The following is a 120,524-nucleotide window of genomic DNA, read 5'->3' as shown; positions in this document are numbered from 1 at the left end:
TTTGTGACAAGTTAGTTATGGCCATGAAAGACTTTATCTTTGAAAATTGGTTAAACCTTGATATCTTCCCGCAAACTTGTCCATGGATGATCTAAGCCAAACTGCAGATTCATCGGTAATGGCTTCATTAGGCATCATCCACTCTGTAGATGAGCAAACGGTATTTAGGTTACTGGAATTGTCAGGTGCTATAATGTGACTATGTGAGTCCTTTGGATCTGGGCGTGGAGTACTGCAATGTTACAGTACCGGAAGTGAAATTTAATTGCTCAAACCATTTGAGACATTCTTATCTATTTTGAAATATTTATTGTATTATTTCTCAAAGAAAGGTTCCAACTAGAGGACTGCAATGTAAATGATGAATTACAATGTAGTTTTTTAGATTTTCTGAATCCATTGCATGAATGTGTATCCATTTTTCTAGTTCATATGCCTGTGAACTGCTTTCAGGCGACACTGCTATGGCCTATTTGGATTGATTTATTTTCGAGCTTATGCAAATAAATAAACTTTTATGTATTCATAAGTTTGTTAAGGTGGTTTATGTAAAAACAGCTTATGAAGATACAATTTTTGTTAGTGAGAACTTGTGAACGAACATTGAAAGCTTATTTATTTGTACAAACTATAAGCTCAAAAATAAGTCAATACAAACAGACCCTATGAAGAGTGTAAACAAACTTCTAAAACCCTAAAATCCCAAATTTTAGATGTTATCCTAAAAATGATTCTAAATACAAAAAATAAATGTTAATTATAGGGTTAATTGTTGAAATTGCATCTGTAATATACGTGAAGCCTGAAAAATGTTTATGTAGCAAAAAAAAATTATGTCTACTAGCGGAAAGACGGGCACTATCGTGCCCGTCTGTCCGCTCTTTCTACTACGCTACGCATGTGATTATTTTATTATGTTTGTTTGTAAAATTTGGATTAAATTTTTTAAATTTTTAAATATTAATGAAAATTATTGATATATTGATTTATAAACAAAATATTGTCAAGTTATATAACAATTATTTGTGAACTAACATATTTTAGTTTGTCTGCATATAAAATAAAGAAAAAATAATGATCTTTTATTGTTTATTCTAATAGTAATTTATAACATCGTAACATAAATGTATAAATGACATTTTATGTAAAAGAAACATTGTTATGACTGCATAAAAGAATATCTTTAAAAACTACATTTTTCGTAAAGTCTCCATCTTCTCCTTCTATTTTCCCTTTATTAATGAGAACTTTTGTTGAATTTTGAGAAACTCCTCTCGATAAAGCTACATATAATTGACCATGACTGAAAACATGTCGTGAAAGATAGATTCCGACATTGGGAATGGTCTGCCCTTTAACATTAATTTTTGCGCACATTTGTTACTAATATATTTTTAGAGGATTTAAAGTCCAATCTTTAACATAATATTTTGCTCACGTTTGTTACTAATATTTTTTTCCAAAGGATTTAAAGTTCAATCTTTAACATTATTTTTTGCTCACGTTTGTTACTAATATTTTTTTAGAGTATTTAAAGTTCAATCTTTAACATTATTTTTTTCTCACGTTTGCTACTAATCTTTTTTTAGACGATTTAAAGTCCAATCTTTAACATTATTTTTTGTTCACGTTTGTTACTAATCTTTTTTTAGAGAATTTATAATCCAATAGAGAATTTATAATCCAATCTTCAACAATATTTTTTGCTCACGTCTATTACTAATGTTTTTTTAAGGGATTTAAAGTCCAATCTTTAACAATATTTTTACTCACATTTGTTACGAATTTTTTTTAGAGGATTTAAATTCCAATATTTAACATTATTTTTTGCTCACGTTTGTTACTAATCTTCTTTTTTTTAGAGGATTTAAAGTTCAATCTTTTCCATTATTTTTTACTCACGTTTGTTACAATTGATCAAAGACTAAGGATGAGTAATTTATATCAATAAAATAATATGGAATACTATTTTTTGTGGAAGGGATATGAAAATACTTGACAATCTTTGTCGGTTGTATTGAGGGGAACAACACAGATGTACAACATAAAAGCGGCTGATAAAAAAGTAACATGAGTTGTTGTTTTGTGCTAGTTTTTTTGTAAGTTGATCTTTGGTTAACAGAGGTAATAGAGGGTTAACGGTGACGATTAGTGACATGAATTACTAATCCACGTATTATTTTATAATTGGCTATTTGTATTTAAAATTAAGGGTATTTTGGGAAAGAAAAGTCCAACCCAAAGGTATGCTTATAGATAAAAAAAAAAGCACACTATCATAGTTTGTATAAGCAATTATAAACCAGTAAAGTCAAACAATTCTTAAAATTAATCGTAAATAATTTGAATCATAATAACTTATACAACATAAAAGCGGCTGATAAAAAAGTAACATGAGTTGTTGTTTTGTGCTAGTTTTTTTTGTGAGTTTGATCTTTGGTTAACAGAGGTAATAGAGGGTTAACGGTGACGATTAGTGACATGAATTACTAATCCACGTATTATTTTATAATTGGCTATTTGTATTTAAAATTAAGGGTTTTTTTGGAAAGAAAAGTCCAACCCAAAGGTGTGCTTATAGATAAAAAAAAAAAAAAAAGCACACTATCATAGTTTGTATAAGCAATTATAAACCAGTAAAGTCAAATAATTCTTAAAATTAATCGTAAATAATTTGAATCATAATAACTTATATACCAGCAAAGTCAAATAATCCATAAAATTAATCAACTTTGATTAGTTGTAACATGAAAGAAAAAAAAACTTACAGGTTAATTCTGAATTCTGATGCAGAGGGCTGAGAGAGGTTGAGAAAAACTAAACAATGCGGGAACGAACTATGAACTGTGAGAACCCTACTTATTAATATTTTTAATATAGTGCTAACAAATCTTTTTCTAAAAGATTTTGAATCATAATATTTTGCTCACGTTTATTACTAATATTTTTATCAGAGGATTTATAGTCCAATTTTTATCATTATATTTTTCTCATGTTTGTTACTAATCTTTTTTTTTGCTCACGTTTGTTACTAATATTTTATTAGAGGATTTATAGTCTAATATTTAACATTATTTTTTGCTCATGTTTGTTACTAATATTTTTTTAGAGGATTTAAAGTCCAATCTTTAACAATATTTTTTGCTCACGTTTGTTACTAATCTTTTTTTAGAGGATTTATAATCCATTTAATATAGTGCTAACAAATCTTTTTCTAAAAGATTTTGAATCATAATATTTTGCTCACGTTTGTTACTAATATTTTTATCAGAGGATTTAAAGTCCAATTTTTAACATTATTTTTTACTTAATTTGTTACTAATCTTATTTTTTTTGCTCACGTTTGTTACTAATCTTTTATTAGAGAATTTAAAGTCTAATCTTTAACATTATTTTTTGCTAATGTTTGTTACTAATCTTTTTTTAGAGGATTTAAAGTCCAATCTTTAACAATATTTTTTGCTCACGTTTGTTACTAATTTTTTTTAGAGGATTTATTGTCCAATCCTCATCGGCTATTATTTTTGTTTAAAAAAAATTAAAAAACTCATAGACTTGTGAGAAATAAAGCAGGAAAAAACATAAACTTCGGATTTTTTTTTCATAAGTGATTATTGTTCAACTTTGATTTTCTCAAATTCTGATTCATTCATTCTTCTAACAAAAAAAAGTAAAAACAAAGCTTGAATTGTAATGTTGGCGGAAAGTAAATTGCTCGAAGGATAAAACAGAAAGATATTCAATTCATGAAGTGGACCTTAAAGATATTCCGTTCAATGGTGCTTCAGAAGTATTAATCAAGTTCGCGAGCCTTGGAACTTTCTAATTTTTTAGAGGTGATGAGATGTGATCAGATGGTACTATGATGAATTCTGGATCGATTTGAATTCATGAGAAGAGACATAAAGAATGCAAATATAATTTTTAAACTTTATGTGAGTTTGATCTGTTGTTAACGGTGGTAAAAGAAAGTTAACAGCGACGATTAGTGACATTGATTATTAATCCACATGTTATTTTATAATTGGCTATTTGTATTTAAAATTAAGGGTATTTTTGGAAAGAAAATTCCAACCCAAAAGTGTGCTGAAAGGGGTAGTTTTCTTTATATATAGTATAGATAATTTGATTTTTTTTTTCCTTCTATTTTTATTCTTTATCATTCCAGTCATACACGAGAATCTAATGTGGCAGAAAATCTTGCCACGTAGATTTTTTATGACGTGACAAAAAAAATTGGCCATTATATTTTTGACTCAAATTAATTTTGTTTTTGCTAACATTAATTGAGGTGTTGAAATAAAGAAAACATAGACCTTTTTTTTCTTTCTTTCTTTTGTAGGCATATAGTTCAGAAGAATGATTTAGATGTTGAATGTTTTATGATTTTTTGTATGCATGCTTATGACGTTAATTTGGCCTCCCACATAATTTTTTATTTTGACAAGGGACAAATTATTTATGAATTTTTAAAGCATTCAAACTTAAAAATCAAAACAATGGAAACTTCAACCTAGAAATCGAATTTTAAGCTGATTGTTTTTAGGAGGCCTCTAAAAAATATATAATGGATATGTAAATTTTCATAGCAAAATTTTGTTCTGATTAAGCATATACTCACGAATCAAATTTTGTTCCTCAGTTTTGTAGAATTGTTTATAACATCATAAGAATCTTTGCTATGAAATTTTGAAGTTTCTAAAAACGAATTAATTAATTATGATTTTTTCAAGAAATTCATAAATATGGAGAACAAAAATTCATAATTAATATCCCCGTGAACGTCAGTTGGAAGGGATAGTGCATATTATATGCAGGACTGGGGTTCGAACACCGGACACCCCACTTCACATTTAAAATGTGTGAGCTCTAGCCACAAGGCTACTTGGCAAAAAAAAATTCATAATTAATTCGTCTCTTATTCAAAACTTCAAAGTTTTTGTGGTCGAGGTTGCAAAATTGGAGAACGAAATTTGATCCATGAGTATATGCTTACTCGATTTTTTTTTTAGATTTTGCACTGTCTTTGTCAGAAAATTAAAATGAATCGGGGTGTCTTCGGAATGTCATGAAACTTTACATAACCTCTATTTTGTATTTTTATAGAGGTCTCTACAAAAGACCGGTTCAAAATTTGATTTTTAGGTTGAGATTTTTGTTTGAGTTTTTTTAATCACTCGTCTCAATTTTTTTCCCTTTCTTTCGATTTAAATAAGTGATTTTCACATATATCAAGTGTTTTCTTTTGCGTTTTTTTCTTCGTGATTTCGTCTTCTGAGTGCGGCGTTGTTGTTCGTTGTTTTGCGCGACGTTGTTTGATTTTGCATTTTGTTGAGGTGTTCGTTTTATTCATATTGAAAGATCAGCTTAAATCAATCACACATTCAATCAATGATTTGAACGTCAACGTTGCAGATCCAAAAGCATGAGTATTCTGGTGATTTAGATTTTATCATATTATTTGTATGCATTTTGTCATGTATGCTATTAACTTGGGTGGTATGAGTTTGTTCACAGATTTACATTCACGGGGATTTATTACGCTAATGTTTGGAAATTATAAATAGCATTTTTGTAATGAAAATTTGATTTTGATTAAAACTTTACATATATATATATATATATATATATATATATGTGTGTGTGTGTGTGTGTGTGTGTGTGTGTGTGTGTGTGTGTGTGTGTGTTTTTAATAAAAAAATATAATCAAAATTCTTATTATTTAATGACACCAACAATAATCTGTATTATAGACAAAGTTGTTTAAGGGTATAATTGGAATAATGAAAAATATTTAATGACGCCAACAATAATCTGTATTATAGACAAAGTTGTTTAAGGGTATAATTGGAATAATGAAAAAGTAAGTATAGATATATTCATTTAGTTTGTTACACTCTTTAAAAGGATAAAGGAAAAATAATGGATATATATTTAAATTAACATATATACTAACCGTTGTCATTTTTTTTAAAAAAAAAAAGAACTTTCTTAGAGGAAAAGTTGGTAAAATGATTATTTTAAACCTTTTGTAAAAAAAAAATTAACATATATACTAACCGTTGTCATTTTAAAAACAAAAAAAGAACTTAGAGGAAAAGTTGGTAAAATGAATATTTTAAACCTTTTGCCAAAAAAATAAAATTAACATATATACTAACCGTTGTCATTTAAAAAAAGAAAGAGATTTCTTAGAGGAAAAGTTGGTAAAATGAATATTTTAGCTAATACTTTAAAATTCATAATTTCACATAAATATTTTTGTTAATTCTAAAAAATGAGATACTATACCATTTTAAGCCATGGTTACCAATATTAAACTACAAATTTTCCTAATCACTCAAAAAAGTAAATGTGAATGACGTAAAACAGTAGAAAAAGACAAAAGGAAAGTGAAAAACATGTGCTATAAATACATAGCCAAGCACATATCATCATCATGTTCTTCTCATTCTCTCTTTCTGAAATTTGTGTCTGTTTATTCCTTTTCCCAAAGTTTGTTCTTTTTTTATTCAATTGTGTGGTCTTCTCTTTCTTTTCAATTACCTCTTTTGGGTCTTTCTCTTCTGCTTCTTGAAATGGCTGATTGGAGAAGTAACAAAAGGATCAGCAATCATCATCAAGTGGGTCAGTGGAGATCCTCCTCGTCCTATAATGGAAAACAACCATTGGGTTAGTTTAGTTTCACTTTATCTTTCTTTCCTTTGGTTTTATAATCCTATTCTTACATTGCATGGATCAACTTTTTATGTCTAAGGCATACTAGAATTGATAAGCATATCACGATCAATGTTTTCAAATAAAAGTCATGCTAACTTGTTCTCCAATGACAATAACAATTTTTTTTTTTAAAAGATAAGTGTTGTATTGAAAAAATAAATATTTTTTTAAAATATTGAATACATAATTTTCAAGAAAATATTTTTATATTTAATTTTTTAACATGTGTTTTAAGGGTACATGTTAACATTTTTCTCAAAATAATTGATGTCGCATACATTTTGAGTCTTGCGATGTATTACTCATTTTGTGCTCTCATAGGTTTAAAACATGTATTTGGATTTTAATTTTAATTTTTCTTAGGAATGAGTTTTGGTTTGATGGTCTCAATTTGAAACCCTACGTACCTCTTTTGTGAAAAAAGGCTTAGAACTTGTATTTTGTAAAATATATATGATGGAGGCCGGTTTAGGTTTCATTTCCTTGTCAACACAAGCAACCAATAGCCTCAATAATTGAAGAGAGTGTCATTAAGGACACGAACTTTAACTACATTCTTCTTTATATCTACTAATTAAATCTTTTGGGTGCGCATTTAAAATATCCATAAGTCATTAATTCATTGAATACAAAAACCAAGCGGTTAATTTTCTTTTATCATAGTTACACAATTCGTAATTCGCTTCGGTACGTTGTACAAATTCAATGTAAAAAGCAAGTTTGTTTCAGATTTTTGATTAAATCCGTTTAGATCTGGCCATTAAATACGTATTAATTATTCTTCTCCATGAGTTTTGCCTGTTTTTCAATCTTTTGACACATTATGTTAGACTTACATAATAATTTCATGCAATCTCAACGTGATAATAGGTTATCACCTTAATTATTAATAGATTCTATTTATTCCTTTTGGTTTGCAGCTAAAAGGTTTTCATCAGTGCCTTTGTGGGAAAAGAAGTTTTGTGCTATGGTTGGCTTAGTTCCGTGGCAGAGACTAATAGAAGGCAAGAGGTTTATGTTTCTGCATCAAAAAGTGATCAACTGGGACGACTCTGCTGTCAAAGAGGCATTCGACAATGCGAAACACAGGTTTTGGGCTGAGATCAATAGCTTTCCCTGCGACATACCATTGCCTGATCCTAACATTCACATCGACGATGTGGATTCAACCGCAAGTGTCGACCCTGAACTTTATCTGGATGTGGAAAGCGAAGCAGTGGCCAGCGACAACATAGAAGAAAAACGTGACGTGACTCTAATTATCGATAATTCTCTCCTAGTGAAGAAGTCCTTTGCCGATCTTGGAATCGTACCTACTGGATGGGGGGACGAAGAGGAAAAAGATGAAGTAACAAAGCCTTCTGAACCAAATTATGCTAATCAAGGATGGGAAATGAACCAACATGAAAATAATGAAACAGACTCCTGGGAACGGTATTGGGCTTCTGTTGATGAACGTGCAAAAGAATATGGATGGCAAAATGGCCAGAATAATTCTCAAAGGTGGATTCAGAGGGAGCACTATGGTGGTGATTTTCATAACAATTATCAAGGAAGAAATGTTCGAAGTGGGAATTGGGGAACATGGGATGGATATAACAGAAGGAAAGAAAACAACATGCCATGGTCTAGGAACCGTGGATATCATCATGGCACTCATGAGTATCAGATGAATAGAGGAAGAGGAAGAAATGGAGGAAGAGGAAGAGGTGGAGGAAGAGGAAAAGGTGGAGGAAGGAGGGGAAATTTTGCTTATGCAGACAAGGTAGCTACTCATGGTGCATGCTATGGTAAATGAGGATCAGATGCCTTGGACTGCAAGAAAGGACTCCTATGAATCTGCTAAAGGGCCAGTTTTGTAAAAGTAGTTGAGGATATAAGTTTTGTTATCTAGGTATTATATATGTGAGATTATATCAAATAAGAACAATGGCTTTTTCATTATTGTTGCATCCATCCGATAGCTATATGGTCTTTTGGTGCTTGTAGGTTAACAAATATTTTTGTGGTGACTAATGATACAATGCATTAGTAATGATATTATTGAAATAAGAAATATGCAATTGAAGTTAAATAAGGCTAAATTTTTTCATTCTTGACTCTTTGACTATCTTTGTTCCTTTGTGCATATAGTGGTACCCGGAAAAAACTAATAATATCTATATAGAAACTCTTAATATGACGACTCAAGGACTACGATTTACATTGTGTATCTTATCATTTGAATTTGTGCTCCATGGAAGATGTTGTTGAATGATAAGAAGAATTATTAAAGAATCAATTTATCCCGCTCCCAAACTCTTAGTTTTTGATTTTTCTTTGCAAACCATTTGAAACCTGCTTATCTATTAGGAATATTTATCTTATTCATTAGTCAATGAAAGGTTCCAATTACAAGACTGTAATGTAAATTCTACAAATATTTTAAAAAAATCAAAATTGTTTGATACTTTATTTTTAACTTAAAAAAAGTTTTAAAAATACAAGTAATTTCATAACTAAATCTATACAAATTTTATAAAATTTTATAGAGTTGATTTACTTTATAAGAACTTTGTTTCAATATTTTATAGCAAAATCCATATTTAATACATTCAAGGAGTAGATAATTAACAAAAGTATATTTTAAAATATTTTCAAATTTTATGATTTTAATACATTAAAAGCTATCTTTCAAAAAAAAAAAAAAATACATTACAAACTATAGTATAACCTGAAAAATTTAAAAAAGAGTAAAATGTTTGATTAGTTTAAAAGAATAGTACATAGACAAATATGTGTCATAATTGTAAGCATCATAAAATAGGGATATGTACCGTCTCCGTGAGCTTTAACTCTGTTGGTAGGGACACTGAATAGTATATGTTGGGGTCGGAGTTCGAACCTCAGGTACCCTATTTATTCACTTTTAAAAAAATGAATTTCTAATCAATAAACTAGTTGAAAAAAGAGAGTAAGTGATAGTTATTTCAAAAAGAAATTACATACAAAATAGATAGATATGATAAAATGATGGATTTTTATTGGATCAGATGTATAACCATTTTTACCGTCAAATGCATAACTATTAAACTCATCATTTTAAATTGTCAAATTGTCAATATGAATAAATGGAGTGTTTGGGGTTGAAATTCTGATGCATGCATATATTATACAATGTCTCTGCCAATTAATTTATACTCATAGAAACAACGTCAACACCAAATTATTAAAGACTAAGTTGCTTATGAAATCAATGTCATCTTGTGAATAAATTTAAATTTATATGTAATTGTAATCGCGAGTAAGCAAATTATTGACGGATTAGTCCTTTTAGATATCTAAATTTCATAAGAGGAAATGAAGATTTTGAATAGCTCATCTGGCTTAAGCTATGAAATTAAAGGAGTTGAGAGTTAAAGTTCCATGATTCTTGTCCTGATAATGAGAAAAATACTAAAATAACAATTTTTTTTTTGTAGTGATACTAAAATAACAATTAACATATATACTAACCTTTTGTAGAAAAGAAAAAAAATACTAACATATATACTAACCGTTGTCATTTAAAAAAAAAAAAAGAATTCTCTTAGAGGAAAAGTTAGTATAATGAATATTTTAGCTAATACTTTAATATTCATAATTTCACATAAATATTTTTGTTAATTCTAAAAAATGAGATACTATACCATTTGAAGCCATGGTTACCAATATTGTACAAATTTTCCTAATCACTCAAAAAAGTAAATGTGAATGAAGTAAAACAGTAGAAAAAGACAAAAGGAAAGTGAAAAACATGTGCTATAAATACATAGCCAAGCACATATCATCATCATGTTCTTCTCATTCTTTCTTTCTGAAATTTGTGTCTGTTTATTCCTTTTCCCAAAGTTTGTTCTTTTTTATTCAATTGTGTGGTTTTCTCTCTTTTGCTTCTTGAAATGGCTGATTGGAGAAGAAGCCAAGGGATCAGCAATCATCATCAAGTGGGTCGGTGGAGATCCTCCTCATCCTATGGAAAACCAGCATTGGGTAAGTTTAGTTTCATTTTATCTTTCTTTCCTTTGGTTTTATTATTCTTCAGTTGTTACATTGCATGGATCGCTTTCTTATATGTCTAAGGCATACTAGAATTGATACGCATATCACGATCAATGCTTTCAAATAAAAGTCATGCTAACTTGTTCTCCAATGGCAATGACACAATTTTTTTTATAAAAGATAAGTGTTGTATATTGAAAAGATAAATATTTTTAAAAAATATTGAATAAATAGTTTTTAAGAAAGTATTTTTATATTTATAATTTGTTAACATGTGTTTTAAGTGCACAAGTTAATATTTTTTTTGCTATAGTCACACAATTCGTAATTCGCTTCGGTACATGGTACAAATTCAATGTAAAAAGCTAGTTTGTTTCAGATTTTTGATTAAATTAGTTTAGATCTGGCCATTAAATAAGTATTTATTCTTCTCCATGAGTTTTGCTTGTTTTTCATTCTTTTGACACGTTATGTTAGAATTACATTATAGTTTCATGCAATCTCGACGTGATAATAGTTTATCACCTTAATTATTAATTGATTCTATTCATTCCTTTTGGTATGCAGCTAACAGGGTTCCATCGGTGCTTTTGTGGGAAATGAAGTTTTGTGCTACGGTTGGCTTAGTTCCGTGGCAAAAGGTAATAGAACGCAAGAGGTTTATGTCTCTGCATCCAAAAGTGGTCAACTGGGACGATTCTGCTGTCAAAGAGGCATTCGACAATGCTAAGAACAGGTTTTGGGCTGAGATCAACGACATTCCCTGCGACATACCATTGCCTGATCCTAACATTTACATCGACGATGTGGATTCAACCGCAAGTGTCGACCCTCAACTTTATCTGGATGTGGAAAGTGAAGCAGAGGCCAGTGACAACATGGAAGAAAAACGTGACGTGACTCTAATTATCGATAATTCTCTCCTAGTGAAGAAGTCCTTTGCCGATCTTGGAATCGTACCTACTGGATGGGGGGATGAAGAGGAAAAAGATGAAGGAACAAAGCCTTCTGAACCAAATTATGCTGCTCAAGGATGGGAATTGAACCAACATGAAAATAATGAAACAAACTCCTGGGAACGGTATTGGGCTCAACGTGCAAAAGAATATGGATGGCAAAATGGTCAGAATGATTCTCAGGGATGGAATCAGAGGGAGCACTATGGAGGCGATTTGCATAACAAGTATCAAGGAAGAAATGGTAGGAGTGGGAATTGGGGAGCATGGAATGGATATAACGGAAGGAGAGAAAACATGTCATGGTCTAAGAACCCTGGATATCATCATGGCACTAGTGAGTATCAGATGAATAGAGGAAGAGGAAGAAATGGAGGAAGAGGAAGAGGTGGAGGAAGAGGAAGAGGTGGAGGAAGGAGGGGAAATTTTGCTTATGTTGAAAAGGTAGCTACTCCTAGTGCATGGTAAGTGAAGATCAGATGCCTTAGACTGCAAGAAAGGACTCCTATGAATCTGCTCAAGGGCCAGTTTTGTAAAAGTAGCTGAGGATTTAAGTTTTGTTATCTAGGTATTATATATGTGAGATTATATCATATAAGAACAATGGCTTTTTCAATTTTGTTGCATTCATCAGATAACTATATGGTATTTTGGTGATTGTAGGATAAGAAATATTGTTGTGGTGACCGATGATCTAATGCACTATTAATGACATTATTGAAATAAGAAATATGCAATTAAAGTTAAATAAGGCTAAAAATTTTCATTCTTGACTCTTTGATTATCTTTGCTCCTTTGTGCATACAGTGGATTCTTTATGTAGTCTACCACTTCTTCCACGTTATGCTCTTTTCGCACCTCCTACCGTGGTGGTGATTCACCGTATCACTGGTGAATGATGGTTCACTTGGTTGTGATAACCTTTTTTTATGCTATTTTGGATTCTATTTAATAAGCATCGGAGAAAGTAGGTGTAGGGTCATTGAACATATAGTTGTATATTAACATAGTGATTGTTGTTTTTGGATTTCCAAACTGTTGTATTTGGATTTCCAAATTCTATTATCTACCAAAGTTGTTACTAGGTTGAGTCACGACCAGGTCACTCTCTTTAAGACGTTTCGTGGCACTGCCCAAAATTGTGCAAGGCAGACTATCAACCACGCCGCCTCCAGGATAAAACAAGCCCAGCTACAACTGTTCGATTAACTACTGTACTGTAGAAAACCGTTCGAGAATTACACCTCCAATATGGTACCAAGACCATTCTTTTAATACTGAAACCACTTTAATATGGTATTGTTACCACTCTGTTATGGTGTTGAGACCACTCAAATATGGTGTTATCACCATTCTAACTTTAATTTCTCCAAAACATCAATATGGCACTACGACCACTCAAATATGGTGATACCACAATTTCTCCTCAAATAGAAAATTATTGAAATAATTTATATACCGTTAAGATCATTCTTAATTCTGACGGGACATTATTATTGCGAAAAGGGACTATGATCTTAATAGTACTCTTTATTCCGAAGGGACTTATATTATCGAAGGGACTATGAACTTAAGACCATTCTTAATTTCGAAGGGACATTAAACCGAAAAGGGACTATGGTCTTAAGAACACTCTTAATTCCGAAGGGACAGAAAAAGGAGATGAAGAGAAGAAAGACTCGTCAACACAAGTCAATAAAGGGAGAAGAGAGAAAGAGTTTCCCGACAACTCAATGAAACTCTTTGGTGTGATTTTTGAACTAGGTGAGCTCTCCTTTTATAGGGAGAGTTTGTAACTAATTTGGAGAAACTTAAGAATTAAGTAAACTTTAAAATTAAGCAACTCACAGATCAGCTCAAGTAACAAACTAATCGGATAAGTTCAAAAAGAAACAAATCCACTAACGAAGATAGGAAATTCAGTTGGATTCTCAATCTTATCACAACCAACATAAACTCAAATTATGGGGAGTGATATCCATGAATTAAAAATAATAATTACTATTATTTTCATCATTATCGGGTATTTAAAATTAAATACCGCAATTTAAACACTACTAATGTGTGTGTTCTATTTTATGTGGGACCCCACATTCTATTTTTTTAATTCACACAACACTAGATCAAAGTTTAATTACTTAGTGTTTTAATCTTCCAACCCTCTTATTTCTTTCCAACTTCACACCAATGTTCCAACAGCCTTCGTCTGGTGGGACAGTAACTTCACTTGATAATGCAATATCTTACAACACAAACTTGGTTTGTCATGTGAAGAGAGGGACACCAAAAAGGTTTGGAAAGTCCATTTAGACATGTGTTTTCCATGTTTTGGCATGACAACGAAATCCGTATCTGCGGTACTCGTCCGAACCCAATCTAATTGACGTGTTTTCTTCTATTTGATTGAGATTGGTTATGAGTTTGAGTTTTTTCCGATTTTAAAATATGGTACGAGCACGGATAATGATAAAATGTAATCTAAAAATAAATGCATATTTAAATTATTATTATTTTTGAAAAATTAAATTATTTTTCTTAAAAATGAGAATTTTGTTTCCATATGAAAAATAATAATAACATTAAAAGTAAAAAGAGAGAAATGAAAATAATTCCAAAAATAAAAATCAAAATAAAGAAAAAGCATAAAGCAAAAAATGAAAAGAAATAACAATTTAAAGAAAAAATAATAGATTATCACTAGTACAATATTATAATTTTTTATAAAGAAAGAACATTATTATATATATTTTTGACAGACATTGTTATTAAACTTTATATGATGAAAAATATTTTGTTTCTATAGAAAAATAATATTAAAAAAGAGCGTGAGGGAGAAACATTTGCTTTTACATTGAAATACAAGTTTTTATTGAGTAGATAAACTCTACAAATTTGTTTATAAATATTTAAAACTTTACACAAAGTTATTAAAAAAAGGTTTTTTTTATTAAAAAAATGCAAGTAAAAGCCGAGTTTTCGATTTTATGATTACAAGCGTCAAATTTTATAAAGTTGATCTAAGTTTTTTTTCTTTTGACAATACTCACGAAGTAAGTTGATCCCTCTTCACTTATCATTAGATCATGTAATATGAATTTAATTAGTATACATTGTAGGTATATAATTATTTTACAGATATATACAATGATGCGTTGCATATCAATTAATAAATATGAAAATACATGAGTTATCATATTTATTAATTATCTTTCAAAAAAAATCATATTTATTAATTAATGTAGCAACACATTATTGAGTGCATGTGTAAAATAATTTTACACGATCAGTGTCTAGTAAGTAAACAATCATCTTTATCTTTTCTTATCTTTTTTCTCTAAAAAAAAATCTTCTTTTATCTATATTTTTAGGAAATCTTTATCTTTTAATATGTGTGACGATGTTATTATAATATACGAATATATCTATGATAATAATTTTAATATGTATCTATACCATTGTATAGAGAGGTTACTCCAAAATTAAGGCCAAATATCATTTTTAGTCCTTTCAGTTTGAAAGAATTTTCAAGTTAATCCTTTAAGTTTCAAAAGTTTCAATTAGATCCTTTTAGTTTGACAGAATTCCCAAATTAGTCCTTTAAATTTTAAAAGTTTCAAATAAGTCCTTTTAGTTTGACAGAATTTCTAAATTAGTGCTTTAAGTTTCACAAGTTTCAAATTAAAAGGACCTATTTGAAACTTTTGAAACGGTGACGATGAAATAGTTTATCAACTAAAAAGACATATTTGAAACTTTTGAAACTTAAAGGACTAACTTGGGAATTCTGTAAAACTAAAATGACCTAATTGAAACTTTCAAAACTTAAATGACTAATTTGAGAATTCTGTGAAACTCAAAGAACCAAAAGTGGTATTTAACCCCAAAATTAACTACCTAACTACTTTTTGTAGATAGCTACACCATAATGATAGGAAACATTTGGAAACTAATTACTCTCTCAGTCTCACAATATTAGTCGTTTAAGGTTTGTGCATGATTATTAAGAAAATGATTAATTGTGTTGATTTCAATGATAAAAATAGTATCATTTACTAAAATATCCTTATTAATTGTAGTTAGTGGGGTAGTTAAGTTGGATAAAATTCAATAAATAAGAGCATAATAGTGGAAAAAAATAATAAATGTTGCATTGTATTGTAAAGTGATAATTATTTTGAGAAAAAGAAAAAATGTTAAAAGAAATAATAATTATGAGATGGACGGAGTACATATTATGTGTAATTCTATAACAAATTTTTCATTAACAACACATTTTTCAAATAAAATTAAAATAAAAAAACATGCCAATTGAATATTCAAAATAAATAAGGTTTATGCCAATTGAATATTCAAAATAAATAAGGTTTATTTCTCTTCGGTCGGTAGATTAGTTTAGTTTCTTTAAAAAAATATTCAACGTAAAATTTAATAAGTTTAGATCACATAGATATTATAAAACAACATAAATAAATAAATTTTATTAAAGTAGATACTCCCTCCGTCCCGGAATAACTGACCCATTTTTTAAAAAAAATTGTCCCAAAATAACTGACTCATTTCAATTTTCAATACAACTTTCATCATTCCCAATACAATATAACACTAAATAATATTACTTTTATCATTCTCAATACAATATATTCCACTTTCCCCTTTATTTATACATTTTTCTTAATATGTGTGAAAAACAAAATTGTGTCAATTAAATTGGGACGGAGGTAGTAGTATATAATAAAAATTGTGAATAGACAGGCTTTTTCTTTATAGACGGCCATGTTGGTGTCTCTCTCGTTTACCGGTAAGATATACGAGTGATTTGATATTGAGATAAAAAAAATAAAAAAATTAAAGAGTAGAGTGATAAAAAATAGAGTTAGATCCTTCAAAAATAAAATAAAAATAGAGTTAGATCAACATAAAGATTAAGAACTATAATAAATTCTTAAAAAAAAAAAACTATAATAAATATCATTCAATTTTATTTTTTTGAGAGGTGTCGTTTCAATTTTTTTATAGCAAAAGACATACACCTCCGGTCACTATTATAAACAAAATTTCATTTTCAGTTTCATTCAATAAATGATGTATGTGATCTATTTAATGGACCATATACATAATTTATTGAATGAATCTAAAAAGTAGATTTTTGCTTATAATAGTGACCGGATGGTGTATGTAATATATTCAATGGCTATTTTAGCTAATAAATTATATTTTCATAATTTCACATAGATATAGTATTTGTTAATTCTCAAAAAAAGAGATATTATACTATTTTAAACCACGTTTAGCTTAGCAATTGAAGTACAATTTTTTTTTTTTTTAACTGAAAAGAGTAAATGTGAATGAAGTGGAACAAAAAGCAAAAGACAAAAGGAAAGTGAAAAAACAAAACATGTTACATGTGGCATGTGCTATAAATACAATGACAAGTACAATGCGTATGGATATATCTTGTGGAAGCAAGAACAACCTCGGAACGCTTCCTCTGTCCTTGTTTTTGTTCCAACATCATCATCATCATGTTCTTCTTTCTCATCACCTTCATATAATTATCTCTGAAATCTGTGTCTTTCTCTCTCTCTCTCTCTCTCTCTCTCTCTCTCTCTCTCTTTCTGAAATCCCTTTTCCCAAAGTTTCTTAATTATTTTTTATTTAATTGTGTGTTCTTCTCTGTTTTCGATAAAGCTTTTTGAATTTCCTCATCTGGGTCTTTTTCTTTTAATTACTGAAATGGATAATTGGAGAAAAAACCAAGGGATCAGTAATCATCATCAAGTGGGTCACTGGAAATCCTCATCGTCCTATAAAGGAAAGCCACCTTTGGGTTAGTACCATTCTCTCTCTCTCTCTCTCTCTCTCTCTCTCCTTTCTTTAGTTTTATTTGTTAAGTTGTTGCATGAATTATTCTTCATGATATGCATATCATGATCAGTGATTTAAAATAATTGGTGTCACATACATGTTGATGCAGCCACAATTGAGTTGCAGTTGAATTTTTTTTAAAAAAATTGATTATGATCACCCTACTTTTGAATATGTTCAATTGGGGTGTTGGTTTAAAAATTGGCTGGTTTTGAATGAACAATTTTGGTTTTGTGCTAGTGGTAGGTTTGAAGAATATATTTTAAATTTTAATTTAATTTTTCTTAGGATGAGTTTTGGTTTGATGGTCTCAAAATGAAAAGCATGCCTCTTTTGTGAGAAGAGGCTTAGAACATGTATTTTGTTTGTGTTGTTTGTGTGTGTGACTCATGTGACAGGGACATGAAATGTTGTAAAATATGATGGAGGGTTTAGGTTTCATTTCCTTGTCAACAAAAATGACCAAGATATTCAATAATTGAAGGGAGTTTCACTAAGGACATGAATTGTTGTCATTTCTTTGGCTGGTGGGTTGTTAGGTTGTAATTTCTTCTTGTTGGTGTTTTGCATGATCATCAGGTTGGTTGGTCCCTACGTCATTTAATTATAGAAATGTACAGGGTTGATAGATAACTATGTTTCTGTTTGTGTTGGATCTTCTGCAGATTATGTTCTGTGATCACTTTTATCTGTGCTATGCTTTGATTTCATGTCGTCTGTGGTTATGCTATTTCTAATTGAATATCTAGTAACCGAATCTTGATGTGACACATTGTAAAAAAACCCTACCTCATCATTAAATTGACGAGCTTACAGGAAGCTAACTTTCCTTTCTTTAGTCTATCTTTTGTAAATGAAACCATTTCAAGTTTGGTTAAATTTGTTCTGAAAATGGTCTTGATTTTGGCAATGTTCAAGTTGGTATCTATTGGTAAAAATCAGATCCCCCGATAATGTGTGTCATCATTGAATTGAAATAGCATAATCCAAAGATACTTAAATTTCCTGTTTATTTAACTACACTCTTCTTCGTGTATTGAAAATGTCTAGGTATCTACTAATTAAATCTTTTGGAGGCGTATTTACTTTTCAAAGTATCGTTAGGTCATTCAATTATTGAATAGGAAAGCTTAGTTGTTGATCCTTTTGAACTAAATCTGTCTGGATTTTTCCATTCAATAAATAAGTGTTTATTCTTCTTCACAAGTTTTGCATGTTTTGCACTCTTTTGCATGTTTTCCTTCTAGGTGTGATTATAGGTTATCCCTTAAATTACCAATTGATTCTATTTATTCCTTTTGGTTCGCAGATAATAGGTTTCCAACAGTGCCTTTGTGGGAAAAGAAGTTTTGTGAATCGATTGGCTCAGTTCCATGGCGAAAGGTAATAGAAGGCAATAAGTATATGTATCTGCATCCCAATGTGGTAAATTGGGATGACTCTGCTGTCAAAGAGGCATTTGACAATGCAAAAAACAGGTTTTGGGCTGAGATCAACGGCATTCCCTGCGACATACCATTGCCTGATCCCGACACTCACATTGATGATGTAGATTGGAATGCAAGTGTCGACCCCGAACTTTATCTGGATGTGGAAAGAGAAGCAGAGGCCCGCCGCAACATGGAAGAAAAAGGCGAGGCAGCCGTGATTCTTGGTAGTTCTCTTCTCTTGAATCAGTCCTTTTCCGGTCCTGGATGGGGACCTACTGGATGGGGGGACGAAGAAGAAAAAGAAGTAACAAAGACTTCTGAACAGAATTATGCTGCTCAGGGATGGGAATTGAACCAACATGAAAATAATGAAACAAACTCTTGGGAACCATATCGTGCTCCTGCTGTTGAACCTTCAAAGGAATATGGTTGGCGAAATGGCCAGAATGATTATCATGGATGGAATCAGACGGAGCAATATGGTGCTGACTTGCATAACAAGTATCAAGGAAGAAATGGCGGTAATGGAAATTGGGGAGCATGGGATGGATATAACAGAAAGAGAGAAAACAATATGTCGTGGTCTAATAACCCCGGACATCATCATGGCACTAATGAATATCAGATGAATAGAGGAAGAAGAAGAAACGGAGGAAGAGGAGGAGGAGGAGGAAGAGGTGGAGGAGGAGGAAGGAGGGGAAATTTTTCTTATGTGGAAAAGGTAGCTACTCCTGGTGCTTGGTAAATGAAGATCAAGTGCTTTGGACTGCATGCAAGGACTCCTATGAAGCTGCTAAAGGGTCAGTTTTGTGAAAGTAGCTGAGGATATAAATTTTGTTATCCAGGTATATTATATATGTGATATTATATCATATAAGAAGTATGGCTTTTTTGTTTATTTTGTAAAATTTATCAGATGGCTTTATTGTCTATTGGTGTAATTTATAGTGTATGATATGTTTTGATGGTGAGCCATGATTCAGTACATTAGTACTGGTATTATTGAAATATAAAATATGTAATTACAATTAAATGAAGCTAACCTGTTTCATTCTTGTCTGTGGTATATTTGGTCCTTGATGCAGACATTGGTACTAGGGAAAAAACTAATAATCTTATCTTAGTACTAACATTTCACAACTACAGAAACAGTACACCACTTAAATCTTCCTGGAGGCTGATTGATGGTATAGTTTCTATATTGAAGAAAATTAACTCCTAAATGTCTCCGTACTTGTTAGAAGAGATGGTGTTTGCACCAAATATTTAAGGCTTTGCACACATAATAATAAAGTTTTTTTGAGTTTAATGTGTTACATTTTTTTTTTTTTAACTGTGACATTATAAGATATCCAAGTTCTTTTTTTTGGTAGTGGTCGGGTTTTGAACCCTGTACCTTGCATATTTTTATGCATTGTCCAACCAACTGAGCTAAGCTCACGAGGACAAGATATCCAAGTTCAGATGGGCGTTATGTCCGCTTTTTATATTGTGTTAATGTGGATAAATTATCAATAATTATTTCCACGAAGAAAAATAAAATAACAATAATTATTTATTAATTCGAATAGTTTAAGTATTTATTTGTTTTGGATATGATTATAAATGTTTGTAATCTATATTTACAAACATCTATACATTTTTTTTTAAGAAGCTAAATTAGCCCATTCAAAACAAACATATATACTTATAAGAACGGTTACTTACTATTTGAAAGTCTCACCTCACAACATCTATACTTATTTGACCCTTTGTAGTATTTGGTTTTTTGGTTAAGTAGCTTAGTCACAAGAAATTCATCTTTTTACGATGAATAAGTGGGGAGTCTGGGGTTCAAACCTCAACCCCAACATATACATAATAATAGTTTAATTTTCTAAAATTAAGGGTAAGTTTGTTAAAGGGCATTTTTTACCAAAGAAAAAAAAGCAAGCCCAAATTGATGTATCCCCTTTATATTGTTAAAGAAAATCATAATTAAATAAATATTTTTTAAACTACTTTTAATATTTTTAAATTATATAAATTGAAAAATAAAAAAAAAGTAATTAAAATATTAGGTATAATTTTCCAAATAAAATTAATTTACACTTCTAAACAAATAATTTCAATTTCTTTTAAAAAAATGATGAGCAAATAATAGTTCTATTATATATATATATATATATATATATATATATATATATATATATATATATATATATATATAAGATCCTTCTTTTCACAAATGTGCCCATAGTTAAATAAAGAGAACTAAATTTATCAAAAAATAAAATAAAGATAACTAAAGTCACAGACTCATCTTAATTCATGAGTAATTAGAGGTGTCAAATGAGTTGGTTTGGTCGAAAAGGTTCGACAATATAAAGGGGTCAGCCCGGCCCAACCCAACGCATTTATAATTGGGCCACACATTTTAGAGTCAAGTTTGAGAGAACCGCTCTTCTCCCATTTAGAATTGTTCATTCCCATAAAATAGCCGAACGTGAGTTAACTCACGCAGGTGCATTTTCAACATGAGTTAACTTACGTTGGACGGGAATAAGAAAAAACATTTATTTTTCTTTTTTGATTTATTCACTCATTTTTATGTCTTTTTTATGTATTAGTTCTCACAATTATCTATTTACTAAATCAAATAAGAGAAATGATATTTGAACATCCATTTGGTGACAACTTTTGTGACAACTTTCTCTCTCATACTCACATTATTTTTTACTTTATCTCTCTATTGCTATGATTTCTGTGCTAATACTACTTTTTCTTTGTAAATTATAGTTGTCAAATAAGTTGTCACCAAATTGGTTGTTCAAATAACACTCCTCATCAAATAATGTAGAAAAATGAGGTTGCAAACCTCTATTTATAGATTTTGGAAAAACATTCTCGTTGGGTGAGTACATGTTTGTTGGGTGAATAAATGTTGGCTCACTAATTAGTTTCTGTTAGCTCGTATGGGACTTAAACCGCCATTACTCGTTGGGTGAGCCAGCCATTTCTTCAATGGGTGATTTTTTCTGTTTTAAAAAAGAAGTTTCTAATGGAAACTTTACCCTAAACCCTTACATTTGTACCTTCACCCCTACAAATTACTAATAATTTTAATTTTATCCTTTTTACTATTTAACTGTAGCACAAATATTATTTCACCCTCGTTTTCAATGTTTCCAAATTTGGTGTTCAACCCTACATATCATTATGTAATTTTCAGAAACCTTCATTTTACATATACGGTTCAAGTATTATTTCCAAAACTGTGGATTTTTCAATGAAAAAGAAGGAAACACATGTTCTTGGTTTTTTTTAACAATGTTGGCTCTTTGTTCTAATTGAATCGGATGGAATCTCATACAAATCAATTATGGCCCTTATTTTATTGAATTCAATCTCATATAATTATGGACTTTCTTTAATGAATTGACTATTATTCATGTTAACCACGAATGTTAACAACAATTCTGGCTTGTTTATTTCCAAAAAATCATAAGTTTCCAGTGCATACTACATACCTAAAATCATCCCCAATTGTTTCTAGTGTGTATCCAAACCAAAACCAAAATCGTGAGTTTCCAGAACGTCTCTAGAAAACGCATAAGTTTCAAGAAATCATTTCCAAAAAACGCATCATGTCAACAAATCTGAATAGACAACAGATCCGTCCCTACTTGATGATTTCCAGCAAAAAAACCATACAGGAAAACACATAAATTGAATTACGATTTTGTTTCTGAAAGGCTTATTCTTGTTTTTCTCCTGCACCGCCGATTGACTATTTTTTTATTAGACAAATGAAGAAAAAAAAATTAGGTTTTGAAGATTATATATGAGAGGTAAAATAGGTAGTTCATATAAAATGTAGGGGTAAGGGTATAAATGTATGGGTATATGGTAAAATTTCCGTTTCTAATTTGAGTCACTAGGCCATTTATATGCTCGCCAAGAGAGTAGCTTGATATGCTTGCTTTAAGCTCTTTGCTTACACTTTTCATTATCTTGCTCAATTTAAAGTACAAGGAATCCAATGTGGACCTAGTTATAACATATTTACATGAATTGGGATTTTTTTTTATTAAGATTCTTGAAAAATAAGTTAATAAGTGCCATGAAATATATAAATAAATTAATGTCTATCTGACACTTATTAACGCTCTCCAACTTAAAATTTTGTTTGTTCTCAACAAAAATATACAAAAAATAGGTTCAAAGCATAAACCTAAAAAAAATCCCAAAGTGCACCATTTATCCTAGAGTCTGTGATGAATCAAAAACATTAAATCTATTCATCAAAGGTTTCCATGATTTATCAAAATGCTATATAGAAATCAGTGGTTGGTGTTTCTCTTAATTTAGGCTTTGTTTGCAAGTTTGGATGGGAGGGGAAGGGAAGGTTTTGAGGGGTGGAAAATATGAGGGAAAATGGAGAAATCTTTCAAATTTCTTAAAAAAGTAGTTTTTTAAAGAATGATAAATTAATGCATATGATTACTATATTTTTAATTTTAAAAATAATATAACAACATAGATTAAATTTGAAGAATTCATATAAACCCCCACTAATACAATTTTTTAGTTCCCCAAAATGAGGAGGGTTTAATATTATGAAGAAAAGTTAACCCTCAAAACCTTTCCCCTCCAAACTCGCAAACAAAACCTTAGGAAATGCAATACACCAATTATGTTTTGAAATACATCTAAACACAATAATCAAGTATGCATTTAGTCATGATCACTAAGGTCTTTATTAAGGGTGATAACTTGGTGAGGCTACAAACAATCATGACTATTGCTTTTCTGAAGTCCAATATGTCTTAGAAACACAAGTAAATGACCAAAAAAATAAGTGGTAGTTAACTATCGCCAATTTTCTAGTTATAAGTTAACGGTAGTTAACTACCGCTGGGGGCATTTTTTGAAAAAAAAAGTAGCTCTAATCGTGCAAATGTGTTTATTTTGATACAAATATAATGTCAGGGACCAAATTATTTCTTTTTAATTAATGAATATCGTGAGAGAATAAATTTTCTCTATTTTTGAAGGGAAATTATCTCTTTTTAACTATGGTTAGAATTTTCCTTTAAAAAAAAACTATGGTTAGAATTTAATTATCTATTTTTCTGAAGATGATTACATAAGGGTTAAGTTGACTTTTACTTTTCACGAAATAAAAATTACTTTTATTTTTCTCTCTTGTCAAATTTTGTTCTCAAGGACTAAAACGTTTGCTCGTGTGAACTTTTTCAACAAACAAACAAACATGGCGCCGTACATTTGCAGCGACTCACTCTCAACAGTAAGGTTACATGAAAAATCACGCTAATCACTATCCTTTCATTTACTTATTAATATTATGGATTGTGTGATTACTATGATTTATTGTATAGGCATATCATATCATGTAAATACGGATAATATCTCATGTTTATTTTGTGCAATTATTGCTTTGAACCTATATAAAATCGACTCCGATGTGCGGTTTAAACATACGGTTTCATCATATGCCTCTTTTTCTCTCTATTTCAACAATGTTGGTCTAGGTATTTATTGGTTAGACAGTGATTGCACGATGATATGTGACGCTATTGAAATTGAGTAATGTAAGAAAACTAAATTTCCTTTTATTAGTCTATCTTTTGTTCTAGAAACTATTTTGATTTTCGTTATATTTGATCCGAAAATAATTTGATTTTGGCGATGTTCAAGTAGGTATCTATTGGTTAGACAACAATGCACGATGATATGTGACGCAGTTTAAATTGAGTAATGTAAAGAAAATTAAATTTCCTTTTATTAGTCTATCTTATGTACCTGAAATTATTTTGATTTTGGTTACATTTGATCAGAAAATATATTGATTTTGGCGATGTTCAAGTAGGTATCTACTGGTTAGACTCAAATTGCGGTATGAAGTGTAAGGTCATTGAACTGAATATTATGTATTCATGTTAGTTTCTCAATACGTTCTCTCATGAATTGTATTCATGTTTTTTATTAACCATGTTTTTGTTGGATTTCTTATTGTGAAAATCATGTATTTAAATTTGTTTAGACTTTGAGTGACTCTTTAGTGCCAGGCGATCCGTCGTGATCGTAGGTTAATCTTTAATCATCAACTGATTCATTGTCTGATTCCTTTTGGTTCACAGGTATCAAGCAGTGCCTTTGTGGGAAAGGAAGTTTTGTGCTTCGATTGGCGCAGTTCCATGGCGAAAGCTAATAGAAGTCAAGAGGTATATGTCTCTACATCCCAATGTGGTAAACTGGGACGACTCTGCTGTCAAAGAGGCATTTGACAATGCAAAAAGCAGGTTTTGGGCTGAGATCAACGGCCTTCCCTGCGACATACCATTGCCTGATCCTAACATCTACATCGATGATGTAGATTGGAATGCAACTATCGACCCTGAACTATATCTGGATGTCGAAAGAGAAGCAGTAGCCCGCGGCAACATAGAAGAAAAAGGCGAGGAGGCCGTGATTCTCAGTAGCTCTTTTCTCTTGAGTCAATCCTTTTCAGGTCCAGGATGGGGATCTACTGGATGGGGGGACGAAGAAGAAAAAGAAGAAGCAATAAAGCCTTTAGAGCCAAATTATGCTGCTCAGGGATGGGAATCAAATCAACATGAAAATAATGAAACAAACTCTTGGGAACAGTATCTTGCTCCTATTGATGAACATCCAAAAGAATATGGTTGGCAAAATAGTCGGAATGATTCTCAAAGGTGGATTCAGAGGGAACACTATGGTGGTGACTTGCATAACAAGTACCAACAAGAAAGAACTAGTGGGAGTGGAAATTGGGGAACATGGGATGGATATAATAGAAGGAGAGAAGAAAACAACATGTCATGGTCTAAGAACCCTGGATATCATTATGGCAATAATGAGTATCAGATGAATAGAGGAAGAGGAAGAAATAGAGGACGAGGAGGAGGAAGAAGGGTAAATTTTGCTTATACGGACAAGGTAGCTACTCCCAGTGCATGGTAAATGAATATCAAATGCTTTGTCCTGCAAGCAAAGACTCTATAAAGCTGCTAAAAGGCCTGTTTTGTTAACTTGGTGTTTATATATGTGATATTACATCATACAAGAAGAATTATGTATTTTTCAGTTTTGTTACATTTATCAAGATGGCTTTATGGTATTTATAGTTTAAGAATTATACCTACAGTACTGAGAGGTATATATAATGGTAATGGCATTACTGAAATATGAAACATGCAATTACAATTAACATGCAATTACAATTAAGTGAAGGAAAATTGTTTCATTCTGGTCTCTTTGATGATCTTATCTCTTTGATGCATACATAAATTGTTTCATGCAATTACTAATAAATCTTACGTTATTACAAACATTTGACAACTAGACAAACAGTACACCACTTAAATCTTCTTGGAGGTTAATTGACTGCACTTAAGATCTTAAAGCCCTTAAATTAGTTGAGTTTGAGGAGGCAGAGTAGCGATACATTCTTCAAACCCCTTCAAACCTGAGTGCAAGGCCTTAAACCAATATCAATATGCAAAAACTGATTGACGTAAAACTTACTTGGGAAAGGAGAATGTACATGTAATGTACTCAGAAGTCAGAACACTTGATGAAGAGCACTCCGAGGGCCCTGAAAGCTAGATAATATCACGGTATAAGCTTTTAAACGGGTACATGTTGATGCAAAAACTCCTAATGGACAAAAGCATAAACAAAAGTGCAATCTTCTCATCTGACTTTAGTGAACATAAGATAAGATGACACTTCCTATTTAGACTTTGACATTTTCATGTACACGATGTTTCTCATATAATTAAGCATTTCATAGTGAAAAATTTATATTTTTATGTCCCTATATAGCTCCCCTAGAAAAAATGACCCTATATTAATTAGTAAAAATATAAACATATAAAAATCTAGCCAACAACCCCACCCCCGAACTCGGATGTAAGTGTAACGCAATATCAAAATCATGTGACACATTGACATACCTTTGCAAAATACTTGAGTGACTTTGATTGGTCTCAAAAATTTAGTGATGATATTTGCAAATAATAAATTAAGAGCGTGTTTGAATGAAGTAATTAGAAATTTTTAAAGAAGCTACAATTTTAGACAATTAAATTGAATTTTTTTCATTTCAAAATGTTTTTGTTTGGATAGAGTAATAAAAAAAATCTATTTGTTAACATTTTGGGTTACTTTTATAAATTTTGAAATTTTTGAGGGCCAAATTGTAATGTTTTAAAATTTTTAAAATTTATAGGAGTCAGTTTGAAAATTATGAGGACTAAGTTGCAAATTTTGAAAAAATTGTATGCAACAAGAAATTTGAAAATCCTAATTTTAGATGTCATTTGAAATTCTTTAAATTTAGTTTGTATTCATAAATTTTTATCATTTTAAAAATTCTCTACATTAATCATCCAAAAAATAAAATTTATTCAAAAAAGATTTAAATTCCCTTAAAACATTACATTTGCAAGAATCTCTCTTCCAACACACACTCCACAGTTTAATAGAAGTTTTTGTTCCCTTAATTTTTTAAAGGTTTATTTTGGTCTCCAAGTTTTTTAATTTTGCAATTTTAGGGCCTGTTTGATTGTGTTTTAGTTTTTAGTTTTTAAATACTCTTTTGTAAATCTGTTTTTAAAAAGTCTTTTTAAGAAGAAAAAGAAAAAAAAAAACCCATATTTGCTGAATTGAATTTAATTGAATTGAATTTTTGTTCATTATTAATTGAATTGAATTTTTAAATATCTCTATTCTTATATTAATTTAATTTAATTTGTCCTCGTGAGCTTAGCTCAGTTGGTTGGACAATGCATAAAAATATGCAAGGTCCAGGGTTCAAACCCCGGCCACTACCAAAAAAATTTAATTGAATTGAATTTTTGTTCATTATTTTTTTCCATTATTTCTTGAATAACAGTTTATTAATTAAATTATATTCAATAAATAAATAACCATTAAGTCTCTGTGAGCTTAGCTCAATTGATCGGAACATTGCATAATATATGCAGAGGCTAGAGTTCGAACCCCGACATCTCACTTCTTCACATTTAAAATGTGTGAGTTTCAGCCATTAGACTACTTGAAGAAAAAAAACCATTAATTTAATCAATCATGTGTAATCCTTTTTTTTTTCTTGATCGGAACATTGCATAATATATGCAGAGGCTAGAGTTCGAACCCCGACATCTCACTTCTTCACATTTAAAATGTGTGAGTTTCAGCCATTAGACTACTTGAAGAAAAAAAACCATTAATTTAATCAATCATGTGTAATCCTTTTTTTTTCTTGTCTGATAAAGTGACAAGTACTACCGATGTTCACAGACAACTACGAGGTCTCGGGTTTAAACTCGGGTGGAGGTGTCTAACCTAATATTATCGGCATTATCAAGAGAATTACATTGTAGAACAATTCAGTTAATTTTGGATGACTAATCAAAAATTCGGTTGTTCCTATCCAATTAAACAAGATCTAATTTTGATCGATTTTTAGACATCTAAATTATAAATCATAATTTCTTTTACTAATATTGTAATATATGGCGGTTTCCTTTTATAATTGGCCTACAAAATACTTACATCTACAACAACAAGATATCCTATTTAATGTAAAAATACATATATTATCTTTATATAAAAAAATTGATGGAGTTTTAATCAAATAATTAATTGAATTGATTACCATTTTTTTCTTAAGCATTATTTCATGATAGTGTTCTTAAGCATTCGCTTGAATTTCAATTCCCATTGCAGCTCCGCCACCACCCATCGCCGGAGCTGTCTCACTCTCAGCTGTAAGAAAATCACAAAATCTTTACTCTTTACTTCTTTTTGTATCACGATTGATAACTATGATCTGTTATTAGGTTAGGGCACTCAAATTACTTCACTTCTCGTTTCAAATAATACTATAATAAGCTACTAATTTCCTAACACTAGCATGCAACCCACATGGGTTGACCCACTTGTTTAGGTTTGAGCTATGAAGCACGGACACGGACACTGACACGACACACCGACACCGCTAATAAATTGAAAAAATCACATAATTTAGTAGGGATATGGATCCGAGAAGTGTCCGTGCTTCATACGGTTTGAGACATTGGAATGTGCTCCTCTTATAGTCTCAATTTTGAATCCCGGTGTTAATTTTAATGAGCTAGTTTATTGCTCTGGGTCTTTAGTCGTTTCTTAGATCGGATACAAGTTTTTTTTTAAAAAAAAAAAAATTCCTAGTTTGGTCGTTAAAGTAAGATTTTGTATTGATTATTCTGAAATTTCTATGGTTGTGAAATCTTGAAACTTTTGAAACTCCACTGCATCTTCAAACTTCTAAAACATGACTCATGCATGCATCAAAGTCTGAATCTTTCCAATCATTGTAGTATGGATTGTAATATTTACACTTGTGCTTGCTTGAATTTGTAGTTACCTTATGACTCTGTCTAACAAGAAGGCCAGTCATGATCATATTGATCGAATCAGTGACTTACCATGTAATGTTATTGATGACATCCTAGCACGCTTGTACATCAAAGACCTAGTTAGGACTAGTATTTTGTCAAAAAAGTGGAGGTATATGTGGACCTCCGTCCCACAACTTCGGTTTGACGATGACTTTTTTGATGAGTACGAGAATCTCGATGACCCTGGCCCTGTAACTTCTAAAGTTATCACAGATGTTCTTATGCAACACAGCGGGGTGATGCATAAGTTTCATCTTTACGTACCTTATGACTACAATTTCAAGATCTCAATGGAATACATTGATACGTGGATCCCTATTTTGTCGAGGAGTATTAAACATCTCGAGCTTGTGAGCCAGAACAAACATCTCGATCAAATGCCATACATTGTATTCTCTTGTAAGGAATTGACATTCTTTACATTTGCCGGATTTAACCTGTCAATTCCACCTGATTTCTGCGGCTTTAAAAGATTGCTTAATCTTCACTTATTGTCTGTTACATTCGAGGCCGGTGTACTTGAGAGTCTTATTTCTGGTTGTCCGTTACTTCAAACGCTCAATATTGATGATTGTTGTGGTCCTGAATATTTTGAATTTGATGCTCCCACTCTCAAAGTCTTATGGCTAGATTTTGTTAAAGATATAAAGTCAATTTGTCTCAAGAAAGCAAAGAATCTGATTGATCTTAGACTCACATTATCTGGTTTGATCAAAAGTTTGCCAAAAAACATTGAGAGGATTTCTATCTGTCAGCCTTACAATACCAAGGTTAGAAAACAACATCACTATAAATTGTATATTTATTATTTTTCAGTTGGGTAATATTCTAGCTGATATGTTAGTTTGGTAGATTTGATATGAAACAAAGAGCATAATACTATGTTGACGTATATTTGATATTTTTTTATCACCACTTCTATCTAGCTTGGCATCGTGGTTTGATCTTTTACAGACTATATCTTACTCTTTTATTGTACATTTAAAAGAGAAGCAATGTTGAATTTTGATTGATGGTCCAATCCAACATGTACATTGAAAGTTGTTATTTTTCACTTGTAAGTCCCATAGTGTTGTTTGTGCATATCTCATTGTTTTGTTGTTTGTATGCATAGGTCCGGTATGCAGATATCATTCCTCCCACGCTGCTAAAAACTTCATTCAGCTCCATAAAGTATCTGTCATTGGATGCTGTGAATTTGAGTGAAAGAGGAGAACTTTTGCATATTGTTAGTGTACTTAAAAGTGCTCCTCGCTTGGTTGATCTTAAGGTGAACATGAACATCTATTCTTCTTAGTTTTTTTTCTTATTGTTGTATTTTGACTCTTAATTATTTTTTTTTTTTATATAATTCAGTGTTACAGCTACGTAGATATTACGCAAGCGCCCGAGCATTCAGAGGAGTTGGAATGCAGTAGCCATTGCCTTGATCGACTTAAGATAGTGAATATCAACTTTATATTTAGCTCTCAGCATGCAATGAGTCTGATACGGTTCATACTTGCAAATTCCACATCGTTAGAGACTCTTACTTATACTGTTGGTCTTGGTTTTGAGAAATTAGATGCAGCTATGTTGTTAAGCATTTCTGAAGAGTTGTTATGGATGAAACGAGCATCACAAAGCGCGCATGTCAAGTTCCTTCATTGAGAATGTATTGGATTTTGTCTTTCAACACCACAGTTCTTCTTGGTGTCTTTGGTTTGTTTTCTTTTCCAGAATCAACTTATCTATTGTTGTTGTCCTAGCCCAATTGAGCAGCAAGTTTATCAGCTGTTATTGAAATTCTATCTGCTACTGAATCATTAGACAATTATGATTTATTACTTCAACTATGGCCGATTCTAATATCATGACATATGTTTTCATGCATTTATGTTTATATATAATTAAATATCAGTTTATCTGAATTTCATTGTTTTATGCAACTTGATGTTAAACTTTTCTTGGATTAAATAAATTGTTCATTGTTAAATTTTATAATAAATAACCAGGGTCGAACACATCTGACATTAGATGTGTTTGATATTTTGTATATTTGGTTGGCTTTTATATGTTTGATCATTAGACATTATAGATTTTGTTTAGGAGATCGATACACTATTGGTTACATGTGGGACTTCATCAGGTCAATGAAAATCTCTATACATGTTTAATGATCAAATACACGCAAAAAGTAGCTTCTTCTTAAAAAGCCACTGAGAGGTTTCGGCAGCTTATTCCTATATTTTTTGTGTGTAACTAGGTCGTGCTCCCGTGCTACGCACGGGACAACGATGATCACAACATGTATATATGAAAAATGCATGGTTAATTGACATAAAAAACAACAAAATATGATAGTCAAAAAGAGATCGCACTTGAAGCGTCGTTACAATAGATAATAAATAGCAACGACAAAGTGTGCACTTTGGAAGGATCAAGTGCAAGCTCATAAGTTTGCATATTCAAACGGCTCATAGACTTCTTGTACTCATTAGTACCATACTCGGGTCTTACCGACTAAAACAGACACGAATAAGTTATACCGTAAATCAAAATTGTAGTTTAATAAGTCATATGATAAAATGTATTAGGCCAAATACATCTTTTGGTCCTTTAAGTTTTACAAAAATACCAACTTAGTCCTTTAGGGTTTTTAAATTTTCCATAGATCCTTATTATTGTTATTAACCTTTTAAGGACCTAGTTGAAACTTAAAAACTTACAAAATTTTAAATAGGTGCATTGAATTAACAACTTAAATGACCTATTTAAAACTTATATAAAAAAAAAAAAAAAAAACTTAAAGGACCTATTGCAAACTTTAAAATAAACTTAAAAGACTTATTTGAAAATTAATAAACTTAAAGGACTACCTCAATATTTTGGTCAAACTTAAAGGATAAATAAATACATTTTACCAATGTATTACTATTACATTAGTCATATCACGGTGACATTAATATACTTCAAAGACAGTGCATTTTCATTAGTTACCATAAATTACAAAATACTCTATAGTTGTTAGCCTCTCAAATTACTCCACCATTGAGCAGTGGAAGACTCAAAGTTGTTAGCCTTATTTATCTATTTTTTGATACAAACATAATAGTTTTATAAACAAAATTAAAGTGATGTTTAAATCGATACATGTACCGTCGATTATACTAAATTTTTCTATTACAAACATATAATCATTTCTTTAATGTAATTCATAATGTCAATCATAAAAGAAATGATTTATACTCAGATTGTTTAGTTTGTTTATTTTACTTAAAAATAAATCTATAGTTTTTTTTTAGAGATCCATAGTTAATATACTCTCAAATTACTCCACCATTTAGTATTGAAGACCCAAAGTTGTTAGCCTCAGTTTTTATTTTTATTTTTGGAAAAAGCCAAAAGAATATATCAACATTAAAAGGCATCAGAGGTAGTAAATTAAAGATCATAAAAATGTTCAACACTAATAGTTGGTCACATAAGCAAATTACACCATTACAATGTGGCAAACAGAAGAGAATTATAACACCAAAACAACTCACACTTAAGAAAAAGACATGTTAAAGAAGCATGGGCTGCACATTAACTGATAAGAAAAGACCAGGACTATGCTTAAATCGAAAGAAACTTGCACACCTAAACTCAACAAACTAAACCAACAGAGGTATGTGCTGCCACAAAGAAGCATGGACTGCAGATTAACTGATAAGAAAAGACCAGGACTATGTGACCTCCATCTTAGCTTGTAGCCTCTCAAATTACTGCATCATTAATTTCAAGAAAGTCATTTACCGAGCACAATAATTGACAAACTAAAAAATAACAATCCAATCAAAACAATTGTAACAAAATGCCTCAATATATCTTTTAAATGTGTTAGACCATCCAAAATGCAAATCTTTTTTGTTTTCAGCAAATGGTCTCTATGTGCTTATGGAGTTTGTGGAAATCAAGGAATGAATGTTTCCAGAATAATATTCAAGAGGAGGGTTTACATATCATCTATAGGGTCACATCAGTTTTGCAAGATTGGAGTTGAGCAAACTTTAGGAATGCACAACAAAATTATGCAGACCAGAATTATAATCGCAAGAACAATGCAGAAGAGTCTCAATGGCACATACCTGATCTAGGCTATTTAAAATGTTACATAGACTTCTTTTTTCCAGCAATAGAAGAAGATTGGCTGTGCATAAACGCTACACGACCATCACGGCAGTATTAGTATGGCCGGAACAACATGGATTTTAGTATCAGAACATACTAATTCTTTTAATGCTAACTAAAGAACTAATTGTTCTATCCCCATTCAAATTAACGTCATTGATCTCTTCTTACGCTTCCTCCACATTAGCTACAACAACAAATTTAGAATATACAGTAAATCACTAAGAAGCTACAAACTAATTAACTCAGCTTTAAATCACTATCATTTCAATTCCATAATAGCTAGCAATTCTTCAAAGAAATTAATATCATAACATATACTTGATTAATCAGACCCCAAAAATCTCAAAATACCAACAAACATCCTATTATATGCCGATTCTACTACACTGTGACTGCAGAGAAATATTTCACAAACTGTGGTACCTGACAGCAGCCAAGCAGCTTGATCCGGTGCCAGGAAATATCAACCTTCCTTACCACTGCAAGAACACTGGTGCAGCAGAACGGAACAGCTGAAGATGACACACCACAAAAAGTCGAGCAGACTATATACCGCATATATCCTAGAATTTCACTCTTCACAGATCCATTCACAATTAGAGGACATGATAATTGATGAAGCTCTAACTCCTTTCACATATGCAAAGACTGGAAACCCCGAACAAATTAACATACAATTTCCTCAATAGTTGTTGAACAAAGCTCAATCTATACTAACAAAACCAGACCATAACTTCTTCGTACACCAAACATATGCATCGGAAATTTATAATTACCTACCAGGACCTAGGCACGTTAAGGATTCAGTCGCAAAATATAATAGAAATCAACTAAAACATATATAATAGAAATCAACTAAGACCCAAGTGGAGAGATAGTCACAAATAGAATAAACTAAACATAAATCTAAAATTAAAAAAAGAGATAATAACAGTTCTTCACCATGTTAATTAAATCCTATTTTCCATTCTCAAAAGCAACTTACTGGTGCCTATTTGCCAAGATGGAAATTAAATCCTTCGCCATGTTACCTAATAACATTAATATCAATTAAGATAATAAGGTTTCAATTTTTTAAGTACGTGGAAACCACCAAACTCATTGAATTAAGAGACCTAATTTGAAAGGTCCCTACAAAATCAAGGATGAGTTTAGTGGTTTACTCAATTTGAACTGTGCATCTTTCATTGAATTACTTGCCACTTGGAACTGCCAAGTGTAGTATGAAGGTCTCTGCGGAGTTCATCAGAGTTCCAAGGGTAAGGTGCAATTTTCATTGAATGAATCCACGTCCAATACAGAGATTATATCCTTCAAATACACCAACCATGGCAAATCAAATAATGAAAAAAACTTGAAACTCTTCCAAGTTTATGAATCTCACAATTACTTTGAAAATAAAAACTCAACAAAACATTTCAAGTTAATGAATCTCTCAATTAAATTGAAAATAAAAACTCATCAAGAAATTGAAAATAAATAAAGAGGTTTGAATTTGACAGAGGCGTCAGTTTTAATTACTAAGGAGCTGAGAAATTATACACAATGCAAAAGGGGTTGAGAAATAAAAAGAACATAAAGAAATAGAGGATTGATTCCCAAAAGTTATAACCTTAATCAAATATCTTCTCCAGCTTCATCTTACACTTGTTCAGTTCGGGTTCCTCATGCATGACATTGGAATAAACAAAAACACGGTTGTCTTCATCGTCCTCTGATTTACGAAAGTCTCCATATTCAAATTACAGATGGAGATGTAAGTGATCTGAGATTGAGAGTTGGGAAACACAATTGTTCAAAAAAGGAGGGAAACCTTACAGATTCTTCAATCTCAGACTTGACGACCTAAAACGGATACTGAGTGATGGAAAATGAGACACTTCGTTCTAGCCTACTCGACAAAAACATCCCTACTACAAAAATAATATATACAAAATATTGAAGACGTCAGTTACTGCTGGGAAACAAAAATTGAGATCATACAAAACTGGCAAAACAGTTGAACCATTCATGACAGACTCAAAGAATAAATTGCTATTGATGATTAGTCTACCTGAAAGACCTGAACCTATATGGCAAAGGATGGCTGCTCTGAATGGAAACAATTTCTGCTCAAAATAGTACAAACCTTCCACCTCATAATGCTGATGCAACTCCTACATGTATCATCAAAGTATCTGCTAAACCATCAACATTATGAAGGAAAATAACTTGCTAAAGAAACTATAGCAGAACATAATTTAATAGTATCCTATTCACAATGAAATGTGCATTTGTTTAACAGCAAATTGGAATCAAAATTATAGAGTTTGAAAGACCACTATTAGTTCTCAAGTAATGATTGACTAATATGATTCAATGAGATGGTTGCAAATTCTCTTTGAAAGTATATGTGATCTAAATGGGCTAACTTACAACTAATTAGAAATGACCACATGCATGATCGGTCTACTGATCAATAAAACTTGTTGTATTCAAGAATAAGACATTAAAAAGGATTTCAAAAATAACATTGGATTAGCAAAACCATCACTCAGTAGGATTCAAGGATAGCACAACATGTAGTATAATAAACTTCACTGTAATCATAAATTCAAAGTATGCATACTCTGTTATATACTAACTTATGTATAACAAACAAAAGATTCAAAGCATGCATACTCTGTTATATACTAACTTATGTATAACAAACAAAAGAATGAGGGCCACTTAAAGTTCATGGATGTACTGTCAGAATATACCTTTTATTGAATTCTTATTTAAAATTCAAGTACTGCAACATATAGGTGTGCACAACATGACTCTGTTCAGATTACCTCAACGAAAAGAAAAAAAAGTGCTTAGCCAATCATGACTTTGAACCAAACAGACATTCAGATGTAAATTTAAAATTCCAGCAAACAAAATCAATGGACTCAATTTTCAGTCCCAGTAAGAGAAGCAATATCAAAGCAGATAGCAAGGCAATTCAAAAACAAATCTGATCACACATAAAAAAATTAAACAAATAAATGACTCACTCTGATTTCAATAAAAAAAAATGTATCAATCTATTGTTGAATGAGACTTGAACAGCAGTGCTGATGTATAGAAAGAACCTCCATCTTTCATGATTATGAACACAAATTGGATAAATAGAGAACAATTGTTGATCCATTATTAGAGAAGAAGCAAGTAGCCAAAATATCAATCAAATAAACTAAACCAAAATATAATAGAAATGTTAACCAAATCTGTAAAGCACCAAAAGCAACTTTGCGATTAAAGAAATGGAAATAATCATGGATAGAATCAAACTAAACCAGAGAAAAAAAGATAAAGGAAAAAATATTTTAGCCAAAACTCAACACTTCAAAACTAAAATTGATATATAGAGTATTTTGAATGTGAAATGGGTTTTAAAAATTTAAATAATATACCAAATTATAGGTGAAAATTCATAGAAGCAATATATCAAATAGGTGGGGGCAAAAGTAAGAAGAAAATCTGATTCGCAAAGGGGATATATATTTACCTTTTGTAGTTTATGTCTTTAAGATCTAGTTGTTGCTTGTTCTCATGAGTATTTGCCAAGGCTGAAACAAAAAAATGGAACATATAATATATAGATTTGTTGAGAAAGAAAAATATGGAAACAAAATCCTTCACTTGTTAACTAATAAACAAATGAAATAGCGGTAGAAGACAAACAATCTCCACAACCCTCTCTTCTACTTTTTCCTTTTTAAGTTCTGACATTCAATTTTCCATGTCTAACAGAAAGGAGTTTATAATCAATGTTACTACAAAACAATCAAAGAGTTAAATTCTTAAACGACAACGAAGAAACTAACAAACCAGACGTGTTGATTTGGACCTCATCCCGTCATAATTTGCACCAGCACGTGAAATCAGCTTAATGAGATTGAATCGTTCATGACAACCGCTCATTTTTGCCACCACCCGATCCATTCTTTGAATCTTACAACCTGCACAATTTGATTCAGCAAGAAAAGCATAGGATTCAGACCGTAGTGGAGCCAATTGACCTAGAGGAAGGATTGGCCATGATAGGCCAAAACAGACCACAGACAACAGGGCAAACCGCAATCAAGAAAGCACAGTCCAGAAACAAACCACATAGGATTCGATAAACATAGTCCAGAGTGAACAAAACACAATCCACAACAATAACAAATTTTGTAGGCTGTAATCAAAACCAGATAAACCGACACCGAATCAATAACTTACGATTCAAAATCGAACATATCAACCCAAAACAGATGGATCACAAATCAAGCAACACAATCGTGGATGGCAGAAATGATTTCAAAAACAGGAACACAGCAAGCCAATTAAAGAGAAATGGAACCCAAAATACTTGAAACAGGCTTACCAGTTACCACCGAGAGAGAGAGACAGAGCGAACTACTCAGAAAACCGAACTGGAAGCCGACCCTAAACGGCGGTGACCGACGCCGGAGCGTGGACGTCAAACGGAAGCTCAAACCCAAAAGGGTTTCAGTCACTGTTCATCTTATTCCACAGACAATTGTTCATCGTGTTTCCTTTAAAGATCAAATCATCATAGGATTCAATAATTTTGCAAAGAATCAAAACTCTAAAACTGGAAAAGGAAACTGTATGAGAGAGTTTGTTTGGTTTTATGAAGGGAAGAGAAGAGGAGGAAGGTGTATGAGAGAGGGGGAGAGATAGTTTAGGCTTGTGAAGAGAAAAATGAAAATGGATTGAGAGAAGAGGAAGAAGAAGATGTTGTTCTGTACTTTTTGAAACCGACCTTTTTTGTTTTCAGGGAGTCTGAAACCGACCTTATGTTTCAATTGCTCAAATTTCTGTTATGTCACGTGATGGCATCAAGTGCATCATATACCCTCCCCTACACATTACACAAATGGCATGGCTGTATAGGCTGATATGTCATGCGCACCATATTCAAAAAGAACCATCCTTCCCGCCCAGCAAGGGCAAAGCAGTAAAAAATGAAAATGCCAATCCTAGGGTTTTGCTAGGGTTTTTATGCAACTTTTCTTTTCATTTGTATTGTTAAGATGTTCTTTGTATTTGTATAGTAGAATCTGATAACCTGTTTTTGTGTTAAAAATCTGATAATCCATTTTTGTGTTAAACTACTGTTACCATATTGTCCACTGCTCACCTAGCAAATTTAGTTTTTGATTTCATATAAAAACAATCAAACTATATCCTTACGAAAAATATCTGAATTGTTACACAAACGTCACAAATATACTAAAAAAAAAAAATTGCTAATTAATCAAATTAAATACTAATGTAGTAGATTACAATTCTCATCCAATGAATTTTTATTGATAGAATTTATTAAAATTGTTTGTAGTTTTTGAAATATTTATTCATTTGGGGCAACTTTTAATTAGAGTTTTTGAGTTAATTTAAAAAGAGCACTATTTCACGATCTGATCCGTCATGGTGTGTTTGCAATGTATCCCACACCTTCTTAGCAGTGAGATTGTCTTCTACTATTTCATTTTCTTTCATGCTTAGTGGAATTGATAATAATAGATGAGTTTTAGCATTCATGATGTGTTTACACTTTCTATTGGAATGTATCACCACTAGTGATCTAACCCGTGCGTCGCACGGTTAAAAAATTTTGTTCATTTTTCTTGAATCGGATCTCGTTCGGTTTTCTTCAACCATTCACCTACATACCGTGATAAATATTGATTTGCATAAATAAATATTAAAAGAAATACGGACTTGCACAAACAAATGTAAAAAGAGAAAATATTTCATATATAAAACGAAAGATAAATTATACGTTAAACGCAAAAGGCAAAAAAAAAATAACGGAAATTTTGAAATAGACATACAAATTACAAACATTATACTAAAAAAAAATAATGACATCCAAAACCTACGTTCAACATAGAATAAACATTCAACTAAAAGCATTACATGTTTTAACACAACTAAAAATAAAAAGAAAAATATATATTTTAGTGTAATAAATAATGTCATTTAGGTTCAAAGATGAGCTACAACAACTAAATTAATTGGGTTCAAGTAATTAATGAGCTCGACCAAATGACAGATTGTTCGGGAGAACCCAAGTTTGATTCTTTGATGAAACAATTCTTGGATAGACTATATTTACTTCACGATCGAACTCCATGCTACCAGTAGGCATGGAAATGGGGTGAGGTGGGAACGGGGTTTACCTTCCTAATCTCAGTCCCAGATTGACATATACTTACCTATTGCCCTACTCATATCCAACAGGGATGAGAAATTGAATCTCATTCCCATCTCCGACGAGTTCGAATTTCCCCTCCCCATCCCCGTACACAAAAAGAATCATCTTTTTTAATACAAAAGAAGTTTTCTCTAGCCCCTAGGGTAATGTTGTATTGTAGAAGAGAGACTGATGATGGGAGATTGGTTTTGCAGATTGACATATACTTACTCGTTGTCTTACCCATATCCAATAGGGATGATAAATTGAATCTCGTCCCCGTCTTCGACGAGTTCGGGTTTCCCCTCCCCATCCCCGTACCAAAAGAGAATCATTTTCTTAATACAAAAGAAGTTTTCTCCAGCCCCTAGGGTAATGTTGTATTGTAGAAGAGAGACTGAGGATGGGAGATGTGTAATAAGGAGAGAGAACTCGAGTGATTGCAGACATATACTGACATTCTTCCTAACTGAGTGAAATGGTTTATGATTTGAGTTTTTATTTTATATAAAAAAGTAATAAAGTAATTTTTTACATTCAGGGACGGGTTTCGCTTTGGGTACCTCTATCCCTGTAACCCGTCCCATACCCCATATTTTGAAATTAAGGAAAACTGAAACCCATATCCAAACCCAATCAAAGCAGAAAAAACCCGTTCAACTGGGATGGATTTAGGCGGCTACCTGTGGGTATGAATTTTGGTGTCATGCCTAATTACCATATCCCTTCTCATAGAAATCAAATGGTTAACACACACACAAAAAAAGGCCACATCAAATAATAGTTGGGAGGTCAAGTATCAACATAACTTCTGGCGTGTTAGAGCGTTTAATAAAAATTTGATAATACAAATAGTTATAATTAAAGAGTAAGGATCCACACCATGTGTAAGGAAAAATACTTACACTAAAGCTCAACAATTAAATCAAATGATCCAACAATTCATAAATGAATGATCCCTCAATTCATAAATGTTATGTAAGAAAGGCACGTGAGTCACATTTATGTTTATTTTCGTCTTTCTTGTTTTTCATAGGGAATAAAATGATCCTCGAATCTATAAAAAGTTAAAGAAATCGAACACCACTTATGCAGGGACCAAAATTCAATTTGGCAAATAAAACTACAATGTCAATGAAAATATAAAACGCAAATAAACAATTTGACTAAATCCAATTCTAAATTTCAGTTCAATTGTTTAATTCATATGGATTCTTTGATTTATGCTAACCTACAATATGACCAATTAGTCCCCTTTATTGCTCATTTGTTTCAAACGCATGTGGACAATGAAAATATTCCAACATAAGATTCAAGATGAAATTTAAGTACAATGTTGTTCTCTCTTGACGTATTAATCAATAAAGGGGATTTTTTTCATTGTTCACATGCGTTCGAAACAAATGAACAGTAAAGGGAATTGATTGTTTTTGTGAAGAAATTTTTATTTGAATGCCTCAATCGTAAATTAGGTTCCACGCATTAAACAACGTTTGTATTACAATTAGTTCGTGATTGATTAGTGGAACTTAATGCCTTGACTTTTGTTCAAATTTATTTGATTTTGTCTTCCTTGATGACACACCCTGGGTTTACTCGATGAAAAAGGGATGTCAAGGGAAGAAAGCAAATTGCGGAAAATTTCTCACGTCACAATTTTCTTAATTTTTTGGTTGAATATTTTGAACCGCATGATCTCTTGAATTTAACGGTCCATATTTGGTGTAAGTCAAACAGATTATACCTGATGTGTGACTCATAATCAAATGAGACGTGAGTTACGACACGTAATTTATAAAAGAATAAAAAAAAAGTTAAATTAAATAAGTTTCTTTTTTTGTCAAGAAACTAAATAACTTTCTATTTAATAAAAAAATCCCAACACTTGGTTATTAACTGAATCATTCCTCTAAAAAATTTATACACGTCCTTGTGATTTTATATTTTTTTATTGTCAAGTTACTTGGTGATTAGAAATTCACATTTATAAGGTAAATAAATAGAATATCTAGGGTTCGAACCCCGACCCCTGCATATACTATACAATATCTCTATCAATTGAGCTAGACTCACGAGAACTTTGATTTTATATCTATTGATCATTATTTTTGAATAATTTTTACCTATTTATCACACAAAAGAAAATAAACTATTATTAGTGCCCAGGTCAATCAACTATGACTTTGCACAGAACAATAACCAATCCTTGACATGTAAAAAAAACTGATAAAATAACTTTTCTTGTTCATATTTCCTGCGTGTCAAGAGTTTATGCAATATCCTCCAATATTTCATGTGGTTTTCTTGGATTTTTAATTTATTTTCTTTTTTCAAAAAATAAATCATAAAATTATAGTTTATCACTTTGTAGTACATTTTTAAATAAGTCTATAAAAATATGAATATTTCAAAAAATTATAGAAAGTCTATATTTTAATAATTGACTCAATTTAATTTATATAGTTAACTATTTACTATCTTGTTTCTTTTGGTCTAGTGTACAATACCTTTTAAGACAATCAAACCACTTTCCATATTGCAATATTTCTACCATTTACTTAGGTGTATGAAGATCTGTTTACTATTAATTTAAGAAATTTGTTGTTCACAGAATCACACATAGTGTTTGGCTGAAACACAATACCAAAATACCCCTTCGGCAGTTAACTGCTGCGGAAGTTAACCGGCGGTAGTTAACTACCGCGGAACTTCGGCAGTTAACTGCCGCGGAATTTCAAACATGAAATTAAATAAGGAAATACACCTAAATGTTCCATTAATTAAATTTAATTCTTTAGTAATTTTAAGAAATCAAACATAATTCTTTTTATGATGTTGTTGATTTCATTCATATGATTTTTATTGCCATAAATGAAGAAATATAATAATATTAGGAACGGAGATCCCAGAGTTACAAATTCAATCACGTTTCTTACTAATAGAAAAGATGTTTTATTTGTACCAAAAGAAAATGAAAAAAAAGGAGGTTTCGTTGATAGAGTAATTACAAATATAATTATTTGAAAGAGAGATGAATAATATCTGCAATTAATAGACCTAAAATGATGATTCAATAAAAAAATGCATCAACAAAAAACGTTATAAATGATAGAATAATTATATTTGTAATTAATTGAAATTAATTTCATTGATGTCTGTCATTATTCATATGTTTGACTAACCAATTATTATTTTAATTAACATGAAAAAAGCAACAAAAAAACGCAACAACAAAGAAAAATGTCTGCCATCGGTAGTTAATGGACCTAAAATGATGATTCAATAAAAAAAATTCAACAACAAAAAACTTTATAAATGATAGAATAATTATATTTGTAATTATTTATAATTAATTTATTGATGTATGTCATTATTCATAGGTTTAACTAACCTATTATTACTTTATAATATTTCAGATATTATTCATCTCTTTTTCAAATAATTATATTTGTAATTATTCTATCAATAAAACCTCTTTTTTTTTTGTACAAATAAAACATCTTTTCTGTTAGTAAGAAACGTGATTGAATTTGTAATTCTGGGATCTCCGTTCCTAATAACATTATATTTCTTCATTTATGAATGAAATCAACAACATCATAAAAAGAAGAGCAATGCTATATCTCTAGAAAAATAACATCAAGAATTCTTCAAGAATATAGAATAGCCAATCACAATGCACTATTTGCCACAATTCAAGGAGGAGTGGCTGAAAAATAGGAAGTTGACAAATAAATCATCCAATTAAAATTTGTCAACTGTGTCTTGAAAAATTCTTGAAGCTATTTTTCTTGAGAAGTAGCATTTTCCTAAAAAGAATTATGTTTAAGTCCTTAAAAGGATCAAAGAATCAAATTTAATTAATGGAAAATTTAGGTGTATTTCCTTATTTAATTTCAGGTTTGAAATTCCTGGCAGTTAACTGCGGAAGTTCCGCGGTAGTTAACTACCGTCGGTTAACTTCCGTGGTAGTTAACTGTCGAAGGAGTATTTCGGTATTTTACTGGTGTGTTTCAGTCAAACACTATGTGTGAACAACAAATTTCTTAATTTAATCCCATTGATAATTTAGTAAGTAACCAATAATGGATTGGTTCATGTCGTAAGGAACTTGAACCCTTAAGTATGTGATAAGGAGTTTAATTTATGTCTTATTCATATGAAAAAGAATTGAATGAAAGATGAGAACCCAATTCATGTGCTCCACAATTTCTTCGACGAAGATTAATAATTGTTAATCGACGGTGAAAACTTTGTATCAATATTATAATACCAAATGATTTATTAAGTATAATATAACTCAAAATCTATTAAAAATTATATCTCAAAACCATAAAAACAAATACTCCAACAGTCACATAATAAGTGAGTCATTTGTAAAAAAAATATTGTCTCAAAAAAATTGACACATTTCGCTTTTCAATATAATATTAATTACTTTTTTTCAATGTAAAAGATAACATTTTTTTATCCATTTGTCCGAATTCTTTTTCTAATCTCTCTACCTTTCTTCTATTGGCAATAGATGCTACCAATATAGGCTACCTAATTTAAACATTAGAAGCACATCATTTAATGTACTATGATAGACTCTATTAGGAACGATTTTTTTATAAATTACAAATTTTCACGTCAATCAAGGTTAGTTTAGTCAAAGACAAATTATCTTGGGCATTTGATTTAATTATGAGATATTAGTCAATCCAGCTTCTCCATGACTTTTAGTAATTTCTTAAATTTTATTCAATGTCCACTTATCCCGTGCATTTTAGTTGCCGAGGGTTCAATATTATGTAGAATTGAAGTGACGCGATATTCTAAATAGTAGAATCATTATAGCGGGAACAATTTATTTTTATTTTTTTATAAATGACAACTTTTCCCGTGTATCAAACTTAGTTTAAGTGACAACCTTCTCTTGTGTGTTTTAACCATGTTTGAAATTTTTGTCAATGTCAACCACTCCAACGCATTTCAGTCAAAAGGGTTCAATATTTTTGTAAAACTGAAACAATACGATAGTCTAATAGTATGACATTATAGTAGGAACAAATTTTCCCATGTATAATAGTTTTTTACATTGTTTTCCAAAAGTATAATAGTTTTTGGCACTCCTCCGGCCGCCTCACACACTATTCCACTATCACCATTTTCATCCAAATGACCTTTTTTTACGTATATTTAGTAGAGTTTTTGAATATAGATAGATTTTTAAATATTATAATAAGTATTTTAAATATTTTATAGATAGATTGATCTAAAAAAATACTTGAGAAAAAAATATGAACATTTTGGTTTCCACTTTTTAAAAATTATTTTTTAAATTTGTTTTAAAAGATAATTATATTTTAAATATATTTAAACCCATTTTATTGTAAGCTTAACTGTACATCCACACAAAAAAATCAATGACATTTTTTTTGTTTGAAGTAGTATAATTTACGTGATGCTAGTTAGCAATCCATATTATGTCTTATGTATAAAAAAATCTATATTTTTTCCTTCAATTTTTAAGTTCTTATATAAAGTTAAATTACAATGAAATAAATTCTTAAATTCAATTTTATATGTGACTTTATTATGCATTAGTGACAATTTATTTTTTTAAACTTTTATTTCAAAAAATATATTTTTCTAAATTTTAGTGTTAGTGAAAAATATTTAGCTATTTATTTTATTTTATATTCTTCACTAACAAATCAGTTAAAAACATCCCCTAATTTTTTTTCTGTATATATTTTTTATCAGTGAAATATATTGTCCCTAATTTTTATAGATTATTAAAAAAAATTCAAGTGCACCAATCGAAAAATATATTCCATTTTATAAAATTAAACATAGTTTTTCTCAATTTTTTTTTCCAAGAAAGATTTTATTATTCATTTGTTAATAGGAAAAATATGTTAACGGGCTCAAAAGCCCAACCAGTAACCCAGAACCCATTAATGCCCGACCCAGTAACCCAATAACCAACACATAAAAATCTATCAGCAACACACTTCTTCTAACCCTAGCCGCCACCCCCTCTCTCTCACCCTCTCATGCGTTTCTTCCCCCTTTCTCCAACAAACCATCACCCTCTCTTTAATTTTGAACAAAAACCAACCACCACCTTCAAAAAATAAAACCACCATTATTTTCCTCTCATTCTCCTCAAGAAAACCCATAAATTTATTTTAATTTTTGAGGAGATAAAATTTTGAGTGTGCATCTTCTCTGATATTTTCCGGCCACCATGAGCCACAAGTCCAAAAATGAAGTTCGTCGTCTGCTTACTCCATGCATCAACAACGAAATCCACAAAAAATTACAGTTGGAATAACTTTGCCGGAGACAACATCAACGACAATTGCCTCTGTCTTGCCATCATACATGCAACAACAAAAATCAAAAGATGAAATTGGATGTGATTTTGTTGTATTTTCAAGAAATGTAAGATTTTTTTTTTGTAGATCAGTGAATCTGTTTAAGCTTTTTTTGATTTGATACGAATGATATTCTCTGGTAATCCTTTTATAACTTATAAAAAAAAAGTTCCTTTTCATTTGTTGGTCATGCAAAAATCATTTTAGGAAATGAAGATCTGGTACCATTAAAAAATTAAGACTTTTCTTGTTATGATATAAGAAGATTTTTTTACCTCTGGTAGTGATATTTTGTTGCCAAATCAATTTTGTTTTTTTTTTTCCTATGTTCTTGAACGGCAATTTTGTTTAGTGTCAATGTAAAAGATAGTAACATTTATTTTATCCATTTGTCCGAATTCTTTTTCTAATCTCTCTACCTTTCTTCTATTGGCAATAGATGCTACCAATATAGGCTACCTAATTTAAACATTAGAAGCACATCATTCAATGTACTATGATAGACTCTATTAGGAACTTAATTAACTGGGCCACTCCCTACTAAAAACTTTTTTAATTATTATAATCAACTTTAATCTATGATTCTTGATTTTGTGTCTACAGTGTGATCTTTTTAAGTGTAAAGATAGGTGTTTTGATTAATGACTACTCTTCACATTCTTGTATCTTGAGACAAAAGATACAATTGCATTTTTCCTTACTAGAAACTCATTATATAATAAAGCCTGTTGGTTGAAATCTTTGGTCAATCATTTTACTTTTCCCGAATCTTTCCTCTAACACTTGTTGGGTGCCCAAACCAATACCATGTTAATGATGACAATATAGGAATCTGACTTAAGGCTTACACTAAGTGTAAGAGTGGATATTGAATTTGGTGGAAATCTTTGGTCAGTCATTTTACTTCTTCCTGAATCTTTCCTCCAACACTTGTTAGGTGCGCAAACCTAACAAGTGTAGCTTCTAACACTTGAGGTATACGTGGACTTCAGCCCCACAACTTTGGTTTGGCGAAGACTTTTTTGACAAGTACAAGGATCTCGATGACCCTGGCCATGTTGCTTCTAAAATCATCACAAATAATCTTATGCAACACAACAGTCCGATACATAAGTTTCATCTTTTCATACCTTATGACTACAATTTCAAGATCATAATTGAATTCCTCAATTATGTTTTTGTCTAGGAGGGATATTAAACATCTCGGGTTTTTGAACTATGGAACACATGTCGATCAAATACCATAATTTACTATCCTTGCTTGTAAGGAATTGACTAACTTTAAATTTTTCAGATTTAACTTGTCAATTCCACATAATTTATGCGGCTTTAAAAGATTGCTTAATCTTCACTTATCTAATGTTACATTCGAGTCCGGTGCACTTAGGGTCTTATTTATGGTTGTCCATTACTTGAAAAGCTCATCATTCAATTTTGTGAAGGTTTTGAATATTTTGATATTTCTGTTCCTACTCTCAGAGTCTTATTGCTACAATTTCATCAAGAGATGAAGTCAATTTGTCTCAAGAAAGCAAAGAATTATTTGATCTTACAATCAGGGCTTATATGAACACAATATCCGGTCTGATAATTTTTTTTTTCCAAAAACAACATCCTTAATCGTAGTATATTTACACTTCAGAGTTACGAGGATGTTGATACCCTACAAATGTCGGATCATTTAGAGGAGTTAGCATGCACTAGTTATTGCCTTAAGAATCCACAGATGGTGAATATCCATGTTAGAACTAGGTCTCAGCTTGCAATGAGTTTGATACAGTTCATACTTGTAAATTCTACATCGTTGAAGACTCTTAATCTTACTTTTAATGCTGGTATTGGTTCTAAGAAATTAGATGCATCCATGCTGTTAAGAATTTCACAGAACTTGTTATTGATGGAACGAGCATCACAGAGAGCACAAGTTAAGTTCCTTTATGGTGCCTAATAAAAAAAATGCATATTATATTTTTTCATTTTGTTCATAGCAACAGAAAACAATAATTATATTAATAATTAAAGATCTAATAAACTTTTTTTTAAAAGAGGAAAATAATTATAATAAATATGTTTCTAAAGAGTAATAATATATTAAAAACAGGTTGGTGCTTATGGAAATAAGATTATAAAATTTAATAATGTAAATTTCAAAAAGCGCCACACCCAGTTAAATCGGCTTTTCCCATTAAATTCAGGGGGGGAGGGGTCTGGACGGAGGCGGATTTTGTTGCCATGTAGTTAACCTTCTTTCAATGGTCTTTTAATTTGCATCTTTTGCATTTTTTAGGTGAATAAATCAATTACTAAATCTTATCTTATCCTTAATATATTAGTATCTCATCATTTATATATTAGTACTTTACTCATTAGTATCTTACCTATATTGAAATTTAAGTTTGAACTAGCAAAAACTCATTTTATTGGTTAAAGTTTATATAGATCCCCCAAATTTATTTGTGACGGACATGATTTGGTAAGATTTACGAATTTTAACTAATAAAAGAGTAAGTAGCGAATGTATTGCTACTTTCTAATGCTACTCTTTAAGTTTTATATGACAATTTAAGTTGATATTGATTTGGTTTATACTTGTTCTATTGTTTAATCTGGGTTTTGGTTAAATTACTAAGGAATACAAGAAAACGAGAAAAATGAAGTTTTTTTTTAATATTCTATATAATATACCATGCTTTGCTTTCAATATTTTTTCTTTTGGTAAAGCAAATTCATTAGCATTTTTTGGAATAAAAATATAATCTATCGAGAAATTTTCCGTTGTTGCGTGTGACTCAAATTCTTGCATGTGGCTCGGTTTGAATTCACAACACCAACAAATCGCACGAGCAGAACAACTAGTTTTATTTTATACATAAAAGTTGTTAAGTTTATAGATAATTTTTGACCTAAAACCTCAATTTCGTCCTTGAATTTTGAAAAATTGGCCAAATTCGTCCCTGAATTTTTCGAAATATCTATTTAGTCCCTGAATTTTACAAACGTCCATCAAATTGGTCCCTCCGTCAAATAGCTCCGTTAGTGGTGATGACATGTCCTCTTGCATGTTGTGTTGTCATGTACACGTGTCAACAAGGCAGCCACGTGTACAAGGACTAAATTGATGGAAATGGAAAAAATTCGAGATTTAAGGACTAATTTGATGGATATTGTTATAATTTAAGGGTTGATATGATTGATTTTATTTGCAGGGAATGAGTACAAGGAGATATGGCATGAGAGGACCAGTGATTTCAAATGACAGACATAAACAAACACCACTGAGGGGTCCTGCTCCACAAAATCCAACTGCTCCTAGACTTATTAGAGTTTCAAATCCAAATTACGGGTCATCCGCTTCTACGCAACACCAATACATGGAGTTTATCCCAACTCCAGGATTTCCAAAGCAGTGATTCTTGTTTAAATTATGTTTTTGGACTAGTTTAATTATTGCTTTTTGGACTCTTTTAGTTTATGGTTTATTGGATATGTAATCACTCAAGAACATCAAATGATCTGATGACTTGATGGATATGTAATTTGCATTTTTTGGCTATGTAATGACTTATGAACATCAAATATATGACTTATGATGGTATGCAAATGTATGTCTTTTTATAATCAAAGTGTCTGTCTTTTACTTTTTACTTTATTTAGCAAAAGTATGCACCAAGGATATCTGTTGTAAAAATTCAAGGACCTATTTGATGGTATTTTTACTAATTTGAGGATCGATATGATGGATATGCATATAATTCAAGGACCATTTTGATTGAAATTTTTTGGCAGAAGGGTTTGATTCATTCATTGACAACCTCTTTTCATTACAGCTTTGCAACATTACATGGACTTGGCACAATACAATAGCATTCTAAACAACTCAATCAAACATAATACTCCTATCAATATCTTAATCAACCTAAGCTCACTTCCTACACAATCAACTTTATCCATCAACCTTGCCTTCCAAACCTCTTCTCTGCCCCTGTCATTTGGCTTCTCTATCAACCCTGCATTTCTTCCATGACTAGCACCATTGTTTTTAAAATAGCCTAGTTCTTCAGCTTCATCAACCCACACAAAAAATTTACAATTTTCATCATCATCCTATACAATCAAAAAACAAAATCAGTACTATTTAAACAAACCATTCACACATCACATAACCATTGTTAAACAAACCTTAGGCAGATGGCATGCATATAAAGGCCTTCTTGGGTTTTGGACAGTGTTTGCTTTTCTTACAACACAAATTCTAGAACACCAACAATGAAGCTCTCTCACATCATCATTGTACATAGAGCTTGAAGATGAAGACCGACTGTTGTAGTTGTTTTTGCCCATACGCCCACTACCCATCATATCTAAACACCGAATCTTCAACAATGACCAATGATTTTTTAATTTCGAATTGAATCAACAAAATTAGGGTTTTATGTTTTTTGAATTGGGGAAGAACACCTACTCAATTCATGGAAGAATTTTGGGGGATTTTGAACTCTAGGTGACATTAGGGTTCCATATTTATATATTTGAGGAAGAAAGACCCGTTAATTTGGAAGTGGAGAAAGAGCCGTTACTGGGTACAAGGAGAAAGAGCCGTTGCCAATTTTTTGAAAATCCATCAATTTGGTCCTTCGAAATTTTCTGAAAATCCATCAATTTGGTCCTTGGAAATTTTCTGTAAATCAATCAATTTGGTCCCTGCTTGCGTGACATCTGACGTGGTAAGCTTTGTAAGAGGTTAACGTTACACGTCACCTCCGTTAACAGACCAACTTAACGGAGGGACTGATTTGATTGACATTTTGTAAATTCAGGGACTAAATAGATATTTCGAAAAATTCAGGGACGAATTTGGCCAATTTTTCAAAATTCAAGGACGAAATTGAGGTTTTAGTCGATAATTTTTCCATCTAAATTTACCTCTATTCCCGCTCAATCTCTTCGCCAAAACAACATTCTTGTAATCTTTTCATAATAAGGGTATTTTTATAATAAACAAATGTTAAGTAGTCTAGTGGTTAATTAAAATTCATTTTTTAAGATGAATTATACATTAAAGTTGTTAAGTTTATAGATAATTTTTCCATCTAAATTTACCTCTATTCCCGCTCAATCTCTTCGCCAAAACAACATTCTTGTAATCTTTTCATAATAAGGGTATTTTTATAATAAACAAATGATAAGTAGTCTAGTGGTTAATTAAAATTTATTTTTTAAGATGAATAAGTAGGTGATTGGAGTTTGAACCCTGACTCTACATATGTCTTATCAACTAAACTAAACTCACATGACGGTATTTTCATTCTTTTGTTGTCATATGAATTTGCCTAAGATTCCACATTAGATCTTTATTGCTCTTACATCCTGGCTTTCACTCTTCAGATTTACCTAATTATTCAATTTCGACTACCCATTCTCCATTTAGAGAAAACACAACACGTACAATTTTACCTAAGAGTTAAATTTTGCAACCATAGTGGCAACATAGTAGATGAAGGGGGTATGGATAGATTGTGTACCTCCCTTGCTAAAACTTTTGGAATCTTGCTCTTTACCCAAATGGTTTTGCTCATTCCCAAAGTAAATGTCCAAAATACCCCTACGCATGTTAACTCACGCTACGTGACTTAAGTCACGCCGAAAAAAACACATTGAAACTCAGCGTGAGTTAACTCACGCTGGTTTCCTTTCCCCTACACTGAACCTTATAGTTTGTTGAGAACATATGTCATATGCCAACACTACACATATGCCATATAGGGCTGGCAATGAACCGAGCTAACTCGAACATAGTTCGGAACTCGACTCGACAATTAACTCGTTGGTCCTGGTTCATGAACCAAATGAGCTGAACTTGGGCTGAAAATTAAGTTCATTAATTAAATGAGCTGAACTTGAGCTATGTATAGTTCGACTCGTTTGGTTCATGAGTTAGCTCGGTAATGTATATAACAAAATATATAACATAATAAAAGCTAATAATAAAATAATGTAACCCTGAATGTGGACGATGTATCATATATTTTATACATTAAAGTTGTTAAGTTTATAGATAATTTTTCCATCTAAATTTACCTCTATTCCCGCTCAATCTCTTCGCCAAAACAACATTCTTGTAATCTTTTCATAATAAGGGTATTTTTATAATAAACAAATGTTAAGTAGTCTAGTGGTTAATTAAAATTCATTTTTTAAGATGAATAAGTAGGTGTTTGGAGTTTGAACCCTGACTCTACATATGTCTTATCAACTAAACTAAACACACATGATGGTATTTTCATACTTTTGTTGTCATATGAATTTGCCTAAAATTCCGCATTAGATCTTTATTGCTCTTAGATCCTGGCTTTCACTCTTCAGATTTACCTAATTATTCCATTTCGACTACCCATTCTCCATTTAGAGAAAACACAACACGTACAATTTTACCTAAGAGTTAAATTTTGCAACCATAGTGGCAACATAGTAGATGAAGGGGGTATGGATAGATTATGTACCTCCTTTGCTAAAACCTTTGGAATCCTGCTCTTTATCCAAATGGTTTTGCTCATTCCCAAAGTAAATGTCCAAAATACCCCTACGCATGTTAACTCACGCTAGTGAAAATGGAAACGTGAGTTAACACACGTTGCGTGAGTTAACTCACGCCAAAAAAAACACATTGAAACTCAGCGTGAGTTAACTCACGCTGGTTTCCTTTCCCCTACACTGAACCTTATAGTTTGCTGAGAACATATGTCATATGCCAACACTACACATATGCCATACAGGGATGGCAATGAACCGAGCTAACTCGAACATAGTTCGGAACTCGACTCGACAATTAACTCGTTGGTCCTGGTTCATGAACCAAATGAGCTGAACTTGGGCTGAAAAATTAAGTTCATTAATTAAATGAGCTGAACTTGAGCTATATATAGTTCGACTCGTTTGGTTCATGAGTTAGCTCGGTAATGTATATAACAAAATATATAACATAATAAAAGCTAATAATAAAATAATGTAACCCTGAATGTGGACGATGTATCATATAGTCTCTAGTTCAAGCTTTTAAACAAACCTATGCATTAAGTGCCAGTATTCTTTGGTTTTGTTTTTTTGAAGGGCCCAATATTAGAAAATTGCTTTTTTGACAAAGAATACTTCCAATTGACACAAGTAAATGACCTTAATGCCTCTAGAGGTAGTTAACTACCGCTGGAAGATTTGCCGGCAGTTAACTGCCGCTGGGACCTAGCGGTTGTTAACTACCGCTGCTGTCTTTCCCCCCAAAACCAGCAAACCCCTACCTCACCTATTCGTTCATCACCTTTACATCATTCATATACCATACCCAAAAAAAACCCATTTCAAAATTTTTGTGTCAAAATCTTGCCTCAAAATCATTGCTGAATAGAGATGACTACATCATTCCTAACACATCGTTGCATCATATTACAATAGGCCGGTGTTAGAGATGACTACATGGAAAGACTACATCTCCGAGACTTTTTTCCCACTTAGAGGTCGGCCTCCGGTTAACCCGAAAAGCAACATGATGTGCCTTGGTCTAATCCCAAATCATTTTGTCCTTCTTTCTTTAAAAAATGGTTGCCCACTACCTCCAGCATCCACGGAGTGGAGAAATCACAGGAGCGAAGAGGCGGCAACATGGGAGGATGAATTCTTGGATCAACACGATCGTTTCCGAACACTTATGGACATTGAGCTCAAAGATAGACCGGTTCCACCAAAAAAGCCAACAAATCAAGACAATCCAATTATGTTTGATGACCCTCCGGTTAAAAAAAAAAACCCCGAATTTGAAGATGTTCTGGAACATTTAGATGATTTGCTTTTATTAGATGAAATGTGACACTTTTTGGTCGGTGTTAATCCGTTTTTTGGTTGATACGCGCCGACGTATTTTTTTGGATATATAATGTAATGACCAATTTATTGGGTGATATGTAACTAACCTTTAACTATTTATATGTATATCAATATATTTGAGTTTCGCATTTATTAGTAATTAATGTACATTACGTGTAATGTTTTGCACAATGTGCAAAATTTGACGAATTTCAAACAATTGTGAAACGTTAACGCATTATCGGTTTTGTTTAATGTTACCGAATAATTGATAAACTATAACATGTTGATGTTCGTGATTGCTGGATGTTGTTGTTTCGGTTTCATTTAATGCGGAATAGCCATTTGAAATTACAGGTACAAACATGCCAAAATGGCTGGAAAAATCAGTGCAGAATGCACTGGTTCTGTTAACTGGTGTGAGCGGCAGTTAACTGCCGCTTGAAGCCAGCGGTTGTTAACTGAAGGCGCTTTAACCAGCGGCTGTTAACTGCCGCTGGGGGTAAAAGCATCATTTACTTGTGTCAATAGGAAGTATTCTATGTCAGAAAGCAATTTTCCTAGTATTATTATTATTTTTAATTTGGTACGTGATATATGTGAATATGAATTGCATATGAATAATCATGTACCAATATGTTGGAATATTGTTTAGATACTCGCCAAGTTTTATTTAAGACAATCTATGTTTTTCATTAAAAGGGTGAAAAATAAAAAAAAATTGACAAAAATGAAATATTTTTGAATTAAGTGATTCGAGCAAGCGGGTTGAACCTAACGAGCCGAATCGAGTGGTTCGCGAACTTTAAATGAGCCGAGCTCGAGCTAAAAAAAAAGTTCGTATCAAACTTGAGTCGAGTTTTGAGCCGAACCAATACTTATCGAGTCGAGTCGAGCTCAGACTGCGTTCGACTCGACTCGACTCATTTTCAGCCCTAATGCCATAGGAAAACGGTGCCAACTATTCAAACAAATGTGCTGGCAACATTTTGTGAGCGTTATTCCAACAGCTACACATATTCCTAGCCACACACATGTTTGAATAGTTGAAACATACATGTTTTCCTAGCTACACATATTCATAGCCACACACATATTCCAATAGCTACATGGATGAAACAATAACCATCACACATTTTCCTAGCCACACACATGTTTGAATTGTTGACACATATCCCACCACTACTTTTTAGTGGAATCAATAACCATCACACATTTTCCTAGCCACACAACATGTGAAAAAGTTGAAATATGGATGAAACAAAACCAGCGTGAGTTAACTCACGTTGAGTTTTAGTGTGTGTTTTTTCTATGTGACTTAAGTCACGCAGCGTGAGTTAACTCACGCAAATTTAACACTAGTGTGAGTTAACTCATGCAGCGTGAGTTAACACGCATAGGGGTATTTTGGACATTTACTTTAGGAATGAGCAAGACCGTTTGGGTAAAGAGCAAGATTCAAACTTTTGTATCATTCTGATATGGCCTTTGTTGGGCTTTGATACATTGAATATATCATGTTCTCATGTTATTGTTTAAAAACAAGAATTCTACTCTTTACCCAACACATTTTGATCATTCCTAACTGAAATTCCACAAATACTCTTGCATAAGTTAACTCACGCTAGTGTTAAATTTGCGTGAGTTAACTCACACTGCGTGACTTAAGTCATGTTGCAGAAAAATCATTTTTCTTTCATGCAAAAGCTTCAATATCATGTGGTGGCCTGCATTCTGTCATGTTTTACTTCAATATAAGACAAAAGTTGTCGTCATTGTCAAAGTGCCATCATTGCTTCAATATAACCATACATGATACATCTTATCTTACTATATCATACTTACTATAAAAGCTTATTAGGTCAAGCTTTTGCTAAACCCTAATAGCTTTTGGCTTTTCCCTCCTAAGCAATCCTTAAAAGTGTGTTATGCAAGCTAAAGACACATCATTTAATGCTTCAAATTAAAATTTCTCTCCCAAATGTAAATGTCCTTTCATAAGCCTTAATTTAGTTGCCAACTACCTCCCTTAATGTCTAATAGTGTGTTTGCTTTAGCGTTCAATTTCCCAAAACCACGTTCCAAAGCAGCGTTGCAGCAGAAGCTTAGTATTGTAGCTTTTAAAAATAGTGGTGACTACCACTCCCTGACGTGCTTTTCTCAATCCTACCGGGCAACCAAACAGTAAGCAATCCTTAAAAGTGTGTTATGCAAGCTAAGGACACATCATTTAATGCTTTTTTCATATTCAAAACCAATATCATAATTGTTTCAAATAACCATTAATTAGTGCTTTTTATTCATTGTTTTTATTGTGATTTGCAGAAACAAAGTTTGTAAAAAAGAGTCGTGAAACAATTTTGCAGGCAAACAAAAGATTAACAGTGCCGAGGCTGCTCTAACCACACTTTCTTCATGCAATATACTATGATGCAAAGATGTGAGCAAAGGTTAAGGTTGTGTATCATTTCTCTGTGCAATTCTCTAAGCACACTTTTTATTTTAAGGGTAATGTTAACCAGTGCCCCTGAGACACTGGTTAAGAGGACACCGGTTAGCATAACCCTTATTTTAATAGTCCTTTTGCAGCAATGTAATCAAATCTGGAGGCTATGTGAAATAAGTAATTGGGAAACAAAACGTGATGAAACTGCTTGGTTAACAAATAATTAGATAGAAAAGAAAAAAAAATCTACAAAACCAGCCCCATTTGGCAGTGGCAGGAGTTCATTTCAAGTTGCACAAGTTTTTACTAACTATTTTTATAGTTGTTGGGTGTTACTTTATCTTAAAAACGTTCGTTGTTGGGTAATGGAGATTAGCTACTTTGTTGTCACATGTTTGATTATAGCATTGTGTCATATTGACAATCATTTGCTCGATTTTCTATTTTTCTTACCTGATGCTTATTATGGAAATATGTAGGCTATCCAATTTGAACAATAATTATTCCTTTTTTTATTCATACTCATACTCATATTCTACAACTTAAGCTTAGAATAATAATGAAGATAAACAGTTATTGGTGCAATGACAATAGTTCACACCTTCTCTATTTTCTAATATAATTGGAAGGTTTCTTAACATTTTGATGTTTTTTTTTTATATGATAATTGACTTCATAAAAGGTACATGTGCGAGGTTAAAAAAAAATTAAAATTGTGTGCAAATTAACATTAGAAGATTCAAAAGATTTTTTTTAACCTCCGGTGTTTATACAAAACGAAGATAGAAGACTATGACTCCAATTTTGATGATCTGTTTTGCTCTCTATTTTTTTTACGTGATTTAGGTGACTTTTGCTTTTGATTGTTTTTTCTTTAGATGACATTTTATTCTTCTTTTAACTTTTATTTTTCTAGACATAATATTATTTCTTAGTTTGTTTCGATGAAAGACTGAATAAGTTTGTTGCTCAAATTTTCAGGGAAGCCTAATGAAAAGTTTGGGTAGAGCACGGGTCTATGTACCCTTTACTTTTTAAGGTAATGTTGTAATCGTTGTTAAGACAATATATTGCTTAATACATAAATTTTGCAAGATATCGTGTGCGACCGAATTGTTGCACTGAAGTATGAACGGTATTTAACAATTTAAAATTTCGTATGTTAATATTAATACAATTGTATTATACTTTTTATTTAACATCAACTTTTTTTATGATATACTTTATTCATATATATTAAAGTTAATATGACCCGTGCGACGCACGGGTCAATGGTCTAGTTAAAGGGAACTCAGCACTGCTAGCAAACCCTAGCACAACCCTAGCATTTTGATCTGCATTTTTTACCAGATTGCCCCTGTTTGGGCTCCAAACTGCAAGCATTTTAAAAAAAGCATTTTGACATTCCTACCCTTCTAGAAAGACTCAAACTCTGTGGATGCCCACCGACCAGCACAAAATTACCCAAAATAGGTGATGAAGCTCCACGTGACCACTTTAGAAAGCACAATATCTTCTCTTTCAAAAACCGCGCTCTCTATAACACAGAGTAACCTCATCTTCCTCTTCTCCAAACCTTTTTCAATTTTGCTTCACAAACCCAAAATTTCTCTCCCATACGATTTTGATTTCAAGTTCAACTCACAAACAAACAAAATTATTACAATTCGTTTTTGATTTTTGGAATCAATTCTTCAGCAGTTTTAGGGTTTCAATCTCTTCTGATTCTGTGCAAAATTGTTGAATCCTATGCTTTTCTTGCTTATTCCGATTATGCATGTTGTAAGACCCAAAGGTAATGGATATTCTGATTAAGATTTTTTTATTATGAATATGTGTTGCACTTTTAATTTGTTGTAGTGATGATGCAGAGTTCGTTGGTCCAGATCCGGGTCATTTAGAAGATGTGATGCAACAGGTATTTGTTTATGGTATATTAAGAGGAGGTAGTTGGTTCTGGAATACAAAAAGGAGGTAACAAGTTTCGAACCTTTGGTCCTCATTAGTATCATCATTGATAAACTTTTCTTGCTACCTGTTATTGGATTTTTTGTTGTTAAAGCTGCTGCAAATTTAGGCTTCCCAGTGTTTATATTTTTGCTATAGTTTATACTCAGTTTTGCTTTGCCTATGGTTTAAGTTTCAAATTTGTTTATGTTATAAAATTTGTTGATAGTTGGAATAAATCCTTTGACTGATTAGATACCAGATGATTTGTCCAGCTTATTGTATGTTTTCAGGTCTTCACTGACTGTGCTATTCTTTTGTAGAGAGCTGCAAATACTGATCAGGGTCATAATGACAATGCAAAATGGGATAATGACAAATATGATGGTTCCAAGAAAGAAAGAAGGTGTAGAAACAACCAACCAAATCACATTCCATAAACTAGAGATAGAGATTCACGCTCCAGAGCCCGTCACAATGAGGTGTAATTAGACAACCAATCCACAGGTAAGTTTGTGTGCAATTTTTACTGACAACAAGAAAACCATTGTTTGATGTTTTTGCACGGGTCTTTAATTCATTTGAAATAAAGGGGGATGCCTTTGAGTTTGATTTGTAAAAGGTCTTTTTTTTTTTGTTTGTTATATTCTAGAAGGAGGTTTATGCGGTGGTGGCTGTTGCAAAAAGTCCCATGTGGTCTTCAATTTGGTTATATGGTTATATGGTTTTCCACTTTTTTTTTTTTGTTTTCCGTTAACTTTAGCAAGCTTCCCAATTATTATTTTGGTCCTGATGGTTGTGTTCTTTGGGTTTTCAGGTTGCGAATCTGATGCGATTAGAAGGGATTGTGTTTGGATTGAGCGCGTTGATGATGGTTGGGGTTCTGCAGTGTATTCACAGAGGAAATCTTCAACCAATCAAAGTATGTATAGTTACAATCATATATTTGCAGTTTTGATTACTGATTATTTTTTCCCACATTTCCTATTTCCTTTTAGCGTTTTTTGATTAGTTTTCTGCTATATTTGGGAACCTCTAGGTTATGATGGATTGATAACATCAGTTTTAAGAGCTTCTCATAGTGGATGGTTCAATAGGTTTTATAAGTAATAAGTAATATAAGACATATATATTGTAATTTTCAACAAGTATTGAATATATTTTATTTTTGCAAGTTCAAATCTTATGCAATCCAAGCATTGAAATTGAATATTCTAATTAGTACCTGTATAAAGTTATATATGAAATTTGTCTGATGCAAAATCAGATGAATAGGGGATTGGAAGGGTGACATATATAAGCTTCAATTTTAATAACTAAATGGTATGCAAGAGGACCTTTCATTCAGTTTGAGCGGCATGAGATTGAAGGTTAATTGTTAAGTTATCAAACCTGTGCGAAGATTTCTTTTTAGAATAATTCCAATCTCAAATGAGAACTTCACAAAGATAAAGCAAAAAATACAATGTTTGATCCAATGTTTTTTTTAAAGAATGTTTTGTATGTGAAGAATCAATGTATGTAAAGAGTGTTGGCCGGTTGTTTTTGCTTACAAATTATCCTTAATAGTATTTGGTTTAGTCGCTGTTATACTCCTATTTGCATGGTTTGGGTGCTGAGCTTCCTACAGCCTGGGCTGATGTAGTTCTTTGCCATGATTTCGATCATTGTTCTCCCTTATTGCTCTCTGTGTCTGCTGGTGTTGCAGCAACTTTGTTATTTCTGATCTGGTGCGGTTTGTGTTAGCCGAGGATATTTTTTAGCACTCTAATTTGGTTCATAATTGAAATGCACGAACATAGATTAAGATGTTACCGATTGCAGCTGCTATGAGGTTTTATTTTGACATGCACTGTACTATTTGTGATCTCAATAAATTTTGGTTGTTAAAAGAAAATGAATGTGTTTTAGCCATTTTAATGTTATCTATGCAAATAATAACATGATAAGTGTGAAACTTGCAGAGTAAATGGGTTGCTAATTAGGAATGTGGGAAAGGAAGCAAAGGTCTTGGATTTATATATCAGTTTGGAAAAGCAAAGGGGCTGCAAGACGGTGAGAAGTTTAATTTGTCTTCCTCACAAATTATTTATAATAGTTACTTCTGTTTAGATATATAGGTACTGATTTGTTGTTGATTATGTTGCATGATAATACTTGATAATTGTCAATGGTTCAACAGTTTTGAGTCCTGCTACTATCATGAGATGGCTGAAGTATCATATCTGTTGTCAAAGTTTGTAATAGTGTAATATGTGAACGCTTCACACAACGTCTTTGTAATAGTGTACCAGATAAATATGTATAATATGTATTCTTTGATGTAATTATTTTTTCTAAACCCATAGCTCAGACTTACATAAATATATATATTTATATAACTAAGACAAATATACAAGTGTTACATCTAATGTAGTTTACCAAGAAGTGTTCCAAAGTGTTCGTTAGTTAACATTATTACTACCCATGTGATTTGGAATGAAGTTTACATTAAAATGTATTTCACATTGTTTTAATTTATCTTCATGTGATGTCGTAGTCCTAAATTGCAAATATATTGTACTCAATATTGACCCGTGCGATAGCACGGGTCGCGCGATCTAGTCATTTTCAATGTTTCAATATTATGACAAAAGCTGCTTTAATTTATATACGTGTCACAAAAGAACTTAATAATTGAATCGGTTAGTCAGCCAAGAACTCACGTGATACAAATTATTTGTCATGCAATTGTCTCCAATCTCCACAAGTAATTACTGTAATGTAAATATGCTCTTCTTCCACTTTTGAAATTTGAAACGAGCGCGAGTTAACTCACGCATGGGTAAAATGGTCTTTTCAGTTGGGAGCGAGCAATTTTTGTTGGGTAAAGAGCAGAATTCTAAAAACAAAACCAAGTTATTGTTTAAAAACAAAACCTAGTGGTAGGACATTTCGACAAACATAAAATACGGCGCATTGCTCTCCAAAAAAAAAATGGCAGAAGCCGTCAAGTCGTCGTCTCAATTTTTTCTGTAAGTAAAGTTTCATCAAAATCACAAATCGCCACTCTTTCATTTGCTCATTATTATCATACATCTGCACGATTCAATGATAACTATGATCTATTAATTATTATGGATAGTATTATTATTATTATTATTATGGATTGTGATAACTATGATTTATTGTATAGGCATATCATAGTATCATCCATCGATTTATCATTATCATCCATTTGCACAATTGAATAATAACTGTGATTTATTATTAGGGCACTCAAGTCAAGTAATTTTTCATGTAGACGTGGTGTTTCATTAACTTGATCACTATGATTTATTATTAGGGCATCAAAGTTAGATTTTGTATCGACTCTTCTGAAATTTCCTTGGTTCTTAAATCTGTAGATTTTGAAACTCCACTTGATCATCGAACTTCTAAAACATCGCTCATGCATTAAACTCTTAATATTTCAAGTTGCACAGAATCTTTGTAGCTTATTATTCTTAAGTATTTTAAATTCAGATCATAATATTTACGCTTGTGCTTGTAGTTCTCTTAGGACTGAGACTATTTCCAACAAGAGGAACAGTCAAGATGATGATACTGATCGGATCAGTGATGATACTGATCGGATCAGTGACTTACCATGCAATGTCACTGACGGCATCCTAGCACACTTGAAAATCAAAGACCTGGTTAGGACTAGTATTTTGTCTAAACGGTGGAGGTATATGTGGACTTATGTTCCACTCCCACGACTTTGGTTTGACCAATACTTTTTTGATGAATATGAGGATCTCGATGATCCAGTAGCTTATAAAATTATCACAGATGTTCTAGTGCAACACAAAGGGCCGATAGATAAGTTTGGTCTTTTCATACCTCATGACTACAAATTCGAGATCACAATTGAACACCTCGATACATGGATTTCTTGTTTGTCAAAGAGGGATATTAAACATCTCGAGCTTGTGAATCACAAAACACATCTCAATCAAATGCCATATATTGTCCTCTCTTGTAAGGAATTGACATACTTTAAGTTTTTCGGATTTGACTTGTCAATTCCACCTGATTTCTGTGGGTTTAAAAGATTGCTTGAACTTCACTTACTGTTTGTTAGATTCGAGCCTGGTTCACTCAAGAGTCTTATTTCTTGTTGTCCGTTACTTAAAAATCTTCATATTGTATCATGTAAAGATTTTGAATATTTTGATTTTGCTTCTCCTACTCTTGAAGTCTTATCGATAGAATTTGATCAAAATATGAAGTCAATTTGTCTCAAGAAAGCAAATAATCTGATTGATCTTACACTCAAAGCTACTAAGGGCAACGTATTTGGTTTGGTCAAAAGTTTGCCAAAAAACATTCAAAGGCTTTCTATCGGTCCACGACTCGGTTTTTACAAGGTTAGAAAACAAACATCACTATAAATTGTATGTTTATTATTTTTCAGTTGGGTAAGATTCTATCTCACATGTTAGTTTGGTATTAAACAAAGCATAATATTCTGTTTACGTACTTTATCTTACTCGTATAGTTAAAAAAGAGAAGCAATTTTGAATTTTGATTGATGGTCCAATCCAATATTTATGCAGAAAGTTATTATTTTCACTTGTAAGTGTAATTTGTTTGCACATATCTCATAGTTTGTTTGAATATGCATATAGATCCGGTATGCAAATATCATTCCTCCCACACTGCTAAAAGGCTCGTTCAGTTCCATAAAGTATCTGAAATTGGGTGGTGTGAATTTCAATGATAGAGGAGAACTTTTGTATATTGTTAGTGCACTCCAATGTGCTCTTGGCTTGGTTGAACTTGTCATACAGGTAAACATGATTAATTACCTAAGCTTCTTAGCTTATTTCTTATTGTTGTATTTTGACGCTTTAATTTTTACAATTCAGAGTTACGTGGATGCTTGTAACGTAGAAGTGTCGGATCATTCAGAGGAGTTGGAATGCAGTAGTCATTGCCTTAATAATCTGCAGATGGTGAATATCCATGTTAGAGCTGGTTCTCAGCATGCAATGAGTTTGATACGGTTCATACTTGCAAATTCTACATCGTTAAAGACTCTTACTTTTAAATTTGGTCCTACTTCAAAGAAGTTCACTAGAATTTCACAAGACTTGTTAAGGATGGAACGAGCATCACAAAGAGCACATGTTGAGTTCCTTCCATGGTGAATATCGATGTTAGAGCACATGTGAGTATTTGAGGATGCGGTGACCGTGAATGTATTGTTTGTATTATTTGTGGAGTGAAGAGGCTGGTTGGCACATTGGAGCATTGTTTAAAAAATTATTTTTTTTATCCTTATTATGTGGCAATTGTTTGTAATAGTTTGTGAATTAGTGAATGTACTTTCTGTTTTGGTTGGTTGTTGGCTGATTTTAGATTTTTTGATGATGAATCATAAATGTTTAAACAACAATTTCCATGTCTTTTGAATTAGTGGACTATTTTTTTTTGAACAAGAATGGTCTTTTATTTTGCATCTTTTAGGTGAATAAATAGTGAATTTGATATTTCAAAATTGTTAAGTATTAAGGAAGTTGAAGACATTAACATGTGGATTCTGTTTTTGTCAACGAGGGGCATGGAATATCTTGACCTTATGAACTTAGGATTCAAAATATATTTTCAACAAATGTCATATCATGTCTTCTCTTGTAAGGAATTGACTTACTTATAATTTGGTGGATTTACCTTGTCAATTGCTCTTGAGAGTCTTATTTTTGGTTGTCCGTTACTTGAAAACCTCATCATTTTATACTGCGAATGTTTTGAATATGTTAATTTCTATGCTCCTAGTCTCAAAGTCTTATATCTAGTATTTTAATCAAGATGTGAAGTCAATTTCTTATGCCTCTCAACTGGTTTATTTTATTCAAAACAAACTTTCTCCTCCTACCTTAACAAACTTTTCGGCCCAGCCATCTCCCTCCATATCCAAACCTTGTCTCACGTGTGCGTCGATGTAGACTTTGTGGTGGGTGGTGCGTCGAGATTTCTTTCTCCGCACCACTGTAGCAGCTTCCCTCCTCCGGAGCTTGCGTGGTTGTTTGCTCTCCTCCTGTTTCGTCGCCGGCCGTTTCTCCTCCGGATCTCATCGCCGGCCGTTCTCTCCTTTGAATCTCGTCGTCGGCTGTCGTTCTTCTCCGACAGCGTTCTTATCCGGTATCTCCTCTGGATCTCGTCGCCGGCCGCCGTTCTTCTCTGGCTGTCGTTTCTGCTCCGCCATCGTTGGGTTGTTGGAGGTTGGTTTGGTTCTCTCACGTGTGCTTTTTGGGTTGGTGGGTGTGTTGTCTTTGTGGTGTCGCCGGAACCGATGGGTGGTTGTTTGTTGGGTTTTGGTGTGTTCCGTTTGTTGGGTTCTGCTGTGCTGTTCCGTGCTTTTTTGTGTTTGCAGCTGTTTTTGTATTGTTTTGTTTTTCTTTTTCAGGAAGTTGTTAGAGGTTTGATCCGAATCTGGATTTTCTAGGTTTTTCATCTAGTTCTAAAAGTTCGGTTTCATCTATGTGGATTTTATTCGCCGGATGTTACTCGAAAGAGTTTGGTGCGTAGTCGCTCAGTGCTGGCGGTTGTAGCCGTCAATCGTACCTACTGAACTATTTCATCCTTCACTCTATGTTGTTTGTTTGTGTGGTTTTTAGTTGTTTGTTTGTGTTGTGATTGTGTGTTTCGGTTGTGTTCTGTCAAGGGACTAGAGTCGAGGCGGTTTGAGGTCTCCCTCAACCCCTTGGTGGTTCACTCCGCTACTTTTTGGTCTTTTTGTTCAGGTTTATTTTGCTATTTTTTTGTTCTAGGTGTTGTGTTCTGTCTCGGGTCTAGGGTCGAGACTGTTTAGATCTCCCTCAGCCTCTTGGTGGTTCTCTGTTCAGCTGTCTTTCTGTTCTGTCTGTGTTTGTTTTGTTGTGTTTATGTTTTAGGTTTCGTGTTCTGTCAAGGGTCTAGGGTCGAGGCTATCTAGATCTCCCTCAGCCTTTTGGTGGTTCACTTTCCTTTCAGGGTTGGGTTCTGTGTGTTGCCTGAGCTGTGTTTTGTTGGTGTTGTTGTTTTGTTCCTTTGGAGCCTTGCCGCTGGAGGCCTCCTGCTCTTGGAGTATGATTTGGTTGAATGGTTATTGTTGCTCGAAAGAGTGTGGTGTGCAGATGCTTCATGTTGACGGAGTAGTCGTTTGTTGCACCTTAAGCCTTCCTGCCGGCCTTTTCAGGTGGTGGTGATGCAGGTTGATTTGGTGGCTTGTTTTGATTTGTTTGTGTTCGAGCTGGTTGCTTTGCGCTACTGTTTTGCTTTTAGCGTCTGCTCTAGTGGTTCGTGAGTTGAGGGATGCCTTTTTGACTTGTGTCGGGAGTCTTGTGGACCGATCGCTTTTGATTCGAGGTCGGGAGCAAATTTGTGACGCAGGTACTTCTAGGCTATTGTGATGTATCCTCCGATAGACCGGAACTTGAGTGGTGGCCGAAGCTGAACGTTTGAAGCAAAATCTCTATCGGGTGCCTAATTGATCACTGTTGGCGGTGTTGGTTCTTTGAGGAGGAGCTGTTAGGGGTTTCAGCATTTTCAGGGTGCTAGTTTTTCTGTGGGGGTTTTTGGTGTTTTTATTTTCTCTTCTTGGTGTAATACTTGAGATTTAATCCCCTTATATATAATATATTTTGCCATTCAAAAAAAAAAAAAAATTCTTATGCCTCCCTATTATGTCAGCCACAAAGTACCTATAACGAAGGCCTCCTAACTTCCATAATTTTTTCTGTCAAAAAAATAAACTTTCGCAACATGAATTTTTAACTAAGTCAAATACTTAAGCTATCAATAAATAGTTTGAGTGTATCAAACAACATATTTAAGTAGGATTGGATAGTTTTATCATATTTTGTATGTCTATCATAAGCACTAAACGGACTTTACACGGAAGCAAACATATAGTTTGTTTTCTTCTTTCTAAGCATTATTTTTGTACTAAAAAATATTATATCTTTTCCTTCTAAAAAACCGTTGTAACTAGGGCTTTGCAAGTTGCAATCCCAAATAGCTCCACAAAGTATTTCACAAGTTTAATTTCTTTGAAGGCCAAATACCTCCTTGGGTCCTTTAAGTTTCACGTTTGTAACAGATAGGTCCTTTAAGTTTTTTAGGTAACAGATAGGTCCTTTAAGTTTCTAAGGTTTCAGATAGGTCCTTTAAGTTTCGAGTTTGTTTCAGATAGGTCCTTCATATCAACTCCGTTAAGGACCTATCTGAAACTTTAGAAACTTAAAGGACCTATCTGTTACCTAAAAAACTTAAAGGGCCTATCTGTTACAAACATGAAACTTAAAGGACTCAGGGAGGTATTTGGCCTTCTTTGAACATAAGACTAATCCTCAATATCAATCTTCTCTCGTAAGGAATTGACTTACTTTAATTTAGATTTGGCAGATTTATCTTGTCAATTCCACCTAATTTCGATCTATGGCTTTAAAAGATTGATTGAACTTAGCTTAGAAAAAGTTACATTTGATTTTAGTGCTCCCGAGAGTCTTATTTTTGGTTGTCTATTACTTGATACGCTAAGCATTCTATTTTATGAGGGTTTTGAATATGTTGATTTTTCTGCTCTATACTCAGAGTCTTAAATATGTGAAGTCAATTTCTCTCAAGAAAGCACATAACCTTATTGATCTTGAACTCAGCACTAAAAATGGAAGGGTATCTGGTCTGATAAAAAATTTGCCAAAAATTTAAAGGTTTTCAATGGGATCATGGTACAGTCACATAATGAATATGGTTAGTAAACAACATCCCTAATCTTTATTATACTTAATATTTTAGTTGAATAAGATTTGAATTGTATGTTAGTTTGGTCGATTCCATCTGGGATATATGGACATGCTTATGTATATTTAATTCTATTTAATACTACTTCACTTCTAAGCAAAGGCTTGTTAAAAATAATCACCAGCAAAGGCTTGTCAAAAGAATAAGAAAAAATCCTTATTAGCGAGGAAAAACAAATCCTTACTTCACTTCAAAAAATAAATCCTTACAGCCAATGAAAAATTAAAGAGTTTAGTATACTATAAAAGTTTATTTTTCTTAGAGGTTGTAGAAAAATATTAATATACTGACATCCAATGAGAGGATTGATGATAATGCTACTCGGTCCATTTTATAATCACAATAGATAGAAAGAGTTTAATTTATATACACTAGTTTTTTAGGGTAATCTAGACACATGGTTAGTGTACAAAATATTTACACATATATATAATTAGCAAAATACCTTTACTAAAAAAAAATTACTAAAAGACATGTGCATAATAATCTTCGACTCTTGTCATGGAAAGAAGAAGGGTATAAGAAAGGAGAGACAAAGATGTGGGACATTAGTGGAGATGCGCATGACCCGCTTGATGGTGTTGGAATTGAATTAGCTGAGCTGTCTTTAGATGAACCAGAGTTGGAGGCTACAATGTTCTTTGATGATGGAAACGTAGGAGAGGAGATTGATACAATTTGTGTTTCCTCTTAAGTAGTCAATGGTAGACTATGATGTTCTTTATGGATTGCTAAACTATGTCTTTTTTTGGTAGTACTGATGATGATTTCTTGGGATAGTACTAATGATGTCCTTTTAGGATGGTACTTAACTTAAAATATGTAATTGTCACTTGTTTGCTCATTTTGAGTAATGTGAATGTTAATTTATCATCAATTTTAGTTATGTTTATATATTGTGCATTTATCCCGACCATATCGTATCAGGAATTTTGCAAATTTTTCTGTATCGCCATATCGGTATCGTATCATATTGATATCGTGTTACGTATCTGGGCTTCACAGGATGGAACAAGCATCACAAAGAGCACACATTAAGTTCCCTAATGGTTCCTAATAAAAAAAAAACTTCATTGTGATAATAAGTTGTGCTTATCGACAACCCAGCTTGTGGTGAGATTTTTGGATGATGAGTCATAAATGTTCAAATAACAATTTTCATGCTTTTAAAGTAGTGGACTAGTTTTTTTAACAAGAATTAGTGGACTAGTTAACCTTCCTTAAATGGTCTTTAATTTACATATTTTGCACTTTTTAGGTGAATAAATCAATTACTGAATCTTATCTTATTTTATACATTAAAATTGTTAAATCTATACATAAGATTTCCATTCAAAGTTACCTCTATTCCCGCCAATCTCTTCGCCAAAACAACATTGTCTTATAATCTTTTCATTATAAGGGTATTTTTCATATATAAATAAAAAAAAGATCGTCAAATAGCCTAAAATGAGAATTCACCTTTTAGGAGGAATAATTGGGGTGTTCGAGGTTCAAATTATGATCCCTACATATATAATGCAATGTCCTATCAACTGAGATAAACTCAAATGACGATATTTTTATAATTCCGTTGTCATATTAATTTGCCTAAGATTCAGCAAAAGGTCTATGCTGCACCTTCATCCTGACTTTTTGTTGTCATATTAATTTGCCTAAGATTCTGTAATAGGGTCTCTATGCTCTTACATCCAGGTTTTCAATCTTCAATCTCACCTAATTATTCCATTTTGACTTCCCATTCGCCATTTTGAGAAAAAACACAACACGTACAAGTGGTAGATGTTGCAACCATAGTGGCAACATGACCGTTCCAATAAAATTGGAGGCTCGACTCTAATATTAAAAATGACCCCTAATAAAAAAAATGATAATTTAAACAATTACAAATTAACAATAAACATTATTTTGATTTTAATTTGTTTTGTTGATAGATGTGTAGATTTGACCTAACTTGTCCATTTACTCTTTAATTTTGTCAAATAATAAGCTTTTGATTTGGACCTACATAACAAAAGAAAATATTATTCTACATCCCAACAATTATACTCATATCCCTACAAATAATTGAGGCCCCCATAAATTGGAGGTCCGGCTCCGTAGAGCTCTTTGCGCTTGCCGAAGAACGGCCCTGAGTGGCAACGTAGTAGATGAAGGGGGTATGGATAGATTGTGTACCTCATTTGCTAAAACTTTTGTATCATTCTGATATGGGCCTTGTTGGGCTTTGATCCATTGGATATATCATATTGTTGTCCAAAAAAAACCCTAGACAAACAATTTTGATTTTGTGTAATAAAAAGACATAAAAACGGCAAACAAGCACCAGTGTTGGAACATTTCGACAAAACATGAGAAACGGCGCATTGCAAATGCAGCGACTCTGAGATCGCAAGAGCCTTCGTGCTTTCAACTGTAAGTAAGGTTTCATCAAACTATCACAAATCGCAACTCTTTCATTTACTCATTAGTTTTTCAAGCATGATTCAATAATAACTATATAATATATTATTAGTGCACCGACGTGTTTCATCAAGAATAATGTTACTTGATCACTATGATTTGTTATTATTAAGGCATTCAAAGTTAGATTTTGTATTGATCACTATGATTATTAGGGCATTAAAAGTTAGATTTTCATTGACTCTTCTGATATTTCTTGTGTTGCATCAGTATTTTGAAGTCGGATCGTAATATTTACACTTCTGCTTGCTTGAATTTGTAGTTCACTTATGACTCTTTCCAACAAGAGGGGGGTCAAGATGATCACATTGATCGAATCAGTGGTTTACCATGCATTGACAGCATCCTAGCACACTTGGACATCAAAGACCTAGTTGGGACTAGTATTTTGTCTAAACAGTGGAGGTATAAGTGGACTAAAGCCCCACGACTTTGGTTTAGTGATGACTTTTTTGAAGAGTACGAGGATCTCGATGATCCACTAGCTTATAAAATTATCACGGATGTTCTTATGCAACACGAAGGGCCCATAGATAAGTTTGGTCTTTTCTTATCTCACGACTACAATTTCAAGATCACAATTGAACACCTCAATACATGGATTCCAATTTTGTCAAAGAGGGATATTAAACATCTTGAGCTTGTGAACGACACAACACATCCCGATCGAATGCCATATATTCTCCTCCCTTGTAAGGAATTAACGTACTTTAAGCTTTTTGGATTTGACTTGTCAATTCCACCTGATTTCTATGGGTTTAAAAAATTGCTTGAACTTCACTTATTGTTTGTTAGATTCGAGCCCGGTGCATTCGAGAGTCTTATTTCTGGCTGTCCGTTACTTAAAAATCTTCATATTGTATTATGTAAAGATTTCGAATATTTTGATTTTGCTCCTCCTACTCTTGAAGTCTTATTGATAGAATTTAATCAAAATATGAAGTCAATTTGTCTCAAGAAAGCAAATAATCTGATTGATCTTACACTCAAAGCTACTGAGGGCTGCGTATTTGGTTTGATCAAAAGTTTGCCAAAAAACATTCAAAGGCTTTCTATTAGTCCACGACTCGGTTTTTACAAGGTTAGAAAACATCATCACTAATATTTTGATTTTACAAGGTTAAGATTCTATCTCACATGTTAGTTTGGTATTAAACAAAGCATAATATTCAGTTGACATATATGAACGTTCAAATTTATATTTGACATGTTATCACTACTTCTATCTTGCTTGGCCTTGTGGTTTGTATAGTTAAAAGAGAAGCAATGTTGAATTTTGATCGATGGTCCAATCCAATATTTATGCTGAAAGTTATTATTTTTCACTTGTAAGTGTAGTTTGTTTGCGCATATCTCATAGTTTTTTTTAATATGCATATAGATGCAGTATGCAAATATCATTCCTCAAACACTCCTCAAACACTGCTAAAAGGCTCGTTCAGCTCCATGAATATTTGAAATTGGGTGGTGTGAATTTCAATGATAGAGGAGAACTTCTGTATATTGTTAGTGCACTCCAATGTGCTCCTGGCTTGGTTGAACTTATTATACAGGTAAACATGCATGATTACCTAAGCTTCTTAGCTTATTTCTTATTGTTGTATTTTGACACTTTAATTTTTACACTTCAGAGTTATATCGATGTTTCTACCGAACAAGTGTCGGATCATTCAGAGGAGTTAGAATGCAGTAGTGATTGCCTTAATAATTTGCAGATGGTGAATATCCATGTTCGAGCATATAGAATTTCTCCTCATGCAATGAGTTTGATACGGTTCATACTTGCAAATTCAACATCGTTAAGGACTCTTACTTTTAAAGTTTGTCCTGGTTCCCTTATAACTCTCATCAACAATTATGTCAGACAAGATGATCACATTGATCGAATTAGTGGCTCACCATTGTAATATTATTCATGGCATCCTAACACTTGAAAATTGAAGACCTAGATAGGACTAGCATTTTGTCAAAACAGTGTAGGTGTATATGTGGACTTCAGTCCCATGACTTTGGTTTGACAAAAAAATTATTGGTAAGTTCGTGCATTATGATGCCCCTGACATAATCGACCGGGATGTTCTTATGCGCCACAATCGACCGGTATATAAGTTTTCGTCAACAAGGGGCATGGCATATCTTGAGCTTATGAACTTAGGATTCAGAACATATCTTGAACTAATGTCATAGTCTGTCTTCTCTTGTAAGGAATTGACTTACTTTAAATTTGGTGGATTTAACTTGTCAATTGCTCTTGAGAGTCTTATTTTTGGTTGTCCGTTACTTGAAAACCTCATCATTTTACACTGCAAATGTTTTGAATATGTTAATTTCTCTGCTCCTAATCTCAAAGTCTTATATCGAGTATTTAATCAAGATGTGAAGTCAATTTGTCTCAAGAAAGCACATAATCTTATTGATCTTTAACTCGAAGCAATTCAATTAAAGGGTGTCTGGTTTGATCAAAAGTTTGCTAAATAGTCAGAAGCTATGGGATCATGGCTCAGTTTCAAAAAGTTTAGAAAACAATATCACTAATCTTCGTATATTTATTATTGTTTAGTTGAATAAGATTTTGGTTTGTATGTTAGCTTGATAGAAACAATGCATAAAATTTTGAATATTTTACATATTGATCTTTTACAAGACTATATCGATCTTTTATTGTATAATATGCATTTTATCTTGCTATAAATTAAACAGACAAGGAGTCTGCAAGAAAGTCTGATGTTGTGTTTTTCCTTTGAAAGAAAGTCTGATATTGTGTTAAGAACTATCAAACAATTTTAGGACAGAATTAGAGCCGCATAAAATGTTGTCTTCATGTGTATCTAATATTATGTTCTATTTATATTATATGATATTATGCTTCCATACTCTTATGCTTCCCTATGTTAGCCACAAACAAAACTACCTACAACGAAGGCCTGCTAACTTCCATAATATTTTTCTGTCAAAAAAATATTCGTAACATGAATTTTTAACTAAGTCAAGTACTTAAGCTATTAATAAATAATTTGAGTGTATCAAACAACATATTTAAGTAGGATTGGATAGTTTTATTATATTTTGTACCTGTATCCTACATTGTGAGGTGAGTGATAGGTATAGTTAAAATATTAAGAGTATATAATTGATCAAGAAAATACATCAGAAGACAATAGTTGTTAAGAGTATATGTGCTCTAATAACGCTCAAAAGACATAAGGACAAATCAAGACAAGGTTAAATTCATGGCAATCTAGCAAGTAAACAAACAGAACTTGTACAAAGGTGTGTCATTCCATACAAACAAATCTATTTTTTCAATAATATTCTATGTACCTACTAGTATTATTCAAAGAGCATTCAAGTAAACCAAATATTATAACAAGTGTTAACGAGCACATCATAGTTTCGGTTCTTTCTTTCAAAAAAAAAAAAAAAAAAGTATCGGACTTTCAATGCACATCATTGGATAGTACTCTCTGTCATAAATTATAAGTTGTTTCAACAAAAAAAGTTGTCATAAATTATACTCCCTCCGTCCCGGAATAACTGACCCATTTTCTAAAAAAAAGTGTCCCAAAATAACTGACTCATTTCAATTTTCAATACAACTTTCATCATTCCCAATACAATATAACACTAAATAATACTACTTTTATTATTCCCAATACAATATATTCCACTTTCCCCTTTATTTATACATTTTTCTTAATCTGTGTGAAATGAGTCAAGGGGTCAAATAAATTGGGACGGAGGGAGTAAATCATTTTCGAATACCGATAAATATTAATGTTATTTTTTTATTATATTCTAAACTATTTATTATCATATCTTCTTTCAATTTAATTCAATTCAATAATTTATCTTTCTCATACTATTTATTAAAGACGATTTTATAAAACAACTCATAATATTTATTTGTGGGATTGGTTGATACTCCTGCAACTAGTAGGCAGACTTTGTGCAAAAGCAAAGGTCATACTAACACATTTTTTTTTTGACAGAAAATAACTATCTCATTTCATTAATAAGAACATTTTGAATACAATCAGGTAATACAATGAAAGTGTGGATACTAGCATATAATGTGGCTGCCCTAGCAAGTCTATGAGCAACCTCATTTGCTTGTCTCCTAATAAACTCTACCCTTGAGTTTGTGAAAAAGGATGAGAAGGTAGTCCTACATTCTCTGATGATAGCTCCTAAATCAGATACATCATTTCTAGTGTTGTGAAAACTATCTACTACCCTCTTAGAGTCAAGCTCAAAAACTACATTATTTAAATTATGCTCTTTTGCCCATCTGATAGCATATAAAAGGCCAATAGCTTCTCCCTCGGTCACATCTAAGAGCGGCGATAACCAACTGGTTCTGGCTTTCACTAACCTTCCGCGATCATCCCTGATGCATATCCCTATACCAACCTGGTTGCTTTCTTTGAAGAAAGCAGCATCTACATTGCATTTGAATTGGCCTTCATCTGGCTTGCTCCAAACTGTGTTGTCAATACGCTGTTGCTGTACACCCGCTCTATTACGGCTATCTTGCGCGTTTTGCCAACCTGTAAGAAGACTAAGACCTCTGTCACGAACTGCTGCAGTAGTCATGACTTCATTCCTCCAGATATAATCATTTATCTGTTTCCAAATAGACCACATAACGCACGCCCAAATGACTCGTTGACTTGATTCTAGCACCTGTAGTATTTCAAACATAGTGACCCCAAAACTGAGATTTAATTGAGCCTTTTGCTGAATTTTGCTCTACATCCCTAATTGCTGCCAACACTGCACACTCTTTGTGCAATAAAAAAATAGGTGCATACTATCTTCATCCTCATTCTCGCATAAAGCACAAGTTTTTGTACAATTTACCCCTCTGTCTTGAAGTCGGACCCTTGTAGGAAGAGCATTTCTGCACGATCTCCATAAAAAAGTTTTCACCTTAGGAGGCACCTTAAGATTCCAAAGGAGTGCCCAATTTCCATCACACCGGTGATTACTCAAATCCACATGTTGACTGAGACTGATACAGTATCCACTTCTAACGGAATAGATACCATTTGTCTCTGCCTTCCACACTCTTCTATCGTGCTGATTAGGTTCAAAAATAGGAGTATTCAGGATGCGCTTAGTATCTTCGTTGCTAACAAGGTTCCTCAATAAACCAACATTCCAGAACCGAGTATGAGAGATGAATAGATCTGAAACAGTAAGCTCTTTGAATTCTTCTGGAAGGTTATCTGGCTTCTGTAAAACACCACCATCCACTAGCCAACGTTGGTCCCATACACATATATCAGTACCTGAACCAATACTCCATTTGTATCCTTCCCTAACAATTCTTTTGGCCCCCAAAATGCTGCGCCAGACGTAGCTTGGATTATGACCAATCTTTGCGTCTAAGAAATCACACTTGTTAAAGTATTTTGCTTTGAACAATCTAGTAACAATGTTGTGCGGTTCCGTCATGAATTTCCAAGCTTGCTTTCCAAGCATAGCCTCATTAAAAGCGCGGAGATTCTTAAAACCAAGACCTCCTTCCTTTTTGTGAATGCTAAGCCTTTCCCATGACATCCAGTTGATTCCTTTGGTGTTCCTTTTGTTATGACCCCACCAGAATGAATTCAGCATTTTCTCTATATCAACAATAATGGATTTAGGGATAGCAAATATACTCATGATATACGAAGGTATTGACTGCAAGACCGATTTGATCAGTGTTTCTCGTCCAGCTTGTGACAAACATTTGCTGCTCCATGAGTTAATCTTCTTCCACACTCTTTCCTTTACAAATTTGAAAGTAGATGTGCGACTTTCATACTAACACATGTTAACAACTATTGAATGTTTAAAATCGTCTATATATGCACAAGAAAAGTTGAATTGTCTAGCCATTTTATGCATTGAGAAAGATATGATAGAGCATATTGATGTAAACACAATTATTAATGACTTTGCATATAAAAATGCTCGTATAAGAATTATTTTGTACGATCATTTGAGTAATAAATAGAAAATTCAATATTTTTTGAATTAAATTTGATGATTTTTATTAGATTATTTTTTACGTAATAAAAACTATAAATTCAAACAAATTATTTTAAAACTTTAAGAATTCAAAATATATATTTATTAGTAAGGGCTCAAATTATAGATTCACCTTTGATCCACAAAAATCTCATAAACGGCCCTGGTTATTCCAAGCAAACAAATATTTTTTTAATAAGATTCCATGTACCTACTAGTATCATTCAAAGAGCATTCAAGTAAACCAAATATTATAACAAGCATTGACGTGCACAACACATCATAGTTTCGGACTTTTAATGCACATCATTCAACCGAACTATCTTCGTCCCAAATTATAAGTCGCTTTAGTAAAAAATCTGTCCTAAATTATAAATCAATTTACAATACCAATGAAACATTAATGTTAGCTTTCTTATTATATCCTTAACTATTAATTATTTTATCTTCTTTCAATTTTTTAATTTATCTTTCTCATACCATACAATTTATTACGGACAAATTTGTAAAACAACTTATAATATTTTTTATACGAAATTCATTACCTTTTTAATATGTGTGAAATAGCTAAACCGACTTATAATTTTGAACGGAATAAAAAAAATTAGCACGGTTTAACAATAAGGTTTAATGACTTGAGATTTGTGATACATATTGTGTGATATTTTAGATATGGAAAATGCTAAGGAGTGCCACTGGTACATTTTTTTAAAGAGTGTATTGGAGACAGGTAAGTTTTTATGAAAATTATACATTTAAACTATTAGTTAATTATACATTTAAAGTAGGATTGCTATTTCTTTATAAACTCTTATCAAGAGTCATATATATTATATCTAATGTGTGACTTGGATTTTTTCCAATACACCCTTTTACGCCTAGTACTATTGGGTTTGATGCGTGTATATAAATGATGGGTGACCCGATTGATAGACTTTGATACCATGTTGAAATTGTGGTCTAATGTATCCTAACAAAATTGACTTGTGATGTGAGAATTACCCTCACTTATAAACACATTATTAGTCTTTTACTTATTCGATGTGAGACTCTTTAAGTAAAAAGACTCGAACCTTTTAACAAAAAAAAAACGACTCGAACCTATACCCATTTTAATTACCAATTTTACCAACAAAACAAAAATTAAGAACCAAACCTTTTTTGAATGAAAAATAAAAGAAGGATCCTATATGAAATTAGATGTCCATACACAACACACTTACAAATCCTACAATTTGCCTTGTGAATCATAGCATCGTTGTTTTGTTAATAATTAGGTGCTGATTATGAGGGATTGATTAATACTCTTACAACTAGTAGGTAGACTTTGTGCAAAAGCAAAGGTCATCCTAACACATGTTTTTTTTTTTCGAGGGAAGCAAAGGTCATCCTAACACATGTTAACAACCATTGAATGTTTAAATAATAATTAATTTGCACAATTTTACATGTGCTCTAATAACGGCCCAAAAGACATAAGAACAAAACAAGACAAAGTTAAATTCATGGCAATCTAGCAAGTAAACAAACAGAGTACAAAAATGTCATTCCATGCAAACAAATCTATTTTTTAATAATACTCCATGTACCTACTAGTATTATTCAAAGAGCATTAAGTAAACCAAATATTATAATAAGCATTAACGAGCACATGTCCTCGTGAGTTTAGCTCAGTTGGTTGGGACAATGCATAAAATATGCAAGGTCCAGAGTTCAAACTCTGACCACTACCAAAAAAAGCATTAACGAGCACATTATAGTTTCAGACGATAGTACCATCTCCGTTTCAAATTATAAAGTCACTCCGGAAAAAAAAATGTAAAAAATTCTCCCTCAAATTTGAAACTTATTATGCGTAAATTACTCTATAAATCAATAATAATGTAAAAATTTGTAAGCTCAATCAAAGGATAGAAGACAAAGCAAGACACACAAGTTTTCATCGATTATGGGTTACTTATGTATCTTGTCTTTGCCTTCTATCATTTGATTGAGGTTATATATTTTTACATTTTTATTGATTTAGGATGTAATTTGCATATAAATTTTAAATTTGAGGGCATATTTGCATACAAGTTTTAAATTTAAGAGAGTATTTGCTACATAAGTTTTAAATTTGACAAGACATTTGCATATAAATATTAAATCTGAGGGGTATTTGTCTATTTTTATAAATTACACATATCTTAAAGTAAAATCCATTTTATCCCATATATAAATATGGCTTAAATATGTTATTCGTCCCTGCAAATAGGGGTCGCTTAAAATTTCGTCCCTGCAATCGCTAATCCTTTTTTTTACCCCTGCAAAGTTTAATCAGTTAAAAATTCGTCATTTGACCCAGTTAATCACTGCCACGTCAGCAATTTACCAAAAATGGCATGGGAATTGACGAAAATACCCCTGGCTTATTTTTTTTTCCGTCAAAAAATTTTTTTTCCAGATTTTTCCCGAATTTTTTTTTACAATTTTTTCTCCAAAAAAATTCAGTTTTTTCAGTTTTAATTTTAACATTTTTTTGTCCGAAATTTTTTATGATTTTTAATTATTTTTTCAGTTTTTTTTAATTTTAAAAAAAATTTCAAAATTTTGCCATGGGTATTTTCGTCAATTCCCATGCCATTTTTGGTAAATTGCTGACGTGGCAGTGATTAAGTGGGTCAAAGGACGAATTTTTAACTGATTAAACTTTGCAGGAGCAAAAAAAAAGGATTAGCAATTGCAGGGACGAAATTTTAAGCGACCCCTATTTGCAGGGACGAATCACATATTTAAGCCTATAAATATAAGGATAGATAGAAAACTTCAACAAACAGAAACAAACGGAGGCAGCGAATCAATAGAAAATCTCAACTCTGTCATTTACTTATTATTATTATTATTATTATTATTATTATTACTAGATCTTCAAATTTCTAAAACATTACTCTTGCATCAATCCTTTGTAACTTACGATTCTAAGTATTTACACTTGTGCTTACTTGAATTTGTAGTTCCCTTATGACTCTTTTCAATCAAGATGATCACATTGATCGAATAAGTGACTTACCATGCAATGTCATTGACGACATCCTAGCACACTTGGACATCAAAGACCTAGTTAGGACAAGTGTTTTGTCAAAAAAGTGGAGGTATATGTGGACTAAAGCCCCACGACTTTGGTTTAATCCCAACTTTTTTCATGAGTACGAGTATCTAGATCACCCTTGCCCTATAGCTTCTAAAATTATCATGGATGTTCTTATGCAACACAACGGGCCGATAGATAACTTTTCTCTTGTCGTACCTTATGACTGTGATTTCGAGATCACAATTGAATCCCTCGATCGGTGGATTCCGTTTTTGTCAAGGAGAGATATTAAACATCTTGATTTTTACGACTGCGGAACATATCTTGGTCAAATTCCATATAGTGTCTTCTCTTGTAAGGAATTGACTTACCTTTCAGTTTCCAGTTTTAACTTGTCAATTCCACCTGATTTCCGCGGCTTTAAAAGATTGCTTAATCTTCATTTATACCATGTTACATTCGACTCCGTTGCACTTGAGAGTCTTATTTCTAGTTGTCCGTTGCTTGAAAAGCTCGAAATTGATGACTGTGATGGTTTTGAATATTTTGATTTTTCCACTCCTACTCTCCAAGTCTTAAGCCTAGGATTTCAACAAAATATGAAGTCAATTTGTCTCAAGAAAGCAAAGAATCTGTTTGATCTTACAATCTGGAGTTTTAAAGATTGGGTATCTGGTTTGATCAAAAGTTTACCAAAAAAAATTCAAAGGCTTTCTATATCACCATTCACCACTATCCAGGAATAACAAGGTTTGAAAACAATATAAATTGAATATCGTTATTTTTTAACTGACTTGATATAGTTTGGTAGATTTGATACGAAACAAAGAGCATGACATTATGTTGACATATATAGACTTGTTCAGATTTATATTCTATAATTTTTTCAATTTTATCACCATTTTTATCTATCCTGGCTTTGCGATTTGATCTTTTATACAAACTTTATCTCTTTCATTGTAAATTTAAAAGAGAAGCAATGTTGAATTTTAATTTATGGTCCAATCTGATATTTCATAGCTTTGTTGTATGTATGCATAGATAATCCCATATACAGATATCATTCCTCTCACGCTGGTAAACAACTCATTCAACTCCATAAAGTATATGAGCTTGTATGGCGTGCATTTGAATGAAAGAGGAGAACTTTCGCATATTGTTAGTATACTTAAAAGTGCTGCTAGCTTGGTTGAACTTGATATACAGGTAAACATGAATACCTATGCCTCTCACTTTGTTTCTTATTGTTGTATTTTGACTCTTTAATTCTTACACTTCAGATTAACGACGATGATACTCCACAAGTTTCGAACCATTTAGAGGAGTTAGAATGCAGTAGTTGTTGCCTTGAACTTCAGACGGTGAATATCTCTGTTAGAGTTAGAGGTAGCTCTCAGCAGCATACAATGAGTTTGACACAATTCATACTTGCAAATTCTACATCGTTAAGGTCTCTTACTTTTGAAGTTGGTCCTGGTTCTATGAAATTAGATGGACTTATCTTGTTAAGAATTTCACAAGAGTTGTTATGGATGAAACGAGCATCACAAAGAGCACACATTAAGTTCCTTATAGACAACTCAAATTATGATCTGTAATGAACTGGTATTGATGTAGTCATTATAAAAAAAACTATTATTACTTCACACAAAAAAAATTACAAATTTTGTCCATGATTTAATTGCATGATATGATATGATGGTAGTAATTGATTTCTACTTTGTTGAATATGTTATGATGATTTAATTGCAACTTCAATAATCTAAATTTGTTGAATATGTTACGATGATTTAACTAGTATCTACAGATATAATAAACGAGTATTTAACTACCTATTACTTTATAGATATGGATATAGATTTGATGGTACCCATACTCCATGCATCCGTACCTGTTTATTAATTAGAGCATCTCCAATGGAGGTTCTTACTTATAACAAGAACCACTCCTCGTTAAGGACCCCCCATTGGAGGAAGAAAAACTGAGTCTTTATTAAGCAACAAGCAACTATATAAGGACTCTCTCTCTCCTGGGCAACTAACGGTCTCACGTTTAAAACAAGTAATAAAATATGTATTAGTTGGTCCCACTTGCAAAAGAAGTAATATTTTAAGTATTTTAAATTGGAGTCCTTATTAGTGGCACCTATTTAAGCTAGTGGGACATATTTAAATACTTTTAATTGAAGTCCTTATTAGTGTATTAATTGTCATTGCGGTCATTGAGTCTTTAAAAGGTACTTTCATTAAAAAATTATAAATAAGTGATGTGTACATGTGAGGTTCGTTTAAGGAGTCCATATTATTGTACTATCATTGTGGATGTTCTTAAATAAATTACTTATATATATATATAGCTTTCTAAAATATAAATAACTATAGTTTCTAATTAGTTTAAAATCTTTATGGAATTCAAGAATTTGTTTCGATTAGGTAAGGACTATGAAATTTTATGGATTATGGAATTTGTGTGGTTTATGAATTTGATTGGATTATATATGATTTATGAAATTAAAATGGATCGTAATATTTACACTTTTGCTTGCTTGGATTTGTAGTTTCCCTTATGACTCTTTTCAACAATAGGGCTAGTCAAGATGATCACATTGACCGAATCAGTGACTTACCATGCAATGCCATTGACGGCATCCTAGCACACTTGGATATCATTCCTCCTGTGCTGCTAATATATTCATTTAGCTGCTTAGAGTATTTGGATTTGAATGACGTGAATTTGAATGAAAAAGGAGAACTTTTGTATATCGTTTGTTTTCTCAAAAGTACTCCTAGCTTGGTTGAACTTATTATAAAGGTAAAAATGATACATATGCTTTAGAGCTTATTTCTTAATGTTGTATTTTGATTCTTTAATTTTTACACTTCAGAGTTGCGAGGATGTTGATACCCTACAAATGTCGGATCTTTTAGAGGAGTTAGCATGCTCTAGTTATTGCCTTGATAATCTTCAGACAGTGAATATCTATGTTAGAGCTAGGTCTCAGCGTGCAAATGAGTTTGATACGGTTCATACTTGCAAATTCTACATTGTTAAAGACTCAAACTTTCATTTTAAATTAATTTTGCCTAATTATTCAACAAAACTAGCATGAAATAAATTTTGATTTTATTTTTACTTTGTACTTAAGTGTTTTTAATGTTTACAGAATGATGGATATTGGGTTGTTTGAGTTTGATTGGGAAAGTCAACTAGCATATGAAAACAACCAACTTCACTTCAATGAAATTATCCAGACCATGTTGAAATCGTGAAGATAAAAAATGAAGAAGTGAAGAAAGAAGAGGAGGTTGAAAATGAAGTTTTATCAATGCTATCAACATTGCCTACTAGTAAGAAGGAAGAAGTAAATAATGAAGATGTTGTAGAAAACGTGTTGCCAATGCCATCAACATTTCCCTCATATTAGCTTTAGGAAGAAGAGGTCACATTGCTATTTGATGAAATAAAGAAACATTTTGATGTTCCTCAGACAAAGACGGCCAAGAATATGAATGTTGGGTTGACCGCTTTCCAAAAAACGGTGCAAGAAGTTCAATATAACAAAGTGGCCTTCCAGAAAATTTAAGACTCTAAAATCTCTTATAAATGACTTTAAGGTATATTCTTATGTTGTTTAATTATTGTTTTGTCCTAACATTTTTAAGCACATGAAAAATAACACCAACCATGTTTTTTTTGTTGTGAATCAAACAATTTAGATCTCTCTTATTATGTTATACAAAAACGACTCATATTTTTGTTGACATGCACATATACCTTAATTGCTTTAAATTAGCGCATCTCATACCCATACATGATATCTAATAATAGTCTTCAATTGGGTATCCACTCCATAACTCAAAAGCCTACGCACAAACTATAAAGTTTCATTGTTACAAAGAAAAAATTATCTAGAATGGATGGCCGGTACCATGTACGGTACGAGATGCGCTAATTCAAAACAATTAAGGTAGATGTACGTCAACAAAAACCATGAGTCATTTTTGTATAACATAATACGAGATATCTAAATTGTTTAATTCACAACAAAAAAACATGGTTGGTGTTATTTTTCACGTGCTTACAATAATCAAACAACATAAAAATATACCTTAAAATCATTTATGAGAGATTTTAGGGTCTTAAAATATCTGTAAGGCCACTTTGTTATCTTGAGCTCTTTGTACTTTTTTTTTTTAAATGGTCAGCCCAACATTCATATTCTTGCCAGCCGTTGTCTGAGGAACATCAAAATGTTTCTTTATTTCATCAAATAGCAAAGGTGACCTCTTCATCCTAAAGCTAATAGAAGAAAATGTTGATAGCATTGGCAACACGTTGTTTTCTACAACCTCTTCTTTCTTTACCTCTTCCTTCTTACTAGTAGGCAACGCTGATGGCATTGACAACACATCATTTTCAACCTCATCTTAACTTCTTCATTTTCTATCTTTACGATTTCAGCATGGTCTAGGATTTTCAGTAATCAGCACGTAATGAGCTTGTTACAGTTCATACTTGCAAATTCCACATCGTAGGGACTCCTTTAACGTGGGTCTTCGTTCTAAGAAATTAAACGCAGAGAAGCCACTGAGTGGTTTTGGCAGCTTATTCCTAGAGACCTTCTTTTGAATTTAACATTTGCACTTTTATTTTATCTTGTGTAGAAGTTATTTGTATTTGTATAGTGAAATATGATAACCTGTTTTCGTTTGTCTTGTAGTGTCATTTTTGCCTGACATCAGTGTTCGGGTGATTGCATGACTTTTGGTTCATCTTTATCTTACGTTATCAAAAAGATATGTTAAAGAGGCTTCTATGAATAAAAAATAAATAAAGAGGTTGATAAAAGAAAGAATTGATTTATTACCCAAAAAAAAGAGTTGGGTGGACATATCAAATAAAAATTGATAGTTACTATCAGACTAGTGTAACATATTGTCCACCTAGCAAATTTAGTTTTTGATTTCATATAAAAAATCAAACTATATCGTTCCAAAAATTATCTATAATAGCTCCAAAAAAAAAAAAATATATATATATATATATATATATATATATATATTTAAATTAAAAAATACCATTGAAAAAATAATAACATTTGCTAATTAATAAAATTAAATAATAATGTAGCAGATTACAATTCTCGTCCATTGAAATTTTATTGATCATTTGTGCAACTTTTAATAAGAGCAATTGAGTTAATTTTTTTTTTTTTTTGAAGAACAATTGAGTTAATTTTAAAAATAAAAAAAAATACCAAGAGCACTATTTCACTGTTTATTACTTCATGATGTGTGTTGCAGCGTATCGAAAACCTTCTTAGAAATGTGTATGTCTTCTACAGTTTCATTTTCCTCAATGCTTAGTGCAAGTGATAAGAATAGATGAGCTTTAGCATTTATAACGCTTTCTCTTGTTTGGCACTTGTCCTTGTCATCTAGTTTCTCAACTTGGAGTTTTATCCTCTTGAGTAACCATTGAAATGTATCATCGTTAGTGACTACTTTCCACACTCTTATATCTTGAGACATGAGATTCAATTGTTTTTTTCTTTTATAGAAGTTATAATTTGATCCATTGAAATGGTGATATTGATGAAGAACCTCCTTCTATAATGAAGTCTACTCAAGAAAATCTTTGGTTCGTCATTTTATTTCTTCTTGAGTCATTCCTATAACACTTGTTAGGTTATCAAACCCTTAGAACCAGGTTTTGATATCAATTGAAGTAAAAAAAAAATAAAAAAAATAAAGCACAAAAAAGGGGTTTAAATCGTGCCCCTTTGAAATTTTGATTGCTTCTCAACTTTGAAATTAAAAGAGATTGAAATTCGTTTTGCATTGATAACCAAAATACTAAAAAATCTAGTAGTCATTCCTTATTCCTTGATTTTCAGCTTTAGATCCTTGATTATGATCTTCTTGTGCATTTTTTGTTATGTTTATGTCATCATTCGTTTTGGTATTTACTGAATTTCTCATCCTGAAGATCATTTTGAGCTTGCTTCTGATCTTTAGGATCTCAATCTTATGTACTTTCTGACTTGCACTTCTTATTTATTTGATCTGGAATCTTAGGTACCCTTGATTTCAATTATGAGCTCAAAGTTTGATCTTGAACTTCATGGATGAGATTGACTCTAAACACGGATTCTAAACTTATTTGGACAAGTCATTCTGAAGTGTTTATGATATGCAATTTTGATATTCTTGATCTATAATCTGAAGTTTTATTTTTTTAGGGGATAATCTGAAGTGTTTGTGATGTCTATTATGATATTTCTTTTTATTAAAGAACATTGATCATAATATTGGCATGATATATTTGCATTTGATCTCTTATTTCCTTGGTTATTCTTATGTTTTCAATCTGATGTGTCTATGAGATGTTTCTGATCTCATTCTAAAATGTTTCTGGTCTTCCTAAAGTCCTTTTTAACACATGTTTTGTTGTTAGATTCATGTTTATGTGGATATTGGTGCATTTGTAATATTTTGTTCTAAAAACACTAAAAGAAACTTTTTAGAAAACAACACATATCAGAATCATTCTGATCTCCACGTTCAATTAAATTTGTTATCATCAAAACATCAATTTAAGAAGGATTATGTGATTTTATACAACACCTACGACTATATAATCACTCAAATTACATAGTCTTGTGCTCTTGACTAAGAGCGAGCCATCAAAGCAAAGAACAGGTGGAGATTTTTCACATTCCTTTGTTAATAGACGCTCACATAGTTAGCTATGATTCTAATGTAAATACATATATTATGCAATGTTCTATCAACTAAGCTAAACTCAAATGACGTTATTTTTATAATTTCGTTGTCATATTAATTTGCCTAAGATTCAGAAATAGGTCTATGTTGCTCCTTCATCCTGACTTTTTGTTGTCAGATTAATTTGCCTAAGTCCGCAATAGGTCTCTATTGCTCTTACATCCAGATTTTCACTCTTCAATTTCACCTAATTATTCCATTTTGACTTCTCATTCTCCATTTTGAGAAAAACACAACACGTGGTAGATGTTGCAACATAGTAGAAAAAGGGGGTGTGAATAGATTGTGTACCACTGTACCTCCTTGCTAGAACTTTGTAATATTGACTTGTTGGGCTTTGATCCATTCAGTGCATCATATTGTTGTCCAAAAAAAAAAACCTAGGCAAACCATTTTTGTTTGAGTGTTACTTTTCCCACCCTATGGCCTTCTCTCGCGCCCTGCAAAAATTTCAAAAATACCCCTGGTCCGGATTATGTTTTCCGGACAAGATTGTTAGTAACTTCCGGAATATAAAATCCGGCCATATACGATATGCATATTTTGTGTCTTTCTTTGATGTCAAGGGTCTCTGTTGACCGTTATATGAACCCCACACAAGCTGAAATGCTATTGCAGGGTTCATAGGAACGGTCAACAATGACCATGACACCACCGACACTCCTACAATACTTAAAAAATTTGAAGAAAATGGAAGGAAAGAGGTGAAGTGAAGAATGAATGTATTTGTTGAAGATGGAAGCCTATTTATAGCCTTAAACAAGTCCTAGGTCATTAATACAGTCAATGAAAACGTGTTAGTAGTTGTAACCGTCCAACCACTAATTGATGGCACTCTTTCAAAAGAAGCCAAGCTCTCTTTCAAAAGAATCCAATGCTGAATCATTCCGGTTTATACATTCCAGAATGTCCTTAGCCCTACAAAGAAGTGCAAATGTTCCCCTCGTTCACCATAAGAGCACCATAATCGCACTAATCCGAAAAATATATTCCGGAACTAAAAGGTGCATTCCGGATTGTATATTCCGGAACGCTTCAGTGCCATGGCCGGTGGTCTGCACCACACGCATTTGTCGGTGGTCAAGTCAAAAAAACGTGTTTTACCACGTTTTTTGACTGCATTAATGGTTTCCCAACCATTTTTCACCCACCCCTCCCTATAAATACCCTTCCAAACCCCACCATTTCTCACACCATCCCTCTCCTCATCTTCTTCCTTCTACAACCATGGTTTTCCATCGTTGGCCTTTCATAGATAAGGGCCTCGTTGAAAACTTTCAGGGTTTGTATGAACGGTCAATGAGGATGGAACCGCGCTGCAACGAAGGGCGGTTCATCTGAGGGTCATGTGGGTCAGTGTGGTTATTAGCTTCGCCTGTCGGGGTGTAAGTCTGAGCACCCCCCACCTCCCTCAGGGGCATTTGTTTCTTCTTCCCGCCCTCCTCTTCCCTCCTCCTCTGGTTTTCCTCCAATAGGCAAACTACTGGTATGTCCCATCACATACCAGTGGTTTGGCACTTAGGAGATTAGAATTAGGCTCTTAGGAGATTAGAAATAGATTTAGGATGTTATGTAATAAGCTTAAAAAGCTTGAAAATTATTGTAATGTATTGTTCATATATTAATAAAATGAGTTGTTTTTATGTTTGTGTCTTTTTATTTATGTTTTTTATTTTATTCGCATTTTAATTTACGAATTGTAGAGCTTAAAATTGCAAAAGTTCTGCTAAAATACTAATCCGGATTTTAAAATCCGGAGACATCTGAAAATTACTAACAATACATTCCGGATTACGAAATCCGGACTAGGGGTAAAATTGGAAAAAAAATAGGGCGCCCGAGGAAAGCCATAGGGTGTGGGAAAAGTAACACTCTTTTTGTTTTGTGTAAGAAAAAGACATAAAAACGGCAAACAAACACCAGTGTTTGAACATTTCGACAAAACATAGAGAAACGGCGCATTGCAAATGCAGCGACTCTGAGATCGCAGGAGCTGTCTGTAATGAGTTGCACAATTGATAGTGTAATAAAATGGATAATTGTGAATTGATTGTGAAATAAAAGGTAAAATGAATAGATTAGAACTCAATTAAAATTGATGTTCTTGGTATATAGAAATGTTAAAGAAAAGATAGAAGAAGATTAAGTCTAAGACTTAACCATTACTCTACTAGAGAGTGCCAAAGGGAGATAGGAGAGACTTTCATCATTTTTCTTCATACCCTTTAGTGATCATCCTTTCCCTATTTATGCACAATCACTACCACATGTCCATATCTCAACCAATAATATTATGCCAAGTGTATTTCCTCAAATGTTATATTGAATCATAACATTACTCCCCCCATTAAAATCAATCTTGTCCTCAAGGTTGAAGCAAAGACAATGTTGTTGGTGAATAGTAGTATCTACCCAAGTTATTTCCAAAGCAATTGAACCTTTTCAATGAACAACAGAACACCCACCCGGATCCCATTGGTTGAATTGAGAGGATCCCTTTGTATGGACAAAGCAGCTACTGAGCAAAGTAGGTAGATAAACATTTGTACCCTCGTAATGAAAAATATACTCTTCAATTTTCCCACCCTTACAAGCTAGTGCAATGATCATGTGGGTAGTACCGAGTATGACAGTCATGACACTGAATATAGTAGTGGCAGGGCCCATCTCACAAGCAGCCAAATGATGGGAAAGTGAAATATCATGCATCATACTTTTTGTGAAAAATGCAAGGCTTAATGGCATAACCAAAGAATGACCTTCAGGAACATGAACAACGACAACAGTAGTAGAAAAAGAGATCAATCCCACAATTTTCAAAGCATTTTCATTAGAAGGATCATTCATGTAACTCAAAACGTGAACCTGATATGCTTCAAGTGCCATATTAGGCAGTTGTACTGTATGTACAAACTCAAGCAAAGCAAAAGTATCATCATCATTATTTTCAATAACGTGAGCTAGCTCCTGCATGTATTGTTGTATCAGGCTGGTTATGTGCAAGGTTAATACACCACTGAGATTGATATCCCATAGCATGATACTTAGAGGTTCTTCATACCGATCAACATTTTCTACTTCCTCAATGTGTGGGAAAACAGATTCACCAGGCACATCAGTAACATCTATTAAAATCAGAATTGATGATCTTGTAGACAAGTATGCAATGATACTAGCTAGAAATTGGATTGGCCTCAGAAGGATGTGTGTCCTTTGTGGATAGTGGTTCACAATTTTTCTATCTCTTTGGATATTCACCACATCAGGGTATATCATAGTGCACCCAACTCTAAACAAGGGATCAGTTTTCATGTATACAACCAATACAACTTCATATAATAGAGATGTTGTTATGTGATCAATTGCTTCATTAACGTCCAAAATGTGGTGCCACAAAATCATGCTGTCGATGCCACTTGTCACTTGTAATAACAAAAGACTAGGATTAAATGTTGAATTATCCTTATGCAAAACATAGGATAGATCATGTACCATGTAGCTTGCTGGTACAGAAAGCCTGTAGTAAGGTTTGTTCTGATCAACGGAAATGTTGCTACATGTGAATGACCTCTTGGTGTCAGTAATTGGAGATGTTTCTGGGGCAGATTTGTTGAGATTGTTAACTGTTACTATCGACTCTGCAGGCAACCTGTTGATCAAACTATTCCATGCCACAACAACCTGTGCATGCAACCTCTCAAACATGTTGAATGCATATTGAATACCTCCTTGGTAAGTATATAGAACAATAAAAGTGCTTCCACTAACATCATCAAACTCACAAGATAACAGTTCTTTCTCATCCAATTCACTGGCTGTTATAAACTCACAGAGCAAGAAGTTCAAACAACTCATAATTTTGTGAGGCATTTCATCGAATAGTTGATGTGCAATCCCTTTTGAAAAGTATGACAAAGCTAAACGAGCAATAGTAGAGGGATAAAACCTTAACATGGAAACTTCACTACACTCAACAAATCTCCAACAGTGACAAAAAACTTTCAGATTCCAAGAATTCATCAATATAAGACAATAGCCAAATCCTCTAGCAATTTGTAGCAAAATCATAACCCCTGTTTTGCTATGTACTGGAGAGTTACGTACCACTGCTATGCGACCAGCGTCGGGAGGCTCTAGAGGTGGTCGAGGCTCGGTGGGATCCCACATCACTTGGAATTCCACAGTCGTAAGCTGCAAGCGTTGGTCCGGGGATTTCGGAGGTGGAGGCCACAAATGGTGGTTTAGTCGAACGTTGATGAATAGTGGTGCGGCGATTGGCCCTGGATCATATGGATAGGTGTTTGACGCAACAACCGTTTGGAAGGAGTAATTCGCATCGCCAAGAAAAGATTCTTCCATCTTCGCATATCTTGGAGCTGCTACCTCCATTGAAACTGAAAATGGGTCGTTTGATGATTCCTTAGAGGGAAGGAAATAATCTGGCACCGGAAGTGCAACATTCAACAATTTCGAAGCAACAATTGCTTCCTCTACGCATCCAGAAACTTCGACGACATGTTCCTCACTTGGATTCACAGAGAGAGGAAAATCCTCCAAGACGTGAACTGTTGATGATTCTGAATCCGCAATCACCAAATCAAACTCCGAAACAGTAGCATCAATCAGTTCAGAATCTGAAAGAGCAAGGTCAGCTGCTTCTGATTCCGATTCAGCAATCATTTCTGCAAGCAACTGAGATATAATGGCCAATTGATTTTGTACTGCACGACCTGATTCCATGAACCGTTGGTGTGATTCTTCCATGAACCGTTGGTGTGATTCTTCGTAAGCCATGGAGAAAGAGGAGTTCATAGATAAAAGCACCAATGTAATGTTCTCAAAATTGATAATGGAATAAAATGGATAATTGTGAATTGATTGTGAAATAAAAGGTAAAATGAATAGATTAGAACTCAATTAAAATTGATGTTCTTGGTATATAGAAACATTAAAGAAAAGATAGAAAAAGATTAAGTCTAAGACTTAACCATTACTCTACTAGAGAGTGCCAAAGGGAGAGATGAGAGACTTTCATCATTTTTCTTCATACCCTTTAGTGATCATCCTTTCCCTATTTATGCACAATCACTACCACATGTCCATATCTCAACCAATAATATTATGCCAAGTGTATTTCCTCAAATGTTATATTGAATCATAACACTGTCCTGCTTTCAACTGTAAGTAAAGTTTCATCAAACTATCACAAATCACAACTCTTTCATTGACTCATTAGTTTTTCAAGCATGATTCAATACTAAACTACATGATAGTTTATTAGTGCACCAACGTGTTTCATCAAGAATAATGTTACTTGATTATTATAATTTTATATTATTAGGGCATCAAAGTTAGATTTTGTATTGATCACTATGATTTATTATTATTAGGGCATTAAAAGTTAGATTTTCATTGACTCTTATTTCTTGTGTTGCATCAGTATTTTGAAGTCAGATCGTAATATTTACACTTCTGCTTGCTTGAATTTGTAGTTCACTTATGACTCTTTCCAACAAGAGGACGGGTCAAGATGATCACATTGATCGAATCAGTGGCTTACCATGCATTGACAGCATCCTAGCACACTTGGACATCAAAGACCTAGTTGGGACTAGTATTTTGTCTAAACAGTGGAGGTATAAGTGGACTAAAGCCCCACGACTTTGGTTTAGTGATGACTTTTTTGAAGAGTACGAGGATCTCGATGATCCAGTAGCTTATAAAATTATCACGGATGTTCTCAAGCAACACAAAGGGCTTGTAGATAAGTTTGGTCTTTTCATCTCTTATGACTACAGATTCGAGATCACAGTTGAACACCTCAGTACTTGGATTCCGATTTTGTCAAGGTGTATTAAACATCTCGAGCTTGTGAACTACTCATACGCAATATGTCTCGATCAAATGCCATATATTGTCCTCTCTTGCAAGGAATTGACGTACTTTAAGTTTTCCGGATTTGACTTGTCAATTCCACCTGATTTCTGTGGGTTTAAAAAATTGCTTGAACTTCACTTAGTGTTTGTTAGATTCGAGCCCGGTGCACTCGAGAGTCTTATTTCTGGTTGTCCGTTACTTAAACATCTTCATATTGCATCATGTGAAGATTTTGAATATTTTGATTTAGCTATTCCTACTCTCGAAGTCTTATTGATAGAATTTAATCCAAGTATGAAGTCAATTTGTCTCGAGAAAGCACATAATTTGATTGATCTTACACTCGAAGCTACTAGGGCTTGGGTCTCTGGTTTGATCAAAAGTTTGCCAAAAAACATTAAGAGGATTTCTATCCATCCGCCTCTCAATAACAAGGTTAGAAAACAACAACACTCTAAATTCTATATTTATTATTTTTCAGTTGGGTAAGATTCTAGTTCATACGTTAGTTTGGTAGATTTGATATGAAACAAAGAGCAAAATATTATGTTGACATATATATGGACTTGTTCAGGTTTATATTTGATTTTTTTTTTAATCACCACTTCTATCTAGCCCTTGGCCTCATGGTTTGATCTTTTATGTACATTTAAAAAAGATGCAATGTTAATTATTCATTAATGGTCCAATCCAATATTTATATTGAAAGTTATTATTTTTCACTTAGTTTAATTTGTTTGTGCATATCTCAAAATTTTGTTTTTTATATGCATAGATCCAGTATGCATATATCATTCCTCCCAAGCTGCTAAAAAACTCGTTCAACTCCATAAAGTATCTGAAATTGTATGGTCTGAATTTGAGTGATAGAGGAGAACTTTTGTATATTGTTAGTGTACTTGAAAGTGCTCATAGCTTGAAGTGAACATGAATATCTACTCTTCTTAGCTTCTTTCTTATTGTCGTATTTTGACTCTTGATTTTTTATTTTTGCTTTTTTATAATTCAGTGTTACAGCGATGAAGATACTTCACAAGAGCCCGACGATTCAGAGGAGGCCGACGATTTAGAGGAGTTAGAATCTTATGAACGTGACTATCGACGTTAGATCTTGCTCTCAGCATGCAATGAGTTTGATAGAGTTCATACTTGCATATGCAGCATCGTTAGAGGCTCTTACTTTTAAAGTTGGTCGTCAATATCCGAAATTAGACTCACCTATATTGTTAAGCATTTCAGAAGAATTGTTATGGATGAGACGGGCATCACAAAGAGCCCACGTTATGTTCTATTATTGAGAGTGTACTGGATTATATCTTTCAACACCACAGTTCTTCTTGGTGTCTTTGCTTTATTTTATTTTCCTGGAATAGATTCATATATGGTGTTGTTCTGGACCATTTGAGCAGTAAGTTTATCACCTGTCATAGAAATTGCATCTGCTGTTGAATCTTTAGAAAATTTTGGCTGTGATTGATCCAAATATCAAAACATATGTTTTCATGTATTTATGATTATAATAACAGTTTATCTGAATTGTATGGTTTTATGCAACTTGGTTTTAAACTTCTCTTGGGATAAAAAAAATTGTTAAGTGTTAGATTTTATAGAAAATTACCAGTGTTGAACATATTGGACATTGTGTGTTTGACGATTTGTATATTTGTATGGCTTTTATATCATATGTTTGATTATTAGACATGATATATTAGCTACAGGTAGGGCTATTAGTTTAAAAATCTTTATTTTTGGAATTAGAGCTATTAGTTATATGACACAACTGAGTTGGATAAAATAAATCCTCTTGTGTGACTGATATCTTGCCTACCTTGCTGTTTGTCGTAGACGAAAGTGTCTCGTCGTCAGACATGATTCAAACTTTGCCTTTGTTTCTGTTATGTATCGTAAGCTCTTGATACCATAACAGAGATTGATTTGTGATGGAATGTCTTGATTTTCATTGAGTCTTTTTCTTATGGAAAATGATATTTAAAGGGAAAGAATATCAAGCGAAGCATTTCACGATACAGTTGGCACATTATGATTGCACTGGCTTTCCTTGAATTCCGCCAAGTCCCATGTTTTGCGCTGTACATTAAATTTTAACTAAGGCAATTGTGATTCGCGATGCTATCGTGATTTATTCTCTCGGGAGATATAACATTCCTCTTTTCTTACATATATACCCAAGTACAAGGCTTAAATACAATAGCTAATCATTCAAAATATATTTGCCTAATAATAAAGTCAGTTACACCTAAAGTGATGGTACTGATGTTAAATTAGAGATATGTACAGCAGGTGCCATAATGTATTGTTATGACAATATCTTCAAGATATTATTGGCAATTAATGGCAAGATATCAGTCTCAATAGAGTTTGGATTATATATTGCCATTTACAACTATAGTAGGAGGCGTAGTCTAAACTTTATAACTATCAATGCCAATTTATTCATTCATCTTATTAGAGATGTAGTTGGTTAGTATTATTAAAGTCGGAAATGAACTTTTTCAATTATCTCTGGCACTATTTGGTTATCTGATGATCTAATCTGAGTGCAGATACTATGCATGTTTGGAATCACAGTAGGTTTGACAAACTTATGGTGTCGTGATTTTCACAAATTCACCGCAAATCCAAATATGCTATTAATGTACTTTTATTTTCCTCTTTTTGCTTGAATTTTTAGTTCCCTTATTACTCTCATCAACAAGAAGGTCAAACAAGATGATCACATTGATCGAATCAGTGACTATTACCATGTAATGTGGCAATATTAATCTTCTCTTGTAAGGAATTGACTGACTTACCTTAGACTTAGCGGATTTAACTTGTCAATTCCACCTAATTTTTGTGGCTTTAAAAGATTGCTTGAACTTAGCTTGGAAGAAGTTAGGTTCAAGTCCAACATCAAGATATTTATGTAGATGTTATCCACCAAAAATTATAAACAATACATTGTAGAGCAGTCTCAACCGTGTTCAAGAGAGAGGAACACAAAAACATGTCCACTGGCTACTCTTTTATTCTACACAATTCCTCCCATTGTCATGACACCCACAAAAAGAACAAAAAAACACACTTTCATTTTTCTCAGTACCAAAATGGAGGAACCCACCTTCCTAGTAACCATGTTAGTGCCCTTCATATGTAGAAATGACCTCAATAGAAGTCATCAAGTGACAGATTCTCAACAGAGCCAAATGTTTCAATTGATCCAATTCTTGAGTAATTGGTCATTGATCCACCCAAAAAAATCAAGTGGTGAGTCATTTGAGATGGTTGTGTCATATATATAAATGACATGCTTGTATCATTCATTGCAGGATAGCTACATCAAAGCAACTTTTGTTCACCTCATAATCATCAACAAATATATGATTGATTGTATCATTAGCTTCTTCCATATACTCATCTTTGCCTGTAGTAATGCATATGACAGGAAGAAAAAAAATACATTGTTAAGAGCAACAAAGAGTGACAGTGGTAAAGAGGCAGAGTGCCCAAAGCATTGTCTAGCATGCCTTATTTATGGCTATCATGAAATACACAAATTCGCAAATGTAAAGGCTCTATGTACCACCAATAATCATCAAGTATTGTAACTATAACACCAAAGATTTAGGGAACCAAAAGTAGGAGTTTTCAGCTTCCAAGGACTAGACATTGACTAAGATAAAGACAATCTATATTCAATAGTTCTTGTGATCACTCAATCAAGTCGATGTAAGTTTTTGGACAGAGATCAGATGACTCAAGTGACTTTCGCAAATTGGGAAGTTAGAATGACCCGATCTCTATAAACAATCGAGATCCCATCTTGAAGTGACCGTTGACCCATAAAATCGACTTTCTTAATTCAATGAGTAATGTATATATGATATAGTCAAAGTGAGCGTTGAATAATAAAATCGACTTCCGAAATGAGTAACGTATACATGATATTGTTGACCTATAAAATCGACTTCCGAAATGAGTAGCGTATACGTGATATCGTTGACCCATAAAACGTGATATCGTTGACCCATAAAATCGACTTCCAAAATGAGTAGCGTCTAAATGATACCGTTGACCCATAAAATAGACTTCCGAAATAAGTAACGTATACATTGATATAGTTAAACCAAAAAGACAAGGTCAAACAAAATTCTATAAGCATTACTTCTACTTATGCTTCGTACAAACACCGATGAATAGTATTAATTAACTTTGTTTTTTTTTTTTTGAAAAAATAAAATTAATTAATACTATTCATAACTTTGTTATCAAATTAAATATACATATATATAAACTTTACTATGAATGAATAAACATTATTTTGGTCATTGCCCGTGGATCCACGAGGCAAATTCCGTACAGACATAGATTCTGCCTCTTCTAGCACTGAATTAAAAGCCTCTTCCTTTTTCCATTGTTATACATATTATTACTTGGATGCACAGTTTTGTGACACAATGCTGCTATACTAGTACAAGACATACACAAGTTTGAAAATCGAAATGTTTTGACTTGTGTTTAACAACTTCGTTTACTACACAATTTAGTAAGTACCAAATATAATATTTTATCAACAAAGGAAAAAAAACTCAATATTTCCTTCTGTGAATGTTTTGAATATGTCATTTTTCTGCTCAAATTCTTATTTCTAGCATTTGATCAAGTTGTGAAGTCAATTTTTTGTCTCAAAAGCACACAATCTTATTGATCTTACAATCATCACTAATCTGGACAAGGTATCTGGTCTGATCAAAAGTTTGCCAAAAATTCAGAGATTTTCAATGAGATGATATTTCAGACTCAAAATGAATAAAGTTAGAAAACAACATCAATATTTTTAGTATATTTATTATTGTTTAGTTGAATAAGATTTTCGCTCATATGTTAGTTTCGTAAATTTGATCTAAAACAAAGAACAACATAACATTCATTGACGTACGTAGGGACTTGTTCAAATGTATACTAATTTGATTGTGTTTAACGCCACTTCAATCCAGGGACGGATCTTTTACTGTATATTTAAAAGAGAAGCACCGTTGAATTTTAATTGATAATCCAATCCAATATTTACATTGAAATTTGTGTTATTTTACACTTGTAACTTTGTAAGTGTTGTTTATGCTTATGTTTTGTTGTTTGTATGCACAGATGTTATTCCTCCCACTCTACTAAAAAACTCAATCAGCTCTTTAGAGTATCTGAAATTGGATTATGTGAATTTAAATGAAAGACAGGAATTTTTGTATATTGTTAGTGTACTCAAAAGTGTTCCTAGCTTGGTTGAACTTGATACACATGTGAACATGAATACCTATGTTTCTTACATTCTTTCTTATTGTCGTATTTTGACTCGATTTTTTATACTTCAGAGTTACAGTGTTGTAGATGTTACACAACCGTGTCACCCTTCAGAAGAGCTAAAATGCAACAGTGGTGAATATCTACCTTAAACCTAGCTCTTATCAACATGCAATGAGTTTGAGATGGTTCATACTTGCAAATTCCACATCGTTAAAAGACTCTTACTTTTAACCCTAGTCTTTGGTTAAAAAAAAAATCAAAGGTTGAACATTTCACAAGACTTGTTATGGATGGAACGAGGATCACAAAAAGCACACATGAGATTCATTTACTGAAAATGTATTGACAACTTTAAGACAAATTCAATATGCATTTTGTCTTGCTTTGAATTAAAAAGACAAGGAGGCTGCAATTTTTTTCCTCTAGAGTCTGCTATAGTTTTTTTTACAGAGTTTGCTATTGTGTTAAAAACTATCAAACAATTTTAGGACAGAGATAGAGCCTCATAAATTTAATGTCTTTGAGAATTTTCAGTTTAAAATATTGTCTTCATCTATGTTTCTGATGTTATGTTCTATTTATGCAGTATATTCATATTCCAACACAACATTTATTTGGGACCTCTAAAAAAAATAAAAATATTTGGGAATTGGGGAGTCAAATCCACCAAATTCTCACTTATGACACCGAATCATATAGAACCAATGAGGTTGGATCTAACAGAAAAGAGTTACACTTTCACAACATGAAAATATCAATGATTAGTGTATGCCAGTGCCTCAAATAGATTGCCTTCAAATGAAGGAAACTTATAAAGGGAAAACGGTGGGATTAGAGTCCGGTTTTGAGCATTAAAATTCCAAGTCAAGTACTTATCCTATCAATAAATAGTTTAAGTGTATCCCCAAATTTCAGAAACTACCCAAACGCTCAATCTCCTTCCAAAGCCTCTTCATAGGGTTGGGCATTAATTACCTAACCAAGATAACCATGTTAAACAAGTAATTTAACAAATATCCATGAATGTGTTGAATGACTAGTGATTATTTCAAATATTGAAAGGATCACAATAGGGAAAGAAATACTATTAATTTGCTGATTTCAAAGGAATGGAAAAATATATATTCAACCCTTGATAGTGTAGCTATGCGAGTTGAGCTAGGCTTGTGGTACGTATACCCTCTAACAGTATACCCTTTTTTTGGGATAATCGTATAGACATGTTTTAGTACGTAGAAATTCAGACCTCTAATTATCTTTTTTCATTGACAACTCACTGACATTAATTCTAAACTCTTTCACTTCCCTTAGGATGCAGGGCACTAAAGTAATGAAATCAATTCAAATGCCGACAAAAATTGACAAAACATAATTTTCATTGTATAAATCATTTCTCCTTCCTCCAACTGGGGGAGAAAATCTCAACCTGTATAACAGACCTCTCTCAATGTGTGTGAACAAAAATAGAATAGGCCACTACAATTACAACAATCGCACCCAATCTGCCCAAAATAAATAGGAAAAGAATAATGAACAGATAGAAAAGTCTGCTTTGTATAATTCCTACACTAACCCTACAGTCTATACCTGAAATTTACACAAGCGCTTGGGTAATGATCGGGAAAAACCCCATGAATCCTGAAACAGGAATGGCCATCATGACAGCCAGAAGTGCTTCTATCATTGTCTTTCTTTAAAAAAAATCTCCAGAATTCAAGTATCAGACCCATGTTCAAAATAATTTTAATCTCTGGCCATGGCAAGGAGTCAGTCAAAAACTAGGATGTAAGGAAGTCAGTGTCGGCGTCAGCGTCGTCATGATAGGGTGGAGATAACGGTGGGATTGCAGAGGGAATCGAATCATCTATAACCTCCAAGATTCTTCTTGCAATCGCTTGGGATGCTCCACCAGCATCAATTTTTCTAGAAGATAACATTTCTGATCTGGCATTCCTAGTTGAATTGCTACTCTCAACAGATTTTAAAAAATTGTCTTTCGATATTGTTGTCTGAGCAGCTTTTGCAATCACAGAGCTAAAAACGCCAGTTTCCCTCAAACTTTGAATAATGGCCTACAAAGGAAATTTTATGGAGCAAAAGTTAGACGTTCTCTAATAACTATGTCAGATAACAGTATTAATTGCTTGGAGAGAAACCATAAAGCATTTGAGGTAAATGAACTTACCATGGGAGCATAAATGCGAGTTAAGATGCCTTTCCTCATAAGTTTCATGTTTAGTGTTTTGTCAGTCCACACAATTCGTTCACGATACCTAAATGAAAGAAGAAGAAAAAACCAACTTGAAGACAAATTTTTATGCATTTTTGCCGTGCTATAAATTAAAATGTGAAGGAGGCTGCTATTATGTTTAAAACTATCAAATGGTTTTAGGATAGACTACAAACCACACAAGTTTAATATGTTTGAGATTGTTTCATTTTAAAATATACGCTTCATCTATGTATCTAATATTATTTTCTATTTATATTGTAAAATATTGAGCCAACCCCGTTTAGCGGGATAAGGCTTGGTTGTTGTTGTTGTATTGAAAATAATGATGTCCCAACATAATCTTTATTTGGGGAGCCAAATTCTCACTTATCGCAATATCTGCCGGTGAATCATCTAGGAACAACCTGAGCTCCTCCACACAGATTTGCAATTCGTTCCGACACGCAGCTCATGATAAAAATTACACCTAAAAATGTATATAATTCCATAAAGTAGTAGACTATGACTGTATGGACCGACCACACCGACATGTACGAAACAAAAAGTTTAACGAATAATTTCAACACTTCCAGGAAAAATTATATCTTTAGTTAAGTAAACAGTTTAAAGTAATTATTTTCATACTTCTGAACTTACCATTGAAGCATTTCTTCCTCAGTTGCAGTTGAAGCAATGATGAAAGCCTACACATCAGCCAAAGAACAAAGTAGTCAGAGACTATAAATATTTTTACACAGTTGCAATGTCAAAATTCCCTGTCCCCCCAACAAACAAACCCAAAATGTAAATTTGCGCAACTTCACAGCCCAGTATACTAGAAAGTGAAGAACAAAAACTGAACACCATTGTCTGCAGTTTAGCCTTCAAGGGAAAAAGAGGCGACGGTGTTTAATGAATTACTAGTACCAGGAAATAATTAATTATTAATTACAATGTTAAGAAATGAAAAAAAAAACTGAGGGAATGACATATAACCAACCATGCACAGAAAATAACTAAACATGAATTACATTCTGATTTCACCAGGAAACCTGAGTTCAAGGCCTAACACAAACATTAAGATGCAAAAACTGATAGACGTAAAGATATTTGGAAAAGGAGAATGTAACTGCAGATGATAAGATCCTAACAACACTTCAAGAAGCTAGTAGTTATTAATTGGATATAGATGCAAGGAGAGCATTAAAGAGAATCTATAACTTACAGCTCTGTCAAAGTCCAGCATGAAACATCTTTTTACATCTTCTTTTGTAGGTTTGCAGCCACACCGATCACGTCTTGAAGTTAAATCAGAAAATTTGGTATAAGTGTAATGCAAAACAGCAGCTTCTTCCAACTTGATCTCACTGTTAAAAGATTTGGCATACAAATCAGTGTAAAATATGGATTAAAATAATGCACTCTTCACTATTTATACATTTTACTTAAAATGACATGGAATTAAATGTCAGCACCTAGAGATAAAAGACAGCCTACTCAGGACAGCATAAATTACCGGCAAATTGGAAAAACCATTCAATACAAGATCAACAGTTAGCAGAAAACTTGAAAAAACCATATGCTAACTTGCATGATATGAAACCAACATACCCATAAATTTTTGTGTGGTTAGCCTAGGTCTACTAGGCATAGTCATAAACTCCAAAATACATACAGATTCAATAATATCTCCCCTAAATAGTAAACTAATGTTGTAGTCAATATACATACATAGACACATACATGATTGTCAGACGCATGCTCATATTAATTAACAGTGTGCATTATCAACGTACTTAGGTGTCTTCATATAGTTGTGCCATCTATGTGCACCATTAGGACGGAGATGATCCTGAACCCTAGCAGCTGATTTCCCATTTCCATAAGTAAGAAAATAGTTTGGATTGCCACGAGTTGCGTCTTTGTAATTTCCAAAATACACATCCTTCGGAAGGTGATCATAGTTCTTCTTGAACATTGAAACCTATGACAACATTGTAAGTTAAATGTGTAATTAAATATACTAGGTTTTCAAAAAGAAAATAGTTGAAAGAACAAAAAATAACAATAAAATGGCTATGATACACGCTAAAAAATGGATCTGCAAATAGACACTTTCAACTTTTGGTTTAAATAAATGAAAAAAAAAACATAGAAACTACCACAGCCACATTACAAGGTTGTCAACAATATAGCTGTATCCAACGATTCCAACCAAATACCAGAAATTCATATGAAAATGTGTGTGAAGCAGATTGGTTTATGTTTATATACTTTTTTATTAGTAAACCCCAATGACTTTTGTTCCTAAATGACTGAATCGCATAATTCCAACAAGCTAACTTCTACTTCATCTCTCTTCAGACTTCCATGGACATCATAAAAAGGCTGTTGTAATGAAGCATAAATACTAAACAGTGTGTAAAGTCAGCCAAAGATATTTTGTTACATTGCTTAAAAGGTTCATTGTAAAACATGTACAGAACTCTCGAGTGTGAATGCCTATGGAGATACACTTTCACATGTCGGTCTAAAATGTGTGCAAATTTTTTGATTATATCACTTCTCGAAGAGTAAGCCTTTAAACAAAATCAGTAATTCATGTTCCGCTTTCGGTACATATTTAATTTTTCCGAAAAAACATATGGCACGACAAAGGCAACAGCTAACAATCCAGTAGTACCGAAAAAGAAAAGAAATCAAAAACAAAAATTAAATTTATAAATTATAATAGTCGAATTAGCTGTTAGAAAACTAAGAAAATCTATTTAAGCAAATACCTCGCTGAAAGGCTCCGTGATATCATCTCTCTCAACACTGCTTTCCTGAAGCAAATAACATTCCAGCATTAAGTAATATTTATCAACGAATATAACATAGGCTACAAGATCGCAGTTAAATAAAACTCCTGAACTCACATAATTTGGAAAAATAACCATGTCAACGTTTCCAGGCACATCAGATAGCAACTGCCTCATGGAGTATTCCTGTGTTCCTGCTGGATGTATCAGTTCATCGGTGTCCAGATGGATGATCCAATCCATGCCAGAATCCTGAGTAAAACAATATTATAAATATGACATTAAGATCTTAGAAAGATAAATTACTTTAAAAAAAATGTATGCTAGTATATTATAATAAACCAATCAAAGAAATAAAAATCCATACCCTTGCCATGACAATTGCCATTTCCATGTTCAAAGATTGCTTTACAAACAACTCATAGTTACAAGGTTTGTAGAAGAAGCTTGACAACCAAGTTTCGTTCCATATACGGCTGGTACAAAACAAAATTCAAAGTGCAAATAAGGTATTAATCAACCTATCAAAATAGTTTGCGGTATTATGGGGAGGTAAGAAAATTAGCACATAGTATTAAAATCATGTGTCACGGTATGAATGAATATTTAAATTATAAAAACCCACCAAGTCCGATATCTTAAGTTGTAAAACGAAATCCCAAGAATGGATTTTATACTTCGAACTAACCTGATGCCACGTTTGGTACACTGTTTAACATACACGGATTATATCCCTATATCCCAATTTATTTCATATAAGGAGAGCAATTCACAATACTTGGCTCCCACCAATGTGAGACGTTTTTTTTTTTGCAACTAGAAAACTTACCACTGCTCTAAGGCACAAGGCTCACTTCCATAAGATTATTTTTAATGATCAAGGTTATATCTTAAAATACATTAGAATATTGTGATAAGATCAGATATTTATCACAAGATTAAAAAATGTAAGAGTCATTGCCATCCATATGTGACCCTAACATGGTTATTATTAGACAATCAAAACACAAACCTCTGCCAATGATCTGTTCTAAAACAAAAAACAAGACATGGTCTTTGGAATTTGGATAGTAAAGCCAAACCAAATCCAGAATGCATGTGGAACTTTAAATCCGCGAAAGCACGCTAGCAATGAAGTATACTTAAACTACTCAACATTATTCATTCAAATTACAAAAGAAAAAAATAAATAATCCACACTTTAAATCCAGAATGCATGTTGATTAACTAAAGGCACGGTTACCAATGTAAAAAACAGTCACCTGCTCAACAAAGGAAAAACAAAACTTTTGAATTGAAGAAAGAAAAAAAAAAAAAAAAGAAAAAGCATATACCTTTTAGCTTGTTGCTCCTCTAATTCTCTTGTTCTATATATAACTTTAACCCCCTAACAAAAAATCATCATTTTAATCAAAGTTCAAAACTTGGGTAATACTAATAACACAGTATTGTCAAATAAACCATTTCACATCAAAATGAATTCAACTCACCGGAATGGTTTCTAAAACTCTAGATACATTAGGCGACGCAGCTTTTCCTTCAACAAAAAGTAAAAAACTTGAAACTCCCATAACTTTATGATAATAAATCCATGGTAGTGTCTGCTCCAAACCCGCAGAAGTACTCGTAGTTATACATATCTAAAACATAACAAAAACAATATCAAATCAACCAGGTAATCGGGCTCAGACTCAAGTGGTTAATAAGCTCCACCTAAAGACAAATCATTAGAAAAAACCCCATTTATTTCAATTCATTCTGCAATAATTCTTGGTCATATTTTTTTACTTATAAAATTCAAATTCAAATTCAAACTCAGAGAAATAAATTCAAATTCATAACGAGACAGGTAAAATCTAAAATCACAATTCCAAGATGATGAATTGAATTAAATATAAAACAAAGACGATTGGATGATTATAATATAAAGAATTAATCAAAAATTGAATCTGATAAGGGTTTAAGAACATAAAAACCAAAGATAGATCCAAGGATAATGAAGAAAACGACAATGATACAAACCTTAGGGGAGAGATCGGAGGAGAAATCAAGAGTCCAATCACGAAAGTAAGGAAAAGAAGGGGAATGAGTATTGCCGAAGAGACTTGAGCAATCGGAATGTGAACGAGGTTGTGATCGTTGTTGAATGTGATCGGAGGTTGACATACCGGGGAAGAGGTTTTGATCGGGTGACCAACGGGTGACGGGGTCGGTGACGCCGCCGCGCCATTGGAGGAGGAAAGCGAAGGCGGCGAGGGTGAGAGGGAGGATGGTTAAGAGAAGGAGGAGACGGGAGGTGGAGGAAGTGGTGGGGGGATGTTTGTTTGCACCTGCCATTGTATGGGAGGTGCAATTAGAAGAAGGGGGTGAATTTGGAGAAGAATGATGGTGGTGTTGTTGTTGTTGTTGTTTATATATGAAATGAAAATTGAAATTTGTATCGTGTTGATGAGGGAAGAAGGAAGTGAAGAAACTGAAAGCGAGTTGAGAAAGAAAGAAAAAGAGAATTTTCTTTCACAAAACAACTGCTCAATCAATGGAGCCGTTTTCTCGTTGGTATTTCAGTTCCATGTTATTCAACTCAACAACACAATTTAATAATATTCTTTATCTTTATTCTTTTTGGTCAAAAATATATTTTAAGACACACAATCAATAATTATTATTAATATTATTTCAAAAAAACTATATTTAATTTAATTTAATTTAATACTAAAATAATAAGAAATCAATGATATTATACTAAAAAAACATTCAACGATGCTTTTATTTTATTCTTTTTTTTAAATGAGTTTTGTCTATTCAAATATGGCTTTTGGTCTTCGTAAAATAAAAGTATTTTTCATGAGCAATGCTATGGTCACTCACTTGAACACTCTCCAACAAGCACTCTCCTAACCTATGGAGCCACGTGTCCATTTTTTTAATTTCTTACCTGTGTTACCGGCTTTGAAAGTTGAAAAACTTTATTTCATATTTTTTAATTTTTTATGATAAGGAACTCAAAGGTCATCTTCTTCCCACGCCACTGCTTTCAAAGTTCTCTTCTCTCAGATTTTTTTTTCTATAATGGAAAAAAAAAACTACACAACTACTACACAGCCACAAGTTCACAACTATAGATTACAATCTCAGACTATCCTTTTCCAGATTTTATAACCACAACTATTTTTTTCTCTCAGATTTTATTTTGCTACTAAAGAAAAGTCTGCACTTTGTCTCTTTTCCATACCATCGTTCTCACTTCTCACACCATAGAAGACATATACAAGAAACTGGACTTGCATCTTCGATTATTTGTAAACAAAAAAGACAACCACAAACATTAATCACGCTGGTTTCCATTAATTTTATTTTGAAAATATCATCCAACCATTCAAACTTTGCATCGATTCTATTTTTATGGCTTCCATTGTTAAGGTAGATATGGAAGATAGCCAAACTGTATGAATTGATTGAGTTGTTTGTGTTTGTCTTCAATATAATGATGGTATTAATAATAAAATTTAAAAAATCAAGATAGAAGAAAATGTTGGAAATCTCTTATGTCTTAACCTGCTCAGCCGGTCACTAGGTAAATAATAAAAAAGAAGACCAGCTGGCACCATACATTGAGAGAGTGTCTAAGGGAGAGTGTGTGAGCAACTGTCCTTAGAATTCCTCATTTTTCATTCAAATAAGAGTACACCCTCCGGTCACAAATATAAGCAAAAATCCATGTTTTAGATTCATTCAATAAATGATGTATGTTGTCTACAATAAAGACTACATACATCATTTATTGAATGTATCTAAAACATGGATTTTTGCTTATATTTGTGACCGGAGGGTGTATCTTTACATTAATGAATTTGTCATGTTAGCGCTACGTGGTAAATAGTACACATTCAGCAAGCGTCATGTAGCATCAGACTGCCACCTAGCATTTTAAATATAGACCTTTTTCAAAAAAAACAAAAATCTTTTGCAAAGGTATTTTTCAAACAAAAAAAAATACATGAACCAAAAGGTAAGTAAGTTATATTTCCAGAGACCTTTCAAATATTTAAGCCTTCTTTTTTTATAAGCACGTTTTTTTCCATCCTTTTTTTATTCTAGATAATATTTTAAAAAAATGAAGAAAGGAAAACTATTGTTAACAACGATGGCATTATAGATTTTTTTTCAAAAAAAAAAAAATGATGGCATTATTGACAATATATAAATGGGTAAATAGTGTTTTTCTCCCGTGTAATATAGGTCATTTCCGGTTTTCTCCCCAATAAAATTTTCAGTTTGATTAGCATCCTTGTAAAACTTTTTTTCCCAGAAAACACCCCTCCTCCATCCAACTCATCAAATGTGCATATGTGGCGCTGACTTGGTTTTTTTTTTTAACTGTCCACATCAGATAATTTTCGCAAATAAAAAAATCCAAAAAAACAGAAAAATATTCAGATTTTTTATCAAAAAATTAAAAATCGAAAATAAAAAAAACAAATATTAAAAAACAATAAGATTGTTTTAAAATTTTCAGTTTTTTTATTTGAAATTCAAATATTAAAAAAATCAGAAAAAAATAGTTAAAATTAGAAATTTTCAGTTTTTTCGAAATTAATTTTTTTTTAAAGATTCTGGAGTTTAATTTTCAAAATAAAAGGTTAAAATTAGAAGGAAAAAAAGTCAGATTTTTTTCCAAAAAAAATTGTTTTAAAATTTTTTCTACAAAATATTCTGGAAAATATTTTATTTTTAAAAATCTGGATACAAATTTTTTAAAAAATTTAGAAAAAAATTCAGATTTTTTTCGAAAATCTTATTCCAGATTTTTATAAAATCATTTTTTAAATTAAAATTTTGGAAAAAAAATTATTTTCTAATATAAAAAATATATAAAATTTGGAAAATATTTTCGTAATAAAAAAATCCTGAGTTTAAAAAAAATTCCTGAATTATTTATTTTCAAAATTTAATTTTCAAATTTTTTTTAAATTATTTTTATTTCCAAATCTATATAAATGAATTTATATTATAATTTTTTTAAAAAAAAAATAGGCACAAATGCCACGTGTACCCTTAAAAAAATAAAAAATAAAATTAATTATACAGTCAACATGCCACATAAGCATATATGCACAGTCAGCATGCCACACAGTGTACCACGTCAGCAAATATGCACACTCATATGGGGAAAGGGTGTTTTCCGTAAGAATTTTTTTTTTTTTACAAGGATGCAAATCAAACCGAAAATTTTATAGGAGCGAAAATCGAAAATGGCCTATATTACCGAAGTGAAAAACACTATTAACCCTATATAAATTGATTTTGTGATTTATGGTTTAAATCTTATTTTACGACTGTCTCAAAAAGATTTAAATCATAAATCATAAAATCAAATTATTGTCATTGAACTGACATCTATTGGATACAAAGTTCGTCTCTTTTTTTTTCATTTAAACTTTTTCCTCATAGTTTTTTATTCAATGAAATAAATTAATTGAATTTAATTCTAATTTTGAATTTGAATCAAAACAAATTTAGTCGATTCCATAACTCAAACTTAACATATCAATTTTAATTGAAATCAAAATGTAATAACTAAAATAAAATTAATAATATTCAATGTTAGAATTTTGTCCAAACTTTTAAATTTAATTTTCGTAGAGGTCGATTACATGATCGTCATCTAAGAAAAATTAAGAAGAAAAAAAACAAGTACTCATCTTTATGCTAGGTAAATTTGGATCTTAGGTCAATGATGTTATTTTTTTTTTTTAGGAATGAATTAAATGAGCCACAACAATTTATGTTTAGGAAATATATTTTTTAACAAACTTTAAAAGTATTTTTCCTCTTTCAAAAAAAAAGTATTTTTCCATTTTCTTTTTACTGTGGAATTTGACCAAAACAGCTTAATCTAAGTTTTATCCATATTAATATAGGAGAAATGTTAACAAGTGTCATCAAAACATTTGTTAAGAAGTTTAAATAAAATTGTCTTGGAATAATGCATTCATCACATTAAAACTTTTTTCTGAAGAATCACATTAAAACTTTAAAAAGTGATATTTTCTATATAAAATTTACCAATTATTTCTATTTTTGAATCTTTAACAAGTGTTTTAAGGATACTTGTTAACAAGACCCTTAATATATTACTATCTTCTTCGGTTAATGTAAGATTTCATTGATTGTATTAAATTTATTTATAATTAATACTGTTTTTTAGATTTACATTTAATGAAAAAAAATTGATTTTTCTATCATATTCTTTATTGCTAATTGAAAAAATATTCAATATATTTTAATAGCTTGATTAATAAATAAAAAAATCATGTAGAAAGAGACATGATAAACTCCCAAGAAAAGACAGGTGTGGTATTGAGACGGCATTGTAATTACTTATTTTTTTGGTAGGTCGGCACTGTAATTACTCATTAGTGTGGGATTCATTTGTTCATTTAGTTTATTATGTGTGTTTGGAGCATGTGATTGTTAACCTCATCTTTCTGCTGTATTTTTGTTTTTTTGTTAAAAAATGTCCGGTTGATTGTTCCCATATAACTTTGTGGTATCTGATGTGTAGTTTTCATCTTGTATGATGTAGATATGTTTAGAAGGTGTGAAGTATTATTATTGGTGTGGTCCTGTGGTTATTGGTATATATGGTTATAGTTATATTATATTGTAATATTATTATTATTATGCAAATGTGGTAGGTCCGTTGAGAATTTGAAATGTCATCTTATTACTCTTTTATATTTTTGTTGATCGAGTCTCTTTCAAATTATTTAATCTTTTGTCGTTAATTATAGGTGGAACAAACAATTAATTTCATACCAAAATCATTACTCTCTCATTGATTTAATCGCTGAATTATTTAAATCAACTAAAAAGTCTTAAATTTATAAGAATACATCAATTTAGGTAACAGGAAGACCGAATAGTTGGATGTGAATATAGTTTTAAGGAAACGATACGCACCACGAACTGAGTACCCTGCTAATGGCTCTAGATTCCAACACCAGTAATCCGCATTATCAACTTACAATGACACATTTTGAAGTAAAATCCTACAATCCTCTACCAGCCCCTCCACCCATGCCAACAACCTACGACGCCACTTCCACGCCTCACCACCCTAAAGTAAACATGTCCACAACCGTCAACAACTTATTTTCAGACAAATGAAACAACCTCTAAAACGTATCTCTTAAAGGCAAATCCCCTAACCGCCGGTCCGTCCAAAAAAAAATGTTATCACCTCAGTTTGAAAGTCGAAAAATTAATTCGGTTAAGGAACCAAAAGTCAAATGATTAATATTTGCAGTACAAATTTGAAAGGGTTAACGAATTCAGAGATCAAAACTTAAGTAACCTCTATTTGCAGGACTAAATATATAAATGAACATAATAATAATAAAACTTAAACACCTTTTTGGTCTATTATCTTTATTTTGGGGTTCATATTGATCTCTTATTAAGAAAAATATGCAGATAGGTCCTTTATTTTTGTTTAATTGGTACCACATTAGTCATTTTAACGAGAATTCATGGTTTTGATGTATGAGATCCATGCGAATTTGTGTCAGATCCATCCTTTGCACCATTGGTCAACGATTTCAAAAAGGAAGCTAATGAGATACCTTGTGAATTTGACATGTTAGCTCAAAAGATAATAAGATTGCTCGCAATCTCTAATTTAGGGTAAAGAAGTTGTGGAAAAACGGGTTCCAATGAACCCTAATTTTGATTTATAGGAGAATTGATAAAGTGGAAAGAAGATAATACTTACTTACTTATAAAATCTATTTACGGGTTAAATATGTTTTTGGTCCCTATAAATATGTCAACTTTTCGTTTTAGTCCCTCTAAAATTTTCCTTCAACTTTTAGTCCCTATAAAATTTTCAATCTTCACTTTTGGTCCCTCTTTTAAAGTAAACTCATATGTAGAATTCATATTTTTTAATAAAATTTTTCAGAAAAATTCAAAATATTATAAGAATCACTCCAAAAAAAATTTAGAATTTTTTAACATAACGTGAATTTAATGAGGTTTTATATTTTTTACGGTTAAAAATTTATATTTAATTTGTGTTTTGTTAAAAAATTCTAATTTTTTTCAGGAAATTGTTTTAGAATATTTTACACATTTCTGTACAATTTCATTAAAAAAATACATAAATTAATTTGAAAATAGGGACCAAAAGTAGTGATTGAAAATTTTATAGGGACCAAAAGTTGAAGGAAAATTTTAGAGAGACTAAAACGAAAAGTTGACATATTTATAGGGACCAAAAACATATTTAACCCTAAAATCTATTTACACATATTTTTAAATAAGGAACCAATATAATCCTTAAAATAAAGATAAAGAATCAAAAAGTTGTTTAAGCCTAATAATAATCCAAAAACGTGTCACAGTTTTAAAGATTGTTACTTCCCTTACTTGAACATGGTTATTAACGTGGCAACACAACGACCTTAACCAAAAAAAGATACAACAAGCAAAAAAAACATAAAAAATCTTACTGATCCATTTCTAAAACGCTTCGTTTACTCACTCAAATTTGCACTGGATGAATGGTTTTCTTTTGGTAGTAAATTAAATTATGGGTCATGTTAACCAGTGCCCCCGGGGCACTGGTTAAGGAAGCAAAGATAGTAATATTTGCATTGATAGTTGTGCAATCAATGCATTAAAAGCTTAAAAAGTATCTTTTTTGACTTAGAATTTCTTCTTTTAGCATCCTTAACCAGTGCCCCGGGGGCACTGGCTTAACCAGTGCCCCGGGCACTGGTTAACATTTCCCTTAAATTATTTATGCTTCGAAGGAGGAAGCTAAATGATCAACTTATATTTGAAAAAGAGGAGAGGAAAGGGACATGGTCACATCGACATGATCCTCTACAAAACAAGGAAAAGCTCAACCTGGTTCTTCTGGAAGCAAGGTAAGTAAATCAATTTTATTTTTACAAATTCTCTGGGTGTGTTTTGCAATAAGAAAAAAGTTGGTCTGTAAGAACACCGTGCGACCACCCCTGTCTGAGAACGATCATCTACAGCTCAAGATGATGTCATCTCAGCCGTTAATCACGCTCTGATCGCACGGTTGTCATTCACAAATTCTCTGGGTGTGTTTTGCAATAAGAAAAAAGTTGGTCTGTAAGAACACCGTGCGACCACCCCTGTCTGAGAACGATCATCTACAGCTCAAGATGATGTCATCTCAGCCGTTAATCACGCTCTGATCGCACGGTTGTCATTCACAAATTCTCTGGGTGTGTTTTGCAATAAGAAAAAAGTTGGTCTGTAAGAACACCGTGCGACCACCCCTGTCTGAGAACGATCATCTACAGCTCAAGATGATGTCATCTCAGCCGTTAATCACGCTCTGATCGCACGGTTGTCATTCACAAATTCTCTGGGTGTGTTTTGCAATAAGAAAAAAGTTGGTCTGTAAGAACACCGTGCGACCACCCCACCCAGACAGCGTGTGTCTGAGAACAATCATCTACAGCTCATTTTTACAAATTCTCTGGGTGTGTTTTGCAATAAGAAAAAAGTTGGTCTGTAAGAACACCGTGCGACCACCCCAGACAGCGTGTGTCTGAGAACGATCATCTACAATCACGCTCTGATCGCACGGTTGTCATTCACAAATTCTCTGGGTGTGTTTTGCAATAAGAAAAAAGTTGGTCTGTAAGAACACCGTGCGACCACCCCAGACAGCGTGTGTCTGAGAACGATCATCTACAGCTCAAGAAGTTGAGGTCATCTCTCAGCCGTTAATCACGCTCTGATCGCACGGTTGTCATTCATCATCCAAACGTTTGTTCCTGTCTCCTTAGAAATCAAGGACACAGTAGTACGATCCTATAGAACAGATCCTGTTCAAGTAAGGTCGTGACAAATCCTCCACGCGTGTGTTTTATAAACACTTGAGTTGTGCTTGTTTCAAACGATGTGGGACTAAAAGGTTGTTTCTGTCCTGATGTATGTAACTCGCTTTCAATATAAAAATGCTTCTGACTCAATACATGCATTTATTTTTTGGTGGAAGAGTTATTTATATGTATGCAAAGAAATTAGTAGTAATGTTTAAGGAAAGTGACATAAATTTTTATGATTAGGGGACTAATGGGATGATTTTAGCTCTGCAATTGCAAAGGAATTAATATTCTTAGGAAAATGATATCTGTCGCGAGAAACAGGATTGTGAAAGCATCGCGAAGGGACGAGTGGATCACATGGCAAAATAGTAATGCTAATTAGCATCATGTTTTCCGGCTAGAAGAAAAATTAAGTGATTGCCGAGAAATCGTGAGTCCTTTGCGAGTGTGTTTATCGCGATAAATAGCAGTTCTCATTTTCTTTTTTCTTTTTTTTTTTTTTTGCCAGGTAGCCTAGTGGCTAGAATTCACCTTATAAGGTGAATAAGTGGGGTGTCAGGGGTTCAAACCCCGGCCCTGCATATAATAATAGCAGTTCTCATTTTCTTAATAAGTGTTCATTTGTATAGTAGTTTAAAATTCTCAACTGATTCTGTAATTGTAAACCAGCAAACAAAGATAGCAGATAAATGTTTGGTTTTTATGCAGGAAAGAAAACTAGTGCGAGCGGAGAAGAAATTGTGAATTCTGATTACTCCTTAGTCCATCCTAGTTCCTATGGCAGTGGCAAGCAATTCTAAGTCATGGAAATTTCAAGTGCTCTTTAGTTTCAGAGAAGAAGAAACTTGCAACAAATTCACTGATCACCTCTACACAGCATTTAAAGGAAGCGGCTTAACAGTTTTCACAGACGACAGGAAACTTCAGAGAGGGGAAGTTTTCTGTCATGGTGGTTCTGTCTCCTGACTCCACTTCTTTGCGGTAGTGCTTGTATGAGCTACTTAACATCCTCTGATTTCAAATCCAATTCAGTCGTTATGTTTGCCCTGTCTTCTACAATGTGGATCCCACCTATGTGAGGCACCAGCAAGGGTCTTTTGCACAGGCTTTTTCTAAGCATTGCGAAAGGTTTGGAGATGACAACGAAAAGGCTCAGAAGTGGAGGGAAGCCTTGAAAGAGGTTGCAGACCTGTCTGCTGGAGCTCCAAGGCTTCAGTAAGTTTTATCATATCCCTATTCTATTTGATATTGTTAATTGGACAACTTTAAAGTGAGTAATTAGTCAAGTGAGAAAATCAATTATTGATATTTTAACCATAACCACCGATAATTTGTCAAGTTGGCGCAATGTTACAAATAGATCATCGACAGCCAGCTTTGGAGTGTTAGGCTGTTAAATTAAGAGAGAGAAATTCCTCTTAATTTAACGCTCTACATCTGACTGCACTATAGAGCGATTGCTTTTAGTACTCTCTTCTATTTGTTATAAATTTATCAGAAGCTTTTATTATATCATGCAGACAATGAGATCAAAATAATCTCATTTTTGTCCATGAACTATTGGCCTCTAACCTACTACCAGTAGCTAACTTGGTTGTAGGAATGTACAAGTCATTGGTGAGATAGGGATAGCGAAATGCTTTGTCTTTTAGGTTCATTGCTTGAAGGACTGTGGACCGTACTGAAGTCGCATGCTGAGTATACCGAGCCTCTTGGTCGCCATAGGCTGCGATACCATTAGGCAGGTAAGGTCAATCGATTAAGCTTCACATTTTTCATAAGTCCCAGCAACGTGGCCACGATGGCCATAATCTTAATGGCCGTTGATTCCCTACAGTAACAGGATCCCTCTTGGCCATGCACCTTACCTTGGCCATGCACCTTCTAGTTATATACTTGTGCAATAACTTTTTTTGTGTCAAATTACACAAGCGGGTTATCAGAAGCGGCACAAAAATCCTTTTGGGGATACTTGTTTTAAAATTTTAAGACAAGAAATATAATTAACATAACCTTATTAATCAAGTAGTATAATAAAAATATTGCCAAAAGTAAGATGCTATACAATACAGATATAGAATGAAGCCATACTCAAAACAGGTCTTCACTCATGATGGTTTTGTTCCTTGATGATTATTCATGTTAAATATTAGTCATTTAAAATTTTCGTTATAGTTTGAAACAGAACCCGCTGGAGAATTTTTCGCAGAGGTATGGAAAAGGTTACAACCCAAATTGTCTCGCTATGACTGTAAACTGGTTGGAATTGATTCAAGGATAAACAACATGTGTGCACTTTTAAGGACAGAATCTTAGGAAATTCGCTTTTGCGGGTATTTGAAGACCAGTATGAGAATTTCTAAATATCTACATCAAACTCCAGATTTCACTGGAATTCCAAATCTTGAAAAGTTGGATCTTCAAGGCTGCATAAACCTAGTTGAGGTTCATGCAGCCTCTTGGACTTTTTGAAATGTTTCATGTGACATTAAAAGAAGATTGCAAAATCTTAAATTTGGTCCCTATATTTGGTTCATTCTCTCAGGGAGGTGATGCTTGTGCAGATATATTATCAAGACTTAGAGCTGAGTAGCATGAGGTCTATTCCTTCCATGCTTATCCTGCATGTTCAACTTCCTTGCATGTTAGGGCACTCTTGGGACAATTTGAGAGGACCACAGTGGTTCACAATAAGAATCTCTTGAATACCGAATCACACAATCTAATGGGGGTAGCAATAATAATAGGGTCTAGATTTTCTTTGGTAAATGTCCTTTTGTTTTCTGGCTACAGGCTAGTATTTGTGTGATGCCATTTTTACATTATTTTTGCTGTGTGTGAGTATCCTCTACGCGCAACTACAAAGACTAATCTATCGAATTGGGTTGAATTGTAATGGGTGACAAAAATATTATGCTAAAAGTTACCTTTTGCGGTTTATTATACAAAAATGATTTTTGTAGTATGTTGTTTTAATTAAATACAATTTATTTTGATTGTTCAATTAGAAAATCATCCAAGTTACTTAGGTGTGTTTGTTCACAAATTCATCTTTTTCAATTTTAGCAATGCACAATTTGTTTTGTTTTCGATGTAATATACCGATTTAAATGAATAAATATCTTATTTTTAATAATAAAAAATCAGTAGTTTGACTAGTGATATCCATTGACTTTGAATAAAAATGAAGAAAAAAAATGATAACTGACATTATTCGTAATTAGATATTTGAAATTAGGGTTAAATATGTTTTTGGTCCCTATAAAAATACCAACTTTTTCGTTTTAGTCCTTCTAAAAAATTTCTTCGATTTTGTCCTCCAAAAGTTTTCCATCTTCAATTTTGGTCTCTCCTTTCATGTAAACTCATTTGTAGAATTCATATTTTTGAATAAAATTTTATCATATTATAAGAATCTCTTCCAAAAAATTAGATTCTTTTAATGAAAACATGAATTAAATATAAATTTTTATATTATTGGAAGTTAAAAATTCATATTGAATCCATGTTTTGTTAAAAAATTCTATTTTTTTAGGGATTTTTATAATATTCTAAACATTTATGCACAATTTCATTAAAAAATACAAAGGCTACACTTGAGTTTACTTAAAAGTAGGGACCAAAAGTGATGATCAAAAATTTTATAGGAACTAAAAGTCGAAGGAAAATTTTAAAAGGACTAAAACGAAAAAGTTGATAAATTCATCAGAAAACATATTTAACACTATAATTTATATTAACAAACATACTAGTAAAATGCATATTATTATTTTGTGCTCGTAAGCCTAAGTCAGTTGGTAATAACAGTGCATATTATATGCAGAGACGGGGGTTCGAACTCCTGACACCACACCTCACGCATTTACCTTAAAGGTGAATTTCTTTCTAGCAACTAAACTACTTAAAAAAAAATACATAACTAAGGATAATTATCACAAATAGTAAAGACATTTATTGTCATGTGAATACAGTTCAATTGATAGCTCTATTAACAATGGAATGTATGGATCAGAATTGGAACCCCATTCTTCCTATTTCTTCACACATGTAGTGTGTGAATATAGTCACTAACTTATTTGAAGAAAAAAAAAAGACGCTACTTGGTCCCATCCAAAACCAAAGTAGGAGATGTGATTCTCATCTATTATCATTGTAGTGCATGGCCCATAAGGTTGCCTTGTGAGGGTGATCACACCGACAACTATAGCAACGAGCAAAAAAAGGATCTGAAATCAAATTATTCCATTGCTTGGAGACACTTTTGAACCTAAATAGAGACTTTATGGGAAGATACACAAGAATTTCCCTTATGACAAGTTCGGGCAAGTCACCATTGTTCGGCATCACTTGCTTGTTATTGACTTCATATGCCATTTGAGAACCCTCTTGAGTGTCTATTCTTCTCTCCTTTACCAAGTTGTGACTATACTCCCTTCACTCTTGGATTTATAGGTTAAATTTATGTGCATTTACTATTTTTTGGTAGAATTGTGTTTACTATGAAGTAAGCATTGACCCCTAAGTTAGGATATAATAAATCAATCATTTAAATCCATTTACGAGCATATAACTTTTAAATTAAATTTGACCCAAACTTTTTTTCTTTTTCTTTCGTAACAAATAAAATAAATACAATACGATTACGGAGTCAACGGAAACGTCAATTTTCTTTTTCTTTCATAACAAATAAAATAAATACAATACGACTACGAAGTCAACGGAAACGTCAGTGATATTCAAGCGGTGGTTCACATTACAATAAAGACTAACATGAACAAATTTCTTTAGATCACCTGTTAGAGAACCAATATAAAACTATTGTATTGGAAGTTGTTAATTTAATTATTTAAAAAAAATTAAAAACAATATTTTCAACACAACTTTTCCGTTTGAAATTCTTAACATACATTCTAAGAGCCCATGTTATAAGCATTGTTCAACAAACCATAAGATTGACTTTACATTTAAAAGCAACAAAAGTGAAGATTGATTTTAATTGAGAGAGGATGAATAAAATTATACTCCCTCCATTCCTTTTCTTTTGATGTTTTAGCTCTTGACACAAGTTTTAAGGAGTAATTAAAATATATAAATATTTGTGTGTTTTTTACTTAAATGTCCTTATTTATCATTAAATTCACATGTGATAAACCAAAGGTCATAACTACTTTAATAGTTTATTGTGTTTTCCAACAAGGGTAAACTTGAGAAAACAATAATAAATTCACTAAAACATCAAATTTTTTGGAATATAGTTGAAGTTCTAAAACATCAAAAGAAAAGGAATGGAGGGAGTATAATTTTTGTTTTGTTAAATGAAACGGGAAGGAAAACAAGGGCAGTTTATAATTACACCATTATAAATGGACACAAATGAAAGTAGTTGAAGTTGTGACTTGAATTGGTTAAAGATACTAAGAGATTAAGATTTACATAACTTAATAATAGTTTGATCTATTATTGGTAATTAAGAATTGTTATGTTATCCATTTAAGAAAAATAAAAACTTGAAAGGAAAAGAATAATGTAAGATAACTTATTCAACATCTTTGAATGTTGGTATTACGTTATGTGACTCTAGTGTTGAGTTTATGCATAGACAAACAAATGAACAAACAAATAAGACAGTTTTCAAATCCTAGTTGAGTTAGTATCCAAATCCTGGTTGATATACCAAATTGTATTAAACACATTTTGATTAATAAAATGATATAAGTTTATTTCTCTAAAAAAAACATTTTAATATGTTTGGTTCCCTTTAATTGAGGAGTGGCAACAATCGGAAGAGATTGTGTTTTTAACCTTTTTTTGCATATATTTTCTCTTAATGCCTAGCTAAGAGATGAAATACATGTATTTCACAACATACTCATAATCAAATAACATTACGATTAATTCATACAAATTTAAAGCCATAAAAAGAGAGAAATATTGACAGTTCCATGCTACCAATTATAGAAAACCAAATACATTAGAATTTAGAAGTATAACATTTCACTCAATGCTCTACTTTAATCCTTAAATTTAGTACACTATGGGTACTGTAGGAGTATTTTTTTAATGCATTACCAAATGACTAAGCTCATCTGGGTTTCCTCTCAATTGAGTACCCATGTGGCTCAATTTATGGACCTGAATTCCTTGAAGTACATTATTATAATAATACAGAAAAGAGCAAATGACGGTGGCGTCTGTTATTTGCTAAGGCCCTAGGGGTGAGATGGGGTTTACAGTAGCTAAACCAATTTCAGGACTGCTTTGCAGGGAACTCTTTGGACACCACAGTAGAGTCTTTTGAATACTGAATCCCACAATCTAGTAGGGGTAGCAAAAACAATAGGGTCTAAAGTTGTGTAATGCATTAGATTAGATGGTGGAACACATTGACCAACAGTCATATACAGTCAAATCAACAGTAACAATAGTGGTAACAGTAACGGTAATAGTAACGACAACAGTAACTGACACTTTACAAAATCCATTCTATAAATATTTCACATTCATTCATAATTTTCACATCATTCTCAAAATATTTATCAGTATTTTTAAAATGGCTAAATGTTTTCTTATATGCATAACTCTACTTGTCATTTGTTTTGTTCCTTATTAGTATTATCAATAGTGAAGAATTAGGAATAGGTTACCTAGGAATAATTATATTTAACGTTTTCCTATTATTAAGCTTAGCTTGAATTATTACTATTTGTTCCGATAGAAACGTAGATTAAATCACTGTCATGATTTTTGTAATTATACACCAATAAGATGATATACATATGCATTATGTATTGACGTCTTTCGTATACGTTTCTGATTGTGACTTTCTTTTCGTATTCAACAGTATAATAATCCGTACGAACACACGTGTAGGCACTAGTTCAATACATTAGCATCACCCAAATGAGTCCCTCTTGGATGCAGGCGAAGCCTAGGCCACAATCCAAGCTTTATGTGGCCTAGTTCATTTATGCCTTTGATTATTCTTTGGATGTCGTTGGAAACTCAGATGCGGCGTTGTTGTTGCAATTGTCATCTGTGTTATAAGGGGGTTCAATGCTCTAGTACATGTTGTCATTTGTGAGGTTATCTTTTGCAACTAAATTATTAAGTGCTTTTGTTCACAAAGCTTAAAAAATAATCTAATTCAACACCACTTTGATCAAACAGAGGAAGTCTGCATAACCATTTTGAATGTGTAGAGAAACTCAACACCCACATAAAAATTGAATAACACACCAAAATTGAAAGATAAACAAAACTAATTCCAACATCTCCTTATATATGCTTAGAAAACAAAATTACTATTTTTTCCATATCTTTGACTGTATTATAACTTTTATCTAAGAATTCAAAACCTACAAACAGATGGCCATAACAAATAAGTAGTGTCTATCTGGTCTTTATGGCCTTAGACAATTTCTTCTTTCTTTTCTTCACAGCCTTGGGGAGTTTAGTTTTCCTGGCTTCTCTTTTCTCCTCTTTCACCTTCTTTTTATTTTCTTTCCTAGCTTCTTTTCTAGCAACTTTCTTATCAAGCGGAGTATCAGAATCACTTTCAGAAGATGAAATCTCTTCAGAATCACTTTTGTTGTCTTCTTCGTTCTCACCAGGTTGAGCCTCGGCATCACCTTCTACGAGGTTAGATTTACCATCGGAGATGGTATGGGAATCATCTATAGTATTTGATTTCGGCTTTAGCTGATCATTTTGTAGGGAAGGTTCTGTTATTGTGAGAGCGTGTTTAAGTCCAGTAATCGTCTGATAAATCAAATCTCCAGTTTCTTTGCCGCTCGTTATACGTTGTACATCCTCCTCAACATTCTTAACATCGACTAGCGTCTTTGGAATGTAAGACTGTAAAGAGTTCAAGAAAATAAACATGTCAGAATAGAGAGGAAAAAATCAATGTGCTAAATACACCAATATGACTAGTGCTTTTAGTCGCTCAAAATACATCGAAAAAAATTTCAAAATCAAACGCATACTGTTTTATAAAGAAATAATGAACTTGGAGGGCTAAATAAAGTATGAATTCTACGTTTTTATCTCATATATATTAATAATAAACGATTGCATTAATATCATAGTTGTTATGCTTATACTGAAGGAGTCAATATTATTAAAATCTCAATCATGATATGGGATTGCACGAGTCGAGACCCCCCACCACCCCCACTTTGTACTGTGTTACACACGGAGTTCATTGTGGGTACGATCGCAATCTTCCCAGCGTGCCCGTGGGATTGAAGAGGGCGGAAAGACACAAATGGGATTGTTTTGATATCGGCGTCGGGCTTTCCTGAAATGACCCAGTTTTTGAAAAACAAAAACTTATTAGGTCGGTCATTCGACAATCCACAGCACCAGCGATCTCAGTTCTCTCTCGCTCAACCTTTGTTCCCTCCAGTCCTTATTCTTCCATATTTTCACAATCATTGCTTATAATTGTTGCATCATAGTGTCTTAATTAATTGTTGTGTTTCCTGTATGGAAACCATCAAGTGTTCTAGTTCCTATATCTTGAGGGGATCGATCTCCATAGTTTGCTATACCTTTCTGCTTAGAGCATTTTTTTTAGTATACCTTCTAAAAGCTTCTAGAAGTATAAATAAGTTTTCCATGTTTAGATCTTCGCCACAACAATACAAATATCTATAGATATACTTCCTAAATTAATTTCTTCAGTGTTTCTGTAATTTTCTTGCATTTCCCTTCACATTCAAGGCTCAGAAGTGGAGGGAAGCCTTGAAAGAGGTTGCAGACCTGTCTGCTGGAGCTCCAAGGCTTCAGTAAGTTTTATCATATCCCTATTCTATTTGATATTGTTAATTGGACAACTTTAAAGTGAGTAATTAGTCAAGTGAGAAAATCAA

General features: G+C 32.5%; 8 protein-coding genes, 4 long non-coding RNA genes, 1 other non-coding gene and 5 pseudogenes across 68 annotated transcripts in view; 14 read left to right on the top strand and 4 right to left on the bottom strand.

The window, feature by feature from the left end:
- The first annotated feature begins 6,578 nt into the window (after nucleotides 1-6,578).
- Nucleotides 6,579-8,595, top strand: LOC146909751 (uncharacterized). Its single transcript, XM_085726146.1, has 2 exons — nucleotides 6,579-6,672; nucleotides 7,641-8,595. Exons 1-2 carry the CDS (start codon nucleotides 6,579-6,581, stop codon nucleotides 8,516-8,518), a joined length of 972 nt encoding a protein of 323 aa, XP_085582272.1. The 3' UTR covers nucleotides 8,519-8,595.
- Nucleotides 8,596-10,567: 1,972 nt separating this feature from the next.
- Nucleotides 10,568-12,322, top strand: LOC146909750 (uncharacterized). Of its 2 annotated transcripts, none has more exons than XM_085726141.1 (2): nucleotides 10,568-10,731; nucleotides 11,308-12,322. In XM_085726141.1, exons 1-2 carry the CDS (start codon nucleotides 10,641-10,643, stop codon nucleotides 12,162-12,164), a joined length of 948 nt encoding a protein of 315 aa, XP_085582267.1. In that variant the 5' UTR covers nucleotides 10,568-10,640; the 3' UTR covers nucleotides 12,165-12,322. The 2 variants fall into 2 exon arrangements, with proteins under 2 accessions (XP_085582267.1, XP_085582266.1); XM_085726140.1 differs by having other exon boundaries at nucleotides 10,568-10,740.
- A 4,823-nt stretch (nucleotides 12,323-17,145) lies between these two features.
- Nucleotides 17,146-20,057, top strand: LOC146909749 (uncharacterized). Of its 2 annotated transcripts, none has more exons than XM_085724405.1 (2): nucleotides 17,146-17,523; nucleotides 18,871-20,057. In XM_085724405.1, the coding sequence occupies exons 1-2, from the start codon at nucleotides 17,430-17,432 to the stop codon at nucleotides 19,734-19,736; spliced, it is 960 nt and encodes a 319-aa protein (XP_085580531.1). In that variant the 5' UTR covers nucleotides 17,146-17,429; the 3' UTR covers nucleotides 19,737-20,057. The 2 variants fall into 2 exon arrangements, with proteins under 2 accessions (XP_085580531.1, XP_085580533.1); XM_085724407.1 differs by having other exon boundaries at nucleotides 17,146-18,140.
- Nucleotides 20,058-25,133: 5,076 nt separating this feature from the next.
- LOC146909748 (uncharacterized) lies at nucleotides 25,134-26,207 on the top strand. Its single transcript, XM_085724404.1, has one exon. The coding sequence runs from the start codon at nucleotides 25,223-25,225 to the stop codon at nucleotides 25,976-25,978; it is 756 nt and encodes a 251-aa protein (XP_085580530.1). The 5' UTR covers nucleotides 25,134-25,222; the 3' UTR covers nucleotides 25,979-26,207.
- A 2,446-nt stretch (nucleotides 26,208-28,653) lies between these two features.
- Nucleotides 28,654-31,373, top strand: LOC146909747 (F-box/FBD/LRR-repeat protein At1g13570-like). The gene is made up of 4 exons (XM_085727270.1): nucleotides 28,654-28,791; nucleotides 29,426-30,233; nucleotides 30,578-30,733; nucleotides 30,820-31,373. The coding sequence occupies exons 2-4, from the start codon at nucleotides 29,433-29,435 to the stop codon at nucleotides 31,111-31,113; spliced, it is 1,251 nt and encodes a 416-aa protein (XP_085583396.1). The 5' UTR covers nucleotides 28,654-28,791; nucleotides 29,426-29,432; the 3' UTR covers nucleotides 31,114-31,373.
- A 1,481-nt stretch (nucleotides 31,374-32,854) lies between these two features.
- On the bottom strand, nucleotides 32,855-38,402 carry LOC146909746 (uncharacterized). 48 transcript variants are annotated; one of them, XR_015019501.1, is made up of 11 exons: nucleotides 37,994-38,402; nucleotides 37,456-37,586; nucleotides 37,133-37,193; nucleotides 36,360-36,722; nucleotides 35,672-35,795; nucleotides 35,437-35,531; nucleotides 35,231-35,347; nucleotides 34,604-34,929; nucleotides 34,042-34,404; nucleotides 33,573-33,802; nucleotides 32,855-33,209 (listed from the first exon to the last, which is right to left on the bottom strand). It is a non-coding gene; the product is annotated as an uncharacterized LOC146909746 (long non-coding RNA). The 48 variants fall into 48 exon arrangements; XR_015019530.1 differs by having other exon boundaries at nucleotides 33,573-33,647; XR_015019526.1 differs by having other exon boundaries at nucleotides 33,573-34,266; nucleotides 34,561-34,649; nucleotides 34,782-34,929.
- An 8,433-nt stretch (nucleotides 38,403-46,835) lies between these two features.
- LOC146909745 (F-box/FBD/LRR-repeat protein At1g13570-like) lies at nucleotides 46,836-48,142 on the top strand (annotated as a pseudogene).
- Nucleotides 48,143-55,882: 7,740 nt separating this feature from the next.
- LOC146909744 (uncharacterized) lies at nucleotides 55,883-57,776 on the top strand. Its single transcript, XR_015017909.1, has 3 exons — nucleotides 55,883-56,232; nucleotides 56,374-56,504; nucleotides 57,476-57,776. It is a non-coding gene; the product is annotated as an uncharacterized LOC146909744 (long non-coding RNA).
- A 204-nt stretch (nucleotides 57,777-57,980) lies between these two features.
- LOC146909743 (uncharacterized) lies at nucleotides 57,981-60,865 on the top strand. 2 transcript variants are annotated; one of them, XR_015017907.1, is made up of 7 exons: nucleotides 57,981-58,289; nucleotides 58,366-58,468; nucleotides 58,765-58,948; nucleotides 59,094-59,157; nucleotides 59,259-59,363; nucleotides 60,406-60,496; nucleotides 60,624-60,865. It is a non-coding gene; the product is annotated as an uncharacterized LOC146909743 (long non-coding RNA). The 2 variants fall into 2 exon arrangements; XR_015017908.1 differs by lacking the exon at nucleotides 59,094-59,157.
- A 418-nt stretch (nucleotides 60,866-61,283) lies between these two features.
- On the top strand, nucleotides 61,284-63,877 carry LOC146909742 (F-box/FBD/LRR-repeat protein At1g13570-like). The gene is made up of 4 exons (XM_085724059.1): nucleotides 61,284-61,455; nucleotides 61,974-62,832; nucleotides 63,094-63,255; nucleotides 63,334-63,877. Exons 1-4 carry the CDS (start codon nucleotides 61,418-61,420, stop codon nucleotides 63,613-63,615), a joined length of 1,341 nt encoding a protein of 446 aa, XP_085580185.1. The 5' UTR covers nucleotides 61,284-61,417; the 3' UTR covers nucleotides 63,616-63,877.
- Nucleotides 63,878-69,984: 6,107 nt separating this feature from the next.
- LOC146909741 (F-box/FBD/LRR-repeat protein At1g13570-like) lies at nucleotides 69,985-72,431 on the top strand (annotated as a pseudogene). Its single transcript, XR_015019489.1, has 3 exons — nucleotides 69,985-70,796; nucleotides 71,097-71,268; nucleotides 71,347-72,431. The product of XR_015019489.1 is annotated as an F-box/FBD/LRR-repeat protein At1g13570-like (transcript).
- A 6,178-nt stretch (nucleotides 72,432-78,609) lies between these two features.
- LOC146909740 (F-box/FBD/LRR-repeat protein At1g13570-like) lies at nucleotides 78,610-80,518 on the top strand (annotated as a pseudogene). The gene is made up of 3 exons (XR_015019488.1): nucleotides 78,610-79,548; nucleotides 79,850-80,006; nucleotides 80,081-80,518. The product of XR_015019488.1 is annotated as an F-box/FBD/LRR-repeat protein At1g13570-like (transcript).
- A 10,566-nt stretch (nucleotides 80,519-91,084) lies between these two features.
- On the top strand, nucleotides 91,085-92,945 carry LOC146909739 (F-box/FBD/LRR-repeat protein At1g13570-like; annotated as a pseudogene).
- Nucleotides 92,946-95,388: 2,443 nt separating this feature from the next.
- LOC146909738 (uncharacterized) lies at nucleotides 95,389-97,098 on the top strand (annotated as a pseudogene).
- A 1,023-nt stretch (nucleotides 97,099-98,121) lies between these two features.
- Nucleotides 98,122-104,320, bottom strand: LOC146909737 (glycosyltransferase-like At2g41451). Its single transcript, XM_085727268.1, has 11 exons — nucleotides 103,799-104,320; nucleotides 103,267-103,416; nucleotides 103,111-103,163; nucleotides 102,144-102,252; nucleotides 101,894-102,028; nucleotides 101,756-101,800; nucleotides 100,772-100,959; nucleotides 100,201-100,342; nucleotides 99,633-99,679; nucleotides 98,949-99,036; nucleotides 98,122-98,835 (listed from the first exon to the last, which is right to left on the bottom strand). The coding sequence occupies exons 1-11, from the start codon at nucleotides 104,111-104,113 to the stop codon at nucleotides 98,542-98,544; spliced, it is 1,566 nt and encodes a 521-aa protein (XP_085583394.1). The 5' UTR covers nucleotides 104,114-104,320; the 3' UTR covers nucleotides 98,122-98,541.
- A 6,281-nt stretch (nucleotides 104,321-110,601) lies between these two features.
- LOC146909735 (uncharacterized) lies at nucleotides 110,602-114,602 on the top strand. Of its 3 annotated transcripts, none has more exons than XR_015019486.1 (3): nucleotides 110,602-110,709; nucleotides 112,360-112,866; nucleotides 113,827-114,602. It is a non-coding gene; the product is annotated as an uncharacterized LOC146909735 (long non-coding RNA). The 3 variants fall into 3 exon arrangements; XR_015019485.1 differs by lacking the exon at nucleotides 110,602-110,709 and adding an exon at nucleotides 111,393-112,081; XR_015019484.1 differs by lacking the exon at nucleotides 110,602-110,709 and having other exon boundaries at nucleotides 111,393-112,866.
- On the bottom strand, nucleotides 111,456-111,666 carry LOC146909736 (small nucleolar RNA U3). Its single transcript, XR_015020736.1, has one exon. It is a non-coding gene; the product is annotated as a small nucleolar RNA U3 (small nucleolar RNA).
- Nucleotides 114,603-118,805: 4,203 nt separating the features above from the next.
- The window catches only part of LOC146909734 (uncharacterized), a 9,461-nt gene continuing 7,742 nt past the window's right edge, over nucleotides 118,806-120,524 (bottom strand). For both annotated transcript variants that reach the window (XM_085727266.1, XM_085727267.1), the window contains one exon: nucleotides 118,806-119,505. In XM_085727266.1, the coding sequence (XP_085583392.1) occupies nucleotides 119,041-119,505 (465 nt within the window). In that variant the 3' untranslated portion in view covers nucleotides 118,806-119,040. The remainder of the gene's footprint in view (nucleotides 119,506-120,524) is intronic.

The sequence above is a fragment of the Medicago sativa genome, chromosome 7, assembly GCF_051527215.1.
Source record: "Medicago sativa cultivar Bolivia chromosome 7, Bolivia_mono, whole genome shotgun sequence".
Classification (NCBI taxonomy): Eukaryota; Viridiplantae; Streptophyta; class Magnoliopsida; order Fabales; family Fabaceae; genus Medicago; species Medicago sativa.
This window is presented reverse-complemented; position numbering and strand designations above follow the sequence as displayed.

What these genes read in the sequence shown, in the direction of transcription:
- LOC146909750 (XM_085726140.1), top strand. Translation starts at nt 10,641, where the DNA reads ATGGCTGATTGGAGAAGAAGCCAAGGGATCAGCAATCATCATCAAGTG. An exon ending in ACCAGCATTGGGTAAGTTTA is followed by an intron (nt 10,741 to 11,307) that starts GTTTCATTTTAT and finishes TTTGGTATGCAG; the next exon opens with CTAACAGGGTTCCATCGGTG.
- LOC146909737 (XM_085727268.1), bottom strand. Translation starts at nt 104,113, where the DNA reads ATGGCAGGTGCAAACAAACATCCCCCCACCACTTCCTCCACCTCCCGT. An exon ending in GAGGAGCAACAAGCTAAAAG is followed by an intron (nt 102,253 to 103,110) that starts GTATATGCTTTT and finishes GTTTTGTACCAG; the next exon opens with CCGTATATGGAACGAAACTT. An exon ending in CTCGCATTTATGCTCCCATG is followed by an intron (nt 98,836 to 98,948) that starts GTAAGTTCATTT and finishes TTTCCTTTGTAG; the next exon opens with GCCATTATTCAAAGTTTGAG.
- LOC146909748 (XM_085724404.1), top strand. Translation starts at nt 25,223, where the DNA reads ATGTCTCTACATCCCAATGTGGTAAACTGGGACGACTCTGCTGTCAAA.
- LOC146909749 (XM_085724405.1), top strand. Translation starts at nt 17,430, where the DNA reads ATGGATAATTGGAGAAAAAACCAAGGGATCAGTAATCATCATCAAGTG. An exon ending in TAAAGGAAAGCCACCTTTGG is followed by an intron (nt 17,524 to 18,870) that starts GTTAGTACCATT and finishes TTTGGTTCGCAG; the next exon opens with ATAATAGGTTTCCAACAGTG.
- LOC146909747 (XM_085727270.1), top strand. Translation starts at nt 29,433, where the DNA reads ATGACTCTGTCTAACAAGAAGGCCAGTCATGATCATATTGATCGAATC. An exon ending in GTCAGCCTTACAATACCAAG is followed by an intron (nt 30,234 to 30,577) that starts GTTAGAAAACAA and finishes TTGTATGCATAG; the next exon opens with GTCCGGTATGCAGATATCAT. An exon ending in CTCGCTTGGTTGATCTTAAG is followed by an intron (nt 30,734 to 30,819) that starts GTGAACATGAAC and finishes TATATAATTCAG; the next exon opens with TGTTACAGCTACGTAGATAT.
- LOC146909751 (XM_085726146.1), top strand. Translation starts at nt 6,579, where the DNA reads ATGGCTGATTGGAGAAGTAACAAAAGGATCAGCAATCATCATCAAGTG. An exon ending in TAATGGAAAACAACCATTGG is followed by an intron (nt 6,673 to 7,640) that starts GTTAGTTTAGTT and finishes TTTGGTTTGCAG; the next exon opens with CTAAAAGGTTTTCATCAGTG.
- LOC146909742 (XM_085724059.1), top strand. Translation starts at nt 61,418, where the DNA reads ATGGCAGAAGCCGTCAAGTCGTCGTCTCAATTTTTTCT. An exon ending in TCGTCGTCTCAATTTTTTCT is followed by an intron (nt 61,456 to 61,973) that starts GTAAGTAAAGTT and finishes TTGTGCTTGTAG; the next exon opens with TTCTCTTAGGACTGAGACTA. An exon ending in TGGTTGAACTTGTCATACAG is followed by an intron (nt 63,256 to 63,333) that starts GTAAACATGATT and finishes TTTACAATTCAG; the next exon opens with AGTTACGTGGATGCTTGTAA.